At 34.7% G+C, this 135,292-nt stretch overlaps 16 protein-coding genes and 4 pseudogenes across 28 annotated transcripts; 12 read left to right on the top strand and 8 right to left on the bottom strand.

The window, feature by feature from the left end:
* Positions 1 to 1,271: 1,271 nt before the first annotated feature.
* LOC123206972 lies at positions 1,272 to 4,382 on the top strand. Its single transcript, XM_044624276.1, has 9 exons — positions 1,272 to 1,382; positions 2,091 to 2,260; positions 2,335 to 2,397; positions 2,519 to 2,538; positions 2,647 to 2,691; positions 3,123 to 3,184; positions 3,333 to 3,469; positions 3,654 to 3,742; positions 3,967 to 4,382. Exons 1-9 carry the CDS (start codon positions 1,310 to 1,312, stop codon positions 4,097 to 4,099), a joined length of 792 nt encoding a protein of 263 aa, XP_044480211.1. The 5' UTR covers positions 1,272 to 1,309; the 3' UTR covers positions 4,100 to 4,382.
* LOC123206971 (type I inositol polyphosphate 5-phosphatase 4-like) lies at positions 3,768 to 6,900 on the bottom strand. Of its 7 annotated transcripts, none has more exons than XM_044624270.1 (8): positions 6,624 to 6,900; positions 6,408 to 6,544; positions 6,231 to 6,321; positions 6,050 to 6,160; positions 5,374 to 5,982; positions 5,031 to 5,294; positions 4,736 to 4,925; positions 4,355 to 4,658 (listed from the first exon to the last, which is right to left on the bottom strand). In XM_044624270.1, the coding sequence occupies exons 2-8, from the start codon at positions 6,505 to 6,507 to the stop codon at positions 4,563 to 4,565; spliced, it is 1,461 nt and encodes a 486-aa protein (XP_044480205.1). In that variant the 5' UTR covers positions 6,508 to 6,544; positions 6,624 to 6,900; the 3' UTR covers positions 4,355 to 4,562. The 7 variants fall into 7 exon arrangements, with proteins under 7 accessions (XP_044480206.1, XP_044480207.1, XP_044480208.1 ...); XM_044624269.1 differs by having other exon boundaries at positions 6,408 to 6,529; XM_044624271.1 differs by lacking the exon at positions 4,355 to 4,658 and adding an exon at positions 3,768 to 4,170 and having other exon boundaries at positions 6,408 to 6,900.
* Positions 6,901 to 9,588: 2,688 nt separating this feature from the next.
* Positions 9,589 to 10,419, bottom strand: LOC123206992. The gene has a single exon (XM_044624296.1). The coding sequence runs from the start codon at positions 10,247 to 10,249 to the stop codon at positions 9,704 to 9,706; it is 546 nt and encodes a 181-aa protein (XP_044480231.1). The 5' UTR covers positions 10,250 to 10,419; the 3' UTR covers positions 9,589 to 9,703.
* A 1,800-nt stretch (positions 10,420 to 12,219) lies between these two features.
* On the bottom strand, positions 12,220 to 15,559 carry LOC123206970. Its single transcript, XM_044624267.1, has 4 exons — positions 15,484 to 15,559; positions 15,210 to 15,386; positions 12,719 to 14,331; positions 12,220 to 12,606 (listed from the first exon to the last, which is right to left on the bottom strand). Exons 1-3 carry the CDS (start codon positions 15,496 to 15,498, stop codon positions 13,312 to 13,314), a joined length of 1,212 nt encoding a protein of 403 aa, XP_044480202.1. The 5' UTR covers positions 15,499 to 15,559; the 3' UTR covers positions 12,220 to 12,606; positions 12,719 to 13,311.
* Positions 15,560 to 19,039: 3,480 nt separating this feature from the next.
* LOC123206997 (inactive LRR receptor-like serine/threonine-protein kinase BIR2) lies at positions 19,040 to 20,973 on the top strand. Its single transcript, XM_044624300.1, has one exon. The coding sequence runs from the start codon at positions 19,127 to 19,129 to the stop codon at positions 20,933 to 20,935; it is 1,809 nt and encodes a 602-aa protein (XP_044480235.1). The 5' UTR covers positions 19,040 to 19,126; the 3' UTR covers positions 20,936 to 20,973.
* Positions 20,974 to 29,776: 8,803 nt separating this feature from the next.
* Positions 29,777 to 34,552, bottom strand: LOC123206968 (putative rRNA methyltransferase YlbH). Of its 3 annotated transcripts, none has more exons than XM_044624263.1 (11): positions 34,347 to 34,552; positions 34,181 to 34,275; positions 33,979 to 34,077; positions 33,388 to 33,492; positions 33,175 to 33,279; positions 32,775 to 32,913; positions 31,873 to 31,988; positions 31,714 to 31,770; positions 31,243 to 31,338; positions 31,075 to 31,171; positions 29,777 to 30,405 (listed from the first exon to the last, which is right to left on the bottom strand). In XM_044624263.1, exons 1-10 carry the CDS (start codon positions 34,480 to 34,482, stop codon positions 31,160 to 31,162), a joined length of 960 nt encoding a protein of 319 aa, XP_044480198.1. In that variant the 5' UTR covers positions 34,483 to 34,552; the 3' UTR covers positions 29,777 to 30,405; positions 31,075 to 31,159. The 3 variants fall into 3 exon arrangements, with proteins under 3 accessions (XP_044480198.1, XP_044480197.1, XP_044480196.1); XM_044624262.1 differs by lacking the exon at positions 29,777 to 30,405 and adding an exon at positions 30,703 to 30,964; XM_044624261.1 differs by lacking the exon at positions 29,777 to 30,405 and adding an exon at positions 30,703 to 30,964 and having other exon boundaries at positions 31,075 to 31,338.
* A 668-nt stretch (positions 34,553 to 35,220) lies between these two features.
* Positions 35,221 to 37,849, top strand: LOC123206991. Of its 3 annotated transcripts, none has more exons than XM_044624295.1 (9): positions 35,221 to 35,434; positions 35,551 to 35,595; positions 35,675 to 35,824; positions 35,928 to 36,063; positions 36,166 to 36,328; positions 36,558 to 36,686; positions 36,869 to 37,063; positions 37,431 to 37,553; positions 37,642 to 37,849. In XM_044624295.1, exons 1-9 carry the CDS (start codon positions 35,326 to 35,328, stop codon positions 37,732 to 37,734), a joined length of 1,143 nt encoding a protein of 380 aa, XP_044480230.1. In that variant the 5' UTR covers positions 35,221 to 35,325; the 3' UTR covers positions 37,735 to 37,849. The 3 variants fall into 3 exon arrangements, with proteins under 3 accessions (XP_044480230.1, XP_044480229.1, XP_044480228.1); XM_044624294.1 differs by having other exon boundaries at positions 35,530 to 35,595; XM_044624293.1 differs by having other exon boundaries at positions 35,524 to 35,595.
* A 3,512-nt stretch (positions 37,850 to 41,361) lies between these two features.
* LOC123206985 (transcription factor MYB35-like) lies at positions 41,362 to 43,650 on the bottom strand. The gene is made up of 3 exons (XM_044624286.1): positions 42,697 to 43,650; positions 42,475 to 42,604; positions 41,362 to 42,266 (listed from the first exon to the last, which is right to left on the bottom strand). The coding sequence occupies exons 1-3, from the start codon at positions 43,013 to 43,015 to the stop codon at positions 41,498 to 41,500; spliced, it is 1,218 nt and encodes a 405-aa protein (XP_044480221.1). The 5' UTR covers positions 43,016 to 43,650; the 3' UTR covers positions 41,362 to 41,497.
* A 146-nt stretch (positions 43,651 to 43,796) lies between these two features.
* LOC123206986 (probable prolyl 4-hydroxylase 7) lies at positions 43,797 to 47,451 on the bottom strand. Its single transcript, XM_044624287.1, has 8 exons — positions 47,180 to 47,451; positions 47,002 to 47,079; positions 46,831 to 46,888; positions 46,563 to 46,667; positions 45,045 to 45,102; positions 44,785 to 44,960; positions 44,610 to 44,670; positions 43,797 to 44,340 (listed from the first exon to the last, which is right to left on the bottom strand). Exons 1-8 carry the CDS (start codon positions 47,281 to 47,283, stop codon positions 44,024 to 44,026), a joined length of 957 nt encoding a protein of 318 aa, XP_044480222.1. The 5' UTR covers positions 47,284 to 47,451; the 3' UTR covers positions 43,797 to 44,023.
* Positions 47,452 to 49,602: 2,151 nt separating this feature from the next.
* Positions 49,603 to 51,401, bottom strand: LOC123206980 (glycerol-3-phosphate acyltransferase RAM2-like). Its single transcript, XM_044624282.1, has 3 exons — positions 50,778 to 51,401; positions 50,092 to 50,596; positions 49,603 to 49,997 (listed from the first exon to the last, which is right to left on the bottom strand). The coding sequence occupies exons 1-3, from the start codon at positions 51,399 to 51,401 to the stop codon at positions 49,603 to 49,605; spliced, it is 1,524 nt and encodes a 507-aa protein (XP_044480217.1).
* A 3,388-nt stretch (positions 51,402 to 54,789) lies between these two features.
* LOC123206982 (serine/threonine-protein kinase D6PKL2-like) lies at positions 54,790 to 57,108 on the bottom strand. Its single transcript, XM_044624285.1, has 2 exons — positions 56,217 to 57,108; positions 54,790 to 55,767 (listed from the first exon to the last, which is right to left on the bottom strand). The coding sequence occupies exons 1-2, from the start codon at positions 56,837 to 56,839 to the stop codon at positions 54,894 to 54,896; spliced, it is 1,497 nt and encodes a 498-aa protein (XP_044480220.1). The 5' UTR covers positions 56,840 to 57,108; the 3' UTR covers positions 54,790 to 54,893.
* Positions 57,109 to 58,733: 1,625 nt separating this feature from the next.
* Positions 58,734 to 59,875, top strand: LOC123206987 (thaumatin-like protein). Of its 2 annotated transcripts, none has more exons than XM_044624289.1 (2): positions 58,734 to 58,826; positions 58,945 to 59,875. In XM_044624289.1, the coding sequence occupies exons 1-2, from the start codon at positions 58,772 to 58,774 to the stop codon at positions 59,667 to 59,669; spliced, it is 780 nt and encodes a 259-aa protein (XP_044480224.1). In that variant the 5' UTR covers positions 58,734 to 58,771; the 3' UTR covers positions 59,670 to 59,875. The 2 variants fall into 2 exon arrangements, with proteins under 2 accessions (XP_044480224.1, XP_044480223.1); XM_044624288.1 differs by having other exon boundaries at positions 58,749 to 58,826; positions 58,927 to 59,875.
* Positions 59,876 to 60,290: 415 nt separating this feature from the next.
* Positions 60,291 to 62,306, top strand: LOC123206981 (AAA-ATPase At3g28580-like). 2 transcript variants are annotated; one of them, XM_044624284.1, is made up of 2 exons: positions 60,291 to 61,114; positions 61,263 to 62,306. In XM_044624284.1, the coding sequence occupies exons 1-2, from the start codon at positions 60,355 to 60,357 to the stop codon at positions 62,060 to 62,062; spliced, it is 1,560 nt and encodes a 519-aa protein (XP_044480219.1). In that variant the 5' UTR covers positions 60,291 to 60,354; the 3' UTR covers positions 62,063 to 62,306. The 2 variants fall into 2 exon arrangements, with proteins under 2 accessions (XP_044480219.1, XP_044480218.1); XM_044624283.1 differs by having other exon boundaries at positions 60,296 to 61,062; positions 61,217 to 62,306.
* Positions 62,307 to 63,501: 1,195 nt separating this feature from the next.
* Positions 63,502 to 65,225, top strand: LOC123206983 (annotated as a pseudogene).
* A 1,733-nt stretch (positions 65,226 to 66,958) lies between these two features.
* Positions 66,959 to 68,769, top strand: LOC123206976 (annotated as a pseudogene).
* Positions 68,770 to 79,907: 11,138 nt separating this feature from the next.
* Positions 79,908 to 81,685, top strand: LOC123206979 (annotated as a pseudogene).
* Positions 81,686 to 84,359: 2,674 nt separating this feature from the next.
* Positions 84,360 to 86,326, top strand: LOC123206998 (AAA-ATPase ASD, mitochondrial-like). The gene has a single exon (XM_044624301.1). The coding sequence runs from the start codon at positions 84,534 to 84,536 to the stop codon at positions 86,079 to 86,081; it is 1,548 nt and encodes a 515-aa protein (XP_044480236.1). The 5' UTR covers positions 84,360 to 84,533; the 3' UTR covers positions 86,082 to 86,326.
* Positions 86,327 to 93,839: 7,513 nt separating this feature from the next.
* LOC123206978 lies at positions 93,840 to 99,310 on the top strand (annotated as a pseudogene).
* Positions 99,311 to 102,418: 3,108 nt separating this feature from the next.
* Positions 102,419 to 104,398, top strand: LOC123206973 (AAA-ATPase ASD, mitochondrial-like). Its single transcript, XM_044624277.1, has one exon. It carries the CDS (start codon positions 102,456 to 102,458, stop codon positions 104,001 to 104,003), a length of 1,548 nt encoding a protein of 515 aa, XP_044480212.1. The 5' UTR covers positions 102,419 to 102,455; the 3' UTR covers positions 104,004 to 104,398.
* Positions 104,399 to 117,898: 13,500 nt separating this feature from the next.
* On the top strand, positions 117,899 to 124,641 carry LOC123206969 (AAA-ATPase ASD, mitochondrial-like). Its single transcript, XM_044624264.1, has 2 exons — positions 117,899 to 118,726; positions 123,474 to 124,641. Exons 1-2 carry the CDS (start codon positions 117,917 to 117,919, stop codon positions 124,209 to 124,211), a joined length of 1,548 nt encoding a protein of 515 aa, XP_044480199.1. The 5' UTR covers positions 117,899 to 117,916; the 3' UTR covers positions 124,212 to 124,641.
* Positions 124,642 to 135,292: the final 10,651 nt, after the last annotated feature.

Below are 135,292 nucleotides of genomic sequence, written 5' to 3'. Positions count from 1 at the left end.
TTTTATTTTTACAGTCTAAAATACGTCTTTAATAACTTATAAAGTTGGTTATTTAAATAATTTTATTTTAATATCTCTAAACTATGTAGATGTATATACAAACTCAACATCTTTTTCGTACGTTATCAATGTGAGAGTTACTTAAAGACATTACAAGATACTAGAAGATAAATTATTATTGAGTTGAGCCGACTTAAACTCAATTCGTAGCAAGAGCATTTAGCCTAGGATTTATCTTAGTTTGATCAGTTGGTGAAATATTATATGAAAAAGAAGATGATGACTCATCAAAGAATAATAAGAAATGCAAAAGAAGAAGATTCACCTACAAAATTAAAGCATCACTGGAGAAGAACAAAAATTATAAGTGAGGTTACCTTTGATATAACAACATTAACAAGCCCTAGAACTCGAGTAAAACTTGAGGTTTAACTCAAATTCAATTTAATTGAATTGTATATAATTTGAACTTGAGTTGACACGTCTCAAATACACCCCTACTAGTAACCTAATTAATTACAAAATATAAAACATATATAATGAAAATAAATAACATTGTTAATGAAGTAACAAAATTGAGTACAAATAATATCATACTTGAAAATCTTTAACATTGAAATATTTTTATGGTCAACTAGTTGTAATTACACTAGTCGAAGTTTTACGGATACTTTAAAGTAGTGCAATTATCAATCAACCTTAAGGCGGATTTGGTTTTAAAAAATTTCAGTATCATAACTGAAAAATTATTATAAAGGTAAATAACACTTAAAAATTAGTATGTTATAAATAATAATGTACTTGACTAAAAATTATAATAAAAAAATACTTAAATATTATTTTACTTAAACCTAAATTTATTAAATAATGGTAACATTTTAATAAAATTAAAATTTCATACATGATAATCTTTTAATTTCTAAAAACGTGACAGTGTAACTTCAATATTATATGTTATTAATAAAAAAAATACTGATAGTAATCATTTATTTTCTGGACCAAACACACCTTTAAGCTTATGATCATATCTAACAAACCCTCATCAAATCTATCCTAATTATAAACTCCTCCACTTTATCAATAAATAAGCAGCCTGAAAAAGGGGAGAAAATAAAATTTTCAAATTATTGAGGATATAAGTATGAAACTTAGGGAGAAAAATGATAGTAACCCCAAAATATAAAGCCATTCATATTGGGCCGAGGCCCAAACCAAGGGGGTGCACTTATATAATGACCAGAGCCTCGAAATTCCACAACAACTTGCGAGTCCGGTTCAAAAAATTGAGAGTTTCTTCCAAGAGCCAAAAATGGCGGGAACCGATCCAAAGAGGCAACTGCTAAACCTGATTCGCGACTTCACCTCCGAAAAGTCTCAAGGAGGTTAGTGACCGTACAGACTCTTTTTTCTCGTCCCGTTTGTATGTCTTTGACTGTTTGTTTCCTGAGAAAAAAATTATGTCATTAGCTGAAACCATTTTATCGAAGTTAAAAGAAATGTCAATGTATAAATAATCGGATATGTTAAATTCTTTAAACGGAGACCTGAAGTTCTGTTAATTAGTCTAAGATTCAAAGTGTGTGCAACTTAAACGAGTTCATACAAACTGCAGTTTGAAGGCTTGATGATGGCTATTTCTCTTAAGCTTTTTCCCGACAACCAAACACAACGTTAAAATTTGAATTTAAATTAAATATATGAACCAATAAATTTATTGCTTATTTGGTTATACAGAAAATAAGCAAGAAAATTTTATCATTAACTGAACTCAGTGTAGCGAATGAACTCTCTTATTAAGTTGAAAGCAATTTGATTACGTATTTAAATTTCAATTTATGAAGAATAGACGATTTGAAATTCTTAACCGTAGGTTTAAATTTCTTTTTATGAATAGAAGATGCGAAATTCGAATTCATATTAATGGAGGTTAAATTCTGTGCCGTGTGAAACTGAGACCTGTCCGTACAATTGTGGGGAAGTGGGGATGGCCGAGTAGCTGAACATATTTTTTTCTTAAAAATATTACTGCATTTTCTAAGCAACCAAACTGGAGGTTAAGATATGAAAATGAAATGAGTTGTTATTTGCAGAAAGAAGAGTGGTTAGTTTGAAGAATCGAATAGAAGAGCTAAGATTGGAGTTAGAGGCTGCAAACGCGAAGCTAGAAGAGGCAAAGCAGTTTAAAGAAACAACTGAGCAAGAGCTTAAAGGATACGAAGTTGAACTGGCTTTAAACGACAATTCGTGTCATGCCTTGGAGGTTTGCTCAACTTTTATCAGTTGTGAATTTAATTAGATTTTGATTGGATTATTCATTTTTGGGGTTACTTGTAGTCAAGAATTTGTTCAATACAAGACGAAATTTTTGCCGTTGGATCTGATGTGGAGAATCTTAAGGTTCAAACTGCGCCGTGACTTGTTTTCTTGTTTTTTGTCAAATAAATATATTCTCTCTACGTTAGTTGTTAATAATTTTTGTTTTCCCATTAATTGAAATTTATGCTTGGGCCGTTTAAAGAAAGAAGAAGCTGATTTAAGGTAAAACTAGTTGTACAATTTTCTTTCCTAAGTTAGATTCATTGGAAAGAAAGTTGCAAGTGGTTGAGTTATTTATTTATTTCTTTTCTGCCTTTTGCTTTTATGCAGAGACGGGTTTATTAGCCAAATGTTTGAGTTTAACAATAAGATAAGGTTGGTCTTACTCATTTACTTAGTTACTTTTCTCTTCAAAATGGTTTTGAGAGTGAGAGGTGCTTTACACTGTTGGTTTCTATATGGTATTACACTAATAACGCTTAATTGAGATGAGGTGTCCCACATCTGACGTTAGAAACCATTAATAAAAGCTGCTGGTTTTCATGTGATGTTCTAGATTCTGTACCGGCAATTGCATCTTATATAGGTTTCGTTAACTTACCAATCTGCATTTAAGTTCGTGGGTTGTTGGCATAGCTCAATTTTATGATCTTTTTCGGATGATCTTGACATTTCATAAAGACAGTTCGTTCTCAATTTGATTGATCTTCATGTGTGTAGTATTCTAATTTCAATTCTGCTCTCTGGTTGTAAGCACGGGAAACAACTGGAAAATAACTAATACTTAAACTAATTTTTTATTATAGGGAATTCCATATGACAGTAGCTTGCAATTTTCAGAAAGATATTACTGTTGGAACCGCAGCCGGTGATTTTCTCTATAATTCTATTCCTCTTTTCTATTTAGTGTATCTTGTAGCATATTAGTTTCTTATTTTATTTTCACGGACAATTCTGATCATCACCTAGAATGATCTAAATTCATGGCATGAAATTCCTTTTTAACTACAATTCAGAAGGAGACCACAATTTCAGCAAGAAGGAAGACACTGAAGTTCCTTTAGAAACTCTTGAGGATAAGCTGACTGATATGGTTTCTCAAATAGCTAAAGCGGAGGAAGCACACCAAAAGGAGGAAAATATTTACAAACAGGTAATAGTCGCATTTCAAAAACACAAAATACAGTGCATCTTTCAAAGGGTTTAGATTATTGTAATATAATCATAAAAACAACTCCAACTTTCTCCCTTCCCCTGTTTAACAAAAGTTAAAATGTCATGAAAATGATCCTAAATTTGAGTCCTAAATCCATCAAAACGCTATGGGATCCCTGCAGGTCCAGTTGGAGTTGGCTGATCTTGAAAGAAAGGTGTCTTTGATGGGGGGTATATTGACTGAAACCAAAGCATTGCAGGAATTAACAGGATATCCTTATCAAATCTACAGTAGCTTTACTAACTGAAGGTTAGGATTTTAGCATACCGTATTCTGAGTACTAATTTATAGCTAATGATTTCAAAGTCTGGAGGGAGTGCTACACACGAACAGCAAATACAAACCCTTTCATTTTTGGGATAAAAATGACCTCTAGCATTTCATCATTCACAGACAATATAATGAGAAACATTTATATCCTTAACTAGTAACACGCAGACTTCAGATATGGAAAAGACAGTTGCTTCTCTCAGTCAGGAGTTGCAGAAAAGGTGTATGTGCCCCAGTTGTGGCAGAAAGAATGTGGAGGCCCTTGGTGATATACTCCGTGCAAATCAGGCAAATTGATCCTATGTAAGTATTTTACCAGCTAATGCTACTATTGAGGCGTTGTGATTGCCTTTTCCTGCAAATAAGAACTTGATTTACAGTCAGTTTAGTGCAAAATGTGAGACACAAAACTCCGAACTGCTTTGAATAAGTTTTTACGTATTTTGAAGTTCCATAAAGACTGCTTAAGCTTAGTTCTCTTATTATTTGAATAAGTTCCAGGCTTCAATTCGCTGGGGAATTCCTTAGTACAGTTTATAGAAGAGACATATATTAAAGAATGTTAATTACATTTATTCAATTATTTTTTTTTCCTATTATTGAGGTCAAACATATGTGATCAAATAATGAATCCCCAGTTGTAACAGGACAGCCGGAAAGAAATTTAAAGAGAAGAACAAAAAAAAATTGTATCCCCACAGTCAGCCTGCAATATCCTAACTAGCTAAAACCCATCTTTGTCTACTTTTATCTGTTATATTTATAGATTCTTCATATGTGTCGATGATGATTCCATATCCTTTACAGTCAATGACAATAATGTAGAGTTCTCCTCTTCATTATGCTTTTCTGATCCCTGAAAACATGAATATTGAAATAATAAAAATAAAAGTAATTAATAATCTACATTGTATGTCGTTTTTCAGATCTTACAGTTTGCTTAGGAGTTATAATGCTAGGAAGAAATGAGTGGATTTGAACTCCTATTCGATTTATAGACTTCATGACTTCCACATGTGTAGAGAATAGGGCAGAGACTGGCCGATGATCTGAAAACTTACTTTCACTTCGAAAATAGGATAGTTGTTTAACTCTTTTCCCATACCATAGAATTCTGTCACACCTGCCTCCAGATCCATGCATGATTAAGGACACAGAATTAGACAACTTATTTGTTTTGGTAGTAGCTTTAGTCATTCCTAGAGTAGCACAATTGAGGAATTTTTACCATGCTGGAGTCCTTTGCTTCTCACCCGAGCTGTTCGGAACTCCACCAGAGTATCGATTGCAATTTGAGAAAGAATACTTATATGTAGGTGCAAATTCAATGTCTCCTTCTCTCCAACCTTGAAATACTCCACCATCTTCTAGTTCCCTGCGAAGCTGATCAAACTCTTGCAATGCTTTCCAGTCTTGCTTCTTTATCAGATGCCTTGCTAAATTGTCTTCCAAGTACAGCCTATAGTTGAGATCCCCAAACCAGAATATTTGACTGTCCAACAGAAAACATTAGTCAGATCGGATTAGAATTTTCCTTCAAGCACATCTTTAGGTTGTTGAGGACCACTTACTCATGTCCTAAAATGGTGAGAGGATGTGGATTATCATCATCTTTAGATGATCTAGGAAACGTAGTACGCCGGAAAATCTCTGAGACTTGGTGATTTCTTCGGCCTTCATCGCCTTTCTTCTCACCAGAAGCCAAGTGTGCAGCTATGAAGCAAAAACTAGTTCCCTCAATCGACAAGCTAACCGAAACAGAACCTTTGTTTCCCAAATACCCCATGATGCCACAAGCTACTGAGCATACTTTAACATTCGAAATGCAGTACTTACTTAGCAATTCCGTCTTCATCCATACACTTATAAACACTCCCACCATCTTCTTGCTCGCCATGAGCTTGTACTTACTGCCTCCGTAGAGCTTCTCATGTTGGCTTCTTGACCAGTTTCTCATTAGAATCCCTCTAAGGCCACTAAAATTTACCCTCTTTTCAGGTTCTTGATTGCCATTGTAGTGGTAGTTGTCACTCGAGATTGGATTCAACATGGGTGTCAACCAAGGGCATCCGTATTTACTGTTGAGAGTTTTCCCTATCAGTAAATTCCAATTTGTTGCTTCTGTTGGGTCTTCTGCTCCAATCACAGTTCGAGTCTTTAAGGGAACAATCTCTTGGAAGCTGCTAGCCAGAAAAATAGTTTACTGCAATGAGCATGAAAAAACCTTTGAAGAATACAAATACTTACCCAAGAACATAAATATCCGCAGCATCCTTTAGATTTAGCCACTCGTCCAAATCTACAGCCAAGCTCCCTTCGGGAGATCTTCCAGCAACATTCCAGGTTCCCACAAAGATTCTGAATCAAAAACATATGAAAATACATCTATCATCAAAACACAAAACAAACTAAACCTTTTAAACTTCACCTCAACTCATTGCTTGAAATGCATGGATCCATTGCCATGGACCTGAAGTAACTATCTTCCATCTCATCATTCCCATCGCCTTCACGACCATCTGCAACCAAAAAGTTATTGAGACCAAACACATTCACCAGCCATAACTATATAGCTATAAAAGAAGGATATGTAGGAGAAGCTAACCTGAAACTTCATTCAAGTGGTTAGGCTCTGGTATCTTTTGCTTCTGTTTAAACCACTTATAAAACCTCCTAGATCTTAGGCTATCGTTCTGGTTATCCATAAAGTCTTAGTTACACTTTGCCCTTGCAGAAGAAGCACTATGTTTCATCAATGTCAACTCTAAGCGTATATAATTTTTCTGTAGAAGTCATTGTACAAATCGCCATGTTAATGTACCTAAGTAATGAGTGTGACAGAAAGAGACAAACCCAGAAGCTTTAACTAATGAAGCGATGAACCCGAGAGATCAAGAGAATTAATTGTGCGTCAAGAAACTATAGAGCCTGCAGTGCAGAGCATTATTTGAAAAAATTGAAGAAGCTTCCCAATCTCATCCTGTCCATGTTTCGTGGTGTAATTTAATCAGTAGTGAATCGACAGGGAATAAAAAGCGATATAGGCCTCACAAGCTTTTATCATTTGCTTGTTAATTAGAGATGGTAGGTGGATGTGGTGCTAGTCACGAATGTCTTGTGGATCTTTTTACGTGACAGCATCACATGTACAAGTTAAACACCCTAATATAGAATTAGCCAATTGGGTTTACTCAGGCTGGTCCTCAGCATTAGGACAATTCAACTTTGCTTTGATCATACAATCATACGGTCAGATTTAGGGACAATGATTGATGGAATTGAGTTATCTGTTTTACTGATTCTACTGACTTGTAGCTCTTACTGGTTAGGCAAGTGAAATATGATACAAGTTTCTTGATTTAATATCCTTTAGTGGGTGTCCATGAGTACTTGTGACTGCAACTAGGTAAACTTTCTTCTCGATTTAAAAATGACAACTTTTTCTTCGTCAGATAATCGTACGGTCAATAATAGAACTATTCGTACAATTACTTTCAGTGTCTTGACAAATAAGTAAATAGGTGTGCCGGAGAAGTTTTTGTGGCAGCCACAAGAGTCTTCTAACGAGTCCAATTAGTATAGCTCATGTGGCCCATCTCAGTAATTGTTTCTACCAGTTTGTGTGCGGTCGATTCAGACTTGTCCAACAACATAATTTCTAAATATTACTAATAGATCGTCTTGTTATCTCCAGTACCAAAGTTTTGGACACATTCATGGAAGATTTTGTTGGTGGTTCCTAACAATTAGTTCAAGAGATATCCCAGCATTAATTTTGTCCAAACAAGTCAAGGGTCATTCTCGTGCTCTAATTCTTTAATAATAGAGTGTGACAAAATCTTGATGGTATCAAAAGACTTGTAGAAAAGATGCAAAGGTATAAATTTATTATACAATAAGAAGGAGCAGAACATTTAATTATTCAAGGGAAACTGCTTAGGAGGACATCGCATTTCTTTTTGTTATTCATTTATTAAATTATTGAGGCATGAAACATAATAAAGATATAATAATGTTTTATATATAAACAATGATAAATTAAGAGATACAATCAAATTTATATGTTATGATATAATTAAATAATTTAATTATCATTATATAATTAAAAATAAAATAAATAATTAAATCAATTATACGATAATATATCAATTTATTTAACACATTAATATTTATCCTTGTATAAATAAGATTATTAATAGTTAGGATAGCTTTCAATATATTGTGACGTTCTAACCATAGGTAGATGAGGCTGTACCCTTTGTAGTTATCTATCAGTCTCCACCATTTATGACTTGAATGAAACCTTCACCCACTATCCCCAAACGGCTTATTATATAAAGGTTTGAGGTTTTATTTAAAATATAAATTCAACTATTTTAATTTAAGAATTTCTCAATTATATTTTTATTGAAACTATAAAGGATATATTTCTAATATATAACACCAAGGCATGTTAGTCCCGATAGTCTAGTATTTTGTAATATAATTTGACACTTAAATTTAAAGCATGTTAGACTATGTTAAACCATGTTAAATTTAGTAGTTTAACGTATTTTAGTTATTTTTTTAATTTAAATTAGTAAAAATTGTTATATGTGAAAATATATCTATTATACATGTTAAATGACACATCTTTTTTGTATATCGTATCGATTTTTTTTTTTAAATTGTTATATATCTTAAATGATTTGTCATTATGTTTGATATTTACAATTAATTGATTATTTTATTTGAAATACAATATACTATACTACTGTATGATAAATTACATGGAGCTTTGATGTATTTTTCTGTTGTTTAGCAAAGTGATAAGTAGGTTTCAAATTGTGCAAAAATGATCTTTCGTTATGTTGGGGTATGATTAGAAGAAGATCCCCAAAAAAGAACTTAAATAATGTTTTAAGGTTGCAAATTTTTGATAGGCTGCATTCATATCTCTCTCTCTCTCCAGAAACTTTAGAAAGGATCATGCTTTTGCATATTTTGCTTTAGAATAGAAAATAATTTGAACACCATGCTGATCTCTTTCTTTGTGATAAAGCTTTCATGGTTAAAAGATCACATAAAAAAGGCTTAAAGGCTTTTGAGGTTTTGAATTTCCCTGTTGGGTTTTGTTGTTTTACACCCAAATTTGTTATTTATACACAGTTTTGTGAATTGGGAAGAAACTGAAAAATGTGAAATTAATATAGTAAATAAATACAAGTAGTAAAGAGAAAGAATGTATGTGATTTATTCTAATTCACTCGAAATAGAGCTATGTTTATTAGAATTAATATTATTTTAACATTTTTATAACTCTCCCGTTATAATGGATATATTTATTAATATTATATCACTTATAAGAGAGTAGTAAACTTATATTTTATCTTTAAAATCATATTATAATTTTTTTTCTTAAGACAATTTATACCATGTTTATTTTTAAGAGAAATTTTAAAAGACTTTTATTAGTTAAGCCTACACTACTTACGACCTAATGTTGTTGTCCTTGTCTTCTCATTGGGGAGTGGGACTTTGGGTCGCGCCTTCAAATTGACTAGATGGTTGACAATTCCAACACAATTACAGTTCTTACTATGTGCAGTTTTCTGCTTCGTATAACAATACAAAAGTATCAAATACAACTTTTAACACTATGCTCTGCTTGATGTTTATGGGGTCCTGTTCTTGTTCAAGTTGCTGCACTTATTTGCTCAAAAGTTGGAGTATTAGATGAAAGTAGAGGTTATGTTTCCCTCAATTGTTCTTTGATTATCCTTTGATTTAGAAAAAGATTCTGCAAATAGAGACAATCGAGACTTGAACTAGAGAAGAAAAGCAAAATCACAAATTCTGCTCCAAAATTTTGGATGAAATTACAATGTCAAAAGGAAAATCTCAATATATACTAGTAATAATTTAAAGTTCAATATTAATTAGACCTCTTCTGTTATGAATGTTGATGTCTCTGCCTTTTCTTGCATCTAAAATTAAATGTTGCCTAAATGTTGCAATGAATGCTTCAGCTCTTTCATTCAACTCCTCCTTTGAAAGCCTTGGACCCTCTTCACAATCTTCTTCAACAACACCCTCCTGTTCATTTTCAGTCAATATCTGAGCTTCAAGAACTTCAACACATTCTTGTCTATGTCTTCTCATTCTCTCAGTCTTCACATTGTCGCTCCTATCTTCAACAATTTCACACCCACCATAGCCTTTTTTGCTCTGCACATTGCCATGGCCTTGTAGGGTTTGTTCATCCCTTGAAATTGAGTGCATTGAAGTGAAGAAAATCGCCAGGAGGACAAGATTGAGCACAAGGAAGACCCACAAGCGCCATTGCTCAATCAGCATCAACATCACAGCTCTCTTCAAACATGCCATCAGAAGAGCAGTTCCAGCTGTGAACAAAACTGTGTAAATCTCCTTTACTTCTCTCTTGTTGCTCTCTCTCTTTACCTCCATTTTCTCTTGAAATTATTTCTGTTTTCTTGCGAGTAATGAGAGTGAGAGGTTGTTTAGGGGGGGTTGTTTATATGGTTTGTTTTCTAGTGGGATTTGTTTTGTGGGAGGGTCCACAGTGAGGAACCAGGTCTGATGATCAGAGAACAAAAAAAAGAAAAAGCTGAGAGGTTATGGAGAGATGAGATGAGAGTGAAGGTGGCAGGGGAGACAAAAAGACATAAATATTACAACAATATTATTACAGTTACCATATGATTACTACAACTTGGGATAAGTTTGCATATGTTTTGGTCTTGGCATGCTATCCAGTTGTGTTTTGGTGCTTTAGGCGTTCTTTGGTTGGTTGATTATTATGATCAAGGATTTATTTTCAGGTTTCAAAAACGCAACCCCAACCTTCATATGGCAAATTTGCCACTTGACCAAATTTTTTTTTTTTTTTTTGATTAATTTCAGGTTAATTTATATAAAAATTTAATTATGCTGTTGACATAATGTTAATGTCATCACTCCGATTAACCTTTTAATTAAGTCAATACTTAGTCTAAATCTAAAAACATTACACAAAATAAGTGATGTTTATATCAGTTTGGATATGTCATTATATAATTGAGTTTTATTTTATATTTATTTTAAAATAATTAATTTATATATTAATACATTTTTATTAGTATTCAAAATTGATGTTTATTTGAATTTTTAATATTAAATGATAGAAAAATGTAGGGAAATAATCACGTCCCCCTTCAAAATACAATCTAGGGTGTGATATTACAATTATTAGTGAAAAAGAATGCCAAAATCCAATTCAAATGATGAATATTTTATATGCTTTTGGTGGGAAGGTATGCAAGAAAGAAGTTTGACAAGTGACTATTGAAGCAATGAGCTATAGGAGGGATTATACTTTCTTGATACATGCGTGGAAAATAGGGAATAACATGCTTTTGAAGAAAGCAGAGGCAGGCAGAATATAAAAAGTGCTTTCTGGATGGTGTATGCTAAATGGGTAGCAGCAGGTTTTTGCCAGAAGCAAAGCCAATTTGAAAGAAACGTGACGCTTCAAAGCCACGCCTGCTTCAGACGCCATCATCAGAAACGACCCCACTCAGTGAATTTGAGTTCCTATGAGTTATGACACAACAAATGTGAAAGCCTGATGGAATATCCCCGTTACATTGAGCGGATGAGAGTACCAAATTATTCAATTAAGAGACAATAAAGCCAAACTACCAAAAACATAGGGTTGATTAGTGTGATCTACCACAACAAAGCAAACATTTGATTTATCTAATATAATCTATTACATGTTGAGGTTTACCTATCAGATGGGGTTCCCAAATAAGGTATTATTTATTTTCAATAACTTTTTAGTTTTAAATTTTATAATTTTTGAAAAATTTATACCTTGATATTTAAAAGTGGATTCAATTTGACCATATTTGGTTCGAATGAATAAAGGTCAAACATCCCACATTTGAGTTTATTGATCTCAAGTACGTCTCATCAATGTCTCTGTATTAAGGCTTGCTTCTTGAACGATTTTTTTTTTTATTTCGACATAATTGTTGGCCAACTCAAATGGTTCTAATTCAATTTCAAATTAACAGTTATAAATTTGAATCAAGTTTAAGTTAATCTTAATTTAAGTATGGTTCCATTTAAATCTACCCTTTTCGATAAACTCCCATTATTAAATAGTCTAGGAATCGACAATCTTTGAAACCATCTTTATTAAAAGAAAATCTTTTCTAAAATAGATATATGTATATAACCAAGTAATCATGAAGCAAATACATATTACACACACTAATTCCATTTTTTTAAGATTACTCGATTGATTATATATACATCTATCCTACCAAAATCAAGTTTATAATTCTAACTTACGGCATAATATATATATATATATATGTCAACCATTAAACTAGTGTTAAAGTGTTCTGATGTGAATGCCATCACCCAGAAAATCATGAACAAAGATAAACCTTTAAAGCCTCAGATAGAGTTATATATAACATAATGCCGCGATTTTAAACTGGTTATTACATAATTACTGGGTTTTTACTTTCTAAATTCTGTTCTACTGGTTGGCCAATCAAGCCAACTATAAACTATCAGAGTATATAAATTTCCTAACTAGGTAGAGCAAATCAGCAGATAATATCAGAATGTAACGGAATGAAGAAATTTCTGAGTGAAATTCAGATGCATTTACTATTTTATGAATCTCTCGTACTATGCAGCTAGCTCAGTTGTCAAGAACCTAGAGAGGTGAGTTGTTTTGGACCTTAGGTGCTCATAATGTCCAACAATCAGCTTCACTGTCACCATCTTCTACCAGATAAAGCTATGAGCTGCACAAAAGATAGGCATAACCTCAACGATGTTCATCTTTCATGCATGTTATTCTTTATGATGAATTGAACAGTATAAATGGGAATAAAAAATTTAAGAAAAAAGACCAACCTGGCGGGCAACCTGAGCCAGTCGCCGACTGTCCCTAGAAGATTCATTGATCATGGTAGATTTCTGTGGCTCTGGTGCATCAGTTTGTTTCTCTGCAGCCCTTCTCTTTACAACACTTTTTTCAGGAGAAGTGTGCACATCAGAGCTGTTAATAGACTCTTTCTTGCGCTTCCTCTGGAAAGTGTATTTAAGAAACTTACTGTTATCAGATTTAGAAGAAGATTCATTAGTTTCTATGGATGATTTAGCATCTTTTGAGTTAGAAAGTACTGGTGATTCATTAACCAATTCAGGGCTCATCTCAGTGCATCTAACCATTGAATTATCTATGGCATCACCTCCAGGTTGTACCAATGGAGGTTCATTTCTCAACTGTGTGTTCTTGTCAGAACCATCCGGAACATGTCTAAATTTAGTAACTGCCTTAATATTCACAGAAAAATTTGCTGATCCAGATACAGGATCCGTGCCTCTTCTAATTAATGTCAATCCTGGATCCAAACGAGGCAATGGCTTCATCTTAGCTTCATTTTCAGCTATCTTTGATCCATCTTCACCAGATATAACAGTACCACGTAAAGCAAATGAATAAACTATGCCACGGTTAATAGTAGAAGATGTCCACAAGGTTTGATGAGCTGATCAGCAGGAGATGCGAATGAGGTAGAAGGGCCATCCCTACTCTGTGATTTCACATTTCTTTTCTCTTCATGAATGATTCCATCATCATTAAAGGTACCCTTATGCTGCATTTTTTCGCAGAAGCCACTAGAGTTATTCATGGTACTCACATTGCCAGGTTTGACTGAAGATAGCGATCTAATATTCTCATTTACCAAGTATGTTTTGCAATGTGAAGGAACAGAAGACAAGTGACAAGGTTTCATGGGCTGAACAGAACGAGACCTGCGTAGATTACCTTTGGCTTTCCCAAACCTAGTCTTTCTTCTTCGTACAGTGCGAACCTTTACAGTTTTCTTTGGTTCCCCTCCAAGAAATTTCTTTGTAATGTTAATTTTTTTGGTCTTAGGAGAGGGTATGGCACATTTTTCTTCATCCTTATTACTGGTCTCAATAACGACCTCATTCGTTATGAGGGAATTTTGATCTACATATCCCAAAGTAGGTAGGTTCTCAGTCAGAAAGTTTCTTTCGAGTGCACGAATTCTCTGAGTACAACCATTTCTGTACAGCTCAGGTTCCTTGTTCCTCACTATTATGGAGGCTAAGTTGAACTTTTGATCATCAAAGTTCTCCAACTGAGAAACACTTACATTATCAGTTTGTTGAGTTCCACTGCAGGACATTTTATCCAGGCTTTGTTGTTTCAATAAGTTGCTCTCCATGTCAGAAGCAGTAATGGTTGTAACTCCTGAGCTCAAAATAGAGGGAACCAATGGCTCAGCTGTCACATTTTCTTGACAATACATATCTGCCTCCATGAATTGTCCATTCAAAGGCTGTTGATTACTTTTCACTCTCTCCAATTTATCTCTGACCCATTTCAATTCTGATCTGAGATCTGTTATGACATCCTCAGCCTCACAGAGTTGTGCTTCAATCTCATCAATCTTTTTTTGCTTGGTCAAAGATGTTACCTCGGCTTCCTTCATCTGTAGTTAAGTGAACAATGTTCAATTCATTATTCATGTCCACCAATGCACCAATGTCAACTTTACTTCCCTTTCAACAAAAATGCTGCTTAACTAAATAAAATATTTCCCAACTCTTTTCTAACAGGAAAATTGCAAATTTTACCACAAGAGAAGCAACAATTTTTGTCTTCTCGTAGAGCACAACAAACAACACAAATGACCAGAATAAGATTAACATCTACTCTCAGAAATCCCATGTACAATGAAACTAATTGAACCTCATTCGAGAAAGAATGAATTACATGATGTCCATAACAAAATAATGCCACAACAACAATACTACAGTTCATATGGTAGTGACTTCCAAGATTGTTAGATTATAAATTCGAATGCAATAACTTAGAGTCAAATTGTAATTTTCATAGTTGTATACTTAGACAGCTCAAAAGATTAAAAACTTTGGAAAACTTTCACATTGCTCTTCAATGCTTCACATTTCAAAAAAGAAATAAACAAAAAGTAGATTTGACACCAGCAATCTTCAACTACAACTCTCCAGTGCAGCTAAAATTCCAAAACAAAAAAAGAAACAAACAGAAGCAGCAACTCCAAGTCTCATTCATCAAATTTCCAAATCACATAACAGAACGAAGAATTTGAATCTACTCATCCAAAATTAAGGGTTAATTTTCAAACTCGTTTCACTTCTAAAGATTTGAATTGCAAATTCGAAACTAAACAACTTGCTAGCATAATCAAACATTTCAATTCAAACTCTTCGCTATCAACTGCTTATTTACGCATTTAAAATCGTAAACTGAAGAGAAAAATCAACTTAATCGAAACTGAACAATTACTACTGAGATTTCATTATTATTATTATTTTAAAATGTTACCTTAGAGTCGATCATCTGTTTCAAACGCACAAGCAGACGAAGGGCCTCGTCTTTGGTTCGATTCAGATCCATCTCAAAACGCAACGCTTTGCGCTCCGATATCATCACTCTCGCTGCCGCCTCCTTTGCTGTGTTCAAAATTATATCCGCGTACGCCTTCTTCAACGCCACCATTTTCTAAAAACAAAAAAAAAATGAAATCGAAACACAAAAAGCAAAATCAACGAAAGCAAAAAAAAAAAAAAAGAACGTTTTCAAAATTCAAATCACAAACCTCTGATTCTTCCATGGAGGGTTTTAGCAAATTACAAAAAAAATGGTTAACAGACTGTATCGGTTAAGAACTGAAAGGTGAAGCTATTGAAATGACGACATTGCCCCCAAATTTGAGTTTGAATTACGGGAAAAAATTTGTCTGTTGGAAGGCGTGGGGTCCAGTGCGAAAAAAAGGTTCAGGTTGAGGAGTAAAACGGTGTCGTGTTAGTGAGGCGTTTAGGCGCGCAACTAAAAGTGGGGGCCTACGTGGAGGGTTGAATTTTAAATTAAAAAATGAAAACGGTGTCTGAAGGCAGGGGCGCCGGCGAATCCGGCGAAGGCGCGGTTGTGTGATGATATTTAAGTTTTTAAAATTTGAAATGCGATGGTCATTCATGAACTTTTATAATTAATTTTCTTTTTCTTTTGAGTAATTAACTAAATATATTTACGAAATTAACCAGCTTATTATAAGACTTATCAATTATGCATTCGAGTTAATTTAATTTTAATTTAAAATTATTATTAAAAAATGATATTTCATCTACATATTTTAAATATTCAAAATTAAATATATATTACTTGTTGTTACAATTGTGAATTTGTTTAAACATTATCATAGAGTTTAGAGTTATATTTGATTTAAGCTAATTTAAATTTGAGGTTAAATTAAAAATTGGATTCATTTTTATAAAATAAATTGAGTTAAGTTTATTTAAATATTTGAGTTCGAATTAATTTAGATCAAATCTAAAATAGAATTTTTTGAATCAAATTTGTGCCTTAACTTAATAGGGTCTAACTCGATATTTGCATTTTGGACCAAAATCTAGGAAAAAGTACAAAACAAATATCTATAATAAGTAAAAAGAGTAATATTATATGTACTTATTTTCAATCTATAAATGTATAAATATTCATATGTGTCATTACATGATTGAGTATTGTTTTATTTTTAATTTAAAATTACTCAATCATTTGATGACACATATAACTGTGTATATATTTGTGTATCCAAAATAGATATATATAGTTTTATTATGAGAAAAATCATATACATAGATATTTTTTTATCAAGTTATTTGTAAAAACTGACATAAGAGTATGTAATTAAGTGATTTTAATGTATAAAATATTATAAACAGTTAAATACCCCAGCGATGGTTTGTAGAGATAAGATTAGTAAAAAATCTTGGCACATGTAATTTTATACTATCACAAATATTCCGTAGGAAAAAGGGTTAAAAAGAGAAAGAGAGTTGATGGAATTGATAAAGAAGATGTTGTTTCTGGGTTCAGAGTTTAAGGGATCACAAACTTGAACAAGTTTCATTGTTTCAAGAGTAGCTTGTTAGACTCAAATTTGCTGATCTTATAAAAGCTGCTAACATTTAAGTTCCTGAAAATGCTATAATTTCCAGTCTGACAGGGAGTACTTATAAGGCTGAGCTTCTTGATGGTTCCATGCTGCTATTAAGAGGCTGAGTAATTGTAAGCTTGATGAGAAGCGCTTCTTTTCTGAAACAGCTCAGGCATCCGAATTTGGCACCTCTTTTGGGGTATTTTGTTGTCAAGTACTTAAATGTGTCATTTCCAGGCTCCATGCCTGCATCAAAACATCTGCTCCAAAGTGATTCTTATTGACGAAGACTTCGATGCGAGGATAACTGATTTTAGACTGGCCAATCCTGTGAAATCCTCAGCAGAATTCGGTTACATTGCTCCAGAATGCCCAAGCAATATGGTTGCTTCAATAGAGGGAGATGTGGACGGATTTGGGGTGGCGCTTCTGGAATTAATTCCAGGGCGAAAACCACTTGAAATTTGTACTAAAGAAGAAGGGTTTGAGGGAAGCTTGGTAAATTGGGTGAATAAGCTCTCAGCTTGTGGCTGAATCATGGATGCCAGGCTCTGGAAATTGCATGCAATTATGTGGTTACTAGGCCCGAAAAGAGATTGTATATAGGTCAAGTTTGTCAGTTTCTGCACAGAATTGCCAAGAAACTTGGTTTCTTTTAATGTTGTGATAAAATAAATAAAATTTATAATCTATTTAATCAGTTTTATTTTATTATTTTTAAGCGATATGAGATTTAATTATCTCTTTTATATTCTATCCATAAAGTATTTATCTAAGGTGTCATATTTATCTACTATAAATAAACATAAAACTCTTGCATAATCTAAGACTTGTTTATTTTGGCGATAATAAATGTATATACTTAAAGAATGAAGCTTTGGGCTCAAAATGTAAATACTGTGTTAGCCACTAAATTAAAATTGTGGTGGAAGCACCCATAAAAGTCACTATGTGTTTCTTCTAGTGAGCTGGAAAAGTTCCATTCAAAATTTTGTTGGTGGAAAGTTGCTACTATAAATCTTTTATTTATTTATTTTTTACCAAATATTTTGAATCAATCAAATCAAACCACGTTATTACAGGAACAAAATATCTTTCAATATTGAACTCATAGGCTCTGACGTTACTAGTCCTGAAATCACAAATCACCATGCATGACCCAAACCTTCCAGCTTGAAAGGGAAATATGTGAGTGGCATTTTGTGAATTGTGAATGCATATACCCAAATCCTAGAAACTTAATTGGCTGGTCATCAAAAGCAAAATCCCAATGGATAAAATTAAAATAATCTCTAAGATACCAAAGATACTATAAAGTAATAAACATGTATATCTTTTTATAGTGCTCCATCCAACTAGCCCTTTCCTCGTGGCCCTTGACACTCACAACCCATTTTCTTTTACCCCTCCAAATAACATAGACTTCCCTTTTTATCCCTGTGATGTCATTTTTTTTAAGGATACTTGTTTGAAATACTTACATTTTGATCCTTGAATTCAATGTCCTACTAAATGAGTGTTAAGTGACTTAGAAATTACAGGAAAGTGAGAAAATACCCAAGTAAATTTTAAGTTATTAAAGCACAAGAAGATGTTGAGTATATTAAAACAACACTAGTGAAATAGCAAATTAACCCATGATCTCCTTAACAATGTGTTTTAGTTTGTAAAACTCAAAAGTAAAAATATAATGAACTGTATATCAAAATTAGACAATATCTTGATAATGTATATGATTATTGAATCAAGATATTATATAAAGATTAACGTATGATTATATAATTGATGATTTTTTCTATATTAATTCAAAATTACTAAACCATATTATGGCATACGTGTTTCATTATTTATGAGAAGGTTATTTTCATCATCTCACTTTCTTTTTTCTAAGTCAACTAATGGTCAACGTGCAATACATTTAAGTTAAAGGATTAAAACACAATTACATCAAATTAGTGTTCTTGACTATTTTAATACATAAAATAGGGATGGAAATAGAATTCTCTCCCCTAAAACAGTGTCTATTAATGGTCAAGGAAGCTGTAATCATCAATCTAGCACTCGCCATTGAACACTACTATAAGAAAATTAAAGCATTTCCACAAAAAGCAAAAATCAAATATATAATAACGAAATTCATTCAAGTCTACTGGTAAATTATCTCAGGATTTTTAATTCACATATTGAAGTCAACAATGTCCTTCATTAGATCATTCCAAACATTTTCTACGCGGAAACAATAGATTATATGTGATATAATTGTGACTTTGTTTACAAAATTTGATCATATATTTTGGCCACCATGAGAGGTGTATGTGCAATGTTTTTAATTGTTTTGATGGTAACCCAGATGAGTTTTTCAGGTTTTGTATCATCAGCTGTTACCGAAGATGATATCAAGTGCCTGGAAGGTGTCAAATATTCGCTTAAAGATCCTCAGGGGAAGCTCAGTTCATGGACTTTTGCGAGCTCTTCAATTGGTTTCATATGCAAGTTTGTTGGAGTTTTTTGTTGGAATGATAAAGAAAATCGGATACTAAACCTGGAACTTCGAGAAATGAAGCTGTCAGGGCAAGTTCCTGAGGCTTTAAAGTACTGTCGAAGCATACAAAAGTTGGATCTTTCATTTAATGATTTGTCTGGTACAATTCCTGCTCAAATTTGCACTTGGTTACCTTATATTGTCACTCTCGATCTTTCAAATAATCATCTTTCAGGTTCTATTCCTCCTGACCTTGGAAACTGTACTTATTTGAACAATCTGATACTTTCAAATAATCATCTTTCAGGAAGTATACCGTATGAGTTGTCTACGTTAAGTAGGCTTAAGAATTTTTCTGTAGCTGAAAATGAACTTTCAGGAACTGTTCCTTCTTATTTTGAGAGATTTGATAAGGGTGATTTTGAGGGAAATAATGGACTTTGTGGGCGGCCTTTAGATAAGTGTGGTAAGTTGAGTAAGAAGAATCTTGCAATAATAATTGCTGCTGGTGTGTTTGGTGCCGCAGCATCTTTGTTGTTAGGTTTTGGGCTGTGGTGGTGGTACCATTTAAGATGGGATAGAAGAAGGAAGAGGAGGTATGGATTTGGAAGAGATGGCGCTAGCCGGTGGGCTGAGAAATTGAGGGCTCATAAGCTTGTTCAAGTTTCATTGTTTCAAAAACCACTTGTCAAGGTTAAATTAGCTGATTTAATGGCAGCTACAAACAATTTCAGTGCTGAAAATATCATAATTTCAACTAGGACTGGGACTACTTATAAGGCCGTGCTTCCTGATGGGTCTGTGCTTGCAGTGAAGCGCCTGAATGCTTGTGAACTTGGGGAGAAGCAATTTCTTTTGCAGATGAATCAATTAGGGCAGCTAAGGCATCCAAATCTAGCACCCCTTTTGGGGTTTTGTATTGTGGAAGATGAGAAGCTGTTGGTTTATAAGTACATGTCCAATGGAGCTTTGTATTCGTTGGTGCACGGAAATGGCACTGAAATGGATTGGCCAACTAGATTTAAGATTGGTTTGGGGGCAGCCAGAGGCCTGGCTTGGTTGCACCATGGATGCCAGCCCCCAATCCTGCATCAGAACATATGCTCAAATGTGATTCTTGTTGATGAGGACTTTGATGCCAGGATAATAGATTTTGGATTGGCAAAGCTCATGACTTCCTCAGATGATAGCAGTTTTGTCAATGGGGATCTAGGTGAATTCGGCTACATTGCTCCAGAGCTTCCTAACACCATGGTCCCTTCATTGAAAGGAGATGTATATGGATTTGGTGTTGTGCTTCTGGAGTTGGTCACCGGCCAAAAGCCACTTGAAGTTACTACTGCTGAGGAAGGATCTAAACTCAACTTAGTCGATTGGGTCTCCCAGATCTCTACATCTGGTGAAATCAAGGATGCCATGGACAAGGCCCTCTGTGGGAAGGGATATGATGAGGAGATTATGCAGTTTCTGAAAATTGCTTGCAGTTGTGTGGTTTCTAGGCCTAAGGACAGATGGTCTATGTACCAGGTTTACCAGTCATTGAATAGCATTGCTGAGAAACATGGTTCCTCACACTGGTATGATGAATTTCCACTCATTTTTGACAGGCAAGATAATGACACAGCATGAATAAGGGAGAGGCATGGCAAACATTTTGTCACACAGAAATGTACATCTTGTGGTTAGTACTTAAAAGCTAACAAAGTAAATGGTTTGAATTCGATTTCATCTGCGGTTCGCCATTTGTTACATATATATATATATATATATATATATATATAGCTTTATCATTCTTGAACACTAAGAAATATGTTTGTTTCCTTTGTATTATTGTGAACAGTTTCTGATTTTCCATCATTTTCTTGTATGCCCCTGCTTGATATTAAGAGCAAACTCTACTAATTACATACTGAAGCATATGCCCAGAAATTTGAGTATGACCTTTTTTAGGTGCAGGTTCATCTTATCATTTTTCTATTAGACTTGTATATGGTAGCCTATGCCAATGAAACGAATGCATGAATTGCTATGCGTGTTGAGGGTTACCATAGCAAAAGGCTAATTTGTTGAGACCAGCAGTATGTTCTGAGATACATACTGAATATTCTTGGTGCCCTTGCTGTCTGTTTTGAAACAAAGAAATGTTTCAAAGCATAACTTGTTTGACCAAAAGTGAAAAATGATTGAGAAAGTATAGGCCAGAGCTTAAAGTTGAGATTGCCTGCTCAACTGGTGTCTTTTGCCCTATTTTCTGGGTAAAGCAGCAGATCCAAAGCAAAGATTGACAGTGAATTTTAGGCTGAGATTAGAATAATTGTTCTACAATAGACAGCAGGAACAAGCACTTCACTGCATAAATTGCAAACTTAAAAAAAAAAAAAGAAAACATAACTCTCAGTAGTGACTAAGACACTGCTGAATTGACTGTCACCTTCATGAGCAGTCAAGCTGACTATTCCAAACCTTCATTTCCTAACCCACTAGCTATGCTTGACTGGTTTTCTCTGAAGAATTTTCCAATTAAATGGCACATCTTAAACTAGAGACAGGATATAGAGGGTAACAACACAGCAACCACTTTGACTCTTCATTTTTAGTCTTCCATGTTGATTAAGACATAACTACATAAATTGTTGCTAAATTTTATAATTGTATGACCTTAATATCTATTATTTATAACTTAAAAAATAAATGAATATCTTATAATGCACGACTATATCATTCATACATTAAAAAAATAAACATATATTTTAAAACAATAAAATTATATATATAAATAATATGTATAATTTTATTTATGAATGACATATCACTATCTAATTAGATGTTGTTTTGGTACTCATTTGGGTTTAAATAAAGCATAGCCAATGAAAAGTAGTCAAAATAGCTAATGCAACAACAATGACCTAAAATCTAGCATTTCTATTAATGGAACCAATATAATTCAACAACTTCTGGTTAACTTGCTTAGATGGGTTCAAAGAGGTACGGAGGGAAAAAAAAAAAACATTTATCTAAAATTAGTATAATGTATATATAATTACTAAATACTAACAAGTATAAATAAATTAATGTGTTATTATATGATTATAAGTGAAACAGATCTGAGTTAAGTCATATCGGATCTACAATTTAACTTGAATGAGTCAATTTGCAGCTCCAACTTGACAACTCATTTTAAGATCGATTCATTTGAATTCTAGTGACATCATTTATCCCATCACAACTCTAATAACCCTTTGATGATATTGTTTATCAAACGATGACATCGTGCTCTATCTCAAGTTTGAGTTAGATATTATAACTTTGATTTGGACTTAAGATAATTTCAATTTTAGTTTGATTTGAATCGACTCTATCTTTATATATGATTGGATAACATAATCATTGATTTCAACCCTAATTCAAAATGCGTATTCACATTAATGATTACTAAATTTATTTATATTCGTTAATACTCAGTAATTTATAGGATACATTACCAATCTAAAATATACTCAAGTGTTTGATAAAGAAGGACTTGAGAAGTACTTTATTAGAAACAAACAGCACTTTTACTCAAAAGGGCTTTCTACAAAATTTACAAGCAATACACTTTACGCGTAATGTTTACTTTTCAACCAAAAGAAGTGCACGAGATGGCATTATGTCTCCCATACCATGCAACAAAAAGACACATAAAATTTTACTTTGGACCAAGTCTTTCTTTGCTTCTCGAACCATTCAAAATAAAACCAGAAAAAGAAGCAAAAGAAAAGTGAAAGAAAAAGCAATCGACAGAAATGTCTCTTCTCTTCTCATCTCTTTGCTTTGTTTATTATTATTTTTTTTGCCCTTTTGATATATGTGAGATTCTGTTGTCATGATACCACAATGTTGTTGAGTCTAGTGTAGCAAAATCAACATGGGAAATTGTTTTTGAAGAATCATCTTCATCTGGTAATGGGAGTTTTTAAAGAAGGGAAATTGCAGGTCACTTGTTCTATATAAAATTTGATTGGCACCCTTCAAATATATGTTAAAATATATTTCAAGAATTGGCCACCCTTCAAATTTGATTGGCACCCTTTCTTGGCTTGGCTTGGGCACTTAAAATAAGGGAGAACACTTCTTAAAATAAGAGAGAACACTTTAGAATATTGAGTTCCATATCATTGGATTTTTAAAGAAAGGAAATTGCAAGTCGCTCCCTGACATTAGTCGTTAAAATAGTTATTATAATAATTAATAATTTCTCTTATCAAGAAAACTTGTACATCTCCATAAATTCAATTGAATTATAACATCACATCAAATTATTGAATGTGGAAAGGATTAAAAAGATTGATCAGTCTTGCTAATTTTTTGCTCTTAATAGAAAGTGAAGTCATAATTGTATCCAATGATCTGTCACAAAAGAATTGAAAAGGGACAGGCAAATGCTGCTGGGTCACCCCTAAAAGTTGTTTCTGTACTTATTTTAATGTGCAGGAAAGCTGTTTAAGTTCTTTCAATACCCATGAATCCTTTACAGTTTCATACAGTCACTCAACTCATACACTAAAACTATAATCTTCCAAAACTTTCTAGCCTGTGAAGATTGGGGCATGCAACAACCTGGTTACTAGCAAAGGAGAAAACAGAAGAAATTTTGAGAACAGCCTTAAGCCCCCATTTCCAAAGCTTTGCCATATCATGAATTTAGAGGAACACATCTCAACTTACAGATTTTATAAGGGTTGATAAAGCACTTAAAATATAAGAATTTCTTGTACATTGTCTTTGCAGAAGCTTGAAGCTTCTTTCACAGAATCCGCAGTCAGATTTTGCCTGGTGGTTGTCTAGACTTTACCACTCTCCTAAATCAAATGAGATATGTGATCAGCTACAAAAGATTATACAATAATATTGAGAAAAAGATAAAAAAAAGTTTATAGAGACTTGATAATCGTAAATTTTGATATGGTAAAAATTTTCTTTACCGTGTTTGTTTCAACTTCCCATTTTATCCTTAAACTAGAAAGTGCATCTCACAAAGTGGTTGGATCACATAAAGTGGAAGCCTTTTCCAGACAGGAGTTTCATTTTAGAATATTATAAAGATTTTAAAGGTTCATATGATGGTTGTTTGTTTCTCGAGGAAATAAGTTACATGGCAAAGGAAATATTTCTATATGATTATTTGAATATCAATATGAAGGAAAGAAATATTTTCTTCCCTCCATCACATTTCTAAAGTGGTCAAGTGCTTTCCCCAATGTCTTTATTTCAAACTCATCAAAATAAGAGAAAGATTGATACTTAAAGAGGCTTTAGTTAAAGACTAATGAGTAAAACCATCATCTGCTTTCATACAATTTAAGTGAGTTTATACTGTCTCTTCTACTGGCTAGAGACATTCAAATGAGGAACAGATATATTTTCTTTATCTAATACACTAATGCCCCCACATCTCTCCCACCCACCCCCACCGCGCCCCCCCCCCACCCCAAAAAAAAGAGTTTCTTATATTTTTTATTCAAGCTTGAGGATTTGCATAACCAAACCGAGACTAATATACAAGTTCAAGTCATTGTTAATGGGACTAATGATCGATAACAATTATCTCTTTCCTATTGTACATTCTTTCAGCACGTAAATGGGAGTATACATATATATAAGTTAACTGAAAGGGAGATGTGTACCTGTTGTGGATGGGATCAGGTCCATTGGGTACTCTTCTCTTGCTGACATAATGAAGATCGAAGTCCTGATGAGCGTGAAGCTTCTCTCTTTGAATCAACTTCCAGTCCCTGAAAACTTCAGTTGAAGGTACTGTCACTGTTGTGGTGGTGGTTGTGGTTGCATGGTTTGCTAAAATTCCAATAAACAAAAGCCAAATGATCCCAAACAATACAACAGCTACTAAACAAACTCTCAAACCCCAGCTGCCACTCGTCATATCTCCTACTGGCTTCTTGTCTCCTACAAGCTCTCAACGAAGCATGATGGCTGGGCACTCAAAACATAGAACACGGAACTGAAAACCATGCTGGTGTTGAGAGGATTGTATTGTAGATAAAGATATTATACAAGGAGTTAACAAAATAAGAAAAAAGATGTGAAGGGAAAGCTTGTGCAAGACTAGTATCTTAAGATGTTTTTAACCTGGCGGGTAAGGAGTATTGGCTGCATTTAAAGGTGGGGAGAAATAGTAGCAACACTATCAAGAGAAAGAGAGAGACTAAGAAGCATGGCCAATAAGACAGAAAACTTTATTAGCCTTGTTGCTTTATTTGTTAACTGGGTCCATTTGAGCTCCCTTTCTTGGCTTGGCTTGGGGACAATGTATTCATAGGGTCTTGTGCCAATATTGAACAATTAGAAGAGAAGTGCCGATTGTTGGCACAACCTAGGAGATAATTGATCAAAATTTGCTAGAAAACACAAGCTTTCTTTCTCCAGATACAACATTTACAAGCAATGGACAAATACAGCAACCTATCAAAGAAAAAAGCATCTAAGACACGCATATGAATATATTCAGAGATGTTTTGGAGAAACAGAAACAAAAGCAACTAAAACATGTATATGAATATATTCGAAGAGATGTTTGGAGAAACAGAAAACAGATGACTCCATCAATGACCTTGAATGATACAGAAACTATTCGATGGCAAAAAGCATATATCAGCTTTGCTTGGAGTTACAGATTTCTAGCTTCAATGGCATTTTGGTTTAACATCTAAGCAAATGTACTGAACACTGTTGCAGGCAATTTTTCAAAGGATGCATTCAAACAGGCTCCACGAGTCCCACCGACGAAAAAAAAATAAGAGAGAATACTTTAGAAACTGCAATCAGAGGTAACAGTTAAGAGTATCTTGCTCTCCGGAGTTTTTCAGTCACTGGGATACAGTGACAATAATTGTTAAAGGTCCCCTAGCTCAGCACATTAAAAATGGACCACAGTATCATGGATTATTATCAAAGAATCTGCCAGAACTTTTAAAAGTTTTCAAAGGAATAGGAAGTTTCACATTCTGATACTTATTTACAAAACCAATTTAACAAGATGCCGAAATACAGGGCAAGATATATGAAATTAAAGTCACAAGATAATTAATAGCACACAATTGAGCAACCAAAAGATGAGTGACTCTGCATGATCTTCAAAATAATAACAAAACTTCTTATTTTGAATTTCATGAAAAGGTGGATTACAGAGGAATACAACATGTAGACACTTCATTATTAACAATAAAACTCATCACTAATGCCCTGGCATCACGATAAGGCTTTCGCAAAGTGGTAGCTGGAGGAGATGATTAGGGCTGAATTTGAAGGGAGCTTGTTCGGGGCACAAAACGAGTTTTACTCAAACGAATCCAAACATGAACATGAGATAGCAAGCCTGAATACGAGCTTGGGAGTACGAATGAAAACGAGTCCAAGCCCAAACCCGAACAAGTGCCTTGCTCCTGCACGGCTCAGTTTTGTTAATAAATAAACTCTGAACCGACGTCGTACAATTGAGCCTAAGATGCAAGCTTAAAGTCGATCAAAGCGAACTTGAGTTAGAGCACACAAACTCGAGTTGAGTGCGAATTGATCATAAACACTAAAATTATGAAGAGAGTCAAATACGAACACGTGTTCAACAAGCCCGAGCCTAAGCTTGAGCCTCAACTCACTGAAAACGAGCCGGACCCTGTTTGGGCTTGGCTAGACTCATATCCTGCCCTAGAGATGATCCACCAATATCCAAGTAGTTGAGCAGGCAATAGAATCCCAAGCATATAGCAAAGCATACATAACAACTTGAAAACACCAAACAAATGAATAGCTCACTGTGAAAGAATAAAATACTAGCACTAGTGGTTCACATATGATCAATCAAAAAACCATTTTGTCTAGCCAGTATTTGAACAGAAACTCAGTTTCGATCATTCCTGAAAGTAATTAAACAATAATCTAGCTGGCCTCAGTTTGTAAGAAGACTGATAGGAGGTTATCAGAACAGCTTTCCTTCTAATAGCTTCAAAATACTACATGTTGGCAAACTGTGAAGATCTGGTTTCTAAGTATTCCTTGTTGCTGTTGATGTACAGGATGGAAAACTGCCAGTTTCAAAGCCAGATATGATTTTGTGATCAAATCATGATCTTTAGTTTGGGATTCCCCCAAAAGCAATGCAGTTCAATGATAATTGTGGGGACGATTCTTTCAATCATGTGGGAAATGCAAGGTTTGGTAAAGGTCACAATCCTTTCTTCACCAGTTGGTTCATGCATACCAATATATTAGGTCCCACACAAAGGGATCTTCTCAAAATAAATTTGCTTAATGTCCCAACTCCCACTACACTATGATCAATTATTTCTTTCAATCTCCAACAAATAAAATAAATAAATAAATAAAAGAGAGATAGCACAAGAAGGACGAAGAATGAAAGTAAATAATATGCCTAAGAAAAACCGCATGCTGTGACAGCAATGGAGAACATCAACTATATGATGGATACTTCAAAGTAAGTTTCAAAATTCCTGGAAATGAATTATTCCCAGTCACCTAGTGGAATGCACAATTATGTTAATCGATGAATGAAATCCCCAAACCAATTCTCAAAGAATTAAAGACATTGTCAACCAGTACACACTGAGCCTGTCTTTAACCTGATCAAATATTGAGTCATAATTCCCTTAACATAATACTAGACTCACATAAAGAACCTCAAACTAAATCATCTGGAACTCATGTCCAAACTCCTTTTGTCTTGGGAAATTCATATAGATAAATGAACAAGAAAGAGAAGAATTCCCCATGTAGTATGAATAGAGGTGGTTCACCTTCCCCGACAAAAATCATAGTGCTCTTCTCTTTATAGGGATCGTGCTTTTGCACAGAATTTTTAGAACAACCCATCTCCTGTATAGACACAAGTAGGGCATGTAGCATGTATACATATTTGGATGACCCAATGTTGATTCTTTGCAATAGAAACATGCTAGGTCCAACAACATGCACTTTTATGCAATCTCCTTTGCATTTAAAAAGTACAGCAGGGCAGGTTTTAGTTGGGATAAACTTTTCGCCGCTAGCTCCAACAAAATGTAGCTCTATCATTAATTGTAAGAACACCACGCCCAATTATTGCTTTAGGCACTTGAAAACATTCCAAGAAAAACCAGAATAATCACCTTCAAGACAAGACCAGTCTTTATTTCAAGCCATATTGAATTTCTTTCATTTAAGGTGGAATTAAAGATAGAGCTGTGATGGAAACAGTGTTGCTCACAATTAATTCTTTCATACTTTCCTACCCTACCCCACCCCATCCCACCTAACCTAAAAGAAAGTAATTCAACTTGTCAAAATATATTGACTTTAAGAGGCTAGACATCTTTCAAGTCCATTCAATAATCAAGGCCATGTTTTGACAGTGACCCAACTCTTATTCAACCAAAATAAAATATAAAATATATAATTTATTTTATTAATTAAAAAATTATAAAAATAATCTCTATAAATCAATTAAAATTGATTATCTAAATTACAAAATTCTAATATATCTTTTTTCTTTTATTTTTTTAAACTTAGACACTTTGTTTATAGTAAGTTTAGCCTCCGAAGTGACAACAAATATCCTAATCCTCCATGCTCATGGTGAATTAGAAAACGCAAGCAAGACATTAGATTTTAAGGGTAAGATATAATTTAGAAATCAGCTAGACACATATTTGGATAGTATGTTATAAAGAAGTTGGCAAACTAAATTCTTCACTGTAGAACTAATGGATCAAGAATTGCACAATAATCAAGACTTGCCACTACTCAAAATTTAAACCAAAACATAAGAACACCGGAGTTGCCAAGCTGTTCCCCATAAGTGATGTGTACCTAAGTGTTGACTACGTTAAGGAGAAATTTAATAAGTATAAATTTTAAATAAATAAATATATAATTGACCCACTCAAAATATAAATATACAAGCAATAAATAATAATATAAAAAGATAAATAATTTTAAAAAAAAACTTAAAAGCATAAAAGACACACCACCTATCAATAGATTCCACCATTTAGTTCTAATTGAAAGAAAAATAATAATTAATTAAAAACACACACATGATTTAAAGGAGAATCACCGCCCAAAGAAAAATTAATCACCAATTTCTCATCAAGGAAGAAAAGATAAAGGAAACAAGTTACTCAATAAACAAACATCATGATTTTTATTAACCAATCTCTAGATATTATATAAAAAAGTTAGATCCTTATATAAATCTCAAAATATTACTAAATTATTATATTTTCAAATTCAAAATTCACAACAAATAATAGTTTAAAAGATCTTCCAAAGAGATAAAGGACAAAAAACCACCCATGATATTATCCTTGTTTTTACCGTTTTGAGCAATTCTTAAGATGCCTATTTTTCTCATTGGGCACCACTATTTATTGTTTCATTTGACTTGATTTGAGTTTTTTTTTTTTTTATGTTGAACTAGTACAAAACTAACAATTTTACAAAACAAAGTATATGATTAATCTTTTACAAAATTAACTAAAACATAATTAAATAAACAAGTAACTTCATTAAGCTTCGATTGAGTTGGTAAAACTTGAATTGTTGGAGCTTAATTGTTGATCATGGGCCGAATCCACATTGTTCTCTCTAAGTTGAGAAGGATTTGTCCTCAAATCCGAGAGGTTCTCATCTTCTAAATACGATGACAAGAGTTCCACATTGAAGGTTGTCAAGACTCCTCCCAATTCATCCAACAACATACAAGTGAAACGAAGAAAATAACTCACCCTTGAGCAATCAAGGCTCTAATACCCATTGATGTGTAACCAAATACCAAGCGTTGATTAAGTTAAGGCTCAAATTTCAACAAAAAAATGTAATCAAGTTTGACCAACTCAAGATACAAACACACAAGTAATAAATGATAACATATGAAGATAAATGCCCAAAAAACAATCCAAAAGACACCACCAACCAAAGGATTCCACCACCAAACCAGCATCATCCATCTTGCGGTATAAGATGAAATGGGTTATCTTTGAAAACCTATCAACAACCACCACAATGGAGTCTCTCCCCCTTTTGAGTCCTCAGCAAAGCAACAATAAAACCAGTAAGGGATGCAAACCTATCAAAGCATAAGCCCATCGGAGTTGCCAAGCTGCTCCCAATAAGAGTGTAATTAATATTTGGGTCTCATGTAGCAAGGACTCTTGCAGAACTTCAGACAAGGTATTCTCAGGTTCTATCCATAATTAGAAGAGATATTACAGTCCTAAAAAATTAGCAAAGAACTCCTTTTTCTTTTTGTCAACCACAAAATGACAGCAAATTTGGAATACATGCAAAGATAAAAAATTTAAACGAGACCATGGTTACTCTAGAGATAAGTGAACCGCAGGCTAATCTGTCATGAAAAAGAATATGGTTTCATATTTAAACATCAAAAGATACAATTACCCAATAATAAATAGGAAATAAGTTCTAACAACAATGTTCAACTTAATAACTTGTACAGTGAGGGTATGTAAGTAACAGACATCAGCTAATCTAAGTACAGAATTAATTCATATATTTCTTACAACTGAGTGAAAATCAGCCAGACACAACATAGGTTTGATCCAGTCTCCTCAAGGACGTTAAACAATCGAAAAATATAAACGAATGGACCTGCATGATAGAAACAATGTTCTCAAAATATAGAGAAAATAAAAATTAAACCGATTAAAACCCAATGATAACTAGTAGCATATAAGGCGTCTGTAATAACTACAAATTACCATGAAGATTCCTGGAGCGGAGTGGAGTACATCAACTAGAGGGTAGAGGAGTAGATTTTACAACCTTTAGATGTATCATTGACTTTCAATGTATCCACTGCAAAACCACTAAACCTCAGATCATAGTATCTAACTTTGCATGCACACATGCAGTCAAACTTTCCTTACTGCTGTTTTAAGTGTCCTTTCTGACTTTCTTTTCTTTTGTGCCCACTCAGGTCCATATATTGCCAGATGTGTCCGACCAAACCTTCGATCTTTTATCTGGAATTTGTTTCACATAATCAATAATAACTCCATACAACATACTCATATCACTTCAGTCAAAAATTTATGAAATCACAATATTTGGCATGCTAAAACCATGTTTCCAATTAGGTAAATGAGAGCACATTGTCATCTCACCAAGAAAAATATTCAAGTAACATTCAGTTTTAAGATACATGAGCACTAGAAACTTCTCTAAGCTCCCAACTAAGCAGCTCACATGCCACCTTAATTAAACCTTCAGATAAGTATATAAGATCATATCATGCAATTTCAAAGTAACAAGGTGAGCAGATTTATATATATAATCTTTTTTTTCTTACTTTTGTGAGCCCACACACGTGGATAAACTAACTACTGACTGGGAAGTACCTTTACAAGACATCCACATGAATCCAGCATATCTGTTCTTAAAGGATACTCCACTACCTACACCATGAAAATTTAGAAAAAAAAGAAAGCTTGCCAAGAATATTAGATATAAAACATAAAAATAAATAATCAAGGTGCAAATAAGAAACAATTACTCACAATAAAGGTATCCTTTCCAACCAAGGCAGACTTTGAAATTTGATCCATAAGTACCCCATAATCCACTTCTGTATACGGAGGTGTAACACTAATGTAGTCAAATGCTCCGTCTTTACCTATGCTCATGCAAAATTTTATTTGTAACAAATATGAATATTAGAGGAAGTTAATTGTAATGAAAGAAGTAAGATATTATTATCAAATAAACTGTCATCCAATTTGTAATTTTTTACTTATATTTTTGAGAAATCATTACATTTATATGGCATTTTTTTAAGAAAGCAAAATGTGTGCTGTCATTCAATGGTTGCTTATATATTAGTTTGATAAGATAATAATCTAAGATCCAGTTGATTAGCTATAACATCTCTTATAATTTTGAAAGTTTGAGGTGGTTTTTGAGAATCTACAATGATTCATGTGTCTATTGAAGTTTTTGCCCTTCTCATAGTTTAGGGCCTTTTGAGCTACCATTCTTTAGGGATTACTAGCAAACTTTTACCTATTTCTCAGCTAGTGGTTATCAAATATGAAAATATACCAAGATAATAATATAAGAGACCAGAGATTCTCAATAAATATTTTCTAATCATATATTATTATGAAAAACTGCATATCGTGTAGATTCCCTGTATCATTTTGATCCTTCGAACATATTACAAGAGGTGAGAAAATTTCTAGCAATCAAAGTTCAAAGATGATTATGTTATGTTCGTCATAGTGTAAGGGTTTTCAGAAAATCAAGGCAGACCGGTGGGAACCAAACCCACTTACTAGTATTTGAACTAGACAATAAATTAAAAAGTAAATATACAGAACATGTAGCTTCAATGAGGAGATCTGATGCTTCCATATATCTCATTAGATTATTAAAGTGAAGAGAGAAAGAGAGAACCAAAAACCTATGAATTGCTTTGCTCGATCTAAGAAATCTTCAACACGAACAGTATGTATAGACGAAACATCAAGAAACCCAGTCCATTCCAAGTTTGGTTGCAGAACATTGGAAACAACCCAAGGGTCCATCTCGACAAAATGCACCTATGAATTTACAGATACAGAATACTAAAAAATAAGACAAAGAAAGTAATAATAGTAAAATATAAAGGACAGGAAATATACCAAAAATCTTGTTCTATAATACCCAAGCTCTGACTTCATATCATGTAAGAAAGCTGGCTCAACCTATTATGAGCTTATAAATTATTTTATTGGCTGGCCAAGCACCAAAGGGTGACACCAACAATAACTAAAGATTATATGTTAACAAATGAAGATACATTCATAAGTTCATAGAGGTACCTCAGAACATCCTCGGCTGATAGCTTCAATACCAACAGATCCAGTGCCACTATACAAGTCTAACCAGCGACCAGGCCTTAAGGATGCAGGAGAACCACTAGCTACCTAAACAAAGCAGGAAAAAATTATTCTTAATCCAATGTAATAGAACCCAAAACTTAAACTTCCAAAGCTAACTGGTAACTATTATCAGATAGTGTCACAGATGGGTACCTGCAGAATATCAAAGGCTGCACCTTTAACAACTTCCATCATTGGTCTCACATCCATGCCCTTTGGAGACAGCAATTTCTTTCTCCTAGCCTTTCCTCCAAGCACCTAGAATTGCCATAATAGGTATGTTCTAAATTTATAACAGAAAGGACTAGCAAAGATATCCTTTGTACCACAAAATAATACACAGCCAAAGATTTTCATTTCTAGATATATGGTTCAGTAACTTTAAAAAAAGTGTAAAAGAAAAACCACTAACATAATTATCAGTCAATGCAAACCATTGTAAAAGAAAAACTCCATCAAGTTGAGCCAGTGACCTACATTAACACAGTAAATTAGCTCAAATCCACAAAACTCTCAAACCCCATCTGAACAACACACTTTCATTACCATTCGTCGTACATGCTATGAGCTCAACCCAAAAATATTCCAAAGTGAATAATGATTCCAACTGAATTCATCTAGATACACCAACCCAAAGCCTCTAAAATACAGGGAAAGAAAAACTATGTACAGTAATCACATATCATAAATATAACTAATGTTTGATTGAAATAAACTAAAACCACCAAAAACCAAACCACATACTTGAAGGAGTTTATGAGTGGTTCTTGATTCCTGAGGTTCCTCCTCTGACACAAGCTTTGATCCTCTTCCTCTCTTTTGCTCTTCCTTTCGCCTTCTACTCTACAAAACCAATTCCCAAAAAAAAAAAAAAAACCTCTTTTAAACACCACAAGACAACAAATTCATCAAGTTTCAAACTTTAAAATCTTTTTCAAAAAACAACCTTCGAAGAGGGATCAGATAAAAACTCATCTGGGTCAAGCCCGTATTGTTTCAGCAACTCTTTCTTGTCGTCACTGGTCAACCCAGGCCCTGATTCTGACAAAACAATAACAAAGTCAAGTCATTGTATACGTGTAAAACAGAGAGGTGAAGTTGTTTGAGCTTACTGTAAGAGCAAACAAAAACGGGGAGTCGTTTTGGGGGAACGGGTTTGGAGAAAGTGGTGTTAAAAAGTGAAAGATTGTCTGTTGTCGAAGAGAAACTAAGGGGAGAGAGCATCGGAGAAGATGATGAGATTGCCATTCGTTGCTCCAAGTAGCTATCGGTGGGCAAGAGACTCACGATGCATATATGTTCAAGCCAAAGATTTCAAAAGTGTATTTCGAAACAATTTTGGAAAGCATATAAACTTTGCTTTGGGCTAAGCTGCATAAAGCCCAAAACCCATACAGAATATATATTCTTGAGCCCAAAATTCTCTGGCTAAGGCCCATATCGATGCTGATTGAAAGCCCGAATCAAAAGCCCATTTGATCTGCTGAATCTAATAAAAACTACATGATTAAATAATTTAATTATTTATTTATTTTTAATTTAAAATTATAGAATAAATATGTCAAATTATTGTACCGATTGCACATTAAAATAATAAATATATTTCAAATTATTTTAAATTTATATATGGCATTCTGTTTATTCTTTATTTCACATTATATATAATTTCAAACGATTTTAACATATCAATATGTGTAAATCAGTACACGTTTTTTTTTTTTTTAAATAATGTGATCTAAGTTCAGCCCTTCAATTTTCCTCACGTGCGAAATCTGTTTGAACACGTGATGGGTTGCTAGGGCATTGCCAACTCCTTAAGAAGACAACGGGTGGCATCCTAGATTCAGTGTCCAGGTGGCACATTTTGGGACCCATGATGGCCCACAATTTTCGTCAAAGTACGTTATTATCGTTAGTTCAGGGTTGAAAAGTCAAAGGCGGGCTCTCAAAAATAGACTGCTTTTAAAAACAAACGAGTGAGCCTGAACAGAGTTCAATCTCGACATTTTTTGGCGCTGGATCTTCCAGTTTTCGCGAATAAATAAATGAATAACACTAGAAGCTCTAAACTCAGCTCGGCTATTTGAGGTAATGGGAGGTTGTGGGTCAAAATATTTCGAGAAGAAGAACATGAAGCGAAAGAAAAACACAAAACACCATGCTTCTTCACGTAATTTTGAGGGAACGTTACCTCTTCCAGGTTCGTAAGGGCTAATCTCTGATGGGGTTTTTTTTTTTGAAGCTTTTGGTTCTGGGTTTGATTTGCGTTGTTTCAATTTTTATTGGTAGACTCAGGTTTGCCTGATTCTCGTCCAGGTTTGGAGTCTGTGTTGGATGAAGAATTTTACAGTGTTCACGATGGTAGGTGGCTTGATATTCAAAATTTTAGGAGACTTTTTAAATCTTTTTGTTGAATGAAAATCATATTTTGATTTTGCAGATTTTGTGTCCGTTAATGGGGGAGTTTTGTCTCCAAAAGGAATGTCAAATTCAGGGACACCGAAATCAAAGAGGAAAGCACTTACAAAATTTTCCTCAATGTCAAAAGCTTCTCTTAAATCGAAGGAAGGACATGGCAATCCATCATTAGGTGAGATCACCCTTTTATTGATTTGTTCTATTTCGGGTTTTCTGTCTGATTATATTAAAATTTGCATGGCAATCTTATGTTTAGTTGGTCTCTTTTGTCACAGTTTCACCCAAGGGTCTTTCACAAAGACCACTTGCCGGTTCCTCGACTACATTTTGCCCCATAGATAAGAATATACCTGATTCTTGGTCACCTATTCCACCAGGTAGTTTTAAAGTCCGGGGACAGAACTATTTTAGGTGAGCATTTTCTGGTTCTTTTGTTGTTTGTAATGTAGTTGTAATTACTATTAGCTGCCTGAGTTTTTAGTAATGAATTGTTGTTTAATTTGTTGATTACAGAGATAAGAAGAAAGATTTTGCTCCTAATTATGCTGCATTTAGTCCCTTTGGTGCTGATGTTTTCTTATCACCGCGAAAAATTAATCACATAGCTCGTTTTGTAGAACTTCCTCTTATGAGTTCACATGAAGAAATCCCTTCGATTCTTGTTGTCAATGTCCAGGTGCTTCTACCGCCAATTTTAATTTGCTCATAACCTCAATTTATCTATAGAAATTAAGTTCACTACTACTTAAAAGATGCTTTAAACCAAGTCGCTGATGAGTGCTTGTCATGACGTTCGTTATACTTGTTCTTTGTATCTGCAAATTAGGAAAGGAATATTGTTTTTCTTTCTTTTCAAACAGTTTTACAAAGTATTTTAGTAAATGACTCTCTCTTTAATCATGCAGCTGCCGTTATATCCTGCCGCGGTCTTTCAAAGTGAAAATGATGGAGAAGGAATGAGCTTGGTGTTGTACTTCAAGTTATCTGAAAGTTACTCAAAGGAGTTGCCACTTCACTTCCAAGAAAATTTCGTTGTAAGACGATTTCTCCTTCCCTGCTTTGAAGTTTTCCAGTAGGTTTAAATTTAGCTTGTATTTAGTTCTTTGTTTTAGAAAGTTACTGCATCATACAGTAGTTTATGACTTCTCTGATTTGTACATCTTTGTGGTTTAATTACTCATTAACCTTTTGTTGTCAATTTATTTTCTCATCACAGAGGATAATAAATGATGAAATGGAGAGGGTTAAAAGTTTCCCTCTAGATACAATTGCACCTTTTAGGGAAAGGCTGAAACTGTTGGGCCGCATTTCAAACACAGAAGATCTTCAATTAAGTGCAGCTGAAAGGAAGCTTCTGAATTCATATAATGAAAAACCTGTTTTATCACGTCCTGAGCATGAATTTTACTCGGTAATATTTCTTTGTAACTTTTTAGGCACCAATAGCTGTTATGGTTGTGAAGAAGATTGCATGGTGAATTGAAATCAGATTGATAGTTTAGGCTTTTACAGGAATGTGAAGGTCAAGTTTGCTTATATTTGATTAATCAAAAGTTTCAGCAAAGTATAATACTGACAATTACCTGGATAAGGAAAACATGTTTGGTTCATGTGTGTTGCGACTTTGTGTGTCTCCTGTATAGCGAGAGTCACTTTCGATGTGTTTTTCTTTTTTTATTCAATTAAGCTGAATAATAAAAGCAGTCATTTGTCATTACCATGTCAAACTGAGATTACATTTTATGTATGTTCAATGACTAATATGATATCTCCTGTAGGGAGAAAACTACTTTGAGATTGATATCGACGTTCACAGATTCAGCTACATTGCTCGTAAAGGTTTTGACGCATTTCAAGACAGGTTTAAGCTGTGTATCTTCGATTTAGGCCTAACAATTCAGGTACCTTTTATTATCAAAACGGTTCATTCTACTCTCTCTCAAGATTCATACCAATGTATGTCTCACATAATCTTTTACGTTCGAACAGGAAAATAAGGCAGAAAACTTGCCAGAAAATATCTTATGTTGCATAAGATTGAATCAAATTGACCACACTAATTATCACCAACTTGGCCTATGAGCCGATGGGCTTTCAAATCCTGAGAATGACACAATGTACAGAATTCCCCCTGTATGAAGAACTGATTGTGTATGAAGGACTAATTTAGAGCTATGGCCATTATTTTCCCTTCCTATATTCTTCACCATGCCAATCTCTTGCAATTTTGTAACCTCTTAACTTGGTTTCCTTATCCTTTTTATGGAATTGTATGAGTGTACAGTCTGACGAAAAAGAAAAAAGAAAGAAACACGAATTGAAAGCACATCATATACAATGTAATTCTTTTATTTCTTTTGAAATGATGATTGGTCTATTGTATTCATATGTATTTGCTCTTGGCGCCCTCAATAAAACGTGTACTCCAGACATAACTTGGGATAAAAACCTGTGCTACTGTATAAATTTAGTAACTTTTTAATGCAATTTTGTATATCTAGTATTATTTTATCTACAATAGAGATTAAAAACTATATATAAATATATGCAGGATAAATAATGGCATATTTTCCACTCCTTTTTGAGTTTTTAACTTTATATTTGTATCTTTTAAGCAAAGTTTTTAGACTAGGATTACATATTGATCAAGTCAAAGGGTCGATCTGGATCGTGATTGGGCTGGCAAACAATTGAATTGATGGCAAATTAAATAAATATTAAAATAACATTCAACCAAACAAAATTATGACCTTATGGTATTTGTTACGTATTGCAAAATTTAGATGTTAATATCAATATGACAGTTTAAATGATTAATTTGATTTGGGTTTTATAACAATGTTTTTTATAAGATTTTAGAAAAATAGTATTACATATACTTACTGTTGGATAGCCCCATTATTCAATGTAATTAATCTAATGCATATAAAGATCAATAAAAGAATTCTAATTGAGAACATTCTTTTAGGAAATTGAAGTCCCTGACATTAGCACAATGTAAGATTTGATATCACAAAATCATATTATATTGGTGATAATTTAGGAAAATGAAGTCACTACAAATTAGCACTATTTAGCATTTGGTGCCTTTCAATCATAAGGCAAGTCCTAAACATTCTAACTTAATAATAATAAGCCCAAAAACAAATCAACAATTTTCATTTCTTTCTAGAATTACTTAAAACAAGCCATGAATTGTTGGTGAAATCAAATCCTGCCTTCTATAGAGGTCTATGAGAACTCCATTTTTATTTTTATCATTTTAAGGCCTGTGAGAAGCCATTGCAGCTGAAGGTACCCCATTCTCCTTCATTGTTTATACAAAATGCCGCTTTCTGTTATGTTGTTTTTAACTTTTTATCAGTTTTTCCAATCTAAACTCTCCAAGTTTTGCCTCTTTGATGCCAACCCAGAAGAAGAAAAGTGTTAAATCACTTTAAAAGTTCAAGATTTCATTGGGAATGTATTGTTCATCATCACAAGTTTGTATATGTGGTAGATTTTTTTATTGTTATTATTATCTTTTTGTCACAGTGTTTATACATTCTGGTGCGTACATGTAGGTGATGAATCTAAATTTTTTTTATACTAAGATTGTTTGATTTGATAGATTAAAAGATAGGATGCGAAAAACTCACGGTGGAATTGATTGAGAAGGAGAAGGCTCATATGATAACCTATCAAAAAAGGAAGAAGGGTTCGAAAAAGAAGGCTCAAGAGTTTTCTACTCTATGTGGAGTCCCCTTCTTGCCTGATAATCTATGGTCCAAAACTGCAGAATCACCCTGCAGAGTTAGATATTTGGCCCAAGGAGCAAAAAGATGTGATGGAAGTTATAAATTTATATAGGGAGAAGGCTTTTACAGCACATGGAATCTCACCTCAGAGTTTGATTGATTTCTTTTCACGTTGAAACTGAAAAATTGATGACAAGATTATTGAACTGCACAAGGCAAATTTGGAAGCAAAATTCCCCAGATGGGATCATCGTTTAAACAGTTTTTCTGCTGATCAACTTAAGTGGCTTGTTGCTTTTTGTGACACTAAGATTGAAGTTGCCCGAAGGTAATTTGAAGTGTTAGAAGTTGAACAAAATGTGATGGAAACTTCTGAATCAGAGGTTCTGGCTGGATTCGGAAATTCTAATCAACACAGTCAAGTTCTGTTCCCATTGTCTTCTGTGAAGCCACTTGACATGACATTGGGTCCTTATCCATCCGAACTTCCCGTTTGATTGTAAGGCTTTCGATCATCTAATGGCAATAATGATGATGAACAGTGAAGATGATGCTCAATTCGGTGGCGCTTCTAGTGGCAGTGTGACAACATGCACTCAACTGCAGCACCCTATGCATTTTGATACAATTCCAACATCTGCAATGCAAGACAATGTGATGTACAACAATCCCAGAGTTATGCGCATTTGTGGCCTAACTATGCAGCCATTGCCACTTTTTGATCAGTTTCCTGTTCTGCCAAGTCATTCTTCTCAATTGCTTGGTTCTCAATTCAGAATGAAATAAAAACTTTTTGTGCTGAAAGAATGTAAAAGAAAAGTACATCCAGAAGAATTTAAGTGCAGAAAAGCCACAACCTTGAACCTTTTTATCAGAAACAGCCTCACTTTCTCAAGAAGATGGAGGGATTGTGCTTTAGGACTAATATAAATCTTCTGGTGAGGATTCCCCTCTCTATTTGTATCAAACTGTCAATGTTTGGGAGTTGCTTATTAACCCTTTCCCAGCAGTTGCCGTGGGAAGTCGAAGGCCTGTTTTATGATCAAGAAATAATTCCTCATTTTCCCAGAAGTTGCTTATAATCCCTCATTTTCTCAACTGTTATGTTGCCATTGTCCTGTGATTTGGTGGCTGATCTTTAGAAATAATTTATTGAAGAGCTTGGTCTTTTGGATATCTTCTAGGCTCACCAAATGGTGGATCTCATTCTAAAAAAGCTTTTTTTTTTAGCCCTTGGACTCAGGAGGACTTGAATCTGGATGCTTTTAATACTATAATACGGTCACAATTTATATGATTCGTTGTTATTGTAATTTCTGATAATACTGCTAGCTATTTTCGGAATTATAATTAACTTGATAATGATTTAATTACTATTGGACTCAGTCTTGTTTCTTTGTATAAGGAAATGACATCATCTATAATAGATTTTATCACTGTTATTCAGATTTGACCCTTTCTTCTTATATTTAGTCTCTTTTTAACTATTTCAATTTCTTTTACAATATGACCCTTCGGAATTGACAATCACTCACTATTTCAATTTCTTTTACAATATGACCCTTTGGAATTGACAATCACTCTATCTATAAGGTGTTATTGATATAGATCCTGTTTTATAATATTTTTTATAAATAAAAATTTTAGTAGAGTTTTGTTTAAAAATAACAATCCTAATTAATTTGTTTTAAAGATAAAAATTCTGATATATAAATATATTATTCATTTATATAATTGATATAGTAATTTATTAATAAATACATTCATTATAACAAGTGAATTGATCGTTTTTTTCTCTTTGTTGTTTATATTAATTTGAGTGTGAATGATTATTTTATATATTTCTTAATTCAAGTCATATCAGTTATTTGACTATAATGTATGAATTTGTCTTTTATATGTAAATTTATAATAGTAAAATAATAATTTTTTATCTCAACTAATGTGACAAAAGTTGATAATACTACATTGATTGGAGATAATACTATTATTTATTAGATTAAAAAAAACAGCTGCCTTAGTAAAACCATCAAAAGCTTTCTTAAATTCTAACTGCCCATTACATAACTAGAAGAATCACCCTTCATAAACCAAACACTTTGACTTGATCAATCAAAAGAGCCATCCAAAAGAGCAAAATATTGAGAATTCATCTCACTGTCCTTACTCAAAATAGCATCCACAAACGAACTTGTGGAGGATGAAGAAGCGTCAGCACATTTGTTGTATGCCCCAGAATTTTCTTGTTCATCTTGTGTCAAAGTTGAGTTGGTTGAAGACAACATCACCTGAGGCTCAAGCTCTAAATTTTGCTGAAGTTCCATAGACATATGAGGATCATAGATGAGAAATTCACTCCAACTAAAGGGAGAAGGAGGCTGCGCAGGGCATGCAGTTTGAGACAGAAAAGGCTGGCAAGAACTTGAATTCGAAGAGTTTAATTGCATGATAGTAGATGAAGAGGATGAAGAACAAGAAGAGGTGACTTCACTTGAGAAATAAGGCTGAATAGTCTCCTGGTTTGACACTTGAACCTGAGCCAAGAAATTCCATGATGGTTTGTTGTTAGCAAACCATAAATTATCTTGGACAAGTTCTGGCTTTGGCTTCAGGATCATCTTATTGAAATCCTGAAGCTCACTTATCACTAAAGATGATTCAGGTTTGGACATTAATGTGTTCATGTTTCTTCCATAATAGTTTCCAACGTTTGTGAAACCGCTAATGTTTCCATAGTCAGAAAGCATCTGAGAAAAAGGCTTATGAGTAACAGGATCAATTCCCATCTTGGAAAGCTTCTTCTTGAGCTTAGTGTTCCAATAGTTTTTCACATCATTGTCTGTTCTTCCAGGAAGCTGTTTTGCAATTAGTGACCATCTACACCACAAAAGAAAAGAAGTTATTTTGGAAAGAGAGAGAAGTCATTCAACTTGCACCAGTAACAGAAAATAAAAATAATAATAATAATAATAACAAAGCAAAGCTGTTAAGACAGTTGTACATTTTGATGGAAGTTAAGTTCTGTTATTATGGGACAGGATCTTCCAGAAGGCCAGTTACAATGAGTTAAAGTCTTAGAGTTAACCTGCTACCAATAGCTTTGTGAAGATTGATTATGATCTCTTCTTCCTGAGGAGTGAAGGTGTCATGTTTAAGGTCAGGTCTCAAGTAATTTGTCCATCTGAGTCTGCAGCTCTTGCCACATCTGTTAAGTCCTGTGACATTAATACGAAACTCATAAAAACATAAAATGTGACTAAAAAGAGTAACTTTTCTTGCAAGAAAAGTAACAGTCTTCAGTTTAGACCTGCTTTCTTGGGAACTGAAGTCCAGTTACCAGTGCCATGGCTGGCTACGTAAGCAAGAATCTTTGCATCTTCTTCTTCAGTCCAGAGACCCCTCTTGACATTTGATTTATCACAACAAGGCGGCCGCCCCATGGAGAGAGGAGGTAAAGATGGTGAAATTTTGAGTGGGGGAATCTGTATAGGTAATGGTGATGCAATTAGAAACCCTTGTTTACAAGTACATTTTAATAGAGAAAAGGGAAAGAAATTAATTAGTGAAAAGGCAAGAAAAGCATGGAAATGGCTCCACATTAACAGTAATTGCATGATCATTTTCATCTTCTAAGAGAAACAGTTTAACATGACATCACAAAATAATGCTCCTCTTCTCTCTCTCTCTTTCTTGTGCTTGCCTGCATTAGCAGTTTATTCAGGTACAATTTGGGTGAGCTAATTCATAGTTTTTTTTTTTTTTCCAATAACTTTATTTTGGAGGATTGTTCATGTTTCTTAAGCAATGCACCACTGTTATGGGGCACCTGAGAGTGACATCCCTTGCTTGCTTCAGCCTATAATTTGTCTGACAAGAATAAATTTTGATACCATGAATCAACTTGAATTGATGATTGTTGTTTACTTACTAAAGAAGGCAAATATTTGAATAGGTGCATTAATTTCTGCCAAACCTCTTTGGAAAATTCTTGTATAATATGAGCCATCGGCCTCAAACATTATCTCCCACGACTGACTGGGGAAAATATGTTACTTAATTCGGTAAAAAGTTGATGAAATATTTTTTTCAATATTAATTTAGAGTCATTTAATGATCTAAACATAGTCGATTTTTGCCTTCAGCTATGGTTTTGGGGCTTAATTCGATCCAAACCACTCGAATTTGAATTCAAAGATTAGACTCATTTTTATAACATAAACCAAATTCAAACTGACTCAGATCAAATCCAAAATAAAATTATTTTTATACTAATCTTGAACTGACTCTTCTGAACTCGAGCTAGACACCCAAATCAAATCTAGCCCTATATAACTTTTCATGATGTTCAACCATACTGAAAGGTTTGCAATTCTTACCGTGGCTTATCACAAGCCTAGGTTTTTCAGATGAAGCAATATTTTTTTTTCATAAGAAAGTGAATTTGCAATAATCATTTGTAATTGCAAACTTATGCTTGTTGTGACACTTTGTATCATAAGGTCGATGAGCTATAAAGTGTTTTATTATAGTATCTTAATTCTCATGACTCAATACTATATACCAACAACTATGATGAGATTAGCCTATCCCTGAAGTGTAAAGAGGATGGGAGCCAAAACTGGAGAGAGGGCTTCCTATGAGGATGCTGTTGATGATTTGCATGCATTGCAACTCTTCCGACAGTATCCAGGAGAGCTTTCTGTACCCACCATATAATCGGGGTTCTTTGTACACTCACCTGCCTTTGCCCACCTAGGGCAGTTCTTATCCTCGTCAGTGCAGCCAATTGGCATTTTCTCTGATTTGTCAAAGGACCTGACATGGATCCACTTGGTTGCTGACCACTTCTCACCCTCTATGACTGGGCAGCTTCCGTGCAAGCTGCTTGTATCTGTAGTTGCATCCGGACGAAGACTGAAGAACAACAAGGCATCACCTTTCCTTGGTTTCACTGCAAATAGAGATGGGAAAATTTATCAGAAAATGATATAAAGACAGTGTAAACCTGGATCACATATTATGACAACGATAGTAAGGATTCAATTGCTAAAGCCAATTCAATTAGAATATCCACGTTTTTTTCAGTCTTTTCACTGAGATAAACTTATTACAGAAAATTGAATGATCTGATTAAATTAGACTATATGGATATAGAAAATTTAAAAATATGAAGTCACAAAATTCCAGCAGAGTATATACTTCTGTGCAACTTTAACTAACCGGCATAGCCTTGTTTGGCACAATCAGACCAGCTATCATCCTTCGGCTGAGACAATTTTCCCTGGATAGCAGAAAAGTTGAGCAATGGATGTTAAAGAACTGAGACTGGAAAAATGGGGTATAGAAGTAGAAACCAAAGAGCATTAGAGAGCTATAGCAACTAGCAATCATGCACCTCTGCATCAGGAAAGACAGTTTCTCCACCCTTCTCAACATTAGACAAATACATCAACACCGTGGCAATTCGGTGGCCACCCAGCTCTTGATTAACCTTGTCATGAAAATAGTCAAAATGTGGTTCATACTTTTGGCCATTCTCATAGTGCAATATTTGAATGGATTCCCCATTTTCTGAATACAAGACAAAGTTATATAAAGATTATACAAAACTGTTTACAAAAGCAAGTGTCAGCAACAAGCATTTAAAAAATGTACCTTGTGGAAGAAAAGTCCACAGGGCAATTCTGTCCTCAATATCAGCAACTACTTCATCCTTCAGAGATTAAACAAAAAACACCATATAAGTGTTAAAAGTTCAAAATTAGAAAGTGCATTCATCATAAAACATTCCTGAAATGAGGAAAGATATATTCCAGTAATCTATTACTAGATCGGTCAGCATGGCACAATGACATTATCTTCACAAAATTATATGCATGATAGGAAAACTTAGCATTTTATGAAACCTATTTGAAAATGAGGAATGTGGCTCTTAACTTGCAGTTCATCAACATTACCCCATATCCATAAAGCATGGATACATATTAAATCGTCTGCCAGAAAAAAAATGCTTTGGCTGTATAAAACTAGTAACTAGTTTGTGTTGTTATTCGTTCAAAAAGAAATTATGACACTAAGTGATGCAGAATCAGACAGGCTTGCATTAGGATAATAAAATAGTTTTAGGATTTATCTTTATTATTTATAATCTTATCTGATTAGATTATCTAAAGTAGAATTATCTATTTGAACATGGCTTATATAGGTTTATTTTAGGCTATAGATGAGCCTCAACGCATATAGGAGGTGAATATAAATAAAAATAATTGATTGATCTTTGTTACCTTTTTCTCTCTCAGTCCCTTGTTCTAACCTCTTCTGTCTTGTCTCCTTACTTCTATATTTCTTTTCTTCTCTCCTAGTCTTCTGGTTTTCTTAATTCTTTTCTAGCCCTCTTAATTCTTTTAAATTTCCTCCCTTTCATTTATCCCTAATGTAATATGTCTGTCTCTTATTCTCTGTATGCGGCAGGGCCAAATGAAATTAAAAAATTTCAAAGAAAATGGGGTCAGCTGAAGCCCCATGACCACCCCTCCCTTGGTCTTGTTCTCTCTATCTCTCTTTCTCTATTCTTCCTACATCGGTAAGAAAATCTGCTTCATCAAGCATCTCATAACATGCTAGAACTCCATAGTCTTTGTCAAGAAGATTCAATCTCAGACAAGGGTTGACTGTTCAATAGATGTTGAAGTCAAAATTGTTAAGGATAAATCATAACCTTTCATAACTGGGCATAGGCAAGAAAAGGGATCCATAATAATACTACACATGAATATATTATTGTTTATGGCAGCAAGATGATAAACTGTCGCTATAGGATGAAAGTTTATCAATGTCAAGCAAGTGAATATTTAACAATGTCAGAAGAAATTGCAAAGAATAGCAATAAGAGGTACTTCACTATCAACCCTGAGATCATGTTTTAAACTCACTCTGGAAAAAATAACCCAAATGAAGCTCTTGTATCAATATCCCAGCTGTTTGCTAAAGGTTCCGACAAATCTTTATGTCATAATGATCTATTTGACACCATTAACAATCCACAATGCCAAAATCATATTAACAAAATCTAATAAACTCCACTGATTTTAACATGCACCAAGAACATTACTCAAGGCTTATAATATATCTTTCAATACATGCTAATAGAATCAAATCATCCAAATAACTCACCTGACGCTTGTTAAGAAACATGCCAGAACTTGTTCGAACTTCGCTCTCTATGCTCTTACCAGACTCATTATCTGCAACCATTGACTTCTCAAGCTTATCCTTTGCCTAATCCACCAAATTAACAAAAGCCCAGATAAGGAAAACGCATAGGCAAATCATTTCCAACCCACCAACCATTTTCACATCAAAGTTACAAAATTTCCCACAAAATTCTATCATCCAACATAATTACACCATCAATTGAATATCAAAAACACAATTATCTCACCAGATCAATAAGATGATCGCACTCTTCAGGCGTCAAAAACCCTTTGTATATGAAAGCCCTACAGAATCATAATCAACAAGCAACATTAAGAAATTTAAATAATCAACAAACAACATGCAAATTCTATAAACATAAAAAGCCCACAAAAAAAAAAAAAAATGGAGCGAGCACCTTGGAGACCATGAAAGCTGAGTAACATGTGCAGGATCAAATTGCGCCTTCCTCTGCAATCTAAGAATCGACCCTTCCCTGAAAAAAAAAAAACAAAATTTCACAACAAAATCAAATCTTTATCTAACAATACATATAAAAGAATGTATTTTCATACGATAAATAGGGAAAAAAATACCTTGCTTTGTCATTGAGCCAACTGGGAATCTTCACAGAAATGGAGGGATCAGGAAAGACAAGGAGGAAACAGAGAGAAAATGCAAGAAAATAAGACAGACCCATCTGGGTTTAAAAAAACTGCTTTTTTCTTCCAGAAAACACAAAAAAAGCCAAAGATGGAGGGATTTAGAATGAAAGTGTTTTGGGTGTTTTCGTTTCTGCTGTTTTCCAAATCAACGTGCGAGGCTTGGCTGGTTTTGCTTTGACAAATTTCCTTTCTTCGCACTCTGTGAGGACAATTTGATTTTGTTTTCCATGTTTCCGCCTTTTTAAGGCCAAATACCCATTACCACCGAATTTTTACCTTAATTTCCAAACATACCTACAACAAATGAAAATTTTAAAAACTCACCCATGGGCTAATTACCTTTACAATTTTCAGTTATAAACAAGAGTAAAATTATTATTTTATTATTAAACCCTAAAGTTTTAAAATTTAATATTATTTTCCTTTCAGGTATTAAAAACTAATATTTCCTCCTATTTTCAAAATTTGAAAAGTTCATATTTCACTTATGGAGTTTGTTTAGTTTCTTTGACCATTACTATTTCAACCATTGATCAATGCTTTTTACCCATCTTTCAAATCTACTGATAAAGGACAGCCATCCAACCACCACGAAAGAGGAAGACCATCGTCATCTAGATAAAGAAGCATCATCCTTCATCATCGAGTTTAAAGGATGCGATAAAGTATCGTCCTTTGTTGCATCTTCTATAAGCGACAACGATGGTTGTCGTCTTTTGTGAGAGGTGGGTGACTAGCATTCGTCGAAAGATGGGTGGAAAGCCCCAGCCAATGGTCGAAATGGTGGTGATTGGAGAAACTAAACAAACTTTAGAGGTGAAATTAAACTTTTTAAATTTTAAGAATTGATTGAAATGTTTCCTTTTAAAACCTAGGGGGAATGATATTAACTTTTAAAAATATAGGATTTAGTGATAAAATAATAATTTTATCCTTACTTATAACTGAAAATTGTAACGGTAATTAGTTTATGAGTAGATGTTTAAATTTTTTATTTATTATAGGGATGATTTTAAAATTGAATTAAAATTTGGGTAGGCAACATTTTTGGCCCTTTTTCAATGCTCACATATAGGACAAGAGTAATTGTAGTTTGTAGCTTTGTATAAAAGGTCAATTGTCAAATGTTTATTTTGTTTGGCAACTGGTGGTCTTAATTTCTTAGAAGGTTCTTATAATTATAAATAAAAAAAATATTCATAATAATAATATTTATAAAAAATAATAATTTATTTCGTAATATTACTATTATATAATAGTAATTTAGTAGTAATATGTATTAATGTTACGAGAAATTAATGCTTTCAATTCTAAATTAGACAAAGTTGATTTAGATTATGACCAGTACAATTTATAATTGGATTAGTACAAATTAAATAAATATTAAAACAAAATAAAATTGTTCTTTAATGGTATATAATTCACATTTCTTTCAAGACGAATTCAGTTTAAATCCCATTATACATACATACATACATATATATATATATATATATATATATATATATATATATATATATATATATATATATATATATATATATATATATATATATTATAAAGTCATAATTGAAAATAGTTGAGATTGAGTAATTGTGTTAGCTATTACATAATAACAAATAAGTAATAATAAAGTAATTAATGTGTAAAACATAAGTTAATGATTTTGTTGATAGCTATATTTTCTTGTCAATATTGTATCAATACTTATTTTTTTTATTAAACTAGGAATCCTTGCGGTAAAACCCCGAGAGCTTGCAAACATCTAGACCCACAACTACAAACTATTTAGACCCATAACTATAAACCAAATAAATTAGAGATAAACTTTAATATGATACATCACACTAAGGTCATTTAAATTCTAGATGTTTGTAATTAACCATCAACCTTTCACCAATTAAGTCAATCATTGAGATCGTATTAATAATTATTATTAATACACATAATCCTGTTATAAAATATCAGTGTCTGAAACTAAGATTATCTCAAATACAAATTGGTCCAATAATCAGGTTTGATAATTGTGCTTCAACTAAAGATGTATAAAATTGAGTGATATATAGGTTAAAAAGGATCTTCAATCTATAAATCACAAGTCATATTGATTCGAGTGAGAATCTGCCTGCAATTCATTTGTCTTTTTCGTCTTGTTAATGAAATGTTGTGTCACCTTTAATTTCCTCTTATTTCCCTTGTTTTTTTTTTTTTTTTTGAGATTTATATAATTATGTTCTCTAATTGCAGATAATCAGCCTAATTAATTGCAACTTAATTAACTCTAGTAAGTTGAAATGCAAAACTTAATTTGATTATCTAGATAATCATACACATAATCTCGATTATAATTTCTGCTAGCAGCCCATGACTTTGTTAGCATTAAGCTTAGGTTTTTCAACAACAGTGCCATCGTTTCCGGCGAGAGCTCTATACTTATCCTTTCTGCTGAAGCTGGTGCATTCATACGACAAGCTTGAAGCAATCATCCTCTGAATGTAATTTGCAACGTCGTGGCTTGATTTCCCTGCACCACAGGTTAGCTTATGCGGTAACTTGTTCAAAAAGGTTACTTCATATGCCGGGCTAGGGTTCATGAAGAAGTAAAAAGGGTCCATCCCTTTCCACCCTCTCGCTGTAGTTCCATGAAACATACTCATTCTATTCGCCATAGCCACTGGAACAAGCTCATCGGTTAGCTCTGCAAATAGCGCCGAGAATCGTAGCAAAAATGGCTCTCTACATGTTGTTCCTGTCAGATGTTCGTCGACATTTTTGTGTGAGAACTTTGTAAGTGTGTTAATATTCTGAACGCTATGTAAATATTATTTATTATTGCAATATACCTTCAGGACAAATCACTAGGTCACCTTCCTGTAGAAGTTTTTTGATCATGTTTGCATCGGTGACACGGTCACGGCTGAGGCGAACAGTCTTGATAGGGGAAATGAACTCGGAGAGGCGCGAAAGGGAGTATGTGACGGCGGGAATAGGGCGGCCTAAGGCGGTGGATAAGAAGATAGGGTCAAGAAGGGTTCTGTGAGAACAAATAAAGAGAACACCTGTTTGGCCTGTGGATTTTTTGGCAGGTGGAGGTGGGGTGCCTTTGATGTAGACTCGTACACCGAGTGCCCAAAAGGCGTAATAGACTAGCTGCATAGGGAGGAGGGCACCGGCGGAGATGCGGAGACAGGCGAGGAGAAAGCCCACAGGAATCCAGAGAATAGTTAAAAGTGCCATCAACGGTGTTGGTTTTTGGACTAGGCGGCCGTCGTGGAAGACTATTGGTTTTGGAAGCTTGTCGTGGCTTACGGCCTCCACCTCTGGCTTGGGTGGCACTATGAATCTCTCCTGCATTAACATAAAAGTTGACAAGAGCATAAAATCGATAATCATGTCTTCACACCTTTAAATAAATAATCAATAATATAAATTATGTATCATTAGGGTGAGTAAATGTTATTTTATACTTAATTCAAAACTATTCAATTACATTATATATTTATGTATCCAATTCAAATTTAATCGGTACCTTGCATAATTTCATGAACATATGATCAGTTTTCCTGTCACCGAGTCCAATGTGGGGCATTTGATCATCTCTAAAGGCCTTCTTCAATGCATCAGCTTTGTTCTTTCCTACAAGAACGCCCGGGCTCTTCAGTAAACCAGTAGCTCTACCTTTATAAACATCAATCTCAGTTCCAATCACCATGTCAGCACCCAAATAATCCTTCAAAAACGCCTCCACCATAATCCTAGGGTTTGCAGTCAACACGCATCGCTTCCCACACGAAGAGAACACCCGCCAAGTCTCAGGGTGCAAGTCCCCAGAGTAAAACTTGGGCAACACGGCACGGGCGACCGACTCTATACTAGAGACTTTCATCCCCGCAAACGTGGCGAAGATGAGAACGCGAATGCCAGTGGATTCAGAGACGTGGTAGTAAAGAATCCACGCAAGAGGAGAAGCTAAAAGCAAGAAGAGAAGCCGCAAAATTCCCCCTACCTCAAAGGCAACTAGAGCAAAGTAAGGAAAAGAACTTCGTCCTCGAATTAAGGTCCCATCCATGTCTGCAACTACTGTATCCTTTTCACGCCCAATGGACTTACATCGGTCGATTGTGGGGAAGAAACTAGAGCTAGAAGAGTTCATTTCTTCTGGTTTTTTAGCCAAGTTTTTTGGTGGGTTAGAAATTTGTTTGGTTTCTTTAGATATATGTAGACAAGCATGAGTGTGGACAAATAACGTAGAGGTTTATGAGATCAATGCATGAGATTTCCAAAAGATTAATTTCAGCTATATTTTAATACATTTAGAGCTTTGTAATGCATGTAAATGTAATGCTGAGGACTCTGAAGACTTTGGAAATACCGAGGATTGTATTTGTTTTCAAATGCATGAAGATTCTAACTTTCTAAGGTTCCAAGAAGTGGAAAAAGAATTAGAAACTTTTACATTGTTTTTTCATGTAAATTATAATTAATTAACTTTGATAAACTCGTCATTCTTTGCCTTGTTTTCCCTTTTTCATTCTTTAATTCCATCTTTCTTCCCTTTCCCATTCAAAAACACCATAAAAAACTCGGCTTAATGTTGTTTTCGATGACCTAAATGCCAAAATTTTGGCCTTTTTAAATCATAACATATAGTTTATTTTTTAGCCCTTTTGTATGTGCAAGGAGAAAGCTTGACTGTATTATAATAAGATGTGCGATTCTTACAATTAATCAATAATTAGACATTGAATTAGCTTGGAAGTCTCTGTTATTTGGGCGATATGCACCATGGAGAAAATGATCCCAGTAGTTTCTTCTAATTATGATGTGTAATTTTTTTACACATTTGATAGATCTATTTGGAGAAATTTTCAATGCTCTTCACATAAATTTTGTTGATATCAATGGTACCAAAAGAAGAGAATATGCTTTCTTTCAAGTGAAATTGTGATAGGACATTTGCTTTATTCCAATAGGAAATTTGTTTTATTCTGATTAGGATAAATTCCAACCGAACTAAATCTAAACAAGTATTGTATCAATATCAACTCACTTAAATCACTAAAAAAAAAATGATTTATCAGAAAAAAAAAAACGATAAAGAAAAAATTCATCATTTAAAAAGAAAAAAATAAAAAAATTGTTAATAAAGTAAGCTCTGCTGCATTGGCATCGATAAAAAAGTTCAAACCGAATTAAAAAATATTCAAACTCACATAGTTCAAATTAAATTAACCCTAATTCTAACAAAAATCTTTTACTACTCATAGGAATATAACATATCTACTTGTCCAATCATTTGTTGAAATTTGAAACAATGCAATACAATAATATTAACTATTTATCATTCACAAAAGCCTATAGTATAAACATAACTGTGTTTAATACTTAATTCAGGAAAGGATTTTTATGTAAAATTGAAAACTCTCCTTCAATGGATGCCTAGTAGGCTAGTATTAACTAAATAGAGGATTCTTTACCACCTAAAATACATCTTTACAATAAAAGAGTTCGTGAATTATTTAATCAATTTTTTTATTCTTATATAATGCAAGATATTAAATAAAATTTTATTTAAATCGAATCGTTATATTAAATAAAATAAATTTTAAATTTCATAATCAATCTCATAATTATCAAATCAAATAAATCAAAAATTTTAATTCTAATATTTGAACTTATGAATACCCTCTTATATATTCAGTTTTTTCTTTTATCGGTGCTAAAAATATTTCTATTTAATCTGTTAAAATATGTTTTTTAAAGCATCCTATAAGTGAAACCTCGTGCATCTTGGGATTGAGAAAAGACTTGTCCTGGTATGGGCTCCTTGTTCCATTAATTACGGTTTTACGCAGAATCACCACCTGTTCATGGAGTACTGATATTCATGAACATGTACCACTGCACAACGCATTAAATAAACCGACAGCAAGGTTTAAGAGCTTCAATGGCAGATCAATAATTAGGATCTTTGAGCATTGATTGATTTAAGCTTTTAAAACTCTGTAGCCATATTTATAATGAAGTTCAGGCTTCAGATTTATGCCAACTCCCTGTTCCTGATACAGCTAGCTTGAAGTTCCAAAAAAATTTGCAAAATTTTGAAAGGTGTCAGCATTTCAATTTTAATAGGATGCCTGATATGGGAGAACATTCAAAAAATACAGTAAAAATGTTAAAAAGAGAAAGTTACAGGGATAAATATGGTGGTTTCTAGCCAATCCTGAAACTTTAAAAAAAGGGAAAACAATGGCCTTTGACCTTATAGGTGCTTAGGACTAAGGGGGTTCAAACCCAAGAGTACAGTTTTTTTTTTTTTTTTTTTGTGGGTGAAAACATGGGCATACTTCTTCCACTCTTCAATCAAATTTAAAAAAATGCATACATAAAGAATTAACACTTAGTCATTCAAATGGTTGGGTGACCTTATTGTTCAATTTTTTTTTTTCGTTCAATTCAAAACCATTGAACCATAGGATTGAACTCGAGTCAAACTAGTTTTAGTTTGAGCTTGATTGTTAGTTTGACTTAATTGAGTTTGAAATGAGCAACTCCTAAATGAGTTTAGACTCTGAGTTTGAAGTGCAATACATCAAAATTAAGTTTAGAAGTGTTTAATTTGTCAAACTTATAAGCTTGAGCGAACTCGATTTAAAACGGTTAAAACAAAACCATTTTGATTAATATGCATAAAAGGTAATACTATTTTGATGTGAGTCGAGATAAGCTTCAGCTTGATTTGGTATCATAGACAAACTCCCCTCCTGCTAAGCCGAATTCAAACTTTATTTAAAAGGAGTTCGTTAATTCAAGCTTAGACTTGAGCTAAATTCCTTTAAATTGAGGCAAACTCAATTAAGCCCAAACTTAAGTTTAATTTGAATTTAATCCAATCTAATTTGATAATATCACTTTAATTTATATAAATAAGTTAATAAAATATACTTTTAGGTGTAGTTTAACTCAAGTAATGCAGAATTATTTTGTGATCCGTTTGTGGGCATCAGCCAAGAAAGAAACACTAAAAAAAAAAGTGAAAGTACTTAGTAAATAAAGACTGTTGACTGGCAACTGCAAAAGAATAAAGCAACTCTGTATCTTCGTTTCCTGGTTAAAAGCAATGTAAGGGAGAGTTGGAGCTAGCAGAATCCTACAACATGAAAACCAGAATAAAGAAAAGAAAAGATCAACAGAAAGTAACAATTCAATCTCGATGGCCAGAGGTATCACACAGTTTTACACCATTCCAAAAACTTTAGTATGACTTGTCTTGTGTCAAATTTCTTTTTCAAAAGCTAATTTGGGGATAAAGTGTGAGAGAATAATAACTGGGTCAATCAGATTTTGGACAAAGAGCGATTATACAAAAAGAAACATATGAAAAGGGCTTAAGTGTCCCACCATTTAAGGACCACTGTGGAGAAAGACAAAATCACAACAAAAGTGGCTTCAATTTTTGCTCTTCTTTTATAAGAATGTATCTTTCATGTGAAAATAAGAATCTCAATAATCACAACTTAATGTCGATCCCAAAAAGGGTATAATCTTGTAAAGGAGAAAAGATTTCATTCAGCAAATAAATAAACAGCAACAATCTCAATATAACACCTCAAGAATAACCATTACATCATTGCTGCAAAACTCATTAGAAAAATTCGAAATCTAGATAAGGACCTGAAGAACTATCTGAGTCTGTGGTTCCCTTGTCATTTTGAGGCAAGGATGACCTTGATGTTCGATTTAAGAATGAGAGATCAACAGGTTTTGGGATTTCTGGAGGATGAGTGCTGCGAATCAATGCCCAATTAACACTTTCAAAGAAGGGATGCTGTTTAATCTCTGTGGCACCTCTTTTGAATCCTAATCTCTTTTGTGGATCCTTAACAAGTAGACCCCGGATCAAATCCTTAGCAGCAAAACTGATGGAAGATCCATCTGGAAATTTGAGGGGCTGACCTACAACATTGAATAATGTCTCCCGGTTTCCACTACCCTTAAATGGTGTCCTACCAAGCAGTAATTCATACAAGAAAATACCAAACGTCCACCAATCAACAGCACTACCATGTCCATCTCCTCTTATTATCTCAGGAGCTAGATATTCATGGGTCCCAACAAATGACATCGATCGCGCACCAGTTGGTTCAGCAATCAGTACAGGAAGTGAATCCGAATTTATCAAATTTGGTTTTACACTTTTTGCCTTTGCTGTCTTGGAGTTGAGAAAACGAGGCTTAAAGCATGATGGTTGCAAGCAAGAAGGCTCCACACAAACAGGTAATTTGCAGGCTGGATCAATGCATGATGGCTGAATACAGTAAGCGGATATTCTGCAAGAGGGTTCATCACTGGACTGTACAAGAGTGGGACTAACAAAACACCTCAATGACAAATCAAAATCAGAGAGCATGATATGACCATCCTCTCTTACCAATACATTTTCTGGCTTTAAGTCCCTATAAACCACACCCATCATGTGCAGATATTCAAGCGCAAGAAGCACTTCAGAAGCATAAAACCTGCAAGAAAATATAATCTTATCAGAAATTATATCTTAAATTCTAAAAGTATTACAGAATAAAATCAGATTAACCAGCATTCCTACATGATTAGCAACCTTTTCACTTTCCCACAACCATAAATTACTACAATAAGTTGTCAAATAAGAAATTAACGACTGAGAGTAAATTTCAAAGAGCTCAACTTAAAGAGATCCACTAATTGGGCTAAATATGGTTGTTAAACTGTCTCCCAATCCTTACTGAGATACCCTAACCAAGGTGGAAAGTAGATATGGTTTTATCTTGTAACAACAAAATATGAAAGGTCATATCATCAAGGTCGAGTGACATAACTTCTTAATAAAATGAAACTTCATACTCTCTATGTTAACAGCCAAAACTAAACTGATAATAGAAGATGGCCAGGTAAAATAAAAATGGAAAATTCAAACTTGGCTATAACTAACCTTGTAGCTTGTTCCGAAAAACGCTTGCCAGGCTGGCGTTGACGGAGCATATGAAGGTCTCCACCATTACAAAACTCCATCAATAAACAAGAAAACTTGTCAGTCTCAAAATGTGAATAAAGTGTTGGCAAAAATGGATGATCCAACAAGCCTAGAATTTCCCTCTCAGTTTGGGCTCTCATCAACTTCTTCCTCCCTGCTAACATACCTTTATCCATCACTTTCATTGCAAACAGACACCGCATCTCTCTCAACTCAGCCAAATAAACACTCCCTATATCCCCACAACCAAGCTTCTTCAACAGCCTAAAATGCCCCAACCCCAAGTCACCATCCTTAACCTTTACACATTGCACAGCATCCCACTTCATGTCATTGCCTTTGTGAGGCTTTGAAAGGGAAGAACCTCTAAAACTACCCTCATTTCCATCAACACTACTCAGAAAACAAATCTTTTCACTTTCATTCTTACTTGCTTCAACAGTGGCATTGCTTAAGTTGCTACTAAAACTATTCTCAGACATAGAAATTGTGCTACTACTACAAAAACTAATGCTATGAAGACTGGTACTAGTGGCTGATTCACTGTCACAATTTGCAGGGCTATGGTGAGGCTTATTCATGCTTGTGAGAGTGTTGTTGTGAAAGAGTTTGATGAAATGTGTCAAAGGAAGGATTTTTAGTTAGAGATTCAGATGGTCAAGGGTGTGATGACCGAGGTGGTCAAAGAGAGCGAGAGAGACGCGGGCTCACTAGCTATTAACAAGATCAAAAGAAGGGTTAAAACGGTATTCAAATTTGAAATGTGAGTTGGGTTCTGAATTTTTTTCTATTTCTCTATCAGGTTTTACAGTGTCCAAGTATGTGTTACAGCTTGGAGACAAAACAAAGCACAGGACAGAGAAAGAGAGATTAAACAAAACATAAAAAATTTCACGAGGACAAAAGCCATTCAGATTTTCTAACTAAACAAACAAACACATATTAAAAATACCCAATTCACGAGGAGGACAAAAGCCATTCAGATTTTCTAAGCAAACAAACATATTTTTAAAACATCACTAACCAATACCGTTACTCTGGATTCCATAGAAAAAGATGATGTGGTTGCAATAGAATATCCAGAATAATCAATGTTTTAGACTTGACCCGATTAAAGGGCCGATCAATAATTACTTCAATCTTGCATAATTAAAATTTTGATACGGATTCTAAGTATATTTAACAAAAAATGTTTCTAATCATGGTGCATATGCCCGGTCATAATCCTTACACCAAAGTTTGATCATTGTCTTCTACAATTAAAAAAAAGCACTAATACTCTGGTAAACACCTCACCAACATGACTGCAATAATCAAGAAAAAAGGTTTGGTTTCCTTCATCTTCAAAAAAGAATTTTATTAAGTAAATAAATGATGTTGATATCAGTATGACACCCATAATTAAAATTCTGATCCAAATTTTAAAACACTCTTCTACATGTCTAAGAAGAGAATATACGATATAAATAGTATTTTCTACATGTATACTTGTGTATTTGTTTAATCATAATGTGATATAAGAAGTCTTAGTTGGTAAGTTTTTTATTCCGTTGAGTGTTTTAGTGATGCTTTAGTGATAAAATCAATCATCTTTCAAAATCTAGATCAAAACCATTGATAATCACGCATTATCTAATGGTATACATCTAGCTTTGAGTGGCTTTGAGTGTTGATTTCCCTCTACAAAAGGCAATTCCCATTATACCATCCTTAAACATTTGTTGGGTTGAGTCTTTTATATACACAAGCAGGATTGAGTCCAAACCAAGTTAGCTAGACTTACCTCTGTGTTTGGTTTGATTTGTGTTGATTTTTAGTTAGAGCTTTAGCTCTGTATCTAGGTTTGAATTTCCCTCTGACAACATTGTTCAACTTATCTATAATACTATTTATTCCCTTGTTGACACTATTAATCTTGTTAATGATACTATTTATTTTATTAGTAATTTTTTGATAATACCTCTAGCTAGTTTAAATGAGCTCCAGTTAGTCATTATAAATTTAAGTCGAGCTTGAGTTAACTCATATTCGAGTTCAACTCAACTTTTATTCAACTCTACATATAAGTATAGATGTTCAAAATCAGTTAATTAAACTAGTTTAACTTTTTTTAATCAAATTAAATTTTCAATTTGAAAAAAAATTCTAAACCCAAATTGAACTGACTTTGTGATTAATGAACAATATAATATAAAACAATGAATACTAATTATATAAATAAACTAATGTGACATCATAGATTAGATAATCTAATTAATTTATTTTTTTATTAATTCAAAATTACTTTATCACATAATAACAATAAATTAGTTTGTTTAAACCGTTACTACTATTACTTAATAGCTTGTACATGAAGTTTGTATATATAATATTCAGTTTCTTTTCTCCAAAGACTTGCTCGCATCAAATCTTGAAGTGTAATCAAAGAAGAAGCAACCACATGCTATATATTTCAACCATATAAATCCTTTCTATGCCTTCACTCTTTCACCCAGTTGCACTCATAATATACAATGAAGCTGTCTACTGCTTTTTACTTCTTCCAGCTTTGGCTTTTTATGTTTTCTGGTAAAAGTCATCTCATGAGGTTTTCTTAATGCTTATTACTTTTTCTAAATGCCTTTTTTTTTTTTTTTTTAAATTTCATATTTAACATAAACTTCTTAAGTTATGATATATTTTTCAGGGCAAGCACTAGCTCACACTGTCACATTTTATGTGCATAACAAATGCCCCTTTCCAGTATGGCCTGCAACTGCCCCTAACAATGGCCAGCCGGTTATTGAAGATGGTGGTTTCTACCTCCCCTCTGGTGAAACTCGAATTATTGAAGCCCCATGGTCATGGAGCGGTCGAATTTGGGGCAGAACGGGCTGCAATTTTGCATCTAATTGGAAGTCTGCCTGTGAAACTGGTGACTGTGATGGAAGACTTCAATGCAATGGCCTAATAGGCAGACCACCAGCCACATTAGTTGAGATTTCACTACAAGCCTATAAAGGCCAGCCAAATTACTATGACGTGAGTTTAGTTGACGGCTATAACCTCCCTGTAATGGTGGCACCAAGGCAAGTATCACGAAATTGTACAATTTCTGGCTGCAAGAAGAATCTCAACACTGGCTGCCCACAAGAGCTCCAAGTTGTGAACAAAAATGGGCAAGTGGTGGCTTGCAAAAGTGCTTGTTTGGCATTCAATCTTGACTCATTTTGTTGCAGGAATGAATATGGAACCCCAGAAAAGTGCAAGCCTAACTTATACTCGAAGATTTTCAAGGATGCTTGTCCTGCTTATTATAGTTATGCATTTGACATGCCACCACCATTGATAAATTGTGCTTCCAAAGAATATGTGGTAACATTTTGCCCTTCTAGTTGGGGCAAAATTGATGCCAATATATCTTCGATATAGATCACTTTTTATGTATCATTTGTTCAATTATGGTCGTTTTCTGAATTGAGTTCCAATTGTTTGGTGATGTTTGATGCTTAAAACTTACATGAAAAAATGTATTAGTTGGTTCATTTAGATTCAAGATTGTATTTCACATCAATGTTAACGTTGGCCGGTGGTTTTTCTTGTATTAAATTTTTCATGTAAACATTTGTGTTCCTGTATTGAGTGTTTGTGTATTTTTGTCTTTTTACTTTGGGTTTCCTGACATCAACGTATTAGAAACCCCGGATTTCGCAAAATTTAGTCCATTCAAAGCTGTCTATTATTTGTGGAAATAATGGAGTCAAAAGAGAAAGCTGCACATGTTTTTAATTTCTTTCACGTTGTTAGAAAATAATACTATTGGAAACTTGGCTTTGAAATTTCCAATATATAGACTCCAGTTAACTTGTTGCAGGATGAATGAGACAAGTCTCACATAAGACACAAATACATATAAAGGACGATGAACCTGGAACTGACTCAGACGTCCGAAGATTAGGTATTTCCACAATGCAGGCCCCTCAGAAGCTCATGAGGGCCAATGGTGGGTGGCTTAATGACTTGATCAGCAATTCACAGGACTCTATATAAGCCTTTCCATCTTGAGAGTCTAAAGAAGAGAAAAAATTATATTAGAAAGAAAAAGAAACAGAGCAAAATGTTGACTATGGGAGAGTTATGGGCCACTCTAGGCTCTGTTATAGCAAGTGTTATGTTTGCATCAGCTATTTTCAGGCAACACTTCCCTCATCAACTTTGGGGCTATGTTGAAAAATATAGTTTCAAGTTGGTTCGATTCTTTTATCCTTATATTGAGATTCGGTTTGATGAATTCTCCGGTGACCGCATGAAGCGTAGTGAAGCCTTCTCTGCCATTCAGAATTATCTCAGTACCAAAGCCTCGTTGCTTGCTACTCGGTTCAAGGCTGATTTTGTGAAAGACAGCCAATCTCTAATTCTTAGCATGGAGGATAAAGAGGAGGTGACAGATGAGTTTGAAGGGGTCAAGGTTTGGTGGGTCTTGGTTAAGACCGCCCCCAGAACACAACAATTTTCTTTCTATCCAGCTGCGGATGAGAAGAGGTTTTACAAGCTCACATTCCATGAGAGTCACAGAGAAATCATCACAGCTTATGTTAAGCATGTGCTTGATGAAGGAAAGGCCATTGCTGTGAAGGACCGGCAGCGCAAGCTATTCAGCAACAATTCTAGCGAGAGTTGGCATGGCTGGAGACAAAGAAAGTGGAGCCATGTACAATTTGAGCATCCTGCCACACTTGATACGTTAGCAATGGAGACAACAAAGAAGGAAGAAATCAAGAAAGACCTTTTGAAGTTCAGAGAGGGGAAAGAGTACTATAAGAAGATTGGGAAAGCTTGGAAGCGAGGGTATCTTCTTTATGGCCCTCCAGGAACTGGTAAATCAACCATGATTGCTGCAATGGCAAATTTTTTGAACTATGATCTGTATGATCTTGAACTTACCACAGTTCAGAGAGGGGAAAGAGTACTATAAGAAGATTGGGAAAGCTTGGAAGCGAGGGTATCTTCTTTATGGCCCTCCAGGAACTGGTAAATCAACCATGATTGCTGCAATGGCAAATTTTTTGAACTATGATGTGTATGATCTTGAACTTACCACAGTCAAGGACAACTCACAGTTGAGGAGTCTTTTGATTGAGACAACAAATAAGTCGATCATTGTTATAGAGGACATTGATTGCTTGCTTGATCTAACTGGTCAGTGGGAGAAGAAAAAGGAGAAAGATGAGGATAAAGAAGAGAAAAATCCCGTTGAAAAGAAGATGAAAGAAGAAGGTGAAAACAAAGCAAGCAAGGTCACTTTATCTGGGCTTCTGAATTTCATTGATGGCCTTTGGTCAGCTTGTGGGGGAGAAAGACTTATTGTGTTCACTACAAATTATTTAGACAAGCTTGATCCAGCACTTATCAGGAGAGGCAGAATGGACAAGCACATAGAAATGTCTTATTGTGGCTTTGAGGCATTTAAAGTGTTAGCCAAGAATTATTTAGATATTGTCTCACATGAGTTATTTGCAGAAGTTGGCAGTCAGTTGGCAGAAACCAATATGACTCCAGCTGATGTTGCCGAGAACTTGATGCCAAAGTCTGATGACGATGACACAGAGACATGTTTGAAGAATTTGATTGAAGCCCTCAAGGTGGCCAAGGAGGAAGCTATAAAGAAGGCTGAGGAAGAAGCTCGACTAAAGGCAGAGAAAGAAGAGGAGGAGGAGGGCAAGAAGAAGTGTGCTGATTTTACTGAAGAGAACAAGAAAGGCAATGAAAGTTCAGCTAATTCAGTGAAAAAGAATGGTTCCCCAGATAAGGAAGTTAAACAATGAAGAGCTGATCTTGAATGCTACCGAGAATTCAAGCAACAGGAATGTCAGGGATGATGAAGATAATGCTATGATCATGAAAATTTGAAGCTGAGTAGCTCTTTTTGTATTTTTTTTGTTGTAGAATAAGAAACTGTTGCATTGCAGTTATTATTAGAAGTGCAGGCTGGAGCAGATTGGCAGTTAGCCATTTCATTTAACTTGAAATCTATTCAGGAATATAGTGCACAAAGTTCTGTTGTAGGAATGTTGGCATTCAAAGTTTGATTTGTTAGCAACCGCCCCAAGGATATTGGGACAATAGCTCTTCGAGCTGAGCTACAAACTGGAACTTCAATTTAAAATCAACTCATTTAAGCCGAACCATGAAATCATTTTGGGCTCAAAAGGATCCACCCTTAGTCATGAAACTTCAAGGATTCAGCTAAAAAGTAAATTTGCAAGGAACTTTTAACTCTCCTGTAAGTAAAAACGTATTCATATTTATATCTTAAACTGAATCTACATTTTGATTCACTAGTAAATGTCCAGCAAACCCATTCAACATAGGCAAGTGCCTTCGGCCTTTGGCTTAAACCAAAATGCCATTGTCCTTCAAGATTGTATTTCACATTAATGTTATTGTTTGCCAGTGGGTTTTCTCGTATTAAATTTTTTACATAAATACTTGTATTCCTAGATTGAGTATCAGTATATTTTATTGATTGTTTTACTTCGGGTTTCCAAGCATCAACATATTAGAAACCGCCAAAGTAGGCACAATTTGGTGTCCGGTCAAGCCTGTGTATTCTTTGTGGAAATACTAGAGTCAAAAGAGAAAGCTTGGCATGTTTTTAATTTGTCTACGTTGTGAGGAAATGATGCTATTGGAAATTTCTCTTCGAAGTTTCCATGCGCTCTTTCTCTAGTATTGTCCACATAATGATAGACTGAACCTGTTGACTCTAGTTAACTTGTTGGAAAGATAAATGAGGCAAGTTACAAATAAGACATAAATGCAAATAAAAAACCAGGACCTTGGAAGTGTAGGATTGTGAACTTAGTTGGCAACTCAATTAATATTACTAAAGAAATATCATACCATATATATTGTTATAATAAAATCTAAAATAGACTCTAATTCTTAAAAATGGTAAAATTAATATATAACAAATCAAATTTATATCGAATTAGAATCAAATTAAATCAGAATCATACTGAATTAGAATTGTATTGAATCAAATCGAATCATAGTCAAATCGAATGAGATATAAAATATATATTTTATTTAACAAGAAGTGACCCAATCATTTAAGGTGTTTCCACAATGGAAGCTTAGAAGGGCCAATGGTGGGTGGCTTATGACTTGATCCGCAAGTCACAGGACTCCATATAATCCTTTCCATCTTGGGAGTCTGAAGGAGAAAATAATTATACTAGAAATAAAAAGAGAGTTGAGCAAAATGGTGAGTATGGGAGAGTTATGGGCCACTCTAGGCCCAGTTATGTTTGCACTAGCAATTTTCAAGCAATTCTTCCCTTATCAACTTTGGCGCTATGTTGAAAACTATGGTTACGAGTTGGTTCGGTTCTTTCATCCTTACATAGAAATTCGGTTTGATGAATTCTCCAGTAATCGTATGAAGCGTAGTGAAGCCTTCTCTGCCATTCCGAATTATCTCAGTACCAAAACCTCGTTGCACGCTATTCGGTTCAAGGCTGATGTTGGGAAAGACGGCCAATCTTTAGTTCTTAGCATGGGGGATAAAGAGGAGGTGATAGATGAGTTTGATGGGGTCAAGGTTTGGTGGGTATTGGTTGATGAGATGAGGTTTTACAAGCTCACATTCCACAGAAGTCACAGAGAAATCATCACAGGATCTTATGTTAAGCATGTGCTTGATGGAGGTAAAGCCATTGCTGTGAAGGACCGGCAGCGCAAGCTATTCAGTATAGATCCTAGCAAGCGTTGGTATGGCTGGAAACAAAGAAAGTGGAGCCATGTACATTTTGAGCATCCTGCCACATTTGATACTTTAGCAACGGAGACAAAAAACAGGGAAGATATCAAGAAAGACCTCATGAAGTTCACAGAGGAAAAGAGTACTACAAGAAGATTGGGAAGGCTTGGAAGAGAGGGTATCTCCTTTATGGCCCTCCAGGAACTGGTAAATTGACCATGATTGCTGCAATGGCGAATTTTTTGAACTATGATGTGTATGATCTTGAACTTACCACAGTCAAGGACAACCTACAGTTGAGGAGTCTTTTGATTGAGACAACAAACAACTCGATCATGTTATAAAGGACATTGATTGCTCGCTTGATCTAACCAGTCAGCGGGAGAAGGAAAAGAAGAAAGATGAGGAAGAAGAGAAAAATCCCATTGAAGAGAAGATGAAAGAAGAAGGTGAAAACAAAGCAAGCAAGGTCACTCTATCTGGGCTTCTGAATTCATTGATGGCCTTTGGTCAGCTTGTGGGGGAGAAAGAATCATTGTGTTCACAACAAATTATGTGGACAAGCTTGATCCAGCACTTATCAGGAGAGGAAGAATGGACAAGCACATAGAAATGTACTATTGTGGCTTTGGGGCTTTCATGGTGCTAGCCAAGAATTATTTAGATATTGATTCACGTGAGTTATTTGCAGAAGGTGGCAATCAATTGGCAGAAACCAATATGACTCCAGCTGATGTTGCCGAGAATTTGATGCCAAAGTCTGATGAGGATGACGCAGAGACATGTTTGAAGAATTTGATAGAAGCTCTTAAGGTGGCAAAGGAGGAAGCTATAAAGAAGGCTGAGGAAGAAGCTCGGCAAAAGGCAGAAAAAGAAGAGAACGAGAAGGAGGAGGAAAAGCAGAATTGTGATGATTTTACTGAAGAGAACAAGAAAGGCCATGAAAATTCAGCTAATTCAGTGAAAGAGAATGGTTAGCCAGATAAGGAAATCAAAGAATGAAGAACTGATATTGAATGCTACTGAGAATTCAAGCAAAAGGAATGTCAGGGCTATGATCATGAAAATTTGAATCTGAGTTGTTCTCAATGTATGGTTTTTTTCTTTTCTTTTGTTTAGAATAAGCAACATGTTGCATTTAGTTGTTATTAAAGTGAAGGCTGGAGTTGATTAGCAGCTAGCTATTTCATTTAACTTGCATTCTATCCAGGAAAATATTTAGAACATATTGACTGTGTGCACAAGTTCTGCTGTAGAAATGTTGGCATTCAAAGTTTGATTTGTATGCAACCTCCCAAGGATTGTCCCATTGAAATGTTGCCGATTGCTACTGAGATAAATAATATTATCAAATGAATAAACAAATTAATCTAGAGCCCAATTACCAAATTAAAATCCTAACATGAAATTCACTCATTGGAACTTAGCTATAGATTCAATCTAAGCTCTAGTTGTGAAGCTTCAAGGATCCTAGAAGTCAAAAAGTATCCAAATTCATATCTTTTGACTGAATCTACATGTTGATTAACTAGGAAATGTCCAGCAAACACATTTAACATAGGCAAGTGCCTCGGCTTAAACCAAAATGCCATTGTTGCTCAACTAGTGATGAATACAAAGAAAACCCTCTTGAATCTGCTCAAGTTTTGAAAGATTGGATATTGACTAAGAAAATTGAGAAATTTCGTCCCTTTTTGGCACCAACATGCTCGAATTTCAATTTACAAACCAGTGAAACACATAAAACCAAAATAAACCAAAATAAGCCAGGGAGAGTAGATATGTAAGGCTCAGATTCAGCTTTGAAAGTGAAACCTTGAGAAGTTTAATGGCTGCAACATGGAGCTGTATCCGGTTTGCCTCGCCAAGAAACGGGTCTCAACGAGTCATACTCAAAGCCCGAAACCTTCATCACAGCCTCATTACATTGAAGTTCCGAAGAAGAGAGAGAAAGAGAAAGACTTTGAGTCAATCTCAGAAACGTCAGTCCAGAGGGGAATTATTTGATTTAGACGCCAGAAAAAAAAAATATAATTAAACCACAAAGGAGGCTCAGATTCGCCTTTTATCAGACAAAGGTTGAAACTTTACCACCATGGCAGCAACAAAAAACCACATTTCAAGCATACCCAGAAGCCGCCATGCCATGATGAGCAAATATTTTCAACCGTTTGATCATTTGAGTTAGTTTCACAATCAACCATCACAGCCCCCTCGGAATGATCGAGATTGAGAGAGCCGAAAATGGAGTAATCACTGGCTTCAATAAGCATCAGAGAGAAAGAGACAAAGCTTTTTTGGCTTAACCCCCATTGTTTGGAAAACTTTGAAGGGATTTCTCTAAAACCCCCAATATGTTTCCTGATTATCCATAAACCCCGCACATATGGGGAAGCAACCTTAACGGACAAATGGAAAACATTTGACTGACTGTCTCCTGTATTCACCATCAATTTATCCTATATCTGTCTATGAAATTGATGGATTCAAGTTCCATAATAGTGGCAACAAAACTTGAGCCAAAATCATTTCTTATAACACTGCTATTGGAACTTATCGGCCTATTCCCTCCATTATTGCCACAGGTCTCCTTAAAAATTCATATTTTGAATCCGCGTTTCTTGAATTCGTATAACATATAAGAGGATTTGGGTTACCACTGTACAAGATAGTGGTCAAAGCTGGCAGGCTAATGAGATAATTGGCCACCTGAGTAGCGACAAGATAAGTGGACCAAAAGAAATGATAGTTAAAACAGAGGAAAAAGAATATGAACCTACTGTTTGTGTTAGCTTCCGTTGTCCTTTTCATTCCACCTAATACTTGTTTAATTTCACGTTGGAAGCCGACTTAGAAAGAACCAGGAGATGGCGACGTCTTTTTTTGACTTCGCCAGCAACCAACAAGACTATATAATAGTAAGCATGCAAATTCTGAAAGAGCAACAAACTAGAGCAAAACGGTGTCAATGGGAGAGTTCTGGGTTACTTTAACCTCAATTGTAGCTAGTGCAACTGTTGCGTCAGCCATGTTTAGAACTTTCTTTCCTTCTCACTTTTGGCTCTATTTTGAAAGAATTATTCGCAATTTTTTTCGCTTTTTGAGTCCTTACATTGAAATTACGTTTGATGAATACACTGGTAAATATCTAAAGCCAAATGAAGTCTTCTCTGCCATCCAAAACTATCTCAGTGCTAACGCCTCTTTGCAGGCTAAAAGATTTAAGGCTAATGTTTTGGAGGATAGCAAATCTGCAATCCTTAGCATGCACGAAGGAGAGGAGGTATCAGATGAGTTTAACGGGGTCAAAGTTCGGTGGGTATTGATTCATAAGAGTCCCCCCACAACACAGTCAATTTCTATTTTTGGAGGTCCGGATGATAAGAGGTATTACAAGCTCAAATTCCATAAAAGTCATCGAGAACTCATCACAGGGTCTTATGTTAAGCATGTGTTTGAGGGAGGAAAGGCTGTTGCACTGAAGAACCGCCAGCGAAAGCTATATAGTAATTGCAAGAGTTCGAGTGGTGGGAGAGAAATAAAGTGGAGCCATGTACCTTTTGAGAATCCAGCAACATTTGATTCATTGGCAATGGAGACAAAGAAGAAGGAAGAGATCAAGAAGGACCTCAAGAGGTTCAGTGAAGCCAAAGAGTACTACGCGAAAATTGGGAAAGCCTGGAAGCGAGGGTATCTCCTTTATGGACCTCCAGGAACTGGAAAATCAACCATGATTGCTGCCATGGCCAATTTTTTGGACTGTGATGTCTATGATCTTGAACTTACCACAGTCAAAGATAACTCAGAGCTGAGAAGTCTTTTGATTGAGACAACAAATAAATCTATCTTAGTTATAGAGGACATTGATTGTTCGCTTGATCTTACTGGTCAGCGTGAGAAGAAAAAGAAGAAAGTAGCAGATGAAGAGGAGAGTCTTACCATTGAAAAGAAGTTGAAAGCAAAGAAAGTAAGGTTACTTTATCAGGGCTTTTAAATTTCATTGATGGCCTCTGGTCAGCTTGCGGGGAGAAAGAATCATTGTGTTCACTACTAATTTTGTGGAAAAGCTTGATCCAGCACTTATCCGGAGAGGAAGGATGGACAAACATATTGAGATGTCCTATTGTGGATATGAAGCCTTCAAGGTGCTTGCCAAGAATTATTTAGATATTGACTCACATGAGCTGTTTGCAGAAGTTGGCAATCAGTTGGCAGAAACAAATATGATTCCTGCAGATGTTGCAGAGCATTTGATGCCAAAGTCTGATGAGGATGATGCTGAGACTTGTTTAAAGAATCTGATTAAAGCTCTTAAGGAGGCAAAGGAGGAAGCCGTAAAGAACGCTGAGGAAGAAGTGCACTTGAAGGCAGAGAAAGAGGAGGAAAAGTGTAATGATTCTACTGATGAGAATGTGAACGGGGCTGAGATTTCAGCTAAGTCTGCGACAGAGAATGGTTTTATCAAGGAGGAAGATAAATCAGGGGACAATAGATATTGAATACTACTCAGAATTCAATCAGCATTGGTTTCACAACTTCTTGCAGAATAAGCAGAAGTCTTGTATATAATCTTGTAAATTTGGTGCATGGTGTGGCTATCTTTATTTGTGTAAATGTATTTTATGTCTTGCAGAATAAGCAACTGTGCATAGTGATTGTTTGTAGTGAATGATAGCTGCAGCTGATTAGCAGCATACTGATGCAATCACTATGTATTGGATTCATAATCTATGGTTTAGGAATAAATTTTGACGCCTTGGATTCGAGTCACCAACAGAACAGGAAAATCAATACAACCGATAACAAGGATTTTACTCATAATTTAACTGCAAAAGGACCCTTACATCAGTGCTATGATAGTATAGTGCATGCCACCAATCAGATCCAATTTCCAGGACATCTGATGAATATTATAATCAAACTCAACAAGAAGCAAAATAGCTTGGGACAGTCAGTCAACAATTAGGAGTAACTTGAGCCAAAATCGCCATTATAAGGATGCTATTGGAAACTTTTCTGGAGTTTTCATACTCCCTTTCTTTAATCATTCTTGGAAAATCATCCGTTCTGGCTTTTTTTTATTGTATAAAAAAATTCATCCCCTTCTGTAGTCTTTGCATTTATGTGCAGGACTTCCTGTAAATATTTTGACACAATGAAGGGCTTAGATAATCCATAGAAAAAGAATGGTTTTTGTAACACATATAAGAAATTCCTATATTGACACGAGAAAGATTCTGGGTATGTATGCACATCCACATTGCTTGATGATGATAAGAGATGATTGGTTAATTAGCCACTCTGTGTGTCCTCTGTCCTCTTGAATGATGGACACCCCAAGGCCTGTGAGCTTCCAAACTGGGTTACCAAACCACAACAGACTATAACAAGGCCACAGGGGGAATATTGATCTTAAATGCTTTCGTGAATTCAAGTGATGAAGGATTTCAGAAGTAGTGTAAGCATTAGCTATGCTCGTTTAAGCAAGCTTCTTCAGTTGTGGATTTTCTGCTGGTTAAACAGACCTTCAGGCTACCATTTCTGTTAAGATTGACGCAACAAAACTAATGAGGTAGTCCAAATAAATCAAACCAAAGGGATTCTATCAGTGTCTTTGAATCTATGACATTAATTCAGAAGAAAGTAACTAATTGATACAAGCCTTTAAGCAGCAGATTCCTATAGTATAGTTGTTTTCTTGCTCATGGTCCTTTTTGTTGTTCGTGGCAAAGAAGAATTTGCCAAGAAGTGGATACTGCTTAGTATGAAACACTTAATATAAGATTTTAGCTCCAATTCTCTTCTAGGGAACCCAACAGAACTCAAATAAATAATGAGGGGCAAAGATGCATGATTCTGATATTGTGTCAGCTAGCTATCCAACAATGTCAGGTTAAATGCTCTAGGCAAATTTCTGTATTTAATAGCTGATTTTTAAGGGTTGAAATGCAAACACCTGTCACAAACCTATTCGATTTCAAGATGAAAATTGAAGAAGAAATTTTTATGTGTGATTTACCTTTGATTCCCTATTTCATACATGATCAAACATTATTTTTTCTTGGTCCTTGGATTATAAAAAGTGCAACTTGCATTAGAATAAGATATTATTCCAAGATGGCAGGCTGAAAACATATTTACATACTTGAGCTAGTGACAGGATGAATGCACAACAAAAGTAAAGACAGAAAAACAAAGGAAAAAGAATGCCCATGAATCTGGTCTTTCTGGTTTTTTCTGTTCTATGTAGTGAATGCTAGCTGGAGCTGAACTATAAGATTTGATTGGTATCCTATTAGAGAAGTGACCATTTCAAATCATATAGATTCTCTTCTTATGGGAAGATCAATGAAGTTGTTGACACAATATAAATTATCATCTCTTAATTAATAAACTAAGGACCGTTAATGCAGTGCTATGATATCATGGTACATGCGCCAATATGAAAAATCCCAATTATATACCACTATTGCTTATCTCTGAAAGCAAGTAACTAAACTGATGATAGCTTTGAGCAATAGATTCCTGTTATTTAGTTGTTGGACAGAGGATAAGAGAGGAGATAATTGATCAAATAGCTTGGAGCTTTTAATATGTCAAGAGACATTTTGAGTTAAAAAATCAAAAATCAAAACCGTTAATATTTGTATATCCAAAATTAATAATATCTTAATAATGGATCAGACTATTGAATAAAAAATGTTAAATTTTCTTGTTCAGGTCCTTTTTCTTGGTTTAGTGGACAAGAATTTCCCAAGAAATATGGATAGTGCTTAGCATGAAACAGTTGCATAAGAATTTTAGTTTCAATTCTCTTCTATGAAACCCAACAAAACAAATAAACAAATACAATGGTGCTGATTCCCTTTCTGCCAGATATCCAACAGCGACAGGATCTTTGCTCTCAGAAACTTTGAATATTCAATAGGTTTTATTGAAAAGCAAGCACCTTTTAAAAAAGTGCTTGTGGTTTCGAGATGAACTCAAGAAGAAATTTTATGAGTAATTAACTTCTGGATTGTCCTCTTCACGCATGATCAACTTAGTTTTACTTGGTCTGTTGAATATAAATAGTGCCACTTGCATAAGAATGGGATATTATTCAAACACGGCAGGCTGAAATATATTTGTAGACTTGAGTTAGTGACAGGTTGAATGGACAACAAAAGAAAAGACTAGTCTTTGTAGTATCTTGTACAGTGTTTATTTGAATTTTGTAGGGGCTTATCCGAATTTATGAAGTGTGAATTCAAAAGGTTAACTTTCAAATATATCTGTAGGCCAGAGCAACCTATTAATGGAAATGAGACAAAAATGTATACTCTGTCAATTATCAGTCAGTTATAGTTTGTAAATGAAAGTTGTATTAGAGCGTGTGTAAAGAATAGAGTGTACCCACAAAATACAAGTTTCTTCACCTTGTAATCTTTTTCATTCATAATGAAATTTTACTCATATTGGATTTTTCATGTAAATACTTGTTTTCCTGTGTTTAGTATTTGTCTATTACCGTTTGTTTTTCTTCGGGGTTTTACATAAGTTGTTTGCAGAGGATGATAGCTGCACTTGATTTGAGCTATTGCTTTTCATTCTTATTTTATTAGAGATGTGATGAATCGTAATTTACAGATTCTCTTCTTGATGGACAACTAAAGTCTTACATTTATTTAATGTACAGGACTTTTTGTTATTATGCTTGAAAGATAACACCCGCAGCGTTCTACAGTGAAGTTTCCATATAATTAGCAGATAAAAAAATGGTTTCATCTATAAGCAGGGCTACAGGGGGGCTTATTGATCTTGAATGCCATCAACAATCAAGCAACAATGATTTCTGAGGTACTGTAAACATTAGCTATAAGCATTAAAAGCAATTTTCGGTTGTGGTTTTTCTGCAGATTATGCGTACCAGGCTAGAATTTACGTTAAGACCGATCCAATCAAACTGATGAGATAGGCCAAAAGTATATATTTATTGTTAGATGTGAAAAATCCCACATTGAATAAGAGTCGAACCCTTGGGTCAAACTGCTGATTATGCACGAGACGTGTTTTATGTTCAATTTAAAGCAGACTGAAAACATACCTTACTGAATTTTGAATATGCAAGATTTCAGCAAATTTCCAGAAAACTGGGCAGCAAGGTTACAGCAAGATTCAAAAAACAGGGGAGCAAGTTTTTAACTTAAAGATGAAAGAAAGAGAGCTGAAGAAAGATAAAATTTTCGGAAGTGTTTTTTCTTCATTAATTAAGGATACTTATACAAGAAGACAAATACAAAAAAGCCATACCAATGACCATACTTTATATGCAAAAGTTCCTTAGTTTAAGGTAAGCCACACATATTTACTTACTCCAACTAAAGTGACTTAATCAAATACAAAATGCTTAACCAAAAACAGTAAATGAACTACAACTTCAATATTCTAGTTTGCTAACACTCCTCTTTAGAAATTGAAGTTGTTACACCAAGCAAGTGTCTCAATTTTTCAAATTGAGATTTAGCAAGAGGCTTGGTTAGAATATCAGCAACTTGATCAGTGGAGTTGCAGTGCTTTAAAGTTATTTCTCCTGACTTTTCAGCCTCCTGGATTGCATGAAACTTTACACTTATATGCTTGGTTCTTCCATGTTGAATGGGATTCTTAGCTATTGAGATGGCTAATTTATTGTCAACATAAATAGTAACACTCTTGGAGAAATGGCAGTCCAAATCTGTGAGCAGTTTCTTCAACCAAACAGCTTGGTTTGCAGCATTAGCAACAGCTATATACTCTGATTCAGCTGTGGATTGAGCAACAACCTCCTGTTTTCTTGAATTCCAGTAAAACATAGCTCCTCCAAAGCAGAAGCAATATCCAGAGGTACTTTTATAGTCATCTTGGCATCCTGCCCAGTCACTATCTGAGAACCCTATCAGCTCATCCTTTTGTTGACAAGAGAACCACAAGCCATAGTCATAGGTGCCTTTGACATACCTTAAAATTCTTTTGGCAATTGACCAGTGGAAGATGCTTGGTTCTTGCATAAATCTGGAAAGTAAAGAGGTGACAAACATTAAATCAGGTCTGCTAGAGCACAAGTAAAGCAAACATCCCACTAATCTTTTATATTGAGTGGCATCTACTTTTTTAGCTTCATCATTTTTCATAGGCTTTATATTGACAGCAAGTGGAGTGGAAGTTGACTTGCAATTTGTCATATGGAACCTGCTTAATAAGTCTTTGGCATATCTTTCTTGCAAAATGAAAATTCCATCAGGAAGTTGGAGAATTTCCAGGCCAAGAAAGTACTTCATCAGGCCAAGATCAGACATCTCAAATTCCTTTTCTATGCTGAGTTTAAATTCCAACAATTGAGCAACATCTCCTCCTGTCACCAATAAGTCATCAACATACAAGGATACGATGAGTTTAACTTCATCATTTTGTCTCTTGATGTACAAGGTAGGTTCACTTTGATTGCATACAAATCCTAGGCTTTGTAAGTGACTATGTATTCTACTATACCAAGCCTTAGGAGCTTGCTTAAGCCTATAAAGAGCCTTGTGTAACCTATAAACACATTCTTCTTTTCCTGGAATTACAAAGCCTTCAGGTTGATGAACATAAATTTTCTCATCCAGAATTCCATTCAAGAAGGCTAATTTGAAATCAAAATGATGTATCTTCCAGCCAGCTTTAGCAGATAAGGCTATTAAAAGCCTAATTGTGTCATACCTTGCTACAGGAGCAAAGGTTTCAGAGAAATCAGTCCCAGGTTGCTGCATATACCCTTTAACCACCAATCTGGCCTTGAGTTTGTTGACTGAACCATCAGGTTTCAGGTTTGTTCTGAAAATCCATTTAACTCCTATTGGTTTGTGGCCTACAGGTTTTTCCATTAAGCTCCAGGTTCCATTTTTTGTGATCATATTCAATTCCTCTTTCATGGCATTTAACCATTCATTATTTGAGGATGCTTCTTCAAAGTTCTCTGGTTCTTTCAGAGCTAAATTACACCTTCTATAAATGTCATCAAGTGACCTCATTCTTGAAGCAGGAACTATCTCATCATTGTTGCTTTCATGCAATAAACTTTCAGCCTTGGAAATTGATTCTGAAGAAGTTATGGGCTGAGAATGGTCATCTAAATTATTTTCCCAGTTCCAAGACTTTGCCTCATCAAATTTAACATTTCTACTAACCACAACACTTGAAGTTTGAGGAAGGAATATTCTGTACCCTTTTGAGACTGAATTATAGCCAATAAAAATACCAATGTCAGCCTTGGAATCCAGCTTTGATCTTTTCTCTTGTGGAACAAGGACATAGCAGATACAACCAAAGGTTTTTAGATGATCCACTGATGCTTTTCTTCCATGCCATTTTTCAAAAGGAGTAGCATTATCTAATGCTTTGGAAGGCAGCATATTCAGTAGGTATATGGCAGTATTGGCAGCTTCTGCCCAAAACCTTTTTGGCAACCTTTTTTCAAATAACAAGCATCTTGCCATTTCCATTATTGATCTATTCTTCCTTTCACTAACCCCATTTTGTTGAGGGGTATAAGGAGTGGTAAGTTGATGGATAATTCCTTCATTTTTACAATAATCAGCAAATGCATGAGAGGTGTACTCACCTCCATTGTCAGTTCTCAAAATTTTAATTTTTGTTGCTGATTGTTTTTCCATTTCTAATTTGAATCTTTTGAAAGTGTCTAGGACTTCACTTTTTAGCTTGAGAAAGTAACCCCAACAATATCTAGTTAGGTCATCAATGAAGATTAGCATGTATTTGCTTTCATTCAATGATAAGTGTAACACCCTAGGTCCAATAACCCGACCTACTGTTAAGATATTGTCCACTTTGGACACACAGTCCATCATGGGTTTGCTTCTGGGCTTTGCAACCCAAAACGCGTCTTAACAGTTAAGGAGCTCACAGGCTATTTAACCAATTCAATTCTCCCACCACTAACCAATGTGAGATCCATAGACAGAGCACACACAGACTCAGCATCTCTCCCGTGCTTTGTCGATGTGAGATTCGCCTAAGGGTATCACATACACCCCCCCTTACGGGACTCAGCGTCCTCACTGAGGTTTGCCCCACCATCGTTCAAGAAGACACGCGGAGCTGCTCTGATACCATTTGTAACATCCCTGGTCCAATAACCCGACCCACTGTCAAGATATTGTCCACTTTAGACACACAGTCCATATGGGTTTGCTTCTGGGCTTTGCAACCTAAAACGCGTCTTAACAGTTAAGGAGCTCACAGGCTATTTAACCAACCAAATTCTCCCACCACTAACCAATGTGAGATACAGACCCAACATCTCTCCCGTGCTTTGTCGATGTGGGATTCGCCTAAGGGTATCACATGCACCCCCTCTTATGGGACTCAGCGTCCTCGCTGAGGTTTGCCCCACCATCGTTCAAGAAGACACGCGGAGCTACTCTGATACCATTTGTAACATCCCTGGTCCAATAACCCAACCCACTGTCAAGATATTGTCCACTTTGGACACACAGTCCATCATGGGTTTGCTTCTGGGCTTTGTAACCCAAAACGCGTCTTAACAGTTAAGGAGCTCACAGGCTATTTAACCAACCAAATTCTCCTACCACTAACCAATGTGGGATACAGACCCAGCATCTCTTCCGTGTTTTGTCGATGTAGGATTCGCTTAGGGGTATCACATACACCCCCCCTTACGGGACTCAGCGTCCTCGCTGAGGTTTGCCCCACCATTATTCAAGAGGACACGCGAAGTTGCTTTGATACCAATTGTAACATCCCTGGTCCAATAACTCGGCCCACTGTCAAGATATTGTCCACTTTGGACACACAGTCCATCATGGGTTTGCTTTTGGGCTTTGCAACCCAAAACGCGTCTTAACAGTTAAAGAGCTCACAGGCTATTTAACCAACCAAATTCTCCCACCACTAACCAATGTGAGATACAGACCTAGCATCTCTCCCGTGTTTTGTCGATGTGGGATTTGCCTAAGGGTATCACATACACCCCCCCTTACGGGACTTAGCGTCATCGCTGAGGTTTGCCCCACCATCATTTAAGAGGACACGCAGAGTTGCTCTGATACCAATTGTAACATCCCTGGTCTAATAACCCGGCTCACTGTCAAGATATTGTCCACTTTGGACACACAGTCCATCATGGGTTTGCTTCTGGGTTTTGCAACCCAAAATGCGTCTTAACAGTTAAGGAGCTCACAGGCTATTTAACCAACCAAATTCTGCCATCACTAACCAATGTGGGATACAGACTCAGCATCTCTCCCGTGCTTTGTCGATGTGGGATTCACCTAGGGGTATCACACACACCCCCCTTACGGAACTCAGCGTCCTCACTAAGGTTTGCCCCACCATCATTCAAGAGGACACGTGGAGTTGCTCTGATACCATTTATAACACCCCAGGTCCAATAACCCGGCCCACTGTTAAGATATTGTCCACTTTGGACACACAGTCCATCATGGGTTTGCTTCTGGGCTTTGCAACCCAAAACGCGTCTTAACAGTTTAAGGAGCTCACAAACTATTTAACCAATTCAATTCTCCCACCACTAACCAATGTGGGATCCATAGACAGAGCACACACAGACTTAACATCTCTCCCGTGCTTTGTCAATGTGGGATTCGCCTAAGGGTATCATATACACCCCCCCTTACGGGACTCAGCGTCCTCGCTGAGGTTTGCCCCACCATCGTTCAAGAGGACACGCGAAGCTGCTCTGATACCATTTGTAACATCCCTGGTCCAATAACCCGGCCCACTGTCAAGATATTGTCCACTTTGGACACACAGTCCATCATGAGTTTGCTTTTGGGCTTTACAACCCAAAACGCGTCTTAACAGTTTAAGGAGCTCACAGACTATTTAACCAATTCAATTCTCCCACCACTAACCAATGTGGGATCCATAGACAGAGCACACACAGACTCAGCATCTCTCCCGTGCTTTGTCAATGTGGGATTCGCCTAAGGGTATCACATACACCCCCCCTACGGGACTCAGCGTCCTCGCTGAGGTTTGCCCCACCATCGTTCAAGAGGACACGCGGAGCTGCTCTGATACCATTTGTAACATCCCTGGTCCAATAACCCGACCCACTGTCAAGATATTGTCCACTTTGGACACACAGTCCATCATGAGTTTGCTTTTGGGCTTTGCAACCCAAAACGCATCTTAACAGTTAAGGAGCTCACAAGCTATTTAACCAACCCAATTCTCCCACCACTAACCAATGTGGGATCCATAGACAGAGCACACACAGACCCAACATCTCTCCCGTGCTTTGTCGATGTGGGATTCGCCTAAGGGTATCACAATAAGGTATCCATAGGACCACACAAATCAAAATGCAGCAGCTGAAGTTTTTCATTTGCTCTCCAATTACTTTTTGTAAAAGGCAGCCTAGCTTGCTTCTTAAATTGACATACTTCACACAACTTTTGGGGTCAATTATGGTAGGTAAATTCAGAACTAGTTCATCATCATGCATACTTTTCAAAGCAGAAAAATTGAAGTGTCCTAGTCTACTATGCCACAATTTTGATTCATCAACAACTGTGTTTGCTGAATTAGCTTCTGAAAATTGCCATTTGATAGCAAAATTATTGTCTTTCATACCCACTGACATGACCTCAAGACCATTCTTATAAAAAATAAAGCATGTATGATTCTCAAAGTTGAGAGAATATCCATTTTGCATCATTTGACCAACACTCAGCAAATTGTGACTTATGTTTGGAACATAAAGTACATCATGTATGAGTTTGGTACCTTTTGGTGTCTTGACTAGGACTGATCCTTTGCCTTTGACCTCCAGCAAATCTCCATTTCCTATTCTGACTTTGGAGCAGAAAGCAGAGTCAAGATTGGTGAAAAGTGAATCATCATGTGTCATATGGCTTGAACAGCCACTGTCAATCAACCAGGCTGTAGGTACTTGATTTTTCTGTAAAACATGACATGAAGCCACAAACAAACTTTCATTTGAGACTTCTTGATTTTCAGCAATTTGAGCTTGCTGAGTATTCTAACCTTGGCTTGATGGCTTGTTTCTACACACTTTATCAATGTGTCCTTGCTGATTACACAGCCTGCATCTTACATTTGGCCTAAACCAGCAATTGTTAGGAGAATGACATTTTCTTTTATAGTAAGGACACAAAGTAAGTTTTCCTTTCTTGTCAATTTGTGACTTGTTCTTATCTTTTTTTTCATCTCTTCTGCCAAAAGATTGTTTCTTGCTACCATAATCACTCCAGCTTTTATCTTGAACTCTCATACTCAAGGCTTGCTCAGTTGAATCTTCCTGCCTTAATGCCCTTCTTTGGTCTTGAGCTTTCAAGGCATTCAACACCTCAGATAAGGTGAGTTCAAAGAAGTCTTTGGAGTCTTTCAGTGAAGAGATCTTAGCTTCATATCTCTCTGGAGCAGTGATAAGTATTTTTTCCACAACCCTTTGATCAGAAAGGGTCTCTCCCATTAGCCTAATTTGATTCACCACTTTGAGCACTCGGTCTGCATATTCTTTAACTGTTTCAGCTTCTTCATCTTCAGCACTTCAAACTCTCTCCTTAGGTTCAAGACATTCATTTGTCTTGACCTCTCATTTCCTAAAGAGTCTTCCTTCAACTTGTCCCAAGCTTCTTTGGCTGTTTCACATGAGACAATTTTTGTGAAAACAGCATCAGTTACTGCTTGATGGATCATAGACAAGGTTCTAGGACTCTTGGTCATCTCTTCTTCATGCATTCTAATTTGGTTCAAAGTTGGATTTGGCCCCAAAGAAGAAGGTTGTTTCTCCTCCTCGACATACTGCCACAATCCTAAACCCCTCAAGAATGCCTTCATTTTTACTGCCCATATGTGATAGTTCTCACCATTGTATATTGGTGGTGACATAGAAGAAGACAAGAATGCCATGGAGTAATAACTGAGTAAATGGTTTTTTAAGACTGATTTATTAATTTTTTGGTCAAGTTTATACACCCTTTCAGATCTCAAAGCTCTGATACCATGTTCAATTTAAAGCAGACTGAAAACATAACTTACTGAATTTTGAATATGCAAGATTTCAGCAAATTTCCAGAAAACTAGGCAGCAACGTTACAGCAAGATTCAGGAAACAGGGGAGCAAGTTTTTAGCTTAAAGGTGAAAGAAAGAGAGTTGAAGAAAGATAAAATTTTCGGAAGTGTTTTTTCTTCATTAATTAAGGATACTTATACAAGAAGACAAGTACAAAGAAGCCATACCAATGACCATACTTTATATGCAAAAGTTCCTTAGTTTAAGGTAAGCCACACATATTTACTTACTCCAACTAAAGTGACTTAATCAAATACAAAATGCTTAACCAAAAACAGTAAATGAACTACAACTTCAATATTCTAGTTTGCCAACATTTTAAGGGTAAAACCGTGAGATGAACCAAGACTAGCTCAGAGGAGTGACAGGGTGAATGAACAGCAAAAGGAAAATCCAGAATCTAGGAAAATGAATCACCATAAATTTAGTCTTTTGGTTTCTATTTTGTTCTTTCCACCTATTCCTCATTTGATTTCACATTGAAAGATCACCTAAAAAAAAAGGGTAATGGTGGCAACCTTTCCTAACTTAACCAACATTTACACTCTTCAATGAAGGACAGGATGAATGGACAGCAAAAAAGAGCCAGCAAATAGGAAAAAGAATCTCCATAAATCTAGTCTTTGTGGTTTCTTTGTTGTTCTTTCCACCTAATACTTCTTTAATTTCACTTTGAAAGGTCACTTACACTAAAAGAAATGGCTATAGCGGCGACTTTTCCCTACTTATACAGATCAACAAGGCTCCATATAACAGGAGACGTGCAGGTTCTGAAAGAGCATTAGGCCATAGCAAAATTTTGTCAATGGGTGAGTTGTGGGTTGCTCTAAGCTCAGTTATAGCTGGTGCAAATATTGCACCAGCTTCTTTTGGGAACTACTTCCCTTCACCCCTTTTGCCTTATGTTGAAAGATATCGTGACAAATTGTTTGGCTTTCTGAATCCTTACATTGAAATTAAGTTTTATGAATACTCTGGTATAAATCTGAAGCCTAGTGAAGCCTTCTCTGTCATACAAAACTATCTCAGTGCAACTGCCTCATTGCATGCTACAAGATTTGACGCTGATGTTATGGAAGATAGCCAGTCTTTAATTCTTCGCATGGAGGTAAAACAAGAGGTACAAGATGAGTTTAAAGGGGTCAAAGTTCGGTGGGTACTGAATCATAATAGCCCTCTCGCAATGCAATCAGTTTCTCATTATGCATGGTTGGATTGGATGTAAAGAGGTATTACATGCTTAAATTCCATAAAAGACATTGAGAACTCATCACAGGGTCTTATGTTAAGCATGTGTTTGATGAAGGAAAGGCTGTTTCACTGAAGAAACGCCTGCGAAAAGCTATATAATTGCAAGAGTACAAGTGGAGCCATGTACCTTTTGATCATCCTGCAACTTTCGATTCATTGGCAATGGAAAGAAAGAAGAAGGAAGAGATCAAGAAAGACCTCAAGAAGTACAGTGAGGGGAAAGAGTACTATGCAAAAATCGGAAAGCCTTGGAAGAGAGGGTATCTTCTTTATGACCAACTCAGAGTTGAAAAATCTTTTGATTGAGACAACAAATAAATTCGTCATAGTTATAGAGGACATTGATCGCTCTATTAGTCTTACTGGTCAGTGCGAGAAGAGAAAGAAGAAAGCTGCTGATGAAGAGGAATTGATTCCTTTTGAAGAAGTGTTGAAAGAAGAGAAAGAAAGCACAGAAAGTAAGGTTACTTTATCAGGGCTTTTGAATTTCATTGATGGCCTCTGGTCAGATTGTGGGGCGGAAAGAATCATTGTGTTCAAAACTAGTTATGTGGACAAGCTTCATCCAGCACTTATCAGGAGAGGAAGGATGGACAACTATATTGAAATGTCCTATTGTGGTTTTGAAGCATTTAAGGTATTGGCTAAAAATAACTTAGATATTGACTCACATGAGGTGTTTGCAGAAGTTAGTAGTCTGTTGTCTGAAATCAATATGACTCCAGCTGATGTTGCTGGGAATTTGATGTCAAAGTCTGATGACGATGATGCAGAGACTTGTTTGAAGAATCTGATTGAAGCTCTTAAGGCAGTGAAGGAGGAAGCCATAAAGAAGTCTGAGGAAGAAACACGCTCAAAGACAGAGAAAGAGAAGCAGGACAAGTTTGCTGACTCTGCTAAGGAGATTGGGGAGCTTGATGAAACTCCAGCTAAGTCTGTGAAATGGAATGGTATCATCATCAAGGAAAATAAAGTAGGGGAGATATAATCTTTACTGCTACCCATATTTCAAGCAACAATGGTTTTGAAACTTGTGAAGACTGGGATATGATCTTGTAAATTCTGTGCATAGTGTGGCAATGAAAAATGATGTAAATGTATTGTATATCTCGCAGAATAAGCACCTGAGTTGCATAGTGATTGTTGCTACTGAATGCTAGCTCCAGCTGATTAGCAGCTAGGTAGCTATTAGATTTTATTTGTATATAATTTGGGTGAAATTATGATGATTAGCAGTGATTGTTCGTTGTCAATATGCCAGAGCTGATTAGCAGCAAGGCAATATTGGTTTGAGTTTGTATTGTGAGTAAATCATGATGTTGTTTGTCTATAAGTCAATAAAATGTTGAGGGTTTGATTATACTGTATTCATTCTGACTTTATCTTAAATCTATCTATGCATGTGATAGTTTCTAGTTGCAAATTACTGACAGGATGGAAAAGGGGAAGTTAACAGATTCACAATGAGATTAAGTGATGAAGTATACTACAATGATTTCTTTCTTAGTGTTCAGCTTTTAGGTTATTTTTATGTTGTGGACTTTCTGCTGATTGTATATGCATACTGGGCTGCAATTTATGTTAAGATTGATCCAACCAACCTGATAAGGTGTTAGGGCCAACGTGTGTGTAAGGAAGAACAATAGAAGACGAAGAGCAGGGAAATTAGCAGGGGAGACAAGTGTTAGCATCCTGGAAGCGACAAGTGTACAACAGCAAACAATTGAGGAGAATGCAGCCATTAATGAACAGCCGGGGGAGCATGCAGCCTGCCGGAGACAAATCATGGGAACTACAGAGGCCCCCAGTGCTGAAGACTGGAAGATTTGCTGCAGGGGAAAAGGAAGCATAAGAAGCAAGGGAAAGGAGGAAAAAGGCGAAAACATATTGGAAGTATCGGATTCTGGGGAGAGTAACAGCCTCTCAAATGCTGGCAGGGAAACTGGAGTTTAGTTATTTTTCAATTGTAGCTCTCTTTTGTTTTATTACCATTTTAGTGTAAATATAGCAAGCTACAGTGCTTTTGCATGAACAATGTTATCCTTATTTCTAGAAATTAGTGAATACAACTTCAGTTCATTACATTTACAGTGTAAAATATTATCAGTTTACAATTTCTATAATCTTGAAACTGTCTTCTGTCTTCTCGGTGGGTTGACTGTTGTGGCTGGAATCTGGAGATTGTGAGAACGGGCACAAGCATCAGGCAACAGCTTCGCTTCCAGGTGACCATATTTCCAGGAACCTATCATAAGGAAGTCCAAGCGAATCAAACCAAAAGGATTTTTGTAACATCCTGATCCAATAGTTTTACTTATTGTTAAGATATTGTTTATTTTAAACAAAATTTGTTTTGCTTTTGGTGTTTACATTCCAAAATGGGTTTTGACAACTTAAGTACTCATAGGTTATTTAAACAATATTGTCTTAGCTTTCCTACCAAATGTGAAATACTCATACATGTCCAATACCTCTCGTGTTCTGTCAATGTGGATTTATATAGGGGTGTTACAATTTTATCCATATCTTTGATCGGTGACATACGTAAACAAGTAACAAATCGATAATTACCTTTAAGTTTAAGCAGTAGATTCCCATGATGAGTTGTTTTCTTGTGCATATTAGAATATCCATTATTTAATTGTTATTATTATTATGATTATTATTATTGTCATTAGTATTATTTAAATAAGATAGATGTTATTATAAGAAAAGATTTAAATTTTTAGGGGATAACGTAAGTTCAAATTTGGAAAACATTTTATTAGTTAAAAGCAAGGATAAGCGTCAAGTTTGCCACGAAGAAAGAAGATATTTTATTTGTCATTAAATTGAAGATAAATGTGATTTTATTTTAAAGTTTACGTTGAAAAGAAAAAGGAGAGAGAAAATATTTTCTTTTAAAACAAAAAGACAAATTTTGAGTATTAATTTTAGAAAGAGAAGAATTGTTGAGAAAGAGATTAAAATAGTGAAGCAGTGTTGTTCATATAATTTCTTTCATTAAGGAATCTGAGTAGATTTTGCATGGTAGCTTGAAACATATAAGAGTTGTGTAAAATTTTTCTCTTAATCAGAGAGATATCTGATTTTGAAATTCTAGTTGGGTCACCAAGATTACACGTGATATTTGATTTTGAAATTTTGACTGGGTCACCAGGAGTACAAGTAACATTACGTGACATGAGTCTGAAAAATATTTTTGACTTGAGATTTTTATATGTTGTTTCTTTACTTAAGATTGATATATAATTTTTTTTATTCAAGATTTATATATGATATTTTTGACTTGAGATTGATACATGAAAAATTTAGATATATTTTGGTATTTATATATTGTTTTATATATTTAAATATCTTATTTCATTTGACCTTTTTTGTCAGTACTTGCGTGCATATTTTCATTTAGTTTTTACTTATCGAGTTGACAACTTATTTTCTCGTTATCCAACTTTTTGTAGAGTAAATTTTGACATGGAGTGTAAGTGACTATTTAACAATTGAGAAATGAGTAAAAAGTGGGCAGTTAAGGAGATTGAAAAAAAAGTTGTATCTATTTGAGTGTATGTTTTTTATTGAGGATAATTATTTTTGTTATAATGTTTTGAGGTTTAAGAAAAAAAACTATGTATTTAAGACTATTTGGTTAAGAAATTTATAAATTATGTTGTGTTATAAATATGACGAAATAAATAACAAAATGAGTGAATTGCAAAAGGAGAATTATTATCTCATTAAGCCAAAGCTACGAAAGAAGAAGAAAGAGGCAAGAGTGAAGAGACAAGAAGCAAATCGCGGATGCAGAAGTGTGTATATTCATGAGGAGAGGAGGGGGGTATTGATAGGGAATTTGTCACCCCTCCAGTCAACAAAAGTGGCTTTCTTCCAAGCCAAGTTTCTGAGGCATTTAATGCCTTTACATTACCATTTGGCTAAATTCAAAAACATGTGGTGGAAAAATCCGCCATGCATAACATGTATGTTTATGTAGTTTTCGGGTGTTACACATGTGCCCTTGATCTGATCCTATTTTCTGCTAGATATTTAACAGCAACAGGTTCCTAGTCAACTTTCTGTCACGCGTGGCCAACCGTAGATTTTCATGCTCGGTGGAATAAAAGTAACAGGGCTCTATATAACAGTAGACATGCAAGTTCTGAAAGAGAGAAAATAGAGCAAAATGGTAACCATGGGGGAGTTCTGGGTTACTCTAACCTCAGTTGTAGCTGCAACAGCTATGTTTAGAACCTACTTCCCTTATGAAATTTGGCTCTATGTTGAAAGATTTATCCACAAATTGATTCGCTTTTTTAATCCTTACATTGAAATTACATTTCATGAATACTCTGGTAAATTTCTCAAGCGTAATGAAGCCTTCACTGACATAAGAAACTATCTCAGTACCAGAGCCACTTTGTGTGCAAAAAGATTTAAGGCTGATGTTGTGCAAGATAGCAAGTCTTTAATTCTCAGCATGGAGGAAAGAGAAGAGGTAACAGATATGTTTAAAGGGGTCAAAGTCTGGTGGGAATTGCGTCATAAGGCCCCTTCCAAAACACAATCAATTTCTTGGTATGGAAGCGACGACGATAAGAGGTATTTCAAGCTCAGATTCCATAAACGTCATCAAGAACTCATCACAGGGACTTATGTTCAGCATGTGCTTGCCGGTGGAAAGGATGTTGCAGTGAGGAACCGCATTCGAAAGCTATTCAGTAATAATCCTAGCAAGAATTGGTATGGCTGGAGACAATCAAAGTGGAGTCATGTACCTTTTGAGCATCCTGCAACATTTGATTCATTGGCAATGGAGAGAAAGAAGAAGGAAGAGATCAAGAATGACCTCAAGAAGTACAGTGATGGGAAAGAGTACTACACAAAAATCGGGAAGCCTTGGAAGAGAGGGTATCTTCTTTATGGTCCTCCAGGAACTGGCAAATCCACCATGATTTCTGCGATCGCTAATTTTTTAAACTATGATGTCTATGATCTTGAGCTTACCACAGTCATGGACAACTCAGAGTTGAAAAATCTTTTGATCGAGACAACAAATAAATCTGTCATAGTTATAGAGGACATTGATTGCTCGCTTGATCTTACTGGTCAGCGCGAGAAGAAAAAGGGGAAAGATGAGGATAAAGAAGAGCAAAGTCCCATTGAAAAGAAGATGAAAGAGGAAGGTGAGAACAAAGTAAGCAAGGTCACTTTATCTGGGCTTCTGAATTGCATTGATGGCCTTTGGTCAGCTTGTGGGGGAGAAAGAATCATTGTGTTCACTACTAATTATGTGGACAAGCTTGATCCAGCACTTATCAGGAGAGGAAGGATGGACAGGCATATTGAAATGTCCTACTGTTGCTTCGATGCATTCAAGGTTCTAGCTAAGAATTATTTAGATATTGACTCACATGAATTGTTTGCAGAAGTTAGCAGTCGGTTGGCAGAAACCAATATGATACCTGCAGATGTAGCAGAGCATTTGATGCCGAAGTCTGATGAAGATGATGCTGAGACTTGTCTGAAGAATCTGATTAAAGCTCTCAAGTTGGCGAAGAAGGAAGCGATAAAAAAGGCTGAGGAAGAGGTGCGCTCAAAGGCCGAGAAAGAGAAGGAGGGGGACAAGTGTACTTGCTCTGCTAAGAAGGATATGAGGGGTGACGAAACATCAACTAAGTCTGTGAAAGAGAATGGTTTCATCAACCAGGAAGATAAAGGCGTGGAGAACTGATCTTGAATTCTACCCAGAATTCAAGCAACGATGGTTTCACAACTTGTGAAGAATTGAATATAATCTTGCATATTTGGTATACAGTGTGTGTATCTTGCAGAATAAGCAGCTGAATTGCATAGTGATTGTTTATTGCAAATATGCTGGAGCTAACTAGCAGCAAGGCAATATTGGTTTTAGTTTGTTTTGTGTGTAGATCATGATACTGTTTGTATACAAGTCAATAAAATGTTGTTTCATCTCAATTTATCTTATATCTTTATATCTATCCATCCAAGTTATGGTGTCAAGCTGCAAATAACTGTGGAATGAGAACTGGGAGGACTGGTGCCTTGAACTGCCGGCGTCTACTTGTATCAATCCAAATTCATGTAATAAGAATATTGTATTCATTCATTGAGTGTGATTACATTACTACTACATTCATATACATTGTTCTTTGCAACTGAACCACACTATATACAAATCTGCAACCCTTGCCTAGTTTCTTTCCTGAATTCTTGATTTGATCGAATCTGTCTTGGCTGGAACCTATCAATTACTTGCTAGCAATAAAGGGAAAGTCACAAACTTACACGTTATTTACTCTCCTGGTGTGACTTCTCTGCTGATAATGCAGACAAGGCTACAACTCATATTAAGATTGATCCAACCAAATTGGTGAATAGTCTTTAAAGTTCTGAAATTTGTCATCCATAAAGATTTGATGTTTCAAGACGTTAGAGGTACTGTTAAGTATGTTTCTAAACATTGCATCCTTCAAGTAACCGACTGATACATTCCCATTATGTTGTATTCCTTCAATTCTATATATTTTATTTAATCACAAAGATTGATTTCTCAATCAAATCACATGTTCAGAAATCATCAAACCCAGGGCAAGGAGGTGATAAATCTATTCCAAAGGGCCAAAGATAAATTGAGAAATTTAGTTTAAAAGGGGTTAAGATGTCAAAGTGGCTCCAATTCGATCTCAAATATGCTTATGATGTGGGTTTATATGACACTTTGGGATTTGATACCAAATGGTGCATCCCTTGGGGAACAATATCCTAAAGCTAGTAATTGATATCGAGAAAGACAAGCCATCTAAATTCTATCAAAAACCTATATTTTACAATGTAAGATATAAGTCTCATATTTCACATTAAAATCGTAGTAGAAGTTTTTCAACTCGTTAAATTTTAATAATGTTGAGGTATTAAATAAGTATGAGGAGTCACAAATAATTCTTTATTTGAAAATTTGAAGTTTTAGATATAAATTATTGAAACTTCTTTTGACTCAACCATCCCTAGAGCGACGTGAAGAATCCATGGTGTTACAAGTTTTCTTCCTAATTCATAGGAAGATTTACAGAGTAGTTACGAGAAAATTTTTTTTACTGTACCAAGAGTGATATCACGGCAGACAAAACTACAAGTCAATTTCAGTATCTCTTTCTACAATGTGTTCACACACAGGGTAACCCAACTAAGCTTCTTTAAGCCACTCAAATTTACCCTTCCAGCCCATTAAGCTAAGAATGGATGATTATGAAGAGGTTTTCTGACAACTTCTTCGGCAAACTCATTGTTAATCGATCGTACCAAGCTCACTCTCTAGCTGGTTGTTCAAAATTCAAGCTGAGTTAGAACAGATTCTTGTTCTGAGTCGGTTCAACTCGCATCCACCCCTATTGCTCAATGTCACTTTCTTTTTCAAAGATGGAAGTTATGAATTCCTAGAAGGAAATACACTCTCAACTTCACTGGTTAAGCTGGATAAGGACTAAATTCATAATTTTTTAATTTATTTACAGATTTTAACGTGAATGAAAGCCATTTTTCACCGTATACCTCTTTGAATGAAAGTCAATATCTCTCACAAAGATGAACAAATTTAATTTCTTTCGTTATGGAATATATTAAATACAGCGATTGCATAAAATTGAAGCAGAGTCAAAGATGGCAGGCTCAGGCTGAATATGTTTTCTTCAGTAAAAGACAAGGTGACTGAGGCAACAAAACACAGAAAGAACCGAGGAAATTTAATGGCAATGAATCTAGTCATTATGGTTCCTTCTCTTCTTCTTTCCAACCAAAACTTGTTTATCTTGCAATACATTCATCCTCATCTTATCTTAACATGCCTATGATAATGGGAAAACTCTATTCATATGTAGTGCATGAATATATTTATTTCTAGCCTGAAAACAAACTCAATCCTTACTTGTTTGATTTGACCTTGAATTCTAACTCAAACTACTTAGAATCGAATCCTACCCACTTGAGATATGAGAACAGATTCCAAGTATATATCTATTCTAATCTAGGAAGGATGGAAACTCACAATGGGGCATGTTTCCACGTTTCGGAAATGTTTCCATTTTCGAAACTTTCCAAAACTTGTACGAAACGTTTATTTTATATTTTAAAAAAATTGTTAAATCGATTAAATACACATCTATTATATTTTCAAACTTGAAATATTTCTAAATCTTATATTGAATTTATCACCTCTCCACCCTCCGATGTATTACTCATCTCCTCTCCGTCATGTTATATAAATTGGTGTGTATTATTGCTTTCTTCTTAAATATCTATATATGTGTACACAAAAATAATTTAAATAGGTTTTATGATTCAATTTTATAGTAGTCTTTTTCTTTATTTTTTAATTATTTATTTTTATATTATACAAGTTTATATATTTTTGTTATAAAAAATTTGGTATTTATTAAAAAAAAAACTTTATATTTTTCATATTTATAAGTTTTCTTATGTTTCCATTTCCCATATTTTCAAGAAAATGCATTTTCATGTTTCCTTTTTTGCGTTTCTGTTTATGTGTTACGTAGATTCTAATATCTCAAGTGGTAGGATTAGATTCAAGTAGTTTTAGAAATTTTAAAGTTTTAGGAATAAACTATTGAAACTTCTTTGACTGGAGTCATCGAAACAGAGTCGTGAAGAATCTGTAGTGTGACATGTTTTCTTCCTAATTGATAGAAAGAAAGAAATATTTTACTCTTAAATTACCGACTAATGAACCCTTACATCATAGCCACTATATCATATTAGATGTCACCCATGTATCAGAATCCGATTTCATTGAAAGCTCTGCTGAATATTTTACTCACTTTTCAACTAAAGGTCTAGGGATGTTAACAACTTTGCTTCGCCTGAAAGATATGTAGAGTTGCAGACAAAACTACAATCCAATTTCAGTCTGTCTTCCTGCAATGTGTTCACACACAAGATAACCAGACTAAGCTTATTTAATCCACTCAAAATTACCCTTCCACAAACCCCATTAAGCTCAAGAATGGAAGCCACTAAAGACTTGTTTCCTCATGTGGGTTCTGTTCTTGCCAGTATAATGTTTGTTTGAGCTATGTTTCGGCAGTATTCTTCTTATGAATTTAGGATGTTCTTTGAGAAATATTCCAAAAGATTGGTCATTTTCGTCTATGTAACACTCATCTCTAAAAACATAGCTCTAAGTGAAATATAGACCCAAAGAGACATACTAAAAATTCTACTTCACCACAGCGAATAATTAATCATGATATTTAAACTTATATTGTAAGTGTGCAAAAAGATGTAAAACATTCAACTGAATAACTTCACAACCCATATCATAAAGAAAATCTTAATAATATTATTCAACATACCCAAAGTGTTTGATATCAACTCCCAAACGAAAATAGTGCATAAATAAAAACATAGTCTCCAAAAACAAATACATAAAACTCAAATAACATAATGATATAAGTGCCCTCTTCATGCAACATTCTAAACTAGACAGTTGACTCTCCCATAAGTTTTACTACTCACCTCGTCTACTTACAAAACCACAACAAAGACACACAATATCTCAACTATAGTGTTCCATTATAACTTATAACGTGATTACTCTCAAATGTTTTCCAATATCCCAAATGCCCATACAACTTACTATGACATACTCAAGCCCTAAACCATAAGCGGCGTTATCTCGGATAACTAATGTCTAAGTTGATCTAGACATCCCCGATACTTAAGCTAATGAATTTGGATGAATAAAGAAAATCTTTCATTCCCATTCAAGGTCACTTATATACATCAAAGTACAAATTCACATGTCAAGAGTTAAGCTGGTTGTACTTATATCAGCAAAAGCACAAAAAATAGAGCTCATCATCCATTTTAAATAAAATATCAACTAACAAAATAGTTGTGCTAACTTGGATTATATTAAAGGATACAAATAACCTCAAGTTACTAATAGTTTTCATCTACATGTACCTTTTTCTTGTTTATACAAAAAAAAAAAAATCTGAAGAAATAGATACTGCTTAGTGTTAACACTTTCATAAGACTTTGAATATGTTAAATTATCTTCGGAACTATTATTGAAAAGAATTTAAAAACTGTCATGATGTAGAATTACTCTTATTTAGAATGAAAATTAGTAGCATTCCAATTCAAATGAGTTTTGAATTTAGGGTATCACAGTTTGACTTCTAACTCAGCTTCCAGCTCACATCAATTGAGAATAATAATAATCAGTCACTTGTTCTAAGCATGGACGATCATGAAGTAGTTTTCCAACAACTTTTCTGATGACTTCTCCAGCAAAGTCATTGTCAATCGAGCGAACCAAGCTCAATCTCTAACTGGTTATTCAAAATTTAGGCTGAGTTTGAATAGATTCTTGTTTAGGGTCGGTTCAACTCGAATCTACCCCTATTGCTCACTGTCAATCTTGCATCCAATGGTGAAGTTATGAATTCCATAAAGCTAAATACACTCTCAACTTCGCTATATAAGCAGAATAAGGAATAAATTCATATTTTTTAAAATTTCTTTACAGATTTTTGCTTGAATTAAAGCCATTTTTCACCATATACCTCAATGAATGAAAGTCATTATCTCTTACAAAGATGAACAACTTTAATTTCTTTGGTTATGGAATATAAAGATTGCAGCAAGTGCATAAAATTGAAGCAGATTCAAAGATGGTAGGCTCAGGCCGAATATATTTTCTTCGGTAAATGACAGAATGAATGAGGCAACAACACACAGAAGAAACTAAGGAAATTGAATGGCAATGAATCTAGTCTTTGCGGTTCCTTCTAACCAATATTTATTTATTTTATTATTATTATTTTTTTTTAAGGAGGAACCCTTATATAAGTTGGAGAATCTAACCACAGCAAAGAGGTAAAAACTTATATTGAATGACCAGTTTCACAATCATTGTATCAAATAAATCACTGCTAATATGTTTCAAACTGATATCCTCTTTGTTGCTTGGAGCCCTACTTTTATCACACAAATTAACCCTTGCAATCCTTTACTTAAACTTTACTTGTTTGATCTGACCTCGAATTTGAGTTTGAATAATATAGATAGATTACAACCCTAATTGACATTCCTGGTAAGTATGAGGATTGAGGAGTGTCAAACATATATATATATATTCTGGTGTGGCTTCTCTGCTGATAAGACAGACCAGGCTATAACTCATGTTAAGATTGATCCAACCAAACTGTTGAACAGTCTTCAATGTTCTGAAATTTGTCATCTATACAGATTTAATCTTTCAAGACGAGAGATGTACTATTAAGTATGTTTTATGTTGTGTAGACATGGATTCCTTCAATTTTATATATTTTATTTAATCACATAGATTGATTCCTTAATCGAAACACATGTTTAGAATTCCTCAAACCCAGGCCGAGGAGTGATAAATTTATTCCAGAGGGCCAAAAATAAATTGAGAAAGTTTGTTTAAAAGGGGTTAAAACGTCAAAGTGGTTCCCATACGATCTCAAATGTCTTTTGACTTGGGTTTATATGAAACTTTGGATTTGATACCAAATGACACATCCTTTGGAGAACAATATCCTAAACTAGCTATTGAGATGGTAAAATCCAAAGTTATATAAATTTCATATCAAAAACTCATACTTTGTAATACGAGATGCAAGTCTCATACTGCACATTGAAAGCGGAAAAGAAGCTTTTCAACCTTTCAAAATTTTCATTATGTTGAGACACTAGATGAGCATAAGGAGCCACAAATAATTCTTTATTTGAATATTTAAAGTTTTAGACAAAAAATAGGCTAATGGACCATTGCCCACCCAAGTTTTAGCTCAATCTCAAAAGCATACCCACTTCTCTTCAAAAACTCAAACACTCACCCATAAACCAACTTCTATTAGAATTTTCCGTTAAGGTTAAGAGTAAAATCATCATTTTACTAATAATAATGAAAAATATATAATTTATTTCATTTCCCCCCTAGATATTAAAAACTCGCATTTCACTTCCCAACCTCAACTTTGAAAAGTTAACTCCCCCCCCCCCCCCCAAATCTTTAGGGTTTTCTCCCCTCTCTAGTCTCTGTCAACGGTGGTCATCATTGTCTCCACTTTTAGCCCTGCAATCCCCCTCCTCGGTAGAGAACATCAATGGAGATTAAGAACTTGGGCTCCATCGACAAAGACAAGTCTTATCGTCTCTTCCTTGACAGAGACAAAACACAACGAATCTTTTGCCTTCATCATCTTTTGGCTCCATCGACGAAGAGACAAAGATGAATCCTCAATGAAGAGATGAGACGACTTTGTCTATAGAAACGAAGTTCCTCATCTCTGTCAACATCCTCTTTCGAGGAGGGGGACGACCAGGCTAAAGGTGGAGACGATGGCAGCACCATTGACGGAGACCAAAGAAGGGAGAAAACCCTAGGGATTTTTTTGATGAAGGGGGAAGTTACTTTTCAAAGTTAGGGGTGGGGGTTGAAATGCAAGTTTTTAAAATCTATGGGAAAAATTAAATAAAATTATATATTTTTTACTATTATTGATAAAATAAAAATTTTACTTTTATACCTAATAAAAAATTCTAATGGCAATTGGCCCATGAGTGGGTGTTTGGGTTTTGAAAAGATGTGAGCATGTCTTTGAGATTGAATTAAAACTTGGGTGGGGAAAAGTCCTCTGGCCCTAAAAATTATATAAACTTTTTTGACTCAGTCATCCCTAGAGAGATGTGAAGAATCCATGGCATTGAAAATTTTCTTCCTAATTCAGAGGAAGATCAATTCACTAACAGAAAATTAGTAGTTGACGATTGGAAGATTGGAATTAATCTTTGTGACAATAAACCGATCACAGGAGAGAAAGTAACGGAGAATATCCATCGTCTGATGAGTGGAAAATCAAGTGAAGAATGGAGGAAGAATGTAAGTGGGATGGGAAATATATTAGAGAAAGCATTGTCCAAAGATGGATCATCAGAAAAAAATTTCAACCATTCATCAACGATATGAAGGTCAAAATTCTAAAGAAACGCATAGCTTAAGTTAACATTATTGTGCTTCATCTTATAATTTATGCATCATGGGGAGTTTATTAGTGTTCTTACTATTTTCTTTTTTTTTTTAAATTTATAATAAGAGTAATATTACGTGTGTTTATAGTATTTAGATAATATTTTACTATTATTCAAATATTGTTACCTATATTTCATTACTAGTGAATCATGTAGGGTCTCAATTATTTGAATTCTCAATTATTGTTATTGGCATGAAGACAAAGTAGATAACAGTCCCAAGAACCCGATATTAAATAATAATACTTTTTAATCTAAAATTAATGCATCTTCCAGCTTTGGCTTTTTATGTTTTCTGGTAAAAGTCATCTCATGAGGTTTTCTTAATGCTTATTACTTTTTCTAAATGCCTTTTTTTTTAATTTCATATTTAACATAAACTTCTTAAGTTATGATATATTTTTCAGGGCAAGCACAAGCTCACACTGTCACATTTTATGTGCATAACAAATGCCCCTTTCCAGTATGGCCTGCAACTGCCCCTAACAATGGCCAGCTGGTTATTGAAGATGGTGGTTTCTGCCTGTGAAACTGGTGACTGTGATGGAAGACTTCAATGCAATGGCCTAATAGGCAGACCACCAGCCACATTAGTTAAGATTTCACTACAAGCCTATAAAGGCAAGCCAAATTACTATGACGTGAGCTGAGTTGACGGCTATAACCTCCCTGTAACGGTGGCACCAAGGCAAGTATCACCAAATTGTACAATTTCTGGCTGCAAGAAGAATCTCAACACTGGCTGCCCACAATAATGAAGCTAAGTAAAGTATGCAGTGCTGCTGAAATTTATTTTTGATATATTGAATATGTTGACAAACTTTCTTATCCATTTTGAATTGTTTTAGTTTGAATTTAGTTGGAATGTAACCAATGCAGCTTGGAGTTGTTAGAGCAGGTAAGTTTTTGGTTTGCTTTGTAAGAAATTGGATGGTTTAGCTTAATTTGAGTTGCTGTGTACTTGTATTTAGTAAGATAGGATGTATATAAATGTATTATTAAAGTAATGAAAAAAGCAGTGACTTTTGACAGCCAAAAAGACTTCCTCCGTTCCAGCTCTGATTTTTCTTCTTTTCTCCTCTGTTTTTTGCGTTTTTTCATGCTTTCTTTGCATACAAATCTCCATTAAAAACCAACAATTGGTATCAGAGCCTTCTGTCTTTGTAAAGGCCTGTGTCAAGGAAGATTTGTAGAAGTGTTAGAAAGAAGGAACTCAGCAGTAACCATGGCTTCCAGCAACTTTACAGGAGTGACTGCACCAGTTTTTTCTGGTGAAAACTATGCAGCCTGGGCAGTAAAAATGAAAGCCTATTTGAGAGCTTTCGATTTGTGGGATGTAGTTGAAGTGGATAAGCAGCCAAATCCACTGCCTGAGAATCCAACACTGAACCAGATTAAACATCACTCTGAGGAGACAACAAAGAGGTACAAAGCTTTGTCTTGTATCCATTCTGCTGTTTCAGAAATTATGTTTGCAAAAATCATGGCTTGTGAAACAGCAAAGGAGGCATGGGATAAGTTAAAACTAAAGTTCCATGGCAGTGAAAAATCAAAGCAAATGCAGATTTTCAACTTAAAGAGAGAGTTTGCTTTACTTAGAATGAAAGATGGAGAATCAGTCAAAAGTTTCATTGATAGATTGATGAAGATAGTGAACCAGCTCACTCTTCTTGGAGAAATCACTTCTGAAAGTAAGGTTGTGGAGCAAGTGTTAGTAAGTTTACCAGAAAAATTTGAAGCAAAGATTTCCTCCTTGGAAGATTCAAAGGATATGAGCACTATGACCATTTCAGAATTGTCCAATTCATTGCAAGCTGTGGAATTGAGACAAGCCTTTAGAGATAATGTTACAATCTCTGAAGGAGCATTTACAGCAGCCCAATCATCAAAAACACAACCTGGTTTCAGTTCAAACAAGCAGTATGTTAACAAGAAAGGAAAGGAGAAGAAGGATGGATATGATAAAAGGCAAAGAGGAAAGAAAGGCAGGTTCCCACCTTGTCTGCATTGCAAAAAAAACTAGCCATACAGAAAAATATTGCTGGTATAGGCCTGAGATTAAGTGTAGAGGATGTAAGGAGTTTGGTCATATGGAAAAGGTGTGCAAGAACAAAGGAAAAACAACTCAGCAGCAAGCTCAAGTTGCTGAAAATTTGCAAGAGAAGGAGGAGCATTCTGAAGAGCAGTTGTTTACTGTGGACTGCCATAATGCTCAATTTCATTCTCGAAATTGGCTACTAGACAGCGGATGCACTAATCATATGACCTTTGATAAAAGCCTTTTTATCAACCTTAGAAAGAGCAAAATTTCCAATGTCAAAATTGGAAATGGAGAGCTATTGCAAGTGCAAGGAGTGGGCACAGTGGCTGTCAAAACAATTTCAGGTACAAGATTGATCAATGATGTGTTACTTGTTCCTGGTATTGCTCTTTATCTTCTGAGTATTGGTCAAATGTTAGAAAATAATTATTCTCTAAAATTTGACAATAAAAAATGTCATGTGTATGACTCAAAAGGAGTAGAAGTAATGATGGTAGATATGATGCATAGAAGTTTTTGTTTAGAGCTAAATGATGTGAATGCTCAAGCACTTGTTAGTAGTGGTGATGAATCAATTAAATGGCATAAAAGATTAGGCCATTTTCATGAACATGGACTCAAATTGATGACTGAGAAAGAACTTGCTGTTGGAATGCCAAAGGTGGCAATGATGAGGAAAATTTGTGAAGCTTGTCAATTGGGAAAGCAAACAAGGCTTGCTTTTCCAAAGAGTGAAGCATGGAGGGCCAAGGAGAAGTTGCAGTTAGTGCACACTGATGTGTGTGGCCCTATGTCAGAAAATTCCTTAAATGGCAGCAAGTATTTTGTATTGTTCATAGATGATTTTAGTAGGATGTGTTGGGTGTATTTCATCAAACAAAAATCTGAAGTTATTGATGTGTTTGTGAACTTCAAGAAGTTTGTAGAGAATGAATGTGGATGCAAACTAAGAATGATAAGAAGTGACAATGGAGGAGAGTATACTAATGAAAAATTTGAGAAATTTTGCAAGGAAAATGACATCAAACACCAGCTCACTGTCCCATATACTCCTCAACAAAATGGGGTGAGTGAGAGGAAAAATAGGACTGTTATGGAGATGGGAAGATGTCTTTTGTTTGAAAGCAATCTACCAAAGAAATTTTGGGCAGAAGCAGTAAATACTGCAGTCCATTTGCTCAATAGGCTGCCAACAAGAGCATTAAAAGATAAAACACCTTATGAAGCTTGGTTTGGTTCAAAGCCAAATGTAAGTTATGTGAGAATATTTGGTTGTGTTTGTTGGACTTTTATTCCAGAAATGAAGAGAGAAAAATTGAGCAAGAAGGCTGAGTTAGGTGTATTAGTGGGCTATAGTGACAAGTCCAAGGCATATAGAGTATATCATCCTTCAAATGGTAAAATTGGCATTCACAGAGACTTAAAGTTTGATGAAGAATCAGTGTGGAATTGGGAAATAAATGCAGCCCAAAGGAAGATAAAGGAGGAGCCAATTGTGCACAATGAAAGAAAAACAGAAAGTGAGCAGCAAAATAATAGTGATGATGAAGATAAAGCAGTCAAGATGAAATCACTTGCTGATATTTATAGCAGGTGTAATTTGGCAATGATTGAACCTACCAATTATGAAGAAGCTTCAAAGTTTTCTGGTTGGAGGGCAGCCATGCAGGAGGAGATAAAAATGATACAGAAAAATGAAACCTGGAAATTGGTTGATAGGCCACTTGATAAACATGTTTTAGGTGTCAAGTGGATTTATAGGACAAAACTAAATGCTGATGGTTCTGTAAACAAGTTAAAGGCAAGGCTTGTAGTGAAAGGCTATGCACAAAAGGAGGGTGAAGATTATTCTGAAACCTTTGCACCAGTTGCAAGGTTTGATACTATTAAACTTCTAATTGCATTGGCTGCTCAAAAGGGCTGGTTTCTTCATCAATTAGATGTCAAGTCAGCTTTTCTGAATGGTGACTTGAATGAAGAAGTGTACATAGAGCAGGCTCTTGGGTTTGTGAGAAAAGGAGATGAAAGAAAAGTGTGTTTGCTGAAGAAAGCCTTATATGGCTTGAAACAGGCTCCAAGAGCCTGGTATAGTAGAGTAAACACTTATTTGGTGAAGCTTGGTTTTGTGAGAAGCTTGAATAAAGCTACATTATATGTGAAGTCAAAAAATGATGATGTGTTAATAGTATCCATTTATGTGGATGATCTTCTGATTACAGGGAGCAATGCAAATTTGATCACTTGGCTGAAACTAGAAATGCAAAATACATTTGAAATGACTGACTTAGGAAGACTCAATTTCTTCCTTGGCATTGAAGTTTTGCAATCAGAATCTAGTATTTTCATTAGCCAACAGAAATATGCTAAAGAATTAGTGAAAAGGTTTGGTATGAAGAATGCAAAAGGGGTTGACAATCCTCTTGTAGTAAGTCAAAAACTAAAAAAGAATGATGGATTTCCAGAAATTGAATCTGCTGTCTTCAAAAGTTTGATAGGATGTTTGCTTTATTTAACAGCTACTAGACCTGATATAATGTATGCAACAAGTTTGCTTTCAAGGTTTATGCAAAGACCAAGCCAATAGCACTTTAAAGCAGCAAAAAGGGTCCTCAGGTATGTTAAGAACTCTGCTGATCTTGGAATATTATACAGCAGAAATTTGGAGGTCAATCTACATGGTTTTGTTGATAGTGACTGGGGTGGCTCAATGGATGATTTAAAGAGCACCTCTGGTTACATTTTCTCTCTTGGATCAGGATCAATCTGCTGGAATTCAAGAAAACAAAGTGTTGTTGCTCAGTCTACTGCAGAAGCAGAATATATAGCTGCTGCTTCTGCAGTAAATCAAACCATTTGGTTGAGAAAGATATTAGGTGATTTGCATGAAAAACAAATGAATGCAACACCTATTTATTGTGACAACAAGTCTGCTGTGGCTATAACTAAAAATCCAGTTTTTCATGGCAAAACAAAGCATATAAAGATCAAGTATCATGCAATAAGGCAAGCAGAAGAAGAATCTGAAATCCAGCTAATTCACTGCAGTTCAGAAGAGCAACTGGCTGACCTGTTGACAAAGGTTGTTAGCACAAATAAATTTGTTCAACTAAGGAACAAATTGGGAATGGTAAGTAAGTTTGTCAAGGAGGAGTAATGAAGCTAAGTAAAGTATGCAGTGCTGCTGAAATTTATTTTTGATATATTGAATATGTTGACAAACTTTCTTATCCATTTTGAATTGTTTTAGTTTGAATTTAGTTGGAATGTAACCAATGCAGCTTGGAGTTGTTAGAGCAGGTAAGTTTTTGGTTTGCTTTGTAAGAAATTGGATGGTTTAGCTTAATTTGAGCTGCTGTGTACTTGTATTTAGTAAGATAGGATGTATATAAATGTATTATTAAAGTAATGAAAAAAGCAGTGACTTTTGACAGCCAAAAAGACTTCCTCCGTTCCAGCTCTGATTTTTCTTCTTTTCTCCTCTGTTTTTTGCGTTTTTTCATGCTTTCTTTGCATACAAATCTCCATTAAAAACCAACACACAAGAGCTCCAAGTTGTGAACAAAAATGGGCAAGTAGTGGCTTGCAAAAGTGCTTGTTTGGCATTCAATCTTGACTCATTTTGTTGCAGGAATGAATATGGAACCCCAGAGAAGTGCAAGCCTAACTTATACTCGAAGATTTTCAAGGATGCTTGTCCTGCTTATTATAGTTATGCATTTGACATGCCACCACCATTGATAAATTGTGCTTCCAAAGAATATGTGGTAACATTTTGCCATTCTAGTTGGGGCAAAATTGATGCCAATATATCTTCTATATAGAGCAATTTTTATGTATCATTTGTTCAATTATGGTCGTTTTCTGAATTGAGTTCCAATTGTTTGGTGATGTTTGATGCTTAAAGCTTACATGAATAAATGTATTAGTTGGTTCATTTAGATTCAAGATTGTATTTCACATCAATGTTAACGTTGGCCGGTGGTTTTTCTTGTATTAAATTTTTCATATAAACATTTGTGTTCCTGTATTGAGTGTTTGCGTATTTTTGTCTTCTTACTTTGGGTTTCCTGACATCAACTTATTAGAAACCCCGGATTACGCAAAATTTAGTCCATTCAAAGCTGTGTATTATTTGCGGAAATAATGGAGTCAAAAGAGAAAGCTGCACATGTTTTTAATTTCTTTCACGTTGTGAGAAAATAACACTATTGGAAACTTGGCTTTGAAATTTCCAATATATAGACTCCAGTTAACTTGTTGGCAGGATGAATGAGACAAGTCTCACATAAGACACAAATACATATAAAGGACGATGAACCTGAAACTGACTCAGACGTCCGAAGTTTAAGTATTTCCACAATGGGGGCCCCTCAGAAGCTCATGAGGGCCAATGGTGAGTAGCTTAATGACTTGATCAGCAATTCACAGGACTCTATATAATCCTTTCCATCTTGAGAGTCTAAAGAAGAGAAAAAATTATATCAGAAAGAAAAAGAAACAGAGCAAAATGTTGACTATGGGAGAGTTATGGGCCACTAACAAGGATAAGCTTCAAATTTGCCACGAAGAAAGAGGATATTTTATTTGTTATTAAATTGAAGATAAATGTGATTTTATTTTAAAGTTTACGTTGAAAAGAAAAAAGAGAGAGAAGATATTTTCCTTTAAAGCCAAAAGGCAGATTTTGAGTATTGATTTTAGAAAGAGAAGAGTTATTGAGAATACGACTATAATAGTAAAGTAGCGTTGTTCATATAATTTCTTTTATTAAAGAATTTGAGTAGGTTTTGCATGAGAGCTTAAAACATATAAGAGTTGTGTAGATCTTTACTCTTAACCAGAGGGACATCTGATTCTGAAATTTTGATATAAAGTGTGAGTGATTTTTCACATATTAAATTTTGATATAAAGTGCGAGAGACTATTTAACAATTGAAGAATGAGTAAAAAGTGATCAATTAAGGAGATTGAAAAAAAAAATTTGTATCTATTTAAGTGTATGTTTTCTATTGAGGACAATTATTTTTGTTATAATATTTTGAAATTTGAGAAAAAAAAAAACTATGTATTTAAGAGTTTATTCGGTTAAGAAATTTATAAATTATGTTGTACGTTTTTGTAGTTTTGGGGTGTTACACATATGCCCTTGATGTGGTCCTATTTTCTGCTAGATATTTGACAGCAACAGGTTCCTTGGCAACTTTCTGTCACTCGTGGCCTACCGTAGATTTTCATGGTCGGTGGAATAAAAGTAATGCCACGTGCATAAGAATAACATATTATTCAAAGATGGCGGGCTGGAAATAAGTATATATACTTGAGTTAGTTACGGGATGAAAAGACAACAAAAACAGTGACAGAAAAACAAATGAAAAAGAATGGCCATCCTTTTTCATTTGTAACTCTTGTTTAATACTAAAGGACCCTTACATTAGTGCAATGATATCATGCTAAACGTCATCAATGTATCATAATACAATTTCCAGACATCTGCTAAGTGTTCTAATCAGAATTCAGCTAAAGTCCAAAGTTTTAAGTTAAATAGCCTTATAACAACGGTATTAGGAACTTTTGTGAAGTTTCCATGTTCCCTTTGTTACAGTTGTAACTTCAAATGATCCTACTTTTATTAATTGTATACTGTTTTATCCCATTTTGTAGTTTGTATATTAATGTGCAGGACTTTTTGTGAATGTTGACAGAAAACAACTGAAGTATTTTACAGGAAAAAGCTTACAAAATTATTTGAAGATAATGGTTTCATCCCTAAGGAAGGCCACAGAAGGATTTCAGGAAAGTTTCTTTCAGTTGTGGTTTTCTGCTGGTTATACATACCAGGCTACAATTTGTGTTAGAAGCTAGGGTTTTTAGTGAACTTTGTCCCAATTTAGAGGGTAAGGCCGTGCATATAAAGGGTAGAAAGAGTTGTAAAAGAGGGGAAAATTAGAGTAATGGGCAGCTTAGATGTAGTAAGCGTTTTAGGCCAATTTGAGAGGTTTTCAATACCTTAAATTGTTGGAACTGAAGGCCCCGCATCCTCGAATTGCTGATTTGTTGTGTTATTAGCTGTTTTTGGTTAAATTGATTAGGGATCCTATCATTATGTTATGATTGATCCAACCAAATTGATGAGGTAATTAAGATGAAACAAAAAAAGGGATTCTATCTGTATCAAAAATTGAAAACTGCTATGGAATCTGACTCCCTGCCACAGATTCAGATCCAAAAGCAATTGCTAATGGAAGATCAAATTTATTATCTTTGAATCAGAGATTTCAGAAGCAAGTAACTATAGATTATAGCCTTCGAGAAGTAAATTCCCATTAAGTTGTTTTCATCTGCATGTCTATTTTTCTTGTTTATACAAATAAGAATTTCTCAAGAAATGGGTACTGCTTAGTGTTAAACACTCGCAGAAGAATTTTAGTTTCAAATCTCTTCTAGGGAACCCAAGAAAACAAATAAACAAGTAACTAGGGTGAACGTGCATGATTCTGATTATTTCTATTCCTGGTAGAAATAGAACAATGACAATTTCTATGCTCTTGCTCTAGACAACTTGTTTGCATTAAATATATACATATATAATTTTAAAGAATTCTTCCAAGTACCTGAGAAAGTACCTGATATGTGTATTTCTGCAAACCTACTCGGTCATGAGATGAAAATTAAGAAGAAACATCGTATGTAATTAACTTCTGATTGTGTCTTTTTCACGCATGATCAACTTCAGTTTTCATTTGTATTAGAGCGGTATAATAGTCAAAGCTGGCAGGCTGATACATGGTATTTATATTGTCAAATTTTGTTGTTTCTTCTGTTGTTATATCCACCTAATACTAATTTTTAATTTCAAGCTGGAAACAACCTAGGAAAAACAGGCTTTTTCTTGCTTGAACAACAAGCAACAGGGATCTATATAACAGTAGACACGCAAGTTCTGAAAGAGCAAGAAAATAGAGCAAAATGGTAACCATGGGGGAGTTCTGGGTTACTCTAACCTCAGTTGTAGCTGCAACAGCTATGTTTAGAACTTACTTCCCTTATGAAATTTGGCTCTATGTTGAAAGATTTATCCACAAATTGATTCGCTTTTTTAATCCTTACATTGAAATTACATTTCATGAATACTCTGGTAAATATCTCAAGCGTAATGAAGCCTTCACCGACATAAGAAACTATCTCAGTACCAGAGCCACTTTGTGTGCAAAAAGATTTAAGGCTGATGTTGTGAAAGATAGCAAGTCTTTAATTCTCAGCATGGAGGAAAGAGAAGAGGTAACAGATATGTTTAAAGGGGTCAAAGTCTGGTGGGAATTGCGTCATAAGGCCCCTCCCAAAACACAATCATTTTCTTGGTATGGAAGCGACGACGATAAGAGGTATTTCAAGCTCATATTCCATAAACGTCATCAAGAACTCATCACAGGGACTTATGTTCAGCATGTGCTTGCTGGTGGAAAGGATGTTGCAGTGAGGAACCGCATTCGAAAGCTATTCAATAATAATCCTAGCAAGAATTGGTATGGCTGGAGACAATCAAAGTGGAGTCATGTACAATTTGAGCATCCTGCAACATTTGATTCATTGGCAATGGAGAGAAAGAAGAAGGAAGAGATCAAGAATGACCTCAAGAAGTACAGTGAGGGGAAAGAGTACTACACAAAAATCGGGAAGCCTTGGAAGAGAGGGTATCTTCTTTATGGTCCTCCAGGAACTGGCAAATCCACCATGATTGCTGCGATCGCTAATTTTTTAAACTATGATATCTATGATCTTGAACTTACCACAGTCATGGACAACTCAGAGTTGAAAAATCTTTTGATCGAGACAACAAATAAATCTGTCATAGTTATAGAGGACATTGATTGCTCGCTTGATCTTACTGGTCAGCGCGAGAAGAGAAAGGGGAAAGATGAGGATAAAGAAGAGCAAAGTCCCATTGAAAAGAAGATGAAAGAGGAAGCTGAGAACAAAGTAAGCAAGGTCACTTTATCTGGGCTTCTGAATTGCATTGATGGCCTTTGGTCAGCTTGTGGGGGAGAAAGAATCATTGTGTTCACTACTAATTATGTGGACAAGCTTGATCCAGCACTTATCAGGAGAGGAAGGATGGACAGGCATATTGAAATGTCCTACTGTTGCTTTGATGCATTCAAGGTTCTAGCTAAGAATTATTTAGATATTGACTCACATGAATTGTTTGCTGAAGTTAGCAGTCGGTTGGCAGAAACCAATATGATACCTGCAGATGTAGCAGAGCATTTGATGCCGAAGTCTGATGAAGATGATGCTGAGACTTGTCTGAAGAATCTGATTAAAGCTCTCAAGGTGGCGAAGAAGGAAGCGATAAAAAATGCTGAGGAAGAGGCGCGCTCAAAGGCCGAGAAAGAGAAGGAGGGGGACAAGTGTACTTGCTCTGCTAAGAAGGATATGAAGGGTGATGAAACATCAACTAAGTCTGTGAAAGAGAATGGTTTCATCAACCAGGAAGATAAAGGCATGGAGAACTGATCTTGAATTCTACCCAGAATTCAAGCAACGATGGTTTCACAACTTGTGAAGAATTGGATATAATCTTGCATATTTGGTGTACAGTGTGTGTATCTTGCAGAATAAGCAGCTGAATTGCATAGTGATTGCTTATTGTAAATATGCTGGAGCTAACTAGCAGCAAGGCAATATTGGTTTTAGTTTGTATTGTGTGTAGATCATGATACTGTTTGTATATAAGTCAACAAAATGTTGTTTCACTCAATTTATCTTATATGTTTATATCTATCTATCCAAGTTGTGGTGTCAAGCTGCAAATAACTGTGGAACGAGAATTGGGAGGACTGGTGCCTTGAACTGCCGGTGTCTACTTGTATCAATCCAAATTCATGTAATGAGAATATTGTATTCATTCATTGAGTGTGATTACATTACTACTACATTCATATACATTGTTCTTTGTTATAGATTTATATTACCGAACCCAAAGATAATCCAATCCGAACAATATAAACGCGGAAAACAGGAAAAAATATAGTAACACGATTTACTTGGTTCGGATCTCGTAAACGAAATCCTACATCCAAGGTAGAGGTGTTCCTCTAGTCAAATCCATTAATATTAAGTTCGATTACAATATACACACACACGGATCTCTCACTGTACATCAAAACAATATACAAGCAAATACACGACAATACAAAGTCAAAGAGAACCTGACTTCACCATAGAGACACCGCCGATCGAACTCAGAGAGCAAACTCAGCCACACAACAGCCACAAGACGCACAAAACAGAGAAGGAAATATACAACAGCCTCACGCCTCCTTTTCTCTCTATATCTCCAATAGTCGGCCAAATATAATGCTTATATACTTAGGTCAACACAAGTGAACACCCAACAGAATTACCACACTACCCTCACTTACTAAATGAAATGACCCATGCATCCTTAAGCTCTAATTACGCTACTGCCCTTATAGTTTTTAAACAAATATTACAAACTCCACCTTGTTTGAAAACTACAAGACTCAAACATGAATTTAAACTAGCCAAAACATCTCTGCAAGATAGACTCACAACTTTCCAATTTGCAATAAGTCTAAGGCATCCTTAAACTTATTTATTGGAACTACCTTTGTCAAAATATCAACAGGATTCACCTCTGAAGCAATTTTCTCCAAAATTACCTGACCTCTAGACAAAATTTCCCTTATAAAATGCAACCTAACATCTATATGCTTTGTTCTCTCATGAAAAACACTATTTTTAGACAGATGTATTGCACTTTGTGAGTCACAATAGATCACAGGAATACCACAATGCAGCCCCAACTCTTTTGTTATACCTTTCAGCCACAAAGCTTCTTTTGTAGCCTCTGTCAATGCAACATATTCAGCTTCTGTTGTAGACAAAACAACAATATGTTGAAGACAACTCTTCCAGCTTATCACATTATCTCCAAATGTGAAAATATAGCCATTCAGAGACCTCCTCTTGTCTAAATCTGCAGCATAATCTAAATCACAGTATCCTTTAACATGTAAACTGTTAGTATCAGATGCAGTATATACAATACCAAAATCACAAGAACCTTTCAAGTATCTCAACACCCATTTCACAGTATTCTAGTGTGCTTTACAAGGTTTTCCCATAAACCTACTGACCAAACTAATTGCATAAGCAATATCAGGCCTGGATCCTATCATAACATACATTAAGCTACCTACCACATTTGCATAAGGAACCTTTTTCATATATTTAGATTCATCAGTAGGTAAATCATGCAAAACATACATCAATTTGAAATGAACACCTATAAGAGTATTAACAGATTTAACATCATGCATACCATACAATTCAAGAACCTTTTTAACATATTCAGATTGAGACAGAGTTAAAATACCTTTAATTCTATCTCTATTAATATCCATTCCTAAGATTCTTTTTGCATGTCCTAAATCTTTCGTTTCAAATTCATCTTTTAACAATTTTTTCAACCTATTCAAATCACTTATTTTCTTTGAAACAATAAGCATATCATCCACATATATCAACAAGTAAACATAGTTGCCTGTTTCAGTTTTACAAAAATAAACACAATTATCAAAGTTACTTCTAGAAAAGCCAATGGAGAGCATATAGTCATCGAACCTTTTATACCATTGTCTTGGTGACTGTTTTAGGCCATATAATGACCTTTTTAGAAAGCAAACCATATCTTCAGATCCAGATTTCTCAAAACCCTCTGGTTGCTCCATATAAATCTGCTATTCTAGATTACCATGAAGGAAGGCAGTAGTAACATCTAGCTGTTCAAGTTCTAAATCAAATAACACCACAATAGATAAAATAAGCCTTATTGATATATGTTTAACAACAGGTGAAAAAATCTCATGATAGTCAATTCCTTCTACTTAGGAAAAACCTTTTGCAACAACTCTAGCCTTAAACCTTCCATTTTCAAAGCCTGGAGTAGCAGGTTTTCTTTTAAAAACCCATTTACAACCTATAATCCTTTTATTTTTAGGTCTTTTAACAAGAATCCATGTGTTATTTTTATGCAGAGAATCAATTTCAGCTTGCATGGCATTTAACCATTCCTTTTTGTGTTTACTCATATAGGCTTGTTTGAAATTTAAAGGATCATTCAATTCAATGCAATCACATATATTAAATGCATATGATATAAGATCTACATGAGCATATTTAGATGACAGTTTAATAGCTCTTCTAGTCCTATCTCTAGCCAATTGATAATCAGAAAAATCACTGTCTAAACTACTTTGACTCTGACTCTGTGATGGTTGCTGGTTCAAACCCCTATCTTCATACTTTGAAGTATGAATTGGATCTGAGCCTAAACCAGGTCCATCACTTGACTCAATAGTAGCTGAATTTCTCAAGTCAGAATTCTCCACCTCAATATAAACCTGTTTAGATTGAAATTGGTTAGAGATAAACAGATCTTTATAAAAAGCAAGTTCATTAAACACAACATCCCTGCTAACCACACATTTTAATTCATCAATTAACCAAACTTTATAACCCTTAGTCCCTGTAGGGTATCCTAAGAAGGCAGCCTTTAAGGCTCTAGGGTTCAGTTTACCTTGTTTCATATGGATATAGGCAAGGCATTCAAAAGGTCTCAAGTGATTTAAATTTGGTGGTTTATCAAACCACAATTCAATAGGAGTCTTAAAATTAATAGCAGAAGAGGGTGATTTATTAATCAAATAACAAGCAGTAGCAACTGCTTCAGCCCAGAATTTCTTACTCAATCTTGAGTCAGCTAACATGCATCTTACTTTGTTTAGAATGGTCTTATTCATTCTCTCTACAAGACCAATTTGCTAAGGAGTGTCTGCACAGGTTCTATGTCACAAGATTCTAAATTGTTTACAAAAATCAGTAAACTGTTTATTTCAAAATTCGAGACCATTGTCTGTTCTTAAAACCTTTAGTTTCTTATTTGTTTGATTTTCAACAAGAGTTTTCCATTCTTTAAAAAATTCAAAAGCTTGATCTTTAGTTTTTAAGAAATAAACCCAAACTCTTCTTGAAAAATCATCCACAAAGGTTAGAAAATAATGAGCATTAGATAGAGAACTAGGTACCTGAGGAGAACCCCACAGATCTGAATGCACATAATCAAGAATGTTCTTTGATCTATGAGTAGCAGCTGCAAACCTCAACCTTTGTGACTTCCTTAAAACACAATTCTCACAAAACTCTAATGTAGAAATTCTTTTAGAATTAATCAAGTTTTGTTTACCAAGTTCTTGTAAACCCAAGAAACTAATGTGTCCTAGCCTTTTATGCCACAAAACAATTTCATCCACCTTATCAGGTTTAGAAGACATTGAATCACTAACAGTTGTTCCCTCTAAAATGTATAACCCATTTATCAATTTTGCTCTCATTATTTTAAGCACACCTTTTTCAGATTTATAAGAATAACCATTGGAATCTAACTAACCTAAGGATATTAGGTTTCTTCTCAATTTAGGAACTAATCTAACATCATTGAGAATTTTAATAGAACCATCAGCAAGTTTCAGTTTAATAGCACCTATACCGGTTACCTCACATGCATCATCATTACCCATTAAGACTTTTCCTCCATTTATCTGTTTTAAATCTAAAAATCAGTCTTTTCTAGGTGTCATATAAAAGATGCATCCTGAATCTAAAACCCATTCTTCCCTAGATAACCCCTCAGTTAAAACCAAAACTTCAGCACTGTCATAGCCATCAAGTAGATTTACAGACTCATGTTTCTCATTATTTGTAGGAAAATTCATTTTCTTTCTTTCAGGGCAGTTTCTTTTCATATGACCTTCTTTATGACAATTCCAACAAACTCTTTTTGGCCTAGATTTAGATCTATTATTTCTTTTATCTTTTTGTTGAAATTTCTTTTTTGTTCTGCCTCTTACTTGCAAGCCTTCACCTATGGTTTTTTTTTCTATATTCATTTCTAAATCTTTTGACTTAAAAGCCCCTAAGACATCTTCTAAAGAAAGAGACTCTCTCCCATATTTGATAGCAACTTTTACATCTTTAAAAGTTTCAGGCAGTGAGTTCAAAATAATAATGGCTTGATTTTCATCAGAAATTTTCTCTTCTATATTAGCCAAATTAATAGTAATTTTATTGAACTCATCTAAATTTTCTTCTAAAGACTTTCCTGGATCCATTTTAAAATCAAACAGTTGCTCTTTCAAATATATTTTATTAGTCAAAAATTTAGTCATATAAAGAGATTCAAGCTTCAACCAGAATTTTGCAGCAGTATTAATATCATCAACTTATCTTAAAACATTATCAGATAGATGTAAAATAAGCAAGCTATAAGCAGTTTCAAGTACCTCAGCCTTCTAAGATTCTGTCATATCAGAAGGTAAAACATCTATACCCTCCAAGGCCTTTGCACACCTTTGATGCACCAAAACAACCCTCATCTTTTTCCTCTAAATATTAAAATCATTTTTTCCATTAAACAGTTCTATTTCCAGTCTTGTTGACCCCATTATGTTCTTTTTCTTTTTCTTTTAGTTTCTTTAATCCTACAAATACCAAAAGAAAATACGACAGTACCAAGAAAGCAGAGTACTCACAACAAGAACACAATCTTTCCGAAATATATTCAAATATATCACAAGACACAGCACATATATTTCATCAGAATATATTGCAAAGCATGAAGACCAAACATGCCTCAAGATATACACAAGCAACCAAATATAAACGGAAAAGAAACGAAAATAGATCACAAGATCACAGATCGAAAAAAATCTTTTGTGGCTCTAATACCACTTGTTATAGATTTATATTACCAAACCCAAAGATAATCCGATCCGAACAATATAAACGCGAAAAACAGGAAAAAATATAGCAACACGATTTACTTGATTCGGATCTCGTAAACGAAATCCTACATCCAAGGCAGAGGTGTTCCGCTAGTCAAATCCACTAATATCAAGTTCGATTACAATATACACACACACGGATCTCTCACTGTACATCAAAACAATATACAAGCAAATACACGGCAATACAAAGTCAAAGAGAACCTAACTTCATCGTAGAGACGTCGCCGATCAAACTCAGAGAGCAAACTCAGCCACATAGCAACCACAAGATGCACAAAACAGAAAAGGAAATATACAACAGCCTCACCTCTCCCTTTCTCTCTATATCTCCAGTAGTCGGCCAAATATAATGCTTATATACTTAGGTCAACACAAGTGAACACCCAACAGAATTACCACACTGCCCTCACTTACTAAATGAAATGACCCATGCATCCTTAAGCTCTAATTACGCTACTGCCCTTATAGTTTTCAAACAAATATTACATTCTTTGCAATTGAACCACACTATATACAATTCTGCAACCCTTGCTTGGTTTCTTTCCTGCAATTCTTGATTTGATCGAATCTGTCTCGGCTGGAACCAATCAATTACTTGCTAGCAATAAAGGGAAAGTCACAACCTCACATGTTATTTACTCTTCTGGTGTGACTTCTCTACTGATAATGCAGACCAGGCTACAACTCATGATAAGACTGATCCAACCAAATTGGTGAATAGTCTTTAAAGTTCTGAAATTTGTCATCTATAAAGATTTGATGTTTCAAGACGTTAGATGTACTGTTAAGTATGTTTCTAAACATTGCATTCTTCAAGTAACTGATTGATACATTCCCATTATGTTGTATTCCTTCAATTCTATATATTTTATTTAATCACAAAGATTGATTTCTCAATCAAATCACATGTTAAGAAATCATGAAACCCAGTGCAAGGAGGTGATAAATTTATTCCAAAGGGCCAAAGATAAATTGAGAAATTTAGGTTAAAAGGGGTTAAGATGTCAAAGTGGCTCCAATTCGATCTCAAATATGCTTATGATGCGGGTTTATATGACACTTTGGGATTTGATACCAAATGGTGCATCCCTTGGAGAACAATATCCTAAAGCTAGTAATTGATATTGAGAAACACAAACCATATAAATTTTATCAAAAACCTATATTTTAAAATGTAAGATATAAGTCTCATACTTCACACTAAAATCGTAATAGAAGTTTTTCAACTAGTTAAATTTTCATAATGTTGAGGTATTAGATAAGTATGAGGAGTCACAAATAATTTTTTATTTGAAAATTTGAAGTTTTAGATATAAATTATTGAAACTTCTTTTGACTCAACCATCCCTAGAGCGACGTGAAGAATCCATGGTGTTACAAGTTTTCTTCCTAATTCATAGGAAGATTTACAAAGTAGTTAAGAGAAATTTTTTTTTTTTACTCTTAAGTACCAAGAAAGATATCACGGCGGACAAAACTACAAGTCAATTTCAGTATCTCTTTCTACAATGTGCTCACACACAGGGTAACCCAACTAAGCTTCTTTAAGCCACTCAAATTTACCCTTCCAGAAACCCCATTAAGCTAAGAATGGATGATTATGAAAAGGTTTTCTGACAGCTTCTTTAGCAAACTCATTGTTAATCGATCGTACCAAGCTCACTCTCTGGCTGGTTGTTCAAAATTCAAGCTGAGTTAGAACAGATTCTTGTTCTGAGTTGGTTCAGCTCGCATCCACCCCTATTGCTCAATGTCACTTTCTTTTTCAAAGATGAAGTTATGAATTCCTAGAAGGAAATACACTCTCAACTTCACTGGTTAAGCTGGATAAGGAATAAATTCATAATTTTTTAATTTATTTACAGATTTTAACGTGAATGAAAGCCATTTTTCACCGTATACCTCTTTGAATGAAAGTCATTATCTCTCACAAAGATGAACAAATTTAATTTCTTTAGTTATGGAATATATAAAATACAGCGATTGCATAAAATTGAAGCAGAGTCAAAGATGGCAGGCTCAGGCTGAATATGTTTTCTTCAGTAAAAGACAAGGTGACTGAGGCAACAAAACACAGAAAGAACCGAGGAAATTTAATGGCAATGAATCTAGTCATTATGGTTCCTTCTCTTGTTCTTTCCAACCAAAACTTGTTTATCTTGCAATACATTCATCCTCATCTTATCTTAACAAGCCTATGAAAATGGGAAAACTCTATTCATATGTAGTGCATGAATATATATTTATTTCTAGCCTAAAAACAAACTCAATCCTTACTTGTTTGATTTGACCTTGAATTCTAACTCAAACTACTTGAATCGAATCCTACGCACTTGAGATATGAGAATAGATTCCAAGTACATATCTATTCTAATCTAGGAAGGATGAAAACTCACAATGGGGCATGTTTCCACATTTCGGAAATGTTTCCATGTTTCGAAAACGTTTCCACTTTCGAAACTCCCCAAAACTTGTACGAAACGTTTCGAGGTGTTTCAAAATTTTTGAAAAATTTTGAAATGCATTTCTTTTAAAAAAATCATGAAATCGATTAAACACACATCTATTATATTTTCAAACTTGAAATATCTCTAAATCTTATATTGAATTTATCACCTCTCCACTCTTTGATGTATTACTCATCTCCTCTCCATCATGTTATATAAATTTGTGTGTATTATTATTTTTTTCTTAAATATCTACATATGCTTACACAAAAATAATTTATAATAGGTTTTATGATTCAATTTTATAGTATTCTTTTTTTAATTATTTATTTTTATATTATACAAGTTTATATATTTCTGTTATAAAAAATTTGATATTTATAAAAAATATATATATATATTTTTCATATTTATAAGTTTTCCTATATTTCTATTTCCTATATTTTTTAGAAAATATATTCCCACGTTTCCGTTTCTGTGCTATGTAGATTCTAATATCTCAAGTGGTAGGATTAGATTCAAGTAGTTTTAGAAATTTTAAAGGTTTAGGAATAAACTATTGAAACTTCTTTGACTGGAGTCATCGCAACAGAGCCGTGAAGAATCTGTAGTGTGACATGTTTTCTTCCTAATTGATAGAAAGAAAGAAATATTTTACTCTTAATTACCGACTAATGAACCCTTACCTCATAGCCACTATATCATATTATCAGAATCCGATTTCATTGAAAGCTCTGCCGAATATTTTACTCACTTTTCAACTAAACGTCCAAGGACGTTAACAACTTTGCTTCGCCTGAAAGATATGTAGAGAGTTGCAGACAAAACTACAATTCAATTTCAGTCTGTCTTCCTGCAATGTGTTCACACACAAGATAACCCGACTAAGCTTATTTAATCCACTCAAAATTATTCTTCCACAAACCCCATTAAGCTCAAGAATGGAAGCCACTAAAGACTTGTTTCCTCATGTGGGTTCTGTTCTTGCCAGTATAATGTTTGTTTGGGCTATGTTTCGGCAGTATTCTTCTTATGAATTTAGGATGTTCTTTGAGAAATATTCCAAAAGATTGGTCATTTTCGTCTATGTAACACTCATCTCTAAAAACATAGCTCTAAGTGAAATATAGACCCAAAGAGACATACTAAAAATTCTACTTAACCACAGCAAATAATTAAGCATGATATTTAAACTTATATTGTAAGTGTGCAAAAAGATGTAAAACATTCAACTGAATAACTTCACATCCCATATCATAAAGAAAATCTTAATAATATTATTCAACAAACCCAAAGTGTTTGATATCAACTCCCAAATGAAAATAGTGCATAAATAAAAACATAGTCTCCAAAAACAAATACATAAAACTCAAATAACATAATGACATAAGTGCCCTCCTCATGCAACATTCTAAACTGGACCGTTGACTCTCCCGTATGTTGTACTACTCACCTCGTCTACCTACAAAACCACAACAAGGACACACAATATCTCAACTATAGTGTTCCATTATAACTTATAACGTGGTTACTCTCAAATGTTTTCCAATATCCCAAATGCCCATACAACTTATTATGACATGCTCATGCCCTAAACCATAAGTGGTGTTATCTCGGATGACTAATGTTTAAGTTGATCTAGACATTAGACATCCCTAATACTTAAGCTAATGAATTTGGATGAATAAAGAAAATCTTTCATTCCCATTCAAGGTCATTTATATATATCAAAGTACAAATTCACATGTCAAGAGTTAGGCTGGTTGTACTTATATCAACAAAAGCACAATAAAATATAGATCATCATCCATTTTAAATAAAATATCAACTAACAAAATAGTTGTGCTAACTTGGATTATATTAAAGGATACAAATAACCTCAAGTCACTAATAGTTTTCATCTACATATACCTTTTTCTTGTTTATACAAAAAAAAAAAAAAAATCTCTAGAAATAGATACTGCTTAGTGTTAACACTTGCATAAGACTTTGAATATGTTCAATTATCTTTGGAACTATTATTGAAAAGAATTTAAAAACTGTCATGATGTAGAATTACTCTTATTTAGCATAAAGTCATGAAAATTAGTAGCATTCCAATTCGAATGAGTTTTGAATTTAGGGTATCACAGTTTGACTTCTAACTCAGCTTCCAGCTCATTGTTGATTCACTTCAGCACATCAATTGAGAATAATAATAATCAGTCACTTGTTCTAAGCATGGACGATCATGAAGTAGTTTTCCAACAACTTTTCTGATGACTTCTCCAGCAAAGTCATTGTCAATCGAGCGAACCAAGCTCAATCTCTAACTGGTCATTCAAAATTTAGGCTGAGTTTGAATAGATTCTTGTTTAGGGTCGGTTCAACTCGAATCTACCCCTATTGCTCACTGTCAATCTTGCATCCAATGGTGAAGTTATGAATTTCATAAAGCTAAATACACTCTCAACTTCGCTATATAAGCAGAATAAGGAATAAATTCATATTTTTTAAAATTTCTTTACAGATTTTTGCTTGAATTAAAGCCATTTTTCACCATATACCTCAATGAATGAAAGTCATTATCTCTTACAAAGATGAACAACTTTAATTTCTTTGGTTAAGGAATATAAAGATTACAGCAAGTGCATAAAATTGAAGCAGATTCAAAGATGGCAGGCTCAGGCCGAATATATTTTCTTCGGTAAATGACAGGATGAATGAGGCAACAACACAGAAGAAACTAGGGAAATTGAATGGCAATGAATCTAGTCTTTGCGGTTCCTTCTAACCAATATTTATTTATTTTATTATTATTTTTTTTTTTTTAAGGAGGAACCCTTATATAAGTTGGAGAATCTAACCACACCAAAGAGGTAAAAACTTATATTGAATGACCAGTTTCACAATCATTGTATCAAATAAATCACTGCTAATATGTTTCAAACTGATATCCTCTTTGTTGCTTGGAGCCCTACTTTTATCACACAAATTAACCCTTGCAATCCTTTAAACTTTACTTGTTTGATCTGACCTCGGATTTGAGTTTGAATAATATAGATAGATTACAACCCTAATTGACATTCCTGGTAAGTATGAGGATTGAGGAGTGTCAAACATATATATATATTCTGGTGTGGCTTCTCTGCTGATAAGACAGACCAGGCTACAACTCATGTTAAGATTGATCCAACCAAACTGTTGAACAGTCTTCAATGTTCTGAAATTTGTCATCTATACAGATTTAATCTTTCAAGACGAGAGATGTACTATTAAGTATGTTTTATGTTGTGTAGACATGGATTCCTTCAATTTTATATATTTTATTTAATCACATAGATTGATTCCTTAATCGAAACACATGTTAAGAATTCCTCAAACCCAGGGCGAGGAGCTGATAAATTTATTCCAGAGGGCCAAAAATAAATTGAGAAAGTTCGTTTAAAAGGGGTTAAAATGTCAAAGTGGCTCCCATACGATCTCAAATGTCTTTTGACTTGGGTTTATATGAAACTTTGGATTTGATACCAAATGACGCATCCTTTGGAGAACAATATCTTAAAGCTAGCTATTGAGATGGTATACTCTAAAATCAAATAAATCTCATATCAAAAACTCATATTTTGTAATACGAGATGCAAGTCTCATACTTCACATTGAAATCGTAAAAGAAGCTTTTGAACCTTTCAAAATTTTCATTATGTTGAGACAGTAGAAGAGCATAAGGAGTCAGAAATAATTCTTTATTTGAATATTTTAAGTTTTAGAAAAAAAATTAGGCTAATGGACCATTGCCCACCCAAGTTTTAGCTCAATCTCAAAAGCATACCCACGTCTCTTCAAAAACTTAAACACTTACTCATAAACCAACTTCTATTAGAATTTTCTGTTAAGGTTAAAAGTAAAATCATCATTTTACTAATAATAATAAAAAATATATAATTTATTTCATTTCCCCCCTAGATATTAAAAACTCACATTTCACTTCCTAACCTCAACTTTAAAAGGTTAAATCCCCCCCCCCCCCCCCCCCCCCAAATCCTTAGGGTTTTCTCCCCTCTCTAGTCTCTGTCAACGGTGGTCTCCACTTTTAGCCTTGCAATCCCCTTCCTCGGTAGAGAACATCAATGGAGATGAAGAACTTTGTCTCCATCGACAAAGACATCAATGGAGAAAAATATTTTGACTAGGTCACCAGGAGTACAAGTAACACTACGTGACATGAGTCTAAAAAATATTTTTGACTTGAGATTTTTATATGTTGTTTCTTTACTTAAGATTGATATATAATTTTTTTTATTCAAGATTTATATATGATATTTTTGACTTGAGATTGATACATGAAAAGTTTAGATATATTTTGGAATTTATATATTGTTTTGGCCAAACGACTATTTCCCACCCAAGGTTTGATGTTTTCTCAAAAGTCTCCTCTTTAATTATGGAAACACCAAATACCCACCCATGGCCGGTTAGATTTAACAAAACCCTAACGCCTGAAAATTTTATCTCTTTTTGCCCCCCTAAACTTTAAAAATTAAAATTTTCCCTTAGCCTAAGTTTTAAAAAATGGCAGTTTCACCCTAGGGTTTGGTTTTGAAATCTCCGGCGATCGTTCCAGCTCCATTGCCGACGACCTCTCCCTCCCAAAGCAACCTCTCCTGCTGACGAATGATTTTCTCCCATTTGGAGGCTCAATCAGCGTCGGAGACACCTTGGGAGACGAAGAACTTCGTCGGGGAAGATGAAGTTCTTCGTCTCCCCAGACTAAGACGAAGCCGTCGTCCTCGTCTGGGAAGATGATCGTCTTCCCAAAAGAAGACCTCTGGGAAGACGACGACTTCATCTTCGTCTGGGGAGACGAAGAACTTCGTCTTCCCCGACGAAGTTCTTCGTCTCCCAAGGCGAAGACGAAGCCGATTGAGCCTCCAAATGAGTGGAAAACATTTTTTAGAAGGAGAGACTGCTTCAGGAGGGAGTGGCCGTCTGCAATGGAGCCAGAACGGTCGTCAGAGATTTTAAAATCAAACTCTAGGGCGAAACTGCCATTTTTTAAAACTTAGGCTGGGGGAAAATTTTAGTTTTTAAAGTTTAGGGGGGTAAAATTAGATTCTATTTTAGTTTATTTTTAATATTATAGCAAAAATGATAATTTTACCCTTACCACCGTTAGGGTTTTGTTAAATCTAACCGGCCATGGGTAAGTGTTTGGTGTTTCCATAGTTAAAAGGTGGAAACTTGAGAAAACATCAAACCTTGGGTGGGAAATAGTCGTTTGGCCTATTGTTTTATATGTTTAAATATCTTATTTCATTTGACCTTTTTTGTCAGTATTTGCATGCATATTTTCATTTAGTTTTTGCTTATCGAGTTGACAACTTATGTTCTCGTTATCCAACTTTTTGTAAAGTAAATTTTGACATGGAGTGTAAGTGACTGTTTAACAATTGAGAAATGAGTAAAAAGTGGTTAATTAAGGAGATTGAAAAAAAAAATTGTATCTATTTGAGTGTATGTTTTCTATTGAGAATAATTATTTTGTTATAATGTTTTGAGGTTTAAGAAAAAAAACTATGTATTAAGACTTTATTTGGTTAAGAAATTTATAAATTATGTTGTGTTATAAATATGATGAAATAAATGGCAAAATGAGTGAATTGCAAAAGGAGAATTATAATCTTATTAAGCCAAAGCTACGAAAGAAGAAGAAAGAGGCAAGAGTGAAGAGACAAGAAGCAAATCGTGGATGCAAAAGTGTGTATATTCATGAGGAGAGGAGGGGGGTATTGATAGGGAATTTGTCACCCCTCCAGTCAACAAAAATGGCTTTCTTCCAAGCCAAGTTTCCAAGGTATTTAATGCCTTTACATTACCATTTGGCTAAATTCAAAAACATGTGGTGGAAAATCCACCATGCATAACATGTTGTATGTTTATGTAGTTTTGGGGTGTTACACATGTGCCCTTGATCTGATCCTATTTTCTGCTAGATATTTAACAGCAACAGGTTCCTAGTCAACTTTCTGTCACGCGTGGCCAACCGTAGATTTTCATGGTCGGTGGAAAAAAAGTAACAGGGCTCTATATAACAGTAGACATGCAAGTTCTGAAACAGAGAAAATAGAGCAAAATGGTAACCATGGGGGAGTTCTGGGTTACTCTAACCTCAGTTGTAGCTGCAACAGCTATGTTTAGAACCTACTTCCCTTATGAAATTTGGCTCTATGTTGAAAGATTTATCCACAAATTGATTCGCTTTTTTAATCCTTACATTGAAATTACATTTCATGAATACTCTGGTAAATATCTCAAGCGTAATGAAGCCTTCACTGACATAAGAAACTATCTCAGTACCAGAGCCACTTTGTGTGCAAAAAGATTTAAGGCTGATGTTGTGCAAGATAGCAAGTCTTTAATTCTCAGCATGGAGGAAAGAGAAGAGGTAACAGATATGTTTAAAGGGGTCAAAGTCTGGTGGGAATTGCGTCATAAGGCCCCTTCCAAAACACAATCAATTTCTTGGTACGGAAGCGACGACGATAAGAGATATTTCAAGCTCATATTCCATAAACGTCATCAAGAACTCATCACAGGTACTTATGTTAAGCATGTACTTGCTGGTGGAAAGGATGTTGCAGTGAGGAACCGCATTCGAAAGCTTTTCAGTAATAATCCTAGCAAGAATTGGTATGGCTGGAGACAATCAAAGTGGAGTCATGTACCTTTTGAGCATCCTGCAACATTTGATTCATTGGCAATGGAGAGAAAGAAGAAGGAAGAGATCAAGAATGACCTCAAGAAGTACAGTGAGGGGAAAGAGTACTACACAAAAATTGGGAAGCCTTGGAAGAGAGGGTATCTTCTTTATGGTTCTCCAGGAACTGGCAAATCCACCATGATTTCTGCGATCGCTAATTTTTTAAACTATGATGTCTATGATGTTGTAGTAGGAATTAAACAAGAGTTTCATAAAACTCAAAGAAATCTGGAAATTTTCAGATCCAGAAAACGTATGGAAAACAGAGGAAGAAAGAAAGAGAAAAAGATGAGCTGATGGACTTCAAAAAATGGAATTAATTTTCGTGAATGAGTTATACATACATCCAAGAGCAGTACATGACATCAGCAAGCTTAATTTGTACAATCAAAAATCAGCAAAAGTCCTAATATTAAGGATCATCAAGCAATTTTACCAAAAGCACACCTACTGTTTTGACTATTCTTTTGTAAATATTATGTAAAATGACACAAAGAGCCTCAATTCTCTAACACTCCTCCTTTGAGGTCTTTGTCCACAACACCCAGTTTAGCTTTAAGGAATTCAAATTGAGGTCTTGAGAGTGCCTTGGTGAAGATGTCTGCTAATTGGTTTTTTGAGCTGCAATGATGAAGACTAATTTCTCCATTCTTTTCAGCTTCTCTCAATGCATGAAACTTAACATTCATGTGCTTTGTTCTATTGTGTTGGACTGGATTCTGTGCTATAGCAATGGCAGATTTATTATCCACAAACAGTGGAACACTTTCACCCTGTGATTGTCCCATGTCTGCTAGAATTTTCTTGAGCCATATAGCATGATTTGTAGCATTTGCAGCAGCTATATATTCAGCTTCAGCTGAGGATTGTGCAACTACATCTTGCTTCTTGGAATTCCATGAGAAAACAGCAGCATTTCCAAAGGAAAAACAATAGCCTGAAGTGCTTTTTGAGTCTTCAACACTTCCTGCCCAGTCACTGTCTGAGTATGCAACCAAACTTCCACTTTGGTTTTTCAAGTACCATAGACCACAATTTGCACTCCCTTTTATGTATCTTAGAACTCTTTTGGCTGCACGAAAATGTGATATGTTAGGAGAAAACATGAATCTTGATAACATGGAAGCAGCAAACATAATATCAGGTCTTGTTGAAGACAAATAGAGCAAGCTTCCAACCAAGCTTCTATAGACAGAAGCATCAACCTTGTCTTCTCCATCATTGTTGGCCAATTTTTCATTCACAACAAGAGGTGTAAACACTGATTTGCAGTTGTCTAAATTAAACTTTTGTAGCAGCTCCAGAGTATACTTCTTTTGTGATAAGAAAATGCCATGATCATTTTGCTCAATCTCATGTCCAAGGAAGTACTTCATTTCTCCTAAATCTGACATATCAAATTCAGATTTCATACAAGCCTTAAATTCAACAATAAAGTTCAAGTCTCCTCCTGTAATCAAAAGGTCATCAACATAAAGAGAGACTATAAGCTTTACTTCCTTTCCAATCATCTTTACATACAAAGTTGCCTCATTTTCACTGCATTTAAATCCCTGCTGCAGCAAATATGCATGAATTCGACTATACCAGGCTCTAGGAGCCTGTTTTAAGCCATAAAGAGCCTTGTACAATTTATACACCTTATCTTCCTTGCTTGAAGCTTTAAAACCTTCTGGTTGCTCAATAAAAATTTCCTCATTCAACACTCCATTAAGGAATGCAGATTTCACATCCAGATGGTAAACTTTCCAATTCAGTTTTGCAGCCAATGCCAACAACATTCTAACTGTTTCATACCTTGCAACTGGTGCAAAGGTATTGGTGAAGTCAACTCCATATTGTTGTAGGTATCCCTTTACAACCAACCTTGCTTTGTGCTTGTTGATTGTGCCATCAGGATTAGATTTAATTCTATAAACCCATTTGACACCTAAGACCTTTTGATTTTCAAGTCTCTTCACAAGCTGCCATGTTTTATTCTTTTCAATCATGTTGATTTCTTCTTGCATGGCTTTTCTCCACTCAAATTTCTTTACAGCTTCCTCATAAGAATAAGGCTCAAGTAAGGCTACATTGCACCTGCTGTAAATATCTGCAAGGGATCTAGTTCCTCTAATTGATACATCTTCCTCATCACCATCATCATCATGCTCATTTTCAAATTGAGAGCTGGTTGAAGTAGTCTGAGTGGAATCAGTTAAAACAACTTCATTTTTTTCCCAATTCCATGCAGCTAGCTCATCAATTTTAACATTTCTATTAACTTGCAGCTTTTGAGTCTTAGGATTATAGATCCTATACCCTTTTGAAACTAAACTGTAGCATACAAGAATCCCTTGTTCTGATCTGTTATCTAACTTGCTCCTTTTCTCACTTGGCACAAGAGCATAACATACAATGCCAAATATTCTGAGATGATCAATTGATGGTTTAAAACCATGCCAAACTTCAAAGGGAGTTACATTATTCAAGGCTTTAGTGGGCAACATGTTCAGCAAGTAAACTGATGTATTTGCTGCTTCAGCCCAAAAGGTTTTTGGTAACCCTTTTTCAATCATTAGACATCTTGACATGTCCATCACTGACCTATTCTTCCTCTCACTCACACCATTTTGCTGTGGAGTGTAAGGAGTGGTCAATTGATGCATAATCCCTTCTTGTTTACAAAATAAAGCAAATGCATTTGAAGTGAACTCACCACCATTGTCTGATCTCAGCAATTTAATTTTGTTTCCTGTTTGTTTTTCAACAGCAGCTTTAAATTCTTTGAATACTTCTAAGGCTTTTGATTTCTGTTTCAGAAAATAAATCCAACAGTATCTAGAGAAGTCATCTATGAAAAGCATAAAGTATAGGCTGCCATTCAATGACTGCACACTCATTGGTCCACACAAATCAGTATGAATCAATTGAAGTTTCTCACTGGCCCTCCATTTGCCTTTTGAAAAAGGTAATTTTGTTTGCTTCCCAAGATGACATACATCACATACATGTTCTGGAATTTCAATAGGAGGCAAGTTCAACACAAGATCACTATTTTGCATATTTTTCAAGGTAGAATAGCTAAAATGACCAAACCTCTTATGCCATAATGTTGAATCACTTTCTAGATGGTGAAAGGCATTTAAACTGGTTTGATTCCAGTTTATGACAAAGTTTTTATCTATCATGTTTACTGCCATTACTTTATTTCCCATAGAATCATTTATAGTGCAGGCATGATCTAAAAAATGAAGAGAATATCCTTTCTCTAGCATTTGTCCTACACTTAACAGATTATGGCTTATATCAGGTACATAAAGAACATCTTGAATAAGTTTTGTACCTTGTGAAGTTTCAATAACAGCAGTACCTTTGCCTTGAACATTGACCAGCTCACCATTTCCAATCCTTACTTTTGAAGAGTAAGATTTGTTTAACTCCTTGAAGACATCAATATCAAAAGTCATATGATTAGTGCACCCACTGTCAATTAGCCATTCACCCTTTTTGTTGCTTTTTGCACAATAAGAGGCAACAAACAAATTTTCACTTGATTCCTCAAGCTTCTCTGTTACTCTGACTTGTTGTCCTTGTTGATCTCTTTTGCTCTTGCAAACTTTTTCCACATGACCCTGTTGATTGCAGACCTTACATTTTGCATTAGGCCTAAACCAACAAAAATTTGGAGTATGATTTTTTTTCTTGCAGTAAGGACAAGGAGCAAACTTTGTTTTCTTTTCCCACTGCTTTCCTTTCTCCCTTTTTTCCTCCTTTTTCTCCAGGCCTTGCTTTCTACCCAAGCCACTGCCCAGAGTTTTCTCCTGGTGCTTTACATTAAAAGCCCCTTCTGTTGATTCTTCTTGTCTTAAAGCTCTTTTTTGGTCTAGAGCTTTAAAGGCATTTACCACTTCTGTTAAAGTAAGTTCAGAGAGATTTTTAGAGTCTTCAAGAGAGGAAATTTTTTATTCATACCTCTCTGGAATACTCACTAAAATCTTTTCCACAACTCTTTGATCAGTAAGTGTCTCTCCAATCAATCTTATTTGGTTGACTACCTTCATCACTCTATCAGCATACTCCTTTATGGTTTCAGTTTCCCTCATTTTCAAAGTCTCAAATTCTCTCCTGAGATTTAAGACATGCATTTGCCTTGATCTCTCATTTCCAAGAGAGTCTTTTCTGAGTCTGTCCCAAGCTTGTTTAGCAGTATCACAATCAACTATTTTTGTAAAAATAATATCTGTGACTGCTTGGTGTATTGTGGAAAGAGCTCTGGGAGCCTTAGTCATCTCTTCTTCATGCATCCTGAGCTGATTTAAAGTGGGATTGGGTCCCAGTTGAGGAGGCAGCTTCTCTTCTTCAACGTACTACCAAATACCTACTCCTTTTAGAAAAGCTTTCATTTTTACAGCCCAAATATGATAACAGTCACCATTATAGAGAGGTGGTGAAAGATTAGAAGAGGATGAGGCCATTGTGAGCTTAGATGAAGGAGTTATGAGGTGAAGGTTTTTTTTTTTTTTTTTCTTCTTCTTCTTCTTCTGCTTCTTCTAATACAGCCCCTTAAGATCACTAAACATGCTCTGATACCATGATGTTGTAGTAGGAATTAAACAAGAGTTTCATAAAACTGAAAGAAATCTGGAAATTTTCAGATCCAGAAAACGTATGGAAAACAGAGGAAAAAACAGAGGAACAAAGAAAGAGAAAAAGATGAGCTGATGGACTTCAAAAAATGGAATTAATTTTCGTGAATGAGTTATACATACATCCAAGAGCAGTACATGACATCAGCAAGCTTAATTTGTACAATCAAAAATCAGCAAAAGTGCTAATATTAAGGATCATCAAGCAATTTTACCAAAAGCACACCTACTGTTTTGACTATTCTTTTGTAAATATTATGTAAAATGACACAAAGAGCCTCAATTCTCTAACAGTCTATGATCTTGAACTTACCACAGTCATGGACAACTCAGAGTTGAAAAATCTTTTGATCGAGACAACAAATAAATCTGTCATAGTTATAGAGGACATTGATTGCTCGCTTGATCTTACTGGTCAGCGCGAGAAGAAAAAGGGGAAAGATGAGGATAAAGAAGAGCAAAGCCCCATTGAAAAGAAGATGAAAGAGGAAGGTGAGAACAAAGTAAGCAAGGTCACTTTATCTGGGCTTCTGAATTGCATTGATGGCCTTTGGTCAGCTTGTGGGGGAGAAAGAATCATTGTGTTCACTACTAATTATGTGGACAAGCTTGATCCAGCACTTATCAGGAGAGGAAGGATGGACAGGCATATTGAAATGTCCTACTGTTGCTTTGATGCATTCAAGGTTCTAGCTAAGAATTATTTAGATATTGACTCACATGAATTGTTTGCAGAAGTTAGCAGTCGGTTGGCAGAAACCAATATGATACCTGCAGATGTAGCAGAGCATTTGATGCCGAAGTCTGATGAAGATGATGCTGAGACTTGTCTGAAGAATCTGATTAAAGCTCTCAAGGTGGCGAAGAAGGAAGCGATAAAAAAAGCTGAGGAAGAGGCGCGCTCAAAGGCCGAGAAAGAGAAGGAGGGGGACAAGTGTACTTGCTCTGCTAAGAAGGATATGAAGGGTGATGAAACATCAACTAAGTCTGTGAAAGAGAATGGTTTCATCAACCAGGAAGATAAAGGCGTGGAGAACTGATCTTGAATTCTACCCAGAATTCAAGCAACGATGGTTTCACAACTTGTGAAGAATTGAATATAATCTTGCATATTTGGTATACAGTGTGTGTATCTTGCAGAATAAGCAGCTGAATTGCATAGTGATTGTTTATTGCAAATATGCTGGAGCTAACTAGCAGCAAGGCAATATTGGTTTTAGTTTGTATTGTGTGTAGATCATGATACTGTTTGTATACAAGTCAATAAAATGTTGTTTCATCTCAATTTATCTTATATCTTTATATCTATCCATCCAAGTTATGGTGTCAAGCTGCAAATAACTGTGGAATGAGAACTGGGAGGACTGGTCCCTTGAACTGCCGGCGTCTACTTGTATCAATCCAAATTCATGTAATAAGAATATTGTATTCATTCATTGAGTGTGATTACATTACTACTACATTCATATACATTGTTCTTTGCAATTGAACCACACTATATACAAATCTGCAACCCTTGCCTAGTTTCTTTCCTGAATTCTTGATTTGATCGAATCTGTCTTGGCTGGAACCTATCAATTACTTGCTAGCAATAAAGGGAAAGTCACAAACTTACACGTTATTTACTCTCCTGGTGTGACTTCTCTGCTGATAATGCAGACCAGGCTACAACTCATGTTAAGATTGATCCAACCAAATTGGTGAATAGTCTTTAAAGTTCTGAAATTTGTCATCCATAAAGATTTGATGTTTCAAGAAGTTAGAGGTACCGTTAAGTATGTTTCTAAACATTGCATCCTTCAAGTAACCGACTGATACATTCCCATTATGTTGTATTCCTTCAATTCTATATATTTTATTTAATCACAAAGATTGATTTCTCAATCAAATCACATGTTCAGAAATCATCAAACCCAGGGCAAGGAGGTGATAAATCTATTCCAAAGGGCCAAAGATAAATTGAGAAATTTAGGTTAAAAGGGGTTAAGATGTCAAAGTGGCTCCGATTCGATCTCAAATATGCTTATGATGTGGGTTTATATGACACTTTGGGATTTGATACCAAATGGTGCATCCGTTGGAGAACAATATCCTAAAGCTAGTAATTGATATTGAGAAACACAAACCATATAAATTCCATCAAAAACCCATATTTTACAATGTAAGATATAAATCTCATACTTCACACTAAAATTGTTAACAGAAGTTTTTCAACTAGTTAAATTTTTATAATGTTGAGGTATTAGATAAGTATGAGGAGTCACAAATAATTCTTTATTTGAAAATTTGAAGTTTTAGATATAAATTATTGAGACTTCTTTTGACTCAACCATCCCTAGAGCGACGTGAAGAATCCATGGTGTTACAAGTTTTCTTCCAAATTCATAGGAAGATTTACAGAGTAGTACCAAGAATGATATCACGGCAGATAAGAAAGGATGATTATGAAGAGGTTTTCTGACAGCTTCTTCAGCAAACTCATTGTTAATCGATCATACCAAGCTCACTCTCTAGCTGGTTGTTCAAAATTCAAGCTGAGTTAGAACAGATTCTTGTTCTGAGTCGGTTCAGCTCGCATCCACCCCTATTGCTCAATGTCACTTTCTTTTTCAAAGATGAAGTTATGAATTCCTAGAAGGAAATACACTCTCGACTTCACTGGTTAAGCTGGATAAGGAATAAATTCATAATTTTTTAATTTATTTACAGATTTTAACGTGAATGAAAGCCATTTTTCACCGTATACCTCTTTGAATGAAAGTCATTATCTCTCACAAAGATGAACAAATTTAATTTCTTTAGTTATGGAATATATAAAATACAGCGATTGCATAAAATTGAAGCAGAGTCAAAGATGGCAGGCTCAGGCTGAATATTAGGGGTGTTCAAAATTATCCGATAACCGAATCGAACCGATTTTTAAACCGAAACCCAACCGAAAAATAGGTTATTCGAAAAATCGGTTCGGATATCGGTTCAAAAATATATAAAAACCGAATTTTCGGTTCGGTTACCGGTTTGCCAAATTTTCAAAACCGGTTAACCGAACCGAACCGGTTTTTAAAAAATCGAATAAAATTTTAATAAAATATTAATAGAATATTGAATAAATTTTCAAAAAATTAGAAAAAAATAATAAAATATGATAATTTTTAAAATTCGGTTCAAAAATTGGTTAACCAAAAATTCGGTTCGGTTAATTGATATTTTCGGTTCGGTTCAAAATCGGTTAATTTTTAAATCGGTTCGATTTCGGTTCATGATTTTTTTCAAACCGAAAATTCGGTTCGGTTCAAAAAATGGGCAAAACGGTTCGGTTAACCGGTTTTGAACACCCCTACTGAATATGTTTTCTTCAGTAAAAGACAAGGTGACTGATGCAACAAAACACAGAAAGAACCGAGGAAATTTAATGGCAATGAATCTAGTCATTATGGTTCCTTCTCTTGTTCTTTCCAACCAAAACTTGTTTATCTTGCAATACATTCATCCTCATCTTATCTTAACATGCCTATGAAAATGGGAAAACTCTATTCATATGTAGTGCATGAATATATATTTATTTCTAGCCTGAAAACAAACTCAATCCTTACTTGTTTGATTTGACCTTGAATTCTAACGCAAACTACTTGAATCGAATCCTACGCACTCGAGATATGAGAATAGATTCCAAGTACATATCTATTCTAATCTAGGAAGGATGGAAACTCACAATGGGGCACATTTCCACGTTTCGGAAATGTTTCCATGTTTCAGAAACGTTTCCACTTTCGAAACTCCTCAAAACTTGCACGAAACATTTCGAGGTGTTTCAAAATTTTTGAAAAATTTTGAAATGCATTTCTTTTAAAAAAATCATGAAATCGATTAAACACACATCTATTATATTTTCAAACTTGAAATATCTCTAAATCTTATATTAAATTTATCTCCTCTCCACTCTTTGATGTGTTACTCATCTCCTCTCCATCATGTTATGTAAATTTGTGTATATTAATATTTTCTTCTTAAATATCTACATATGTTTACACAAAAACAATTTACAATAGGTTTTATGATTCAATTTTATAGTATTCTTTTTTTAAATTTTTTAAATTATTTATTTTTATATAATATAAGTTTATATATTTCTGTTATAAAAAATTTGGTATTTATAAAAAATATATATATATTTTTTCATATTTATAAGTTTTTCTATGTTTTCATGTCTTATATTTTTTAGAAAATATATTTTCACGTTTCCGTTTCTGTGCTACGTAGATTCTAATATCTCAAGTGATCTGATTAGATTTAAGTAGTTTTAGAAATTTTAAAGTTTTAGGAATAAACTATTGAAACTTCTTTGACTGGAGTCATCGCAACAGAGTCGTGAAGAATCTGTAGTGTGACATGTCTTCTTCCTAATTGATAGAAAGAAAGAAATATTTTACTTTTAATTACCGACTAATGAACCCTTACCTCATAGCCACTATATCATATTATCAGAATCCGATTTCATTGAAAGCTCTGCTGAATATTTTACTCACTTTTCAACTAAACGTCTAAGGATGTTAACAACTTTGCTTCGCCTGAAAGATATGTAGAGAGTTGCAGACAAAACTACAATTCAATTTCAGTCTGTCTTCCTGCAATGTGTTCACACACAAGATAACCCGACTAAGCTTATTTAATCCACTCATAATTACCCTTCCACAAACCCCATTAAGCTCAAGAATGGAAGCCACTAAAGACTTGTTTCCTCATGTGGGTTCTGCTCTTGCCAGTATAATGTTTGTTTGGGCTATGTTTCGGCAGTATTCTTCTTATGAATTTAGGATGTTCTTTGAGAAATATTCCAAAAGATTGGTCATTTTCGTCTATGTAACACTCATCTCTAAAAACATAGTTCTAAGTGAGATATAGACCCAAAGAGACATACTAAAAATTCTACTTAACCACAGCGAATAATTAAGCATGATATTTAAACTTATATTGTAAGTGTGCAAAAAGATGTAAAACATTCAACTGAGAAACTTCACATCCCATATCATAAAGAAAATCTTAATAATATTATTCAACAAACCCAAAGTGTTTGATATCAACTCCCAAATGAAAATAGTGCATAAATAAAAACATAGTCTCCAAAAACAAATACATAAAACTCAAATAACATAATGACATAAGTGCCCTCCTCATGCAACATTCTAAACTGGACCGTTGACTCTCCCGTATGTTGTACTACTCACCTCGTTTACCTACAAAACCACAACAAGGACACACAATATCTCAACTATAGTGTTCCATTATAACTTATAACGTGGTTACTCTCAAATGTTTTCCAATATCCCAAATGCCCATACAACTTACTATGACATACTCATGCCCTAAACCATAAGTGGCGTTATCTCGGATAACTAATGTCTAAGTTGATCTAGACATCCCCGATACTTAAGCTAATGAATTTGGATGAATAAAGAAAATCTTTCATTCCCATTCAAGGTCACTTATATACATCAAAGTACAAATTCACATGTCAAGAGTTAAGCCGGTTGTACTTATATCAGCAAAAGCACAAAAAATAGAGCTCATCATCCATTTTAAATAAATTATCAACTAACAAAATAGTTGTGCTAACTTGGATTATATTAAAGGATACAAATAACCTCAAGTTACTAATAGTTTTCATCTACATGTACCTTTTTCTTGTTTATACAAAAAAAAAAAAAAACTCAAGAAATAGATACTGCTTAGTGTTAACACTTGCATAAGACTTTGAATATGTTAAATTATCTTTGGAACTATTATTGAAAAGAATTTAAAAACTGTCATGATGTAGAATTACTCTTATTTAGAATGAAAATTAGTAGCATTCCAATTCGAATGAGTTTTGAATTTAGGGTATCACAGTTTGACTTCTAACTCAGCTTCCAGCTCATTGTTGATTCACTTCAGCACATCAATTGAGAATAATAATAATCAGTCACTTGTTCTAAGCATGGACGATCATGAAGTAGTTTTCCAACAACTTTTCTGATGACTTCTCCAGCAAAGTCATTGTCAATCGAGTGAACCAAGCTCAATCTCTAACTCGTCATTCAAAATTTAGGCTGAGTTTGAATAGATTCTTGTTTAGGGTCGGTTCAACTCGAATCTACCCCTATTGCTCACTGTCAATCTTGCATCCAATGGTGAAGTTATGAATTCCATAAAGCTAAATACACTCTCAACTTCGCTATATAAGCAGAATAAGGAATAAATTCATATTTTTTAAAATTTCTTTACAGATTTTTGCTTGAATTAAAGCCATTTTTCACCATATACCTCAATGAATGAAAGTCATTATCTCTTACAAAGATGAACAACTTTAATTTCTTTGGTTATGGAATATAAAGATTACAGCGAGTGCATAAAATTGAAGCAGATTCAAAGATGGCAGGCTCAGGCCGAATATATTTTCTTCGGTAAATGACAGGATGAATGAGGCAACAACACACAGAAGAAACTAAGGAAATTGAATGGCAATGAATCTAGTCTTTGCGGTTCCTTCTAACCAATATTTATTTATTTTATTTTTTTTTTTTAGGAGGAACCCTTATATAAGTTGGAGAATCTAACCACACCAAAGAGGTAAAAATAAAAACTTATATTGAATGACCAGTTTCACAATCATTGTATCAAATAAATCACTGCTAATATGTTTCAAACTGATATCCTCTTTGTTGCTTGGAGCCCTACTTTTATCACACAAATTAACCCTTGCAATCCTTTACTTAAACTTTACTTGTTTGATCTTACCTCGAATTTGAGTTTGAATAATATAGATAGATTACAACCCTAATTGACATTCCTGGTAAGTATGAGGATTGAGGAGTGTCAAACATATATATATATTCTGGTGTGGCTTCTCTGCTGATAAGACAGACCAGGCTATAACTCATGTTAAGATTGATCCAACCAAACTGTTGAACAGTCTTCAATGTTCTGAAATTTGTCATCTATACAGATTTAATCTATCAAGACAAGAGATGTACTATTAAGTATGTTTTATGTTGTGTAGACATGGATTCCTTCAATTTTATATATTTTATTTAATCACATAGATTGATTCCTTAATCGAAACACATGTTAAGAATTCCTCAAACCCAGGGCGAGGAGCTGATAAATTTATTCCAGAGGGTCAAAAATAAATTGAGAAAGTTCGTTTAAAAGGGGTTAAAACGTCAAAGTGGCTCCCATACGATCTCAAATGTCTTTTGACTTGGGTTTATATGAAACTTTGGATTTGATACCAAATGACGCATCCTTTGGAGAACAATTTCCTAAAGCTAGTTATTGAGATGGTAAAATCTAAAGTCATATAAATCTCATATCAAAAACTCATACTTTGTAATACGCGATGCAAGTCTCATACTTCACATTGAAATCGTAAAAGAAGCTTTTCAACCTTTCAAAATTTTCATTATGTTGAGACACTAGATGAGCATAAGGAGTCACAAATAATTCTTTATTTGAATATTTTAAGTTTTAGAAAAAAATTAGGCTAATGGATCATTGCCCACCCAAGTTTTAGCTCAATCTCAAAAGCATAACCACGTCTCTTCAAAAACTCAAACACTCACTCATAAACTAACTTCTATTAGAATTTTTCGTTAAGGTTAAAAGTAAAATCATCATTTTACTAATAATAATAAAAAATATATAATTTATTTCATTTCCCCCTTAGATATTAAAAACTTGCATTTCACTTCCCAACCTCAACTTTGAAAAGTTAACTCTCCCCCCCCCCCCCCCCCCAAATCCTTAGGGTTTTCTCCCCTCTCTAGTCTCTGTCAACGGTCGTCATCATTGTCTCCACTTTTAGCCCTGCAATCCCCTTCCTCGGTAGAGAACATCAATGGAGATGAAGAACTTTGTCTCCATCGACAAAGACAAGAAGAGACAAGTCTTATCGTCTCTTCCTTGACAGAGACAAAAGACAACAAATCTATTGCCTTCATCATCTTTTAGCTCCATTGACGAAGAGACAGAGATGAATCATCAATGAAGAGATGAGACGACTTTGTCTATATAAACGAAGTTCTTCATCTCTGTCAACATCCTCTTTTGAGGAGAGGGACGACCAGACTAAAGGTGGAGACGATGGCAGCACCATTGACAGAGACCAAAGAGGGGAGAAAACCCTAGGGATTTTTTTGGGGAGGGGGGAAGTTACTTTTCAAAGTTAGGGGTGGGGGTTGAAATGCGAGTTTTCAAAATCTATGGGAAAAATTAAATAAAATTATATATTTTTTACTATTATTGAAAAATAACAATTTTACTTTTATACCTAATAAAAAATTCTAATGACAATTGGCCTATGAGTGGGTGTTTAGGTTTTGAAAAGATGTGAGCATGTTTTTGAGATTGAATTAAAACTTGGGTGGTTAAAAGTCCTCTGGCCCTACAAATTATATAAACTTTTTTGACTCAATCATCCCTAGAGAGATGTGAAAAATCCATGGCATTGAAAATTTTCTTCCTAATTCAGAGGAAGATTTACGAAGTGACCCCCTAGGAAGCTTAAGTAGTAAAAGAAAAGCTTTTATGTATAAGAGAGTATGAATTTAAATTTCTTCTAACAGCATATCTAGATCAAACTCTTAATTTACTTGGTTCAGTGGTTGTAGAGTTGATTATTAGACCTAGGATTTGTCTTACTCGATGTGGTTAGTTCAGTGTCATAAAAGTGATGATTCAACTCAAGTGGAGTTTCTCGTTAAAAAAAAAAAAGGATTTACAAAGTGATTAAGAGGAAAAAAAATATTTTACTCTTGAACACAAACTATGGTAAAATGTATCAGAATCTATTATCCTGGAAAGCTCCGCTAAATATATTATCCATATTTCAACAAGAAGCCCAAATCTGCTAACCACTTCGCTTGGCAGTTACTGCAATATGCCATAACCTGCTCCGGACTTGCAGACAAAACTACTAGTCAATTCCAGTATCTCTTATCTGCAATGTGTTTACACACAAGGTAACCCAACTAAGCTTCTTTGAAGCAACTCAAAATTACCCTTACATAAACCCCATTAAGCTCAATATGACACACCTAGACAAATTTCACATCAACAAAAATCTCGGTATATGTGAGCATCCCAAGCAGATATGATTAGTCAAATGGCTTGTAAACTTCTTAAACTGTCAAGATATATTCCCCTATGTTCTTGCTAGTATAATGTGTATTTGGGTCATGTTTTGGCAATATTTTCCTTATGAACTTATGAGATCGACAAGTCACTTTTCATGAGTTTACTCATGATCTTTTCATCTGCAGTGAGGCTTACTTGGAGATCGACAATTATCTAAGCTCCCAGTCTTATACTCAAGCTAAGAGACTAAAAGCCGATGTTATCAAGAACAATAATCAGTCACTTGTGCTGAGCATGATGATTATGAATAGGTTTTGCAGCAGCTTTTCTGTCGACTTCTCTAACAAACTAATTGCCAATAGAACGAACAAGCTCAATCTTGAACTGGTCATTCTAGATTCGAACTAAGTTTAGATAGATTCATGTTCGAGGCCAATTCAACTCAAATTCACCCCTATTGCTCACCATCAATTTCGTTTTCAAATGATGTAGTTATGAATTCCATAGCACCAAATACACTCTTAACTTCACTGTGCAAGCAGGATAAGGAATAAATTCATACTTTTTAAATTTCTTTACAGATTTTAACGTGAATGAAAGTCATTTTTCACTCCTACACCCCTATGAATGAAAGCTATTATCTCTTACAAAGATGAAAATCTTTAACTTCTTTGATATGGAATATAAAAATTAAAGCAAGTGCATATAATTGAAGCAGAGTCAAAGATGGCCGGCTCAGGCTGAATATATTTTCTTCAGTAAAAGACAGGATGAATGAGGCATCAATACATAGAAAAAATTTATCTTATATCTATCTACACAAGTTATGATCAAGCTGCAAAATAATTACAAGCAATAAAGAGACAAACTCACACATTATTGAACATTTATATCTTATATCTATCTACACAAGTTATGATCAAGCTGTAAAATAATTACAAGCAATAAAGAGACAAACTCACACATTATTGAACATTTATTTTCAATCAGTTTGCTCTTCTGGTGTGGCTTCTCTGCTGATAATGCAGACCAGCCTATAACTCATGTTAAGATTGATCCAACCAAACTGATGAATAGTCTTTAAAGTTCTGAAAATTGTCATCCATACAGATTTGATGTTTCAATATACTGTTAAGTATGTTTCTAAACATTCCATCCTTCATGTAACTGACTGATAGATTCCTGTTATGTTGTGTAGACATGGATTTCTTCAATTCTATATATTTTATTTAATCACATGCATTGATTCTTTAATCAAAACACATGCTAACAAATCATCAAACCCAGGGCGTGAAGCTGACTAATTTATTCCGGAAGGCCATAAATAAATTGAGAAAGTTGGTTTTAAAGGGGTTAAAATGTCAAAGTGGCTCCCATACGATCTCAAATGTGCTTTTGACCTGGGTTTATATGACACTTTGGATCTAACACCAAATGATGCCTCCTTTGGAGAATAATATCCTAAAGTTAACTATTAAGATTGCAAAATTCAAAGTTATATAAATTTCTATCAAAAACTCATATTTTGTAATATGAGATTCAAGTCTCATGTTCGCACTAAAATAGTAAAAGAAACTTTTCAACCCTACAAAATTTTCATTATGTTGAGGCACTAGATAAGCATGAGAAGTCACAAATAATTCTTTATTTGAATATTTTAAGTTTTAGATAAAAATTATTTAAACTTCTTTTTTCTCGGTCATCTTTAGAGAGACATGAGGAATCTATCGTGTTACAAATTTTTTTCCTAATACAGAGGAAGATTTATAAAGTACCTTCAAAGGATAATTTGAATTAAAAAAAAAGAGATTTTATGTCTAAAAAAATATGATTTTAATTTTTTTATGATAACATATTAAGATTAAATTTTTGACTTACCTAATTCAATAATTATAAAATTGATCACTATACTCAAGATTTATTCTATCTAATACAGTTGACCCATAAAAATAGCGATTAACTCCATTCGGATCCCCATTTAAAAAAAAAAACATTTACAGAGTGATTAAAAGAAAAAAATATATTTTACTCTAAAATACAAACTATGGTAAAATGTGTCAGAATCTATTTTCCTCCAAAGCTCTGCTAAATATATTATTCATATTTCGACAAGAAGACCAAATCTGCTAACCACTTGGCTCAAAAGATTTGTAGGGTCACGCATGGTTACTGGCAACTGCAACACGCCACAACCTGCTTCGGACTTGCAGTCAAAACTACTAGTCAATTCCAGTATCTCTTATCTGCAATGTGTTCACACACAAGGTAACCCAACTAAGCTTCTTTGAAGCCACTCAAAATTACGCTTTGAGAAACCCCATTAAGTTTAATACAGTACGTTTACATAAATCTCATATTAATAAAATTTTTGGCATATATAGATATCTTATATCATTAGAGATGTTAAAATATTATTAATCAAATAATTTGTGAGCTCTTTCAATTGTCAATATATATTCCCTTATGTTTTTGTTAGTATAATGCGTATTTGGGTCTATTTTTGGGCAATATTTTCCTTATGAACTTATGAGATCGACAAGTCACTTTTCCTGAGTTTACTCGTGATCTTTTCCTGCACAGTGAGGCTTACTCGGAGATCAACAAGTATCTGAGCTTCCAGTCTTATACCCAAGCTAAGAGACTAAAAGCCGATATTGTCATCAACAATAACCGGTCACTTGTGCTGAGCATGATGATTATGAATAGGTTTGGCAGCAGCTTCCACAAATAAATTGCCAATCGAACAAACCAAACTCAATTTTGAACCAGTTGTTTTAGATTTAAACTAAGTTCAAATAGATTCATGTTTGGGGCCAATTCAACTCAAATTCACCCCTATTGCTCACCGTCAATTTCGTTTTCAAATGATGTAGTTATGAATTCCAAAGCACTAAATACACTCTCAACTTCACTATGTAGGCAGGATAAGGAAAAAAATTCATACTTCTTAAATTTCATTAAAGATTTTAACATGAATGAAAGTCATTTTTCACCCTACGCCTCAATGAAT

Source organism: Mangifera indica, unplaced genomic scaffold (assembly GCF_011075055.1).
Source record: "Mangifera indica cultivar Alphonso unplaced genomic scaffold, CATAS_Mindica_2.1 Un_0055, whole genome shotgun sequence".
NCBI classification, from domain to species: Eukaryota; Viridiplantae; Streptophyta; class Magnoliopsida; order Sapindales; family Anacardiaceae; genus Mangifera; species Mangifera indica.
The sequence above is the reverse complement of the archived record's forward strand: the minus strand, read 5'-3'. Positions and strand labels throughout refer to the sequence as shown.

What these genes read in the sequence shown, in the direction of transcription:
- LOC123206973 (XM_044624277.1), top strand. Translation starts at nt 102,456, where the DNA reads ATGGTAACCATGGGGGAGTTCTGGGTTACTCTAACCTCAGTTGTAGCT.
- LOC123206986 (XM_044624287.1), bottom strand. Translation starts at nt 47,283, where the DNA reads ATGGGTCTGTCTTATTTTCTTGCATTTTCTCTCTGTTTCCTCCTTGTC. An exon ending in GCGATCATCTTATTGATCTG is followed by an intron (nt 46,668 to 46,830) that starts GTGAGATAATTG and finishes TTGGTGGATTAG; the next exon opens with GCAAAGGATAAGCTTGAGAA. An exon ending in CTGTCTTTCCTGATGCAGAG is followed by an intron (nt 44,671 to 44,784) that starts GTGCATGATTGC and finishes TCTGCTATCCAG; the next exon opens with GGAAAATTGTCTCAGCCGAA.
- LOC123206985 (XM_044624286.1), bottom strand. Translation starts at nt 43,015, where the DNA reads ATGAAAATGATCATGCAATTACTGTTAATGTGGAGCCATTTCCATGCT. An exon ending in TTCAGTTCCCAAGAAAGCAG is followed by an intron (nt 42,605 to 42,696) that starts GTCTAAACTGAA and finishes TTAATGTCACAG; the next exon opens with GACTTAACAGATGTGGCAAG. An exon ending in CACAAAGCTATTGGTAGCAG is followed by an intron (nt 42,267 to 42,474) that starts GTTAACTCTAAG and finishes TTTGTGGTGTAG; the next exon opens with ATGGTCACTAATTGCAAAAC.
- LOC123206987 (XM_044624288.1), top strand. Translation starts at nt 58,772, where the DNA reads ATGAAGCTGTCTACTGCTTTTTACTTCTTCCAGCTTTGGCTTTTTATG. An exon ending in TTGGCTTTTTATGTTTTCTG is followed by an intron (nt 58,827 to 58,926) that starts GTAAAAGTCATC and finishes AAACTTCTTAAG; the next exon opens with TTATGATATATTTTTCAGGG.
- LOC123206982 (XM_044624285.1), bottom strand. Translation starts at nt 56,839, where the DNA reads ATGAATAAGCCTCACCATAGCCCTGCAAATTGTGACAGTGAATCAGCC. An exon ending in TTTTCGGAACAAGCTACAAG is followed by an intron (nt 55,768 to 56,216) that starts GTTAGTTATAGC and finishes ATTTTCTTGCAG; the next exon opens with GTTTTATGCTTCTGAAGTGC.
- LOC123206972 (XM_044624276.1), top strand. Translation starts at nt 1,310, where the DNA reads ATGGCGGGAACCGATCCAAAGAGGCAACTGCTAAACCTGATTCGCGAC. An exon ending in AGGAAAATATTTACAAACAG is followed by an intron (nt 3,470 to 3,653) that starts GTAATAGTCGCA and finishes GGATCCCTGCAG; the next exon opens with GTCCAGTTGGAGTTGGCTGA. An exon ending in GCATTGCAGGAATTAACAGG is followed by an intron (nt 3,743 to 3,966) that starts ATATCCTTATCA and finishes AACTAGTAACAC; the next exon opens with GCAGACTTCAGATATGGAAA.
- LOC123206998 (XM_044624301.1), top strand. Translation starts at nt 84,534, where the DNA reads ATGGTAACCATGGGGGAGTTCTGGGTTACTCTAACCTCAGTTGTAGCT.
- LOC123206968 (XM_044624261.1), bottom strand. Translation starts at nt 34,482, where the DNA reads ATGGCAATCTCATCATCTTCTCCGATGCTCTCTCCCCTTAGTTTCTCT. An exon ending in TCAGCCGAGGATGTTCTGAG is followed by an intron (nt 32,914 to 33,174) that starts GTACCTCTATGA and finishes GTAAATTCATAG; the next exon opens with GTGCATTTTGTCGAGATGGA. An exon ending in TCGAGCAAAGCAATTCATAG is followed by an intron (nt 31,989 to 32,774) that starts GTTTTTGGTTCT and finishes GCATGAGCATAG; the next exon opens with GTAAAGACGGAGCATTTGAC.
- LOC123206981 (XM_044624284.1), top strand. Translation starts at nt 60,355, where the DNA reads ATGTTGACTATGGGAGAGTTATGGGCCACTCTAGGCTCTGTTATAGCA. An exon ending in TTATGGCCCTCCAGGAACTG is followed by an intron (nt 61,115 to 61,262) that starts GTAAATCAACCA and finishes ATGGCCCTCCAG; the next exon opens with GAACTGGTAAATCAACCATG.
- LOC123206969 (XM_044624264.1), top strand. Translation starts at nt 117,917, where the DNA reads ATGGTAACCATGGGGGAGTTCTGGGTTACTCTAACCTCAGTTGTAGCT. An exon ending in TAAACTATGATGTCTATGAT is followed by an intron (nt 118,727 to 123,473) that starts GTTGTAGTAGGA and finishes ACAGTCTATGAT; the next exon opens with CTTGAACTTACCACAGTCAT.
- LOC123206997 (XM_044624300.1), top strand. Translation starts at nt 19,127, where the DNA reads ATGAGAGGTGTATGTGCAATGTTTTTAATTGTTTTGATGGTAACCCAG.
- LOC123206991 (XM_044624293.1), top strand. Translation starts at nt 35,326, where the DNA reads ATGGGAGGTTGTGGGTCAAAATATTTCGAGAAGAAGAACATGAAGCGA. An exon ending in ACATGGCAATCCATCATTAG is followed by an intron (nt 35,825 to 35,927) that starts GTGAGATCACCC and finishes CTTTTGTCACAG; the next exon opens with TTTCACCCAAGGGTCTTTCA. An exon ending in CGGGGACAGAACTATTTTAG is followed by an intron (nt 36,064 to 36,165) that starts GTGAGCATTTTC and finishes TGTTGATTACAG; the next exon opens with AGATAAGAAGAAAGATTTTG.
- LOC123206980 (XM_044624282.1), bottom strand. Translation starts at nt 51,401, where the DNA reads ATGAACTCTTCTAGCTCTAGTTTCTTCCCCACAATCGACCGATGTAAG. An exon ending in TGTTCATGAAATTATGCAAG is followed by an intron (nt 50,597 to 50,777) that starts GTACCGATTAAA and finishes ATGTTAATGCAG; the next exon opens with GAGAGATTCATAGTGCCACC. An exon ending in CCTAGTGATTTGTCCTGAAG is followed by an intron (nt 49,998 to 50,091) that starts GTATATTGCAAT and finishes AACATCTGACAG; the next exon opens with GAACAACATGTAGAGAGCCA.
- LOC123206970 (XM_044624267.1), bottom strand. An exon ending in AACAGATGATCGACTCTAAG is followed by an intron (nt 14,332 to 15,209) that starts GTAACATTTTAA and finishes ACTTAACTACAG; the next exon opens with ATGAAGGAAGCCGAGGTAAC.
- LOC123206992 (XM_044624296.1), bottom strand. Translation starts at nt 10,249, where the DNA reads ATGGAGGTAAAGAGAGAGAGCAACAAGAGAGAAGTAAAGGAGATTTAC.
- LOC123206971 (XM_044624268.1), bottom strand. Translation starts at nt 6,507, where the DNA reads ATGGATAACCAGAACGATAGCCTAAGATCTAGGAGGTTTTATAAGTGG. An exon ending in CTCACCATTTTAGGACATGA is followed by an intron (nt 5,295 to 5,373) that starts GTAAGTGGTCCT and finishes TCTGTTGGACAG; the next exon opens with TCAAATATTCTGGTTTGGGG. An exon ending in AAGCAAAGGACTCCAGCATG is followed by an intron (nt 4,926 to 5,030) that starts GTAAAAATTCCT and finishes ATCTGGAGGCAG; the next exon opens with GTGTGACAGAATTCTATGGT.